A 144,179-nucleotide genomic window follows, 5' to 3' on the forward strand; every position below is an offset into this window, starting at 1 on the left:
CCGCCATTCACTGTGATCATGGCTGATCAATTGCGAACTCCTCAGTTTCATCAACTTTGCCTCTAACTTCCACCCTGCCCTTAACTCACTTGGTCCAACTCTGGCATCTCCCTCCCCTTTCTCGATCTCTCTGTTTCGAGCTCTGGAGAGGAACTGACAACAGACATCTTCTATAAGCCTATTGATTTAGTTATCTTGACTATAGCTCTTCCTATCCTATCTCCTGTAAAAATACTATTCCCTTTTCTCAGTTCCTTCACCTCTGCCGTTCCCAGGATATGGCTTTCCATTCCAGGTCCTCCTTCTTCACAGAACCCTAATGCATTTCCCTCCCGCCATTACTGATGCTGCTCTCACGCACATCTCCTCCATTTCCTGAACATCCGCGCTCACCTCCATCTTCACGCCACCTTAACAATGATAGAGTTCCTTTTGTCCTTACCTACCACCCCATCAGCCTCCACATCCAACACAACATCCTCTGCAACTTCTGCCATCTCCAAAGGGATCCTGCCAATAAACACATTGCAACCTCCCCCATCTCCACTTTCTGTAGAGATTGCTCCCGCTGCAATTCCCTTGTCCATTTGTCCCTCCCCATTAATTTCCCTCCTAGCACTTAACTCTGCAAGTGGACTAAGTGCTACACCTGCACATACACCTCCGTTCAGGGTCCCAAACAGTCCTTCCAGGTGAGGCAACGCTTCACCTGCAAATCTTCTGGGTTAATCTATTGTGTCTGTTGCTCACGAAGTGGCCTCCTCTATATTAGTGAGGCCAGTTATAAATTAGGGAACCAGTTCATTAAGCACCTCTGCTCTGTCTGTCACAAGTGGAATTTCTTAGTGGCCAGACATTTTAAATCACATTCACATTCCCATTCCAACATGTCAGTCCGTGGCCTCCTCTTCTGCCAGATGAGGCCACCCTCAGGGTGGAGGAGCAACACCTTATATTCTATCCGGGTAGCCTCTGACCTGATGGCATAAGTATTGATTTTTCCTTCTAGTAAAAAAATCCCTCCCTTGTCTATCATCACCCTGACCCACTACCTCTTCTCATCTGCCTATCAGAATGGTTGGGAGAAAGGAGAAGATGGTGACGAGATGCAGCGCGTTCGGCCTCTCCGGTGAATGATATCATACTTGTAAGTAGGATGCTGTGCACAATTCTGATTTGATGGAGACAGACATGAGAAGTACGGAGGAACATCTGGAGAAACTTCTGGAATGCCCGGTTTGCTGCCACTGCTGCTGTGCGATCGAGAATCTCCAGAGGGGAAGGCCCCAAATCCTCGGCTTTGCCTGTTGCTGGTGGCTGGGGTTGGGGTTGAAGCACTCGGCAGAGTTTTTGTTCGGTGCTCGGTGTCGAAGGGCCGGTCAGAGGCTCAAAGTTTTCGGACGGACGGACTCAGTGTTGGCTGTGGTCGGCTGCTTTCAAGGCATCGGCAAGTTGACGGTGCCTGGAGGTTTACGGCAGGGAGTTTCTCCCTTTTGCCACCTGCTATCAGCTCAGGGACTTTGAGACATTTTTTTTTACTGTTCCTATGTTTGTTCTTCATCAAAATATGGTATTGCTTTGCATTGCTGTAACTACATGTTATGATTATGTGGTTCTGTCAGTGTTAGTCTTTGGTTTGTCCTGTTTTCTGTGATATCACTCCGGAGAAACATTGTATCATTTCTTAATGCATGTATGCATTTCTAAATGACAATAAAAGAGGACTGAGTGTTCTCATAATCTAAAAAAAAATTATGTGTTTTTTGTCAGTTTTTAAGTCTTGGTCTGTCTTGTGTTTCTGTGATAACACACTGGAGGAACATTGTATCATTTCTTAATATTGCTATATTTATACTCTATTCTTGGTTGGTGCAACTGTAACAAAACCCAGTTTCCCTTGGGATCAATAAAGTATGACTATGACTATGACTATGACTAATGCATGCATTACTAAATGACAATAAAAGAGGACTACGTGTCCTCATAATCTAATCTAATCATTTCTCTTTGGGTTCCCTCCTCCTTCCTTTCTCCTGTAGTCCAAACTCCTCTTATATCAGATTCTTTCTTCTCTAGTCCTTGACCTTTCCCACCCACCTGGCCACACCTATCACCTTCCAGCTAACCTCCTTTCCCTCCACCCCACCTTTCTATTTTGGCAGCTTCCCTGTTCCTTCTCAATCCTGAAGGGTGGTCTCAACCTGAAATGTTGACTATTTATGTATTTCCATAGATACTGCCTGTGTGTTCCTCCAGCATTTTAGACCATAAGACATAGGAGCAGAATTAGGCCATTTGGCCCATTGAGTCTGCTGTTATTTCATCACAGCTGATCTATTTTCCCTCTCAACTCCAATCTCCTGCCTACTCCCAGTACTCCTTCACACCCTGAATAATCAAGGATCTATCAACCTCTGCCTTAAATATTTCCAATGACTTGGCCTCCACAGCAGCCTGTGGCAATGAATTACACAGATTCCCCACTCTCTGGCTGTGTGTGTGTGTGTGTGTGTGTGTGTGTGTGTGTGTGTGTGTGTGTGTGTGTGTAGTTTTTGGATTTCCAGCATCTACAGTCTTTCTCGTGTTTATGAATTTCACTTCACATCTGAACTGAATGGGTGATTCTTTCTTTATTTGCAAACACAGCCCATCTGGGTTCTTCCACAGGAATCAGAATCTGGTTTATTACACTGAGAAAAAGTCATAACTTTTGTTATTGTGCAGCAGAAGTGCTGAGCAAAGCACAAAAATTAGTAAGTTACAATAAATGGTACGTGGAGCTTAGAAAAATAGAGGGCTATGGGTAACCCTATGTCATTTCTAAAGTAAGTACATGTTCGGCACAGTATTGTGGGCCGAAGGGCCTGAATTGTGCTGTAGGTTTTCTGCATTTCTAAATAAAATAGTACAAAATAGGAATAGTGATTTAGTGTTTCTATGATCAAGTTTCTACATCCACCTCAAAGTTGGTTAAAAAGAGATGTAGTAATTGGCCTTCATTCGTCAAGGGTTTGATTTCAAAAGGTGAAGGTAATGTTGCAGTTCTATAAAAATCTAGTTAGACCACACAGGGAGTATTGTATTCAGTTTCGGTTGCCTCATTTGTAGGAATGACGTGGAGGCTGCGAATACATCTCTCTGACACATTTATCAATACAGCATGGAACAGGCCTTTCTGGCCTGTTGAGCCGTGCTGCCCAGCTGCCCACCAATTTAACCTTGGCCTATTTACAGGACAACTTACAATGACGTAACCTACTAACAGGTAGGTCTTGGTACTGTGGGAAGAAACAGGAGCACCCAGAGGAAACACACACACAGGAAGAAGGCACTCTGACCACAAGACTTGCTTATCTAATTGTAACTCTCTAAAGTGTATTCAGTAACTCACATCTAAACCACAACAGTGACATGGGCAGTTTTCAGTGCTTATAGGTCATCTACAGGAGAATTAAGGTAGGAAATGATGAACTTGCTCTTGCTTGATGTAGTATTGCAACACAAAGACCGAATATTAAAATACCAGCAGCACAGATAAAAAAATGCTGGTGAATGCAGCAGACCAGGCAGCATCTACAGGAAGAGGTACAGTTAACGTTTCGGGCTTTGTCAGGACTAACTGAAAGAAGAGCTATTAAGAGATTTGGAAGTGGGAGGGGGAGGGGGAGATCAGAAATGATAGGAGAAGACTGGAGGGGGAGGGACGGAACTAAGAGCTGGAAAGTTGATTGGCAAAAGGGATGCAAGGCTGGAGAAGGGAGAGGATCATGAGACGGGAGGTTTAGGGAGAAAGAAAGGGGGAGGGGAGCCCAGAGGATGGGCAAAGAGTTATAGTGAGAGGAACAGAGGGAGAAAAAAGAGAGAGAGAAAAAAAATAATAATAAATAAATAAGGGATGGGGTACAAAGGGCAGGTGGGGCATTAATGGAAGTTGGAAAAGTCAATGTTCATGCCATCAGGTTGGAGGCAACCCAGACAGAAGATAAGGTGTTGTTCCTCCAACCTGAGTGTGGCTTCATCTTTATAGTAGAGGAGGCCGTGGATAGACATGTCAGAATGGGAATGGCTCGCCAGCTCCTTCTTCGAACCTACTTCTTCGGCAAGGACTCTCCCACCCCCACCGATGACCCCTTCTCCCGTCTTCAACGGTGTCCATTTCCTCTGCCCTTCCTTACCCCTTGATGGTGTGGCAAGGAGGTCCTCAGGGTGTGTTTCCTACCCTCATTTCTCCAGGCAGGTGCCTGGCTTTTAACAGGCATCACCTTCCCATTAGAGAGTTTAGATGGTCTTTGTATCTCCTTTTCCCACACTCTACACATTTTCCTCAGTACCCATGCCTCAGTAAGTGTGGGTTCAGAAGGATCAAACATTTCTAGTGCCTTTTTAGATTCATCGGTACAGTGAGACACCAGAGTCCTTAACCATCTATTTGATGTCTCTGGTCCTAAATGGTCCCATAAACCCCTTGGAACACAGTTCAGAAACGGGATGCAAGTGCAATGGGATGTTCAACTCTCCTTTGGTAAAATTTAGGGCATCTACTGGGTCCCCTCTGTTAACTCCCATAACAGTCATTATTGCGTTTTTCAGTTCCTCACTCGTTCCCGCACCATGTTGTTGTATATCTGGCAAAGCTGAGTGTATATTTGGGTGTAAACACATTATAGTCAATTTCCTTTCCTCAGAGTTGTCTAGGCCATATACTATTCTCTGATGACTAGTTGCTTGGAAAATCTCTCGAGGATCATCTCTGAGCACACATGTCCCAATATCTTTAGCAATATCTCTAAGATGCTGTACCCCGAATGGTGTGGTGTGTGTTATATTCTGATTTGATCTTCTCCCCCTGCTCCTCTCTCTCTGATAGTAACTAGCAGTGCCAATCGTGCAGACGGTAGCACCAGCTGTCGTTGGTGGGAGTTCCTCGGGAAATGGTGTTTCGTAATTATTGTAACCGTATCTAGTAGCTTCAACTGCAAAATCATGCCAATCAATGTCTCCATATTCACCTTCCTCCCCTTTTTCAGATCCGAAAGCACATATTATTCCTTGCTGTGTTACAACTTGGTCCTGCAGGTTTGAATCTGCTTTAAGCACTTTGCATGATCTCCAGCGTCACTCGTCCTTTTCTGTGCTGATTTCTGAATCACATTCATAGCCGTCTTTAAACCACTGCACTGTTTCCTTAATCCTTCCACTTCACCCTTCACCAGTGCAGCTGCTTCCTCTAGTTTACTCTTCTCTTTAAGTAATTTCTCACATTTCAACTGAAACTGATTCATATGCATCAAGTCTGTAACTCTTTGACCCTGTAAATCAGTAACCCTTTCCCTAAGTGTTTCTACCTCCTTTTGGAGCCTTTTGTGTTTTCCTTCCAACCTATCTTGCTCCGCTGCAGCGTTATGCCGACCCTGGTTTTCCGATTCTAATCTATGCCGTTCTGCTTTAGCATTTTGTCATAATTCTATCAAATCCTCAATTAGACAACCAACTGTGACTGGTTTTCGTAATTGTTTAAACTTCCTGCCCGACAGATTCCCTTGGGCGATTTTCCATAGAGCGTCACCAGCAGTTTTCCCTTCACAGCCAGGTGACCGACAAACTCCTCATATGGTGGCCACTTACCCAACACATATGGCTGGAAGCATCCCCTCCAATCAAAACAATCCACGTCTTGTGGACTCGCAGGATTTCTTGGATTCTTCATCCTGGGTCGGTAACTGCTAACTACCCAGTCCCAGATCTCTGTACCTCACCCACGTGGTCCGACTCGAGTCTCCTACTGAACAAAGAGATTTATCCTCGAGCCCACCCAAGGACGTCAATTCTGTTACAAGAATCACCCCTTGTAATAATGATCAGTGAGGCACAAAGAACCTGTAGTTACCGACAAGTAACTTTTATTGTTTCAACTACAAGCACGTGGGTTCACAAACTCTCTGTGTGCACTCTACTAGAATTCCCTGCCAGTCCATGAACAGTCAATGAATAGAAAAGGATATTACCCGGGAAAAGAGTCCACGCTGGCCAGGCGTTCCTCGTGGTCCCGATCTCTACGTGTCCGTAGGGTCCTCCTTATCCACGATGGTTGGTCTCTGGCTGCTGCAGAGTTATCACCCCTGCGTGTTTGAGCTCCAGAGTTCCTCGTCAATTGAACCATTAGATCTCTATCCCATTGGCTCAAGGTCACCTGACCTACCTGGGTCACCTTCTTACTGGTCATTGTACAGGGCTGCAGCCAACATTGTTTCATGGGTCTGCCCATCCCAGCCTTGTGTATTTGTCCCTTTACACTCTGACTGGTCCAAACCACTTAAATGAGGCAACCCAGACAGTGTCTAATGACATTACCGATCGCAGGTCTGGCATTTTACAAAACAAGCATCTACTCCTCTGAGAATGGTCTCAGGTATATTATTCTGATTAGGTTGTCCCAGATCAAGGATCAGTTCAGAGTCCATTCCCTTTACATTACAAATGGCTATTTGTTTGAGAATGGTCTCAGGTTTAACAGATCATTATCTGAAGCTTCCTGTGCCCACATTCAGTTGCTCTGATTAGATTATCCAAGAGCAGGAAACTGTTCAGAGTCCACAAAACAGGGGAAACAAAGACAACTGGCTCACCTGCTTCCCCGTCCTTGATCAGACTGCGGTTTCTTCAGGCCAGCAGGAGGTTAATAGAAGTTAGAGAAGTCACTGTTGATGTTGTCAGGCTGGAGAAGGCCAAGGCAGTATGACCTTCTGTTCCCCTAATCGCTCAACCTGGCAGAAGAGGAGGATGTGGACAGACATGCCGGTGAGTGAATGGGAACTGGAATTGAAATGGCTGGCCACTGGGAGATCCTGGGCCGTAGGGCAGATGTGCCCAACAAGGTGGCCATCCACCCTGCACTGGATTATTCCAATGTGGAGAGAACAGGCCAGGAGCACCATCAGCAATAACTAACAGCAAAGTATCCAGATGTGAAGGACTCACCCAACTGGAGGGACTGCTTTAGGGCCCTGAACCCAAAGCATGCTGAGATGTGTACTTGAGTAGCGACCTCTCAGGCGACAGAACATGTAATCTGGTCGGCCTTTCTGAACCATGATGGTTCCATGGAAACAATTCAAATAACTTTTAAAAAATTACAATTAGGTACACTTGATATCCAGCCCAGTGGATGACACAGGAAGCTCCTCCAGTGAGGTTGACTTTCTTGGAATTCTTACCTAAACTATGTTCATAGGGCTTTTATATTGACCTTACAGAGGACACTTACTCAATACTCCATGAGCCCCAGTACTGTATGTTGTAATGGCCAACCACTTCATCCCTCATCCCTCCTGGTCATGTTTCGGAAAGCCTGGAAGGCGTACAGAAGCGGGCTTTCCATCAGAACAACCAAAAGAGTGAGGCTTATGACTAGTTAGAAAAGCACCAGGAGATGAAGAATGTGGCAGAAATTGGACGTCTGATTACTGTTGAAAACATCCTGACTGGTTGCATCAAAGTCCGGTACGGCAATTCGAATGTGCAGGAATTTGAGAAGCTGCAGAGAGTAGCGCATTTTGCCCAGTGTATCCTATTCCTCCCCACCATCAGTGGTGTCTGCATGAGCTGCACACTCAAGAAGGCAACGTCCATCATCATAGATCACCACCATCCAGGCCATAACATCTGCTCGTAGCTACTGTCAGGCAGGAGGTACAGAAGCCTGGTTCAAGGTTCAAGAACTGCTGCCTCCCTTCAACCATTCAGTTCTTGCAGGCTGAAGGACCATGTTCTACCTCCCCACCATCAGATTTCTGACTGGACGATGAACCCGTAATCAATACCTCACGTTTTGCTCTCTATTTTTGCATGACTTATTTCTATTTTTTATATGTCTTATTGTAACTTAAAGAGATTTTTAAAGTATTGCCTTATACTGCTGCTGTAAAGTGTTACGAGAATACACATAAAATTAAGATGTTTGCTGGCCTGGGCTAGCATCAGTGGCATCAGCAGTTGGTCTGCCATCTGTCCTCAGGGGAAGGAGAGATAAGGGACAATGGAGCAGCGTCTGGAGATGTGTAATGAAGGGATGTGGGAGGGAGAGCTGTCTGGAGCGGCTCCCCCCTTTGAACCCTGAACTGTTTGAAGTGATGGACAGGCGATACCCCAGCAGGGGGATAAAAAGGGACAGGTTCGCTAAGGCAGGACACACACGCCACCCGAGGTAACGAGACCCTGGAAGCAGTACGCTTCTCACGAGTGGGTGAGAAGTACCAGACAACGACAAGGGTGGAAAGGTACGATCAGCGGGAACCCGGTGTGTGTCCGCCCTTGCCTGGGTGCCGGGTTCACTGCAGAGAATCGACCGCATCTGGAGGAGGGGTCACAGTCGGTGACCTCAGGTGACATCACCAAGGACCCGCCCAAAAGTTGCTTGTGAGCCATCCCGCCGGTCTGTGAGTGAAGCCGTTCTGAATGATCAGTTGTTCCTGTTCTCTGTCTCTCTTCCCCCACCTTGTCCATCGCCATGGCAACGATTACTGCGAACTGAACTTCTAACTGGACTGAACTTTGAGTCATTTTGAAATTGGTCATTTACCCCTAGACAACGATAGAGCTTGATTGATGCTGTTATCTTACTTCTGTGCATATGTGTGTTTATCATCACTGAACTGTTGCATTTATTATCCTTTCGATTACTGTGTTGCTTGTTTCTTTAATAAAACTTTCTTAGTTCTAGTACTCCAGACTCCAACTGAGTGATCCATTTCTGCTGGTTTGGCAACCCAGTTACGGGGTACGTAACAAAAGCAACAGATTTCACGACATATGTCAATGGAAATAAACCTCATTCTGATTCTGATTCTTGAACTAACCAAAACAACCCTAATCACTATCTCAGCATAACAATGTTATCTATGACTATTCTACACTACAATGGACCTATATAGTGTTTAAATTGAGTCCTTTCTTGCATAAATTAGTTTTGTTTAGGTTCTTATCATGGATGTTTTGCCTCTGATACTATGTGCCTGTGGTGCTGCCACAGATAAGCTTTCCATTGCATTTATATGTATGCACTTGCGCAGAGGGCAATGAACATAACTTTGACCTTGACGAGGGACAGAAGATCAGCTGACAATCAATTCCAGTTGCAAAAACTTCCTTCGGATTGCAACAGTACAGTCAGGGTTTGTAAGTTGTGTGGATGCATTGATGGCGTCAGAATCACAGCAACACTTAGGGGCTGCCCCCAGCACATCCTTGGACTGTGTTGGTCATTGGCGCGAATGATGCAATTCACTGTATATTTCGATGTTTGGAGGTACACGAGATAAATGAAGCTAATCTACATCCTTGCACGAAGAAAAAAAGAGAAACAGGAAATGTAGAACACAACAACAGATGCCGGAATTCTGAAATAAAATGGCTGGAAACATTCAGCAGGCCAGACAGCATCTGCGGAGAGAGAAGCTGGGGTTAGCGTTGCAGTTCTGACAGTGGATCTCAGACGGGGAATTTTGGCTCAGTTTCTCTACCCGCCATGGATTGTGATCAACTGTTTCCATTCTCCTGTCTCCTCCCTGCAACCTTTGTTGCATGTATGAATCAAGAATTTAGCAATTTCTGTGAGCTGGAAGGGGATGGGGTTGATTGATGATATTGAGGGGTAGGTTGTGAGGTCCTGTCATGGGGAGGATAGGACTGGGCAGATGATGGAAAATGATGGAGGTGGGGGGCATTGGGAAAATGCAGGATTTCCAAAACTAGCTGTAATCATCAGGACAACTTTGCTATTTTTATGTTTAGGACAAGGACTGGAAGGAGAGAGATAGTGGATCTCAAAACAACAGTTCAGAGTGAATATTTCACTGACCACAGGTATTTTACGTCAATTATGCTACTTGGGCAACACTCCAGCATCAAGATACATAAAATAATCTCTTATACCATCAGTCTTGATCCCTTTAGACAAGGCAGTGGATTGTTACTGAAAGATAAACAAGGATAGAAATAGAACAGAAGAATGTGGTATGTCAGGAAATCAGCGTAGGTGCAGATTTCAGGATGTTTGGTGATTTTTCCAGGCGTGAAGAGGTGTTGCTCAATTGGCTGTGAGCTATTTACTGAGAATCACAAAATTTTAAAAACAATTTTTCTTGTGTTAACTCTTTCAGTCAGGGAGTCAAAGAGCAAAACTGCACAGAAATAGGCCCTTCCACCTCACCCATGCACCATGCTTTCTGTCTAAACTAGGTTGATTTGCTTGTGTTTGATATTGGAATTGGAACTGGTTTATTATCGTCATTATTATTATTGTTTATTATTATTGAATTCCTATGGATTCCTGCTAAGGTGAGGAACTTTGTTGTGCAGTACTACAACGATTTCTGGATGAGGTTTTCCACTCAGCAGTTTACAACTGGTGGCAGAGCTTGGATGTTGGAATCCCAATGGGATGTGTGATTTCACCCATCCTTTTTGTGTTAGCCTTGGAGGTTATTGTGAGGGCTGTAGAATCAGTGGGACCAGGTGTCGCACTTGATGGCAGAGGGGAAGATCTCACCCTTTTGGGTCCCAGCACGGAGGCAGTGGAAAATGTACTATCTAGACTCGAGGAGCTAATAGATTGGGGAAGAATGAAGTTCAAGAACAAGAAGTCAAGGAGCCTTGTTCTTAGGAGAAGAAAGCTGGTTGACTTTCATTTCACCCTTTGTGGAGAGGAGGTTCCATCCATTCAGGACCAACCAGTTAAGAGCCTCGGGCGCTGGTACACAGAGGAGCTGAGAGACACCAAGAGGGTTCAAGAGACAGGAGAACAGATCAGCAGAGGTCTGATGTCTGTTGACAAGTGTGGCTTGCCTGGCAAGTTGAAGTTGTGGTGTTTGCAGTACGGACTGATGCCACGGATAATGTCTATGTCCGAACTGTCTATGAAGTGGCAATGTCCCATGTTGAGGCAATGGAATGGAAGATCACCAAGTATGTGAAGAAGTGGTTTGGAGTACCGAGCAGTCTCACCAATGTTGCAATCCACAGTAGCCAGACAAAGCTTACCATCCCAGTGCAATCCCTCGTTGAAGAGGTCAAGGTTGCCAAGGTAAGATCATTCTTGATGCTTCGAGACTTAAAAAACCCTGTCATCAAGAACACCCAGCGGGATGTGAGATCAGGCAGGAAGTGGTCAGCCTGTGTAGCAGTTGATGAGGCAGAGTCTAGATTGAAGCACAAGGAGACGGTTGGGGCTATCCAGCTAGGCCGCCAGGGACTTGGGTGGACAACCCACAAGTGGTGGTCATCTTCTACAGGTAAGGAGCACCGTTAGCTTGTAACACAAGAAGTACGAGAGGTAGAAGAGGAGAAGAGGTTAGCTAAAACAGCTGGCCTGGCCAAACAAGGGGCTTGGACCTGGTGGGAAAATGTTGAACAACGACATCTATCTTGGAATGTTCTGTGGTAGATGGAACCGCTCCACATTTCTTTTCTATGCAGAGCAGCGTACGATCTGCTCCCAACACCTGCCAACCTCAGCACCTGGTATGAAGATAAGACAAACAGGTGTGCTGCTTGTGGTGAGAAGGGAACACTTCAACATATTTTGAGTGCATGCAGAGTCAATCTTTCCAGCGGCACGTACACTTGGAGACATAACAACGTTCTCAAAGTTATGACAGAAGCGGTTGAGCGGAGAGTACTGCAGCACAACTTATCTCATGCCCCATGCTGCACAGAACATCGCATATCATTTGTGAAAGAAGGCTCCAAGTCAAGGGTGTACAGCGTAGGCTCACGATCAAGCATACTTTCTTCAACCAATGATTGGTGTGTCAAGGCCAACCTGGATGGGAAAGGCAGTTTCCCGGAGCAAATAGCTTTCACCACATTGCATCCAGATATAATCGTATGGTCTGACACCAGTAGAGAAGTGGTTATTGGTGAACTCACAGTCCCCTGGGAAGACAACCTCGATGAAGCCCATGAGCGCAAGTTAACCAAATATGCAGAATTAAGATCAGAGTGCAGAGACAGAGGGTGGAAGGTCTCATGCTATCCATTCGAAGTAGGCTGCCGTGGGTTTATTGCGTTCACTTTCCAGAATTGGCTGCGTGACCTTGGCTTCACTAGAAGAGAGATCAAGTCAACCAGCAGGGCTGTAGCTGAGGCAGCAGAGAAAGGATCAGCATGGGTATGAACCAAGTACGTCCAGAGGGGCAGATAGTCAGACAGTGTATACATATCTTGCAAACCCTTCAGTAGTTGCATAGACACCTGAACAGCAGACTATCTGTTGGATGGAAGTGACTGATAGAGGCAGATGCCAAGTCTTTAAGCTCACCAGTGGGAGGTGGTGCTGGCCCACCACCTCGAGGGAGTCCTGATCATAAGCGGGCCGAAACTCCTGAAGACAGGTGGCGGATCAACTGGTGATAGCACAGGACAGTTAACATCTGAGTCCAAGTGTATTTTTAACTCTGGTCACGTGTACTGGGGATACAATAAAAGCTTGTCTTGTATACTGTTCACACAGATCCGATCATAACACGTGGATTATGATTTAAGCCCCTGGCTAGATTGAAAAGGTCAGTGTGTCAGAGCTAGAAGGGAGGGATGGGCTGGTTCAGCTCACTGCTCCATGAGGTTTACTCATTTCTGTACTGAACTGAGGCTGTGGCCTACAACCAACAGGCGGGACTCACTTTCATGAGCAATTCTGAATGCTATTTGCTTGCTTCCATTGTTTGCAAGATTTGTTTTTTTTTAAATCTCTGCACAATGGACATTCAAAGGTCTTCATTTGTTTGAATGCGTTCTACCTGGGTTTCCTTGTTTTGTGGCTGCCCATAAGGACAGAAATCTCAAGGTTGAATAAAGTATACATTCTTCGGTAATATATATATTTTGAACTTTGAGGTAGAACAAGGTAAAATAATAACTGAGAGCAGAATAAAGTGTGACAGCTGCAGAGAAAGTGCAGCGCAGGTGGATATTAAGGTGCAAATTCATAATGAAGTAGATTGTGAGGCCAAGAGTCCATCTTCTCTTACTATGGGACCCGTCAATAGACCTGCAGCAACAGTCTGTCCTTGAGACTACTGGAATGTATACTGAGGCTTTTGTAAATTCTGCCCAATGCAAGAGGAGAGAAGGCAGAATGCGCAGGCTGGGTGGGCTTTTTGGTTATGCTGGCTGCTTTAGTGGGGCAGTGAGGAGTCAATGGAGGGGGGGTTGGCTTCCAGGGATGTTGCAAGCTGCGTCCCCAACTCTCTGCAGTTTCTTGCGGTCATCTGCAGTGCCTTTACCATATCAAGCTGTTATACATCCAGACAGGATGCTTTCTGCCTGGATCAACCATATACTGTTCATTGATATGTATCAGGAATTTGGCGGCATGACATGAAACAGGGAAAAACAATGGTGTTCAAAATCTCTAAAGAATAAAGTATGATATAAAAATAGTTAGATGTTGATGTAATGATATGGAATGAAATGTGGATAAATACATAAATAACATCCTGTAGAGTATTTACAATGTAAATAGCATTATCAAAAGTAGTTTAGAACATAGAAGAGTAACGCACAGGAACAGGCCCTTCAGCCCACAATGATGTGCCAGACCAACATAAATTAGTAATCATATGGCCAACTAAACTAATCCCCTCTGCCTACACAATGTCTACATCTTTCCTTTTTCCTCACGTTCTTGTGCCTTTCTAAAGGTCTCTAAAAAGTTTCTGCCTCTGCGTAGCATCTAGAGTACAGTGCAGTGACTGAGGCAATAGTTGGAGGAGGGTGGGGGTGGGGGGCAGCTAACTAGAATGATACATCTATGGTGCGTCGATAATAGTTGTAAGGGTTGATGGGGACGTGCCAAATTTTCTTCAGCCTCCTGAGGAACCTCTCCCGTCCCCATTGATGATTCAAAGATCATCGCCAGAGGCTCAGCAATCTCCTCCCTCGCATCCCACAGTAGCCTGGGGTACATCTCATCCAGTCCCAATGACTTGTCCAATTTGATGTTTTCCAAAAGCTCCAGGACATCCTCTTCCTTAACATCTATATGCTCAAACTTTTCAGTCCACTGTAAGTCATCCCTACATCACCAAGATCCTTCTCTGTAGTGAATACTGAAGTATTCATTAAGTACCTCTGCTATCTCCTCCAGTTCCATACACACTTTTCCACTGTCACACTTGATTGGTCCTATTCTGTCATGTCTTTTCCTCTTGTTCTTCACATACTTGTAGAATGCCTTGGGATTTTCCTTAATCCTGTCTGCCAAGGGCTTCTCATGGCCCCTTCTGGTTCTGCTAATTTTATTCTTAAGCTCCTTCCTGCTTGCCTTATAATCTTCTAGATCTCTATCATTACTTATTTTTTGAACCTTTCGTAAGCTCTTCTTTTCTTCTTGACTAAATTTACAACTGCCTTTGTACATTACGATTCCTGTACCTTACCATCTTTTTCCTGTCTCTTTGGAACGTACCTATGTAGAACTCCACGCAAAAATCCCCTGAATATTTGCCACATTTCTGCCGTACGTTTCCCTGAGAACATCTGTTTTCAATTTATGCTTCCAAGTTCCTGCCTGATAGTTTCATATTTCCCCTTACTCCAAATAAACGCTTTTCTAACTTGCCTGTTCCTATCCCTCTCCAATGCTATAGTAAAAGAGATAGAATTGTGATCGCTATCTCCAAAATGCTCTCCCACTGACAGATCTGACACCCGACCAAGTTCATTTCCCAGTACCAGAGCAAGTACAGCCTCTTCTCTTGTAGGCTTATCTACAAACTGAGTCAAGAGACCTTCCTGAAGACGCCTAACAAACTCCACCCCTTCTAAACTCCTCGCTCTAGGGAGATGCCAATCGATATTTGTGAAATTAAAATCTCCCACCACAGCAACCCTGTTATTACAGTATTACACCTTTCCAGAATCTGTCTCCCTGTCTGCTCCTCGATGACACTGTCAAAAAACACCCAGTAGAGTTATTGATCCCTTCCTGTTCCTAACCTCCACCCACAGAGACTCCATAGACAATCCCTCCATGACTTCCTCCTTTTCTGCAGCCGTGACACTATCTCTGATCAACAGTGCCATACCCCCACCTCTTTTGTCTCCCTCCCTATCCTTTCTGAAACATCTAAAGCCTGGCACTCAAAGTAACCATTCCTGAACCATTCCATTAATTGAAATTAAGAGAAATTCTTATGTTTCACTAAACAACCAATGACACAACATACAGCATATCACTGCTAATAAATCTGATTCAGATTCTGTTCTCTATTAAAAAGAAGCCACATGAAATTTAGTGGCATACAAACATCTGGTTTACAGGGTTTTACTGTAGCACAGATGACTCTTGGGGACCTTAAAATTTACTGCTTTCTACTATTGCAAAGAGTGTAGGAACACAGTGCGCCAAACTACCTGCAATCCATTCTGCTCAGCCTTTTCAATGCACCAGTATTTGCTCACTAAATACTTTGCAGGAATTCCACACTTCCTTAAATCAAGGGATTACTGAGGTCTGCTCGTTGTGCACCCTCTAGCTACCTACCTCGGGAGGACATGCGATCACTGCACAGAGAGTGCTAGAGGTTGGGATGGGATCAAGCCCAGTCGCTGGAGAGGAGGGTAGTGGCTTTACCAACAGTGCCACTGTGGGTAAGTTCGGAGAGGATTAGAGTTCAAAGGGCAAATGTTTTTACAAAGTGATGGTTGGTGCCTGGAATGCCCTGCCTGGGTGGTGATGGAGGCAAATACAACAAAGGCATTTAAGAGGCTCTAAGATAGTCACAAGTATGTGCAAAGAGTGGAGGGATTTGGACGTAGTGTAGACAGAAGGTTTTATTAAGTGTTTGATTGCTAATTTAATTAGTTCAGCACAACATTACAGGCCGAACAGCTTGTTCCCATCCATGGTCCACACATTTTAATTCCACGTCCCATTCCCATTCTGATATGTCTATCCATGGCCTCCTCTACTGTAAAGATGAAGCCACACTCAGGTTGGAGGAACAACACCTTATATTCTGTCTGGGTAGCCTCAAACCTGATGGCATGAACATTGACTTCTCTAACTTCGGTTAATGCCCCACCTCCATTTCGTACCCCATCTGTTATTTATTAATATACACACATTCTTTTTCTCTCTCTCCTTTTTCTCCCTCTGTCCCCCTCACTACACCCCTTGCCCATCCTCTGGTTTTTCCCCCCCTCCCCTTTTTCTTTCTCCCTAAGCCTCCTGTCCCATGAGCCTCTCATATCCCTTTTGCCAATAAACTGTCCAGCTCTTGGCTCCACCCGTCCCCCTCCTGTCTTCTCCTATCATTTCGGATCTCCCCCTCCCCCTCCCACTTTCAAATCTCTTACTAGCTCTTCTTTCTTACTAGCTCTCTTTTTAGTTCTGACGAAGGGTATTGGCCCGGAATGTCAACTGTACCTCTTCCTAGTTGATGCTGCCTGGCCTGCTGCATTCACCAGCAACTTTGATGTGTGTTGCTTGAAATTCCAGCATCTGCAGATTTCCTCGTGTTCCCATACTGTCCTGTTCTGTGTTTTCCGTTAACAGCTACTTCCCTTCAACCATTCGGTTCTTGAATCAACCTGAACACCTCTAATCACTACCTCAATACAGCAACACTGTGACCACTCTGCACGACAAAGGACTGTTTTTTATTGATTCTAATTCTATTCTTTCTTGTTTAATTTTGCATTATTCATGTTCATCTTGTGAATGTTGCATATGTCTGTGATGCTGCTCCAAGTATGTTTATAGAGGCATTTGAGAGGCTCTTAAATGTGAATGTCCAGGAAATGGAAGGGTAGTACAGACAGCAGGAATTAGTTTAGTAAGGTATTTAATTACTAGTTTATTTTCTTTTTGGCACAAGATCAAAGCCTTGTCTCCATTCTGCGTTGACAGCTACTTCCTTTCAACAATTCAGTTCTTGAACAAACTTGCACAACCCTGACCGCTACCTCAGTATAGCAAGACTATGACCACCTTGCACTGCAGTGGACTTTGTTCCTACACTGTACTGATCTATGTTCTAAGCAGGCTCCAATTCAACAGTGACAATAGAAGTCTAGCCCAAAGAAAATCCATAAGTCCATAAGATACAGGTCATTTGGCCCATTGAGTCTGCTCTGCCATTCTATCATGGCTGGTTTATTATCCCCCTCAATCCCATTCTGCAGCTTTCCCCCAATAGCCTTTGACACCCTTTCTAATCAAGGACCTATCAACCTCAGTTTTAAATATACACAATGTCTTGGATTCTACAGCCATCTGTAGCAATACATTCCACAGATTCACCATCCTCTGGGTAAACAAGTTCCTCCTTGTCTCTGTTCTAAAGAGATATCCTTGTATTCTGAGGCTATACCCTCTGGTCCAAGACTCCCTCACTACAGGGACCATCTTCTCCAAGTCCACTCTATCTACAACATTCAATATTCGAAAGGTTTCAATGAGATTTCTCCCCCACCCCCTCACTCTTCTACACTCCAGCGAGAACAGGCCCAGAGCCACCAAACACTCCTCATATGTTAACCCTTTTATTCTAGGAATCATTCTTGCTAACCTCCTCTGGATATTCTCCAATGCTAGCATGTCTTTTCTTTGATAAGGAGTCCAAAACTGCTCACCATATTACAAATATGGTCTGATGAATGTTTTATAAAGCCTTACCCTTTAATGTAAAACTCAGTGTAAAAACTCCCAGGGATTTCACAAAGAAAGCCCCTCCCGGCTGCCTTCCCACAGACAACCTGCAAGCCCCCAACCAACGGAGCCCACAGAAAGGCCACAGAGTCCTGATCTCCCACCATAATAAGCAGCTGTGAAGAGACTCTTGGCTTCTCCAGGACTGGTTTGACGAGAATAACCAGGCATTTCAGGAACTTAAGGCGTTCCCAGATTGGAAGTTCCACCACACCTCAAAGGAGAATAAATACTCATGCCAGCACCTGAGGGCTGAGGTCCAGTGGAAAATTTGTGAACTGATGGTGGGTGGGGAAAGCATAGCATGTTGGCCTGTCATTGTAATGAGAAATACGGAAGGGAGAGCTGCCAACTGAGGCATTCCGGGATGCAGGAATGCTTGTTGAGGGTTGCATTCAATCTTGGTGCAACCAATGCAACGATTTTCCCAATGATCTTAATGTCACAGGCAAGAAAGCAAACTAACGCCTCTAGTTCTTCAGAAAGCTAAAGAAATTTGGCATGTTTCTGTCAACCCTCATGAATTTTTATCAATGCACGGTAGATAGCATTCAGTCTGGCTACATAACAGCTTTGTATAGCATCTGCTCTGCACGTGACCACAAGAACCTGCAGAGAGCTGCGGACACAGCTCAGAACATCATGGAAACCAGCCTCCCATTGGACAGAAAGCATGTACCTCCAAGCTCAAGGACAGCTTCTATCAGACTGTTATCAGACTCCTAAACAGACTTCTTGTATGATAAAATAGACTCTTGATAATAGATCTTGCACTTTCTTGTTTACCTGCACTGCATTTGCACTGTAGCTGTTACACTTTATTCTGCATTGTTATTGTACCACCTCAATGTATTGTGTAATGATTTGATCTGTATGAACAGCATGCAAGACAGACTTTTCAGTATGCAAGATGCTAGGTCATACCTAGAAAGAGCCACCGCCATTAAAGTTTAGGTTCAAATTCAAGTTTATTAGCATTCAACTGTATACATGTATACAGCTAAGCAAAACAGGACCAAAGTTTAAATATCACATACAGCACATCCAGTAATGTCAACACAACAGTATTAATAGATAATAAAAATATTTTGTAGCTGTACAAGTTGACCTACAATTAAATATACAATAGTATCATTGCTACTGGCACTCTCATAAACATTGTTTACTGGGTGGTAGCAGGATGCCTCACAGCCTGGGAGAAGATGTTGTTACCCAGCCTTGTTTTTATACTTCTGCCTGACAATTGGGGGTCAAAGGGATTGCGGGACTGATGGGAGAGGACCTTGACAATGTTGAGGGCCGTGTGAATGCAGTGCTTCTAGAATGAGGTGGAGTGAAGAAAGACCCCGGTGATTTTCTGAACAGTCCTCACAACCTGTTGCGAGGTCTTGCTGTCAGATGCCTCACAATTCCCATAGGTGATACAGCTGGTCAGGACACTCTCCATGGTGCTCCAGTAGAATGGGGGTGAGATGCCTGTCACCTGGTCCAGGTGGGCTGTAGGAATGGAGCTGCAGTCAATCCAAATGTACAGCCTTCCAGATGTATGGTGAACGATAGGGTACTGAGGACAGGAGTGCAGTAGAACAAAGGGATCTGAGAATACAGGGCCATAATTCCTTGAAAGTGGTGCCACTGGTGCAGTAGATAGGGTCATAAAGTGAGCTCTTGGCACATTGGCCATCATAAATCAGATTATTGAGTGCAGGAGTTGGGACGTTATGCTGATGTTGTATAAGACCTTGGCTAATCATAATTTGGAGTATTGTGTGCAGTTTTGTTCACCTACCTACAGGAAGGATACCAGCAAGGTTGAAAGCGTATGGAGAAAACTTACAAGGATGTTGCCAGGAATTGAGACCCTGAGTTATAACGAAAGGCTGAATAGGTGAGGAATTTACTCCCTGGAGCATAGGGGAATGAGTGGAGACTTGATAGAGTTTTACAAAATTCTGAGGGGCATAGATAGGGTAAATGCAAGCAAGCTTTCCCCACTGAGGTTGTGTGAGACAGGAACGAGAGTACAGTCCAAAACATCGACTGTACTCTTTTCCATAGATGCTGCCTGGCCTGCTGAGTTACTCCAGCATTTTGTGTGCATTGTTTGATCTGAAGAATCTGCTTCTGTTCTGTGATACTCTATGAGTCTATGACTCAGACATTAAAATTGGGGGGGGGGGGGGAGGAGGTTGGGTGGTTGCCGAGGACCAAATGCTGTGTTTTTGATTTAAAAAAAAAACATTGGGATGAAATCAGTAACTATAGACCAGTCTGTTTAATCTTGATGGTGAGGAATGTTCCTGAAATCATCATCAGAGATAGAATTCACTGTCTCCAGAAGACATTATCCATCATCAAGGTTCCCCACCAATCAGAGCCTTGCCATCTTCTCACAGCTACCATCAGGAAGGAGATACGAAGCCTGAAGTCCCGCACTACCAGGTTCAGGAACAGCTACTTCCCCTCAACCATATGGTAACCAACCTGGACAACCCCAATCACAACTCAAACTTCAAAGTAAATGCATTATCACATTTTGAACTACCTCGCGACCTCTGTAGAGCAACACGGTGGCCACTTTGATCAGTTTGCGTTACAATGCACTTTGTCTTTTGATTTCTTCTAGTTCACAAGATCACAAGATCAGAAGACAAAGGAGCAGAAGCAGGCCATTCGGCCCATCGAGTCTGCTCCGCCACTCCACCATGAGCTCAACTATTCTCCCATCTAGTTCCAATTTCCGGCTTTTTCCCCACGACTAATCAGATACCTATCAATTGATAACTATCAATAGTTGTGTTCGCTTCCGTCAGGTTGTCATAGCCGGGGGAGGTGGTGGGGGTGAAGCTCCTGGCCTTCACGTGCCATTTAGCTACTAAACCCGGCGGAACCGTTTCTACTGACTGGAGAATGGGCAAACGCGGGTTATTGGCGCTTTAAAACCAGTCGTTTCGGCCAGCTAGGGTTCGTCAGCTGTGGTTGGCAGCTTGTCTGGGAGAAGGAAAACTCTGATCTCAAACCTGTGCTTCCGTACAGCTCTAACCCCTCATGGAGAAGGCTTCGGGAGTAAACCCCAAGGAAGAATCCGGAGCTGGAGTCCCTAAGACACTCCTACGGTGAGTACAACTCTGACTGACAACCGCTGCGCTGCTGCCGGTGCCCAACTGTATCGGTCTCTGTCGTTTCTTTGAATTCGTCATCTGCGTGGAGAGGGGGCGCCCGCTGCCTTGATTTGCCTCGTGGCTTGCATATCATGTGGACAACTCGGACGCGATTCCCGTGGTTGGGGCAACGGAGGGCCTCAGTTGAGTTCATTCGTGTAAAAGGTGTGCGTGATTTATGGTTAGTTCATACTTTAGCAAAATGGGACATAGTCTTTTTCTGTTGTGAACTGCTTATCTGAGACTATAACGGTGGTGCTGCTGCTATAGTCAGGTTTTCATTGTACCAGTGCATACGTGTACTTACTTGTACGTATGACAATGAACACTTTGAATTAGCTGTCACTTGGACAAGTGATTGCATTTGTTGAAGGAAAACTGAATCAATCTAACTCAATAGAGTAACAGAAAATTCTGGGGGAACAAATCATAAACACAAGATGCCAGAGACACAGAGAGACCAGCTTGACCTGCTGGAGGAACTCCGCAAGTCAAGCAGCATCTGTGGAAGGCAAATGATGCTCGATGTTTCGCGCGAAGAACAGAACATGTCCCGATGTACAAACTCCACGTCTCCTGCGCATGGCGCTGTGGAGCAGAAACTCGAGCCTTTCTGTCCCAGAGATCAGGCACACAGACGTGAGCAGTCCTGCACCCGATCGCTGGCGCTGAGGGGTGTCAGATGGACTTGATCCCATACACAAAATGCCGGAGGAGCCCATCAGATCATAAGACCATAAGATATAGGAGCAGAAGTAGGCCATTCGGCCCATTGAGCCTGCTCCGCCATTCAATCATGGCTGATCCAATTCTTCCAGTCATCCCAGATCCGCTACCTTCTCCACATACCCTTTGATGCCCTGGCTAATCAAGAACCTATCTATCTCTGCCTTAAGTACACCCAGTGATTTGGCCTCCACAGCCGCTCGTTGCAACAAATTCCACAGATTTACCACCCTCTGAGTAAAATAATTTTTCCGCATCTCAGTTCTAAAAGGACGTCCTCTAATCCTGAAGTCGTGCCCTCTTGTACTAGACTCCTCTACCATGGGAAATAACTCTGCCATATCTAATCTGTTCAGGTCTTTTAACATTCGCAATGTTTCTATGAGATTCCCCCCTCATTCTCCTGAACTCCAGGGAATACAGCCCAAGAGCAACCAGGCGTTCCTCATACAGTAACACGTTCATTCCTGGAATCATTCTCATGAGGAGGGAGACTGTCCATCTCCCTCCTCAGATGCAGCCTGACTGTCGGAGTTCCTCCAGCGAAGTGTGTGCATTGCTCCAGTTTCCAGCACTTGTAGCCTCTTGTGTCCATCATCATTCTCCCGCTGGCGTTGTGGGCAGCAACCAGACCCCTGTCACTCTTCTTCTTCTTGTTTTACAGTGGTTGGCACCCAGCTTAATGGTACATTACCGCCACCTTCTGCTCCGCAGTGTGCAATAGACTTACATTCCAAATTCCTTCACCCAATCATTCACACACACATACCCTAACCTACATTTTATCCTCCCATCTTTGGCCATCCTACTACCCTATTCCTGCTTATCCATCATATCCTATAAAAAACCCCTGTACTCCTTAAGAAAGCTAAAAATACCCTGACCTGTGCTTTCTTACCCATGCCCAGCAACCCTTTTAATGTGAATTCCTGCACCCCTAATTCCCTTAGATTGATTATCATCATCTGTCTCTGTATCCCATACTTCCTGCAACTCAGAACTACATGTTCTCCTGACTCCTCTTCCTGACATTCCTCTCACAATCCTGTCTGGTGTTTCCCTATCATTTTCAATGTTTTGTTTAATGCACAGTGTCCCAGCCTTAACCTAGTCCACACAGTTTCCTCTCTTCTGTTTCCACTACCTACCCTAGTACCTGCAACACTTTTTTTGTATCTGATATAAATGCCTCCCTTTCCCCTCCCTGTCCCAACTTTCTTGCAATATTTGGTTGATTTTTTCCTAGATGCCACACTTAACCTCTGCCTTACTGATACGAATGTGCATTTCTATGTTTTCTTTCTTTAACGCCCTCTTTGCCAACTCATCCACCCTCTCATTCCCCTTAACCCCTACATGTGCTGGAACCCATAAAAATTTTACCTGACCTCCCTGATTTGCAATTCTTGTGACTGACTGAAGGACTTCATAAAGTATATCATGTCGACTGTTTGAGTGAAAACACCTTAAACTTGCTATAACTGAGGATGAATTTGAGCGTATCAACACTTTGACTTGTCTAGCTTCCCCCACCCATCGCAATGCAACCAACACTGCCAGCATCTCCACTGTATACACCCCTAATTTATTAGATATTCTTCTGCTGATTCCAATTTCTTTTGCTGGTATAGCCACCCCAAACTCTGTCACTCCTGTTTCAGGTTCCTTAGCACCATCTGTATAAATCTGAGTATAATCACTATATTTTTCCATCACATGACAGTTAAATGCACTTACCAAATCAGTTTTATATTTTCCTTTCCTTTTTACCTCTGACAAATACCAGTATATGTTAGGCCATACGAGCTTCCACAGAGCTACAACTGGATAAACTACTGAAGGACTTTTCCTTAGATCAAACACTCCACATTCTTCAGCAATATCAGTCCCTACCCGACTAAAGTTATCCCTCTGAAACCTCCCATTTTCCCAGCACTCCTGCAACACTCCTTTTGCAGGGTGAGAATCACTGTGTCCCTGCAAATTAGGCCAGTAGTTTGCCATCAATTGCATCCTTCTTAGTTCCAAAGGCATTACTTCCATTTCTACCTGTAGGGCTGAAACTGGTAATGTTTTAAAAGCCCCACTGCACACTCTCAAAGCCTGAGCCTGAATCACATCCAGTTTCCTTATAAGAGACCTAGCTGCTGATCCATATGCTATATTTCCATAGTCCATCACAGATCTTACTAAAGCCACATACATTCTCTTCAACATTGAACAATTTGCTCCCCATTCCCTACCAGTCAAACATCTCATCACATTTATTACTTTTTTCACATTTCTCCTCAACTTTCCTGATATGTTCTGCCCATGTTAATCGTGAATCAAATATAACTCCCAGAAATTTAAATGATCCAACCCTTTCTAATTCAATCCCATACATCCTTAACCTCTTCCCTACCTCAATTCTTTTCCTGGTGAAAAATACAGTTTGAGTTTTTTCTACTGAAAATCTACATCCCCAATCATAACCCCACTCCACCATTTCATCAATGGCTCCTTGTAGTTTCCTGATTATATGCTCCATGTTCCTGCCTCTTTTCCACAAGGCCCCATCATCCGCAAACAGTGACCTAACTATATCCACTGGTACCTTTGTGAAGACATCTGACCAACTGCTTCAACATTTGAAGCAATATGATAATCTACGTTCTAGAACTATTCCCTTTTCTCTCACGCAAACATTTTAAAATATCTTTCATTGTTCCATTGATAATTTAAAATCTACAGACACTCAGAGAGCAGACCTAACAGTCATTTTGCATTAAATCTATTATCTTCCGGCAGCACTTACTGTCCATATCGGCATGATTCCTGGGGAACAGCCCATCAGTTAGGGGTACTTAGAATGAACGGTGATAAGTCCCTTTGCAAACTCCACCAACACTGCACGTTTCAGATTATTGGACGTGAAACTCCAACACGCTTTTAATTCTATTTGTCAGATGTTGCACTGTGCAGTAGTGTAATAAATATTCCAGTAAACTTAATGAGTCCGAAGGGAGCGTGAGGAAAGTCTAAACGGTGTGAGGGAACCAGGTCTCCCTGTGTTAGAAAAGCAGGGAAATCTGAAGTAGAACAGTATGAATAAAAATAATGAAAAGACATTGCACGGTTTAATGTTATAAATATATTATTTTGAATAAAATTTATGTTGGTTTAATTTTTTTCATCTTTTCAGGAGCAGGAGAGCAGAACAGCAGGAAAGTTTGATTTTAACCAACACACAAAAAGCTGGAGGAACTCAGCGGGTCAGGCAACATCTGTGGATCGAAAATTAGACTATTTCCAGCATTTGAAGTTTCTTTTGACTACTTTATTTGATGTTGTGGTACCCCTCCCGGTCAGGGGGCCTGCGCCTGATTGACGTAAGGCCCGGGTGTATGTCAGTCTTCCCAGCCAGGGGTAGCGCTGTGCACGGTCGCTACCAAGTCCTGGAGTTTTCCGTCCTCCCAGCTGGGATGGCGCTGTATTGTCCCGGGCCCGGTTGCGGGTCAGTCCTCCAGTCCGGAAGCAGCGCTGTCCGGAGCCCCGGTCCGCGTGTATGTTGGTCCTCCCGGCTGGGGCGTCGCTGAGGGGCTCAGGCCCCTGTGTATACTGCCCTCCCAGCCGGGGCGGCGCTGTGCCTAGTCCCGGGTTTGTGTTAGCCCTCCCTGCCGGGGTGGCGCTGTTCCCGGTTTGTGCCCAGGCCTTGGTGTATGCCCGTTTTCCTGGCCGGGGCGGAGCTGTTTGTATCTGGGGCGCGGGTGTGTCAGCCTTGGGCCGAAGGTAAATAAACCCTCTGACGGTCGGTCGCAGGGAGCAACGGCGTGGACGAGGTGAGTGCGGGAGCACCAGGTCTGGCTTCCCCTCCAGACAACCAGAGAAATCTGGTCGGTGTCGGCAGTTACACCGCGGGCAGAGCCGGCAGTTGCCGGGGGAACGTCAGGGTCTGTCAGAGAGGGAGACCCAGGGCCCTTCGGGCAGTTGCTCGATTGAGGGTGGGATCAATGTTTAATCCCGTTGGAGAGAGGAGTGATCAATGTTTAATCCCGTTGGAGAGAGGAGTGATCAATGTTTAATCCCGTTGGAGAGAGGAGTGATCAATGTTTAATCCCGTTGTGGGGAGGAGTGATCAATGTTTAATCCCGTTGGAGAGAGGAGTGATCAATGTTTAATCCCGTTGTGGGGAGGAGTGATCAATGTTTAATCCCCTTGCGGGGAGGGGGAATCCGTCAAGGCGTAGAATCAGTGTTTAAGGTGCCTGATGGGGCTGAGATCCGTATTTAAACTTTTTGAGGAGAGTGGGGCCCGTGTTCAATCCCCCCGTGGGGAGGGGCGAGCAGTGTTTAATCCTCCTGAGGGGGTATGATCAGCATTTAGTCCTTCATGAGGGTGGAATCAATGGGGAGGGGGGTGGGTCAGTGTTAAACTTCTAGAGGGGGTGGGATCAGTATTTAAATTTCTTGAGGTGGGGGTAGGATAATTATTTAAACTCTGTTTGGGTGGGATCAGCAATCAAAGCCCTCAAGGATGGTGGGATCAGAGTTTAAACTCTTTGAGGAAAAGCGTGATTGGTGTTTAAAGTCCTCAAAGAAGGTAGGATCACTGTTCAGTGCCTTAGGGGAGGTTGGGTTCAGAATTTGAAACCCGTGTGTTCACCGTTTGTCACAAATGGTTCTGGAAGGGAGTACTGTGCTGTGATTTCCACCTCCTGCAGCCTCCACAATGGAAGGTTCTTGGCAGAGGAAGTTATATTAGAGTTGAGGGAGAGTTCATGCAGTGGTTATTGTTGATGAGAAAATCCAAACGGCCAAAGAATACAGGTCTGAGTGGCTGAATAGCCAGCTTTGATGATCCAGGATGGTTTAGGACCTCTAATTTCTGCATTGCCCAGATAGTCATCTTCTACTTCAGTAATCTCATTTTAGTGTTCCCAACTCTTTTCCCCTATTGACAAGCTCGCAGATCCTGCAGCCCCTATCCGCCTTTTTGGTTCTTTTCTAGCCTAAATTCACTTTGCACGACGTGTAACCTCATCCAGTAGTATGACAGTTTTTTTTAATATGAACTTCGGCAATCCCATTTACTCTGCCTCCCACCTGCTCCCAAGGCTGCATTGACAGGCTGTCAGTTTTAAAACTTTCATCTCACTTTTAGAATTAGAATCAGAGAATCAGGTTTAATATCACCAGTTTCTGTTGTGAAATTTGTTAACTTTACAAAGCAATATCTGATAAATAAAGAGACAAAAACTGAATTACTGTAAGAATTTTATTAAGTAAAACAAATAGTGCAAAACCAGAAATAAAAAGTAGTAAGGTAGTGTTTGTGGGTTCAATGTCCATTTAGAAATTGGATGGCAGAGGGGAAGAAGCTCTTCCTGAGTTGCTAAGCATGTGCATTCAGGCTTCTGCACCTCCTTCCTGATGGTAACAATGAGAAGAGACCATGTCCTATGTGTTGGGGGCCCTTAATGATAGATGCTGCCTCCCTGAGGCATTGTTCCTTGAAGATGTCTTGGATACTATGGAAGCTAGTACCCATGATGGAACTGACTAATTTTACAACTTTCTGCAATCTACTTTGATCTTGTGCAGTTGCCCCTACCCCCAAACAAGACGGTGATGCAGAATGCTCTCCACAGTACATTTGTAGAAGTTTTTGAGTTCAGTGATTTCACCACCACTTCCTGAGCTTTCACCACCCCGTCAACTCTGTAACGTCTTTTGGCCATACAGCTATAATGGCATGAGGGGGGAATAGACAGGGTGAACACATATCATCTTATTCCCAAGGAGGGGGGAACAAAAAGCTAGTGGGCATAGGTTTAAAGTGAGAGGGCAAGGGGAGTTGCAGGGAAAACTTCCTCATGCAGAGGGTGGTGTGTGTATTGAATGATGTACCAGAGAAAGGGGTCGAGGCAAGTGCAGTAGCCACATTTAAAAGGCATCTAGGTAAGTACACAGGGAAGAGGGGTATGCCAAACATTGGGAAAAGGGGATCATGTGATGGACACCATAGTTGGCACAGACAAGTTGGGCGAAGGGCCCGTTTCCTTGCTATATTACTGTATGAACCCCCTTCTCCAGTCCTGACCTCCCTACCTGTGGTTTGTGGCGGTGGAATTCGTTCTGCTTTTACGAACATAGAAAGAGCAGAACGTCCAGCTCCTTCAGCCTGCTGCATCATCCATCAAAGTCAAGGTTCATCTACGACCTCACACATTATTTGCCTGCCTTTTCTCTGGATCCTTTTAAAATGCAGCAATCTATCAACATCTCTTTCTGACTAACTCGGTCTCCACAATCTTCCAAGATAGCAATTTCCAAAGACACCCTGCCCTCTGCATGAAGGACACATTTCCTCATTTCAGTCCTGAATGGCCTGCCCCCTTGTTCCGAGACCATGACTGCACAGTCAGGAGCAACATCCTCCCTGCAAAACCTCATTGAGGTCACCTCTATTCTTGTAAACTCTAGCGAATGCAAGCCTAGCCCACTCAGTTTCCCACATGCGGTGTACAAGAAAGACTCTCTTTCTGCAATGAGCATATCTCGTTCAGGTAAGGAGACCAAAATGTACCCAGTACTCTAGGTTGTGGCTTTGCTAAAGCCCTTAGAAATTGCATGAAGACATCTTTACTCTTACATTCAAATTCTCATGCAATGAGGGCCAAAATATCATTTGCCCAGTCACTCATTTTTACTCTAGACCCCAGAATCAGCTGTCTGTTGTGTTTCCATATCATCTGCATACTACAATTTCAGGAACATCTTAGAAAGCCATAGTCATAGAACACTACAGATAGAAACAGGCCCTTTGGCCCATCTAGTCTGTGCCAAACTATTCATCCGCCCTGTTCCATCGCCCTGCACCCGGACCATAGCCCTCCATACACCTCCCATTCACGTTCTCTTAAATTTCTCTTAAATGTTGAAATTGAACCTGCATTCACTACTTTTGCTGGCAGCTCATTATACATTCTGACCACCCTCTTGAGCGAAGAAGTACCTACTGATGATCCCCTAAACATTTCACTTTTCATCTTAAACCCATAACTTGTAGACTCTTCTTGGGCTTCCAGCCTGGTAAAGGTATTGATTTTAACCAAGGTTTTGATGACAAACTCTGCCATCATCAGGGATGATGCCTGGGCATGTCTAGTCTGGTGGTATTTATACCCCTGCCATCTGTCCCTCCTGATCGGTTAGTCCTCATCCAATCAGATGTCCACTGTCCCACCCTGTTTACAATAAAATTCCAGTTCTTACTTAGAGCCAGACCTTTGTCTTTGTTAAAATTCTTTTCCTTTAGTTTTATTTCAATGGCTTCCTTCACCGGGCAGTCCCAAAAACCATTACTACTTCACATTAGTTTTGTGCCGTCAAAGTTAATCCTATAGCCACTGTGAATGCAATGTTCTGCTACACCCGATTCCTCTGTTTAACCCAAACAGATACACCACCTGTGCTCCTTGATAAGGGTTTCCATCGTACGTCCCATCTGGCTGATATACACTGCTCTGCATTCACAGGGAGTCATGTAAGCGCCAGCCGCCCTGAGTTCCAGGTCATCTTTGACCCACATAATCTGTAATTTGAGTTTCCTTATGGGTTTGTGGATGGTATTAATCTTGATATTTCTTCAGAATCCTACTAATCCTTCCAGAAACCATTGAAATATAGGGAAGACAGTTGATAGCAATGGGTTATTCCTCGTTGTTCGGTTTCCTGGTTTCTCTGTCAGCCCTTTCTAAGAGCCTGATTGATTTCCTTCACCCTATAGCCATTCTGTAGGAATGTCACGGGTAATCGTCCTATTTCCTCGTGAAGACTCTCCGGGTCCAAAGTAGTTTTCACACAGTTAATCAAAGTAGAAAGAACCGCTGCTTGTTGGGAGGCGTGATAGTGACTGTTACTGTTGAGGTATAAGCCTGTGTTAGTGGGTTTCTGATGGACGCCATGCCCGAGGCTTCTGTCTGGTTTCCGTCATATTAGAATATCCAGGAACAGGAGGCACCCCTTCTTCTCTATCTCCATCGTAAGTTGAATGTTTGGATGTATGCTTCTCAGATGGTTGTGGAGCAATTGCAGTGCCTGGAGTCCATGAGGCCACACTACAAAGGTGTCATCGACATATCTGAAGAAGCATTTGGGGCAAAAGGGTGATGAACTCCAAGCCCTTTGCTCAAAGCCCTTCATGTGGAAACTAGCAATAGCCGGCAATGAGGACGATCCCACGGCCTCTACATCTGTTTGTTCACAGTAGATCCCCTTATAGAGAAAGAACACTGATGTAAGAGTGTATTCAAAAAGGTCAGTGCTACCCTTATCAAACCTTGACTGTGGGGGAGGACCAAGCTGTCCACAATGGGAACTCTTGTGAACAGGGACATAGCAGTATTTCAATGGAGTAAAGGAAATTACAGTGGTATGAGAGCCCTCACCCCATCCTCCCGCCACCACAACAGGGACAGAGTTCCCCTTGTCCTCACCTACCACCCCACCAGCCTCCGGATCCAGCACGTTATCCTCCACAACTTCCGCCACCTTCAACAGGACCCCACCACTAAGCACATCTTTCCCTCTCCACCTCTCTCCGCTTTCCGCAGGGATCAGTCGCTCCGCGGCTCCCTGATCCCCACGTCCCTCCCCACGGATCTCCCACCCGGCACTTATCCCTGTAAGCGCAAGGGCTACACCTGTCCCTACATCTCCTCTCTTGCCACCATTCAGGGCCCCAAACAGTCCTTCCAAGTGAGGCAACACTTCACTTGTGAGTCTGAGTCTGTTGGGGTCATCTATTGCATCCGGTGCTCCCGGTGCAGCCTCCTCTACATCGGTGAAACCCGACACAGATTGGGGGATGGCTTCATCGAGCACCTCCGCTCCGTCCGGCAAAACAGACAGGATCTCCTGGTAGCCACCCAGCAACTCTGCTTCCCATTCCCATTCGGATATGTCCATACATGGCCTCCTCTACTGCCATGATGAGGCTAAACTCAGGTTGGAGGAGCAACACCTCATATGCCGTCCAGCCCCTTGTTATGAATGTAGAATTCTCCAACTTCCGGTAATTCCCTTCCCCTATCCCTATTTCACTCTGCCCCCTCCCCCAGCTGCCTATCACCTCCCTCATGGTTCCGCCTCCTTCTACTACCCATTGTATTTTCCCCTATCCCTCCTTCACCTTTCCTGCCTATCCCCTCCCTGCTTCCCCTCCCCCACTCCTTTATCTTTCCCCTTACTGGTTTTTCACCTGAAACCTACCAGCCTTCTCCTTCCCACCCTCCCCCCACCTTCTTTATAGGGCCTCTGCTCCTCCCCTCTACAGTCCTGACGAAGGGTTCCAGCCTGAAACGTCGACTCATGGTTTCCACGATTGCTGCCTGACCTGCTGAGTTCCTCCAGTGTGTTGTGAGTGGTATGAGAGGGGAGTTGGCCACAGTAAATTGTATGGAGATGCTGGCAGGGATGTCAGCAGAGCAGCAATGGAGTGAGTTTCTAGGAAAAATGAGGAAGTTGCAGGATAGATGTATTCCAAAAAGAAGGAAATACTCAAATGGCAAAATAGTACAACGGTTGCTGACAAGGGAAGTCAAAGCTAATGTAAAAGCAAAACAGGGGGCATACAACAAAGCAAAAATTAGTGGGAAGACAGAGGATTGGGAAGCTTCTAAAAACCCTACAGACAGCAACTAAAAGAATCATTCAGAGGGAAAAGTTGAAATATGAAAGCAAGCTAGCAAACAATATCAAAGTGGATAGTAAAAGCTTTTTCAAGTATGTAAAAAAAGAGATGAGAGTTGACAGCTAGAAAACGAAGCTGGAGAAATAATAATGGGGGTCAAGGAGATGGCAGATGAACTAAATGAGTATTTTGCATCAGTCTTCAACGTGGAAGACACTAGCAGTGTGCTAGATTGAATTGAACTGACATCCTTCATACACATGAGGAGTAAAAATCTTTACGTTACCTCTCTGTCTAAATGTGCAATGTGCAATTTATAGTAATTTGTAATAAATATTATGTACAACAGGGTAGTCAAGATAACGTAGAAATACAGTTGTATCAGCATGAATTCAGCAGTCTTATGGCCTGTTGGAAGAAGCTCCCAGAGCCTACTGGTCCTGATTTTTATGCTATGGTACCATTTCCCAGATGGTAGCAGCTGGAACAGTTTGTGGTTGGGATGACTCAGGTCCCCATTGATCCTTCAGGCCGTTTTTATACATCTGTCTTTGTAAATGTCCTGAATAGTGAGAAGTTCACATCTACAGATGCGCTGGGCTGTCCACACCACTTTCTGCAGAGTCCTGCGATTGTGGGAAGTACAGTTCCCATACCAGGCAGTGATGCAGCCACTCATGATGTTATCAATTGTGCCCCTATAGAAAGTTCTTAAGATTTGGGGGCCCAAACCAAACTTCTTCAACCATCTGAGGTGAAAGAGGCGCTGTTGTGCCTTTTTCACCACGGAGCCAGTATGTACAGACCACGTGAGATTCTCGGTGATGTTTATGCTGAGGAATTTAAAGCTGTTCACCCTCTTAACCCCAGATCCATTGATGTCAATAGGGGCTAGCCTGTCTCCATTCCTCCTGTAATCCACAACCAGCTCCTTTGTTTTTGTGACATTGAGGGAGAGGATGTTTTCTTCACACCACTGTGTCAGCGTGATGACTTCTTCTCAGTAGACTGCCTCGTTATTATTTGAGATCAGGTCAATCTGTATAGTGTTGTCAGCAAATTCAATTAGCAGATTGGAGCTGTGGGTGGAGACAGTGTCATGGGTATACAGAGAGTAAAGGAGGGGGCTTAGTACATAGCCCTGAGGGGTACCTGTGTTGAGCATCAGAGGGGCAGAGGTGAGGGAGCCCACTCTTACCACCTGCTGGCAATCTGACAGGAAGTCCGGGATCCAGCTACACAAGGCAGGGTGAAGGTCGAGGTCTCGAAGCTTATTGCCGAGCCTGGAGGGAATTAGATTAGATTAGATTGTGAAGGCACGCAGTCCTCTTTTATTGTCATTTAGTAATGCATGCATTAAGAAATGATACAATATTCCTCCGGTGTGATATCACAAAAACACAGGATAGAGCAAGACTGAAAAACTAACAAAAACCACATAATTATAACATATAGTTACAACAGTGCAACAATACCATAACTTGATGAAGAACAGGCCATGGCACAGTAAAAAAGTTCAAAGTCTCTCGAAAGTCCCACATCTCACACAGACGGGAGAAGGAAGAAAACTCTCCCTGCCATGCCCAACCACAGTCCGACTCTGAGTCATCCGAAAACTTCGAGCTCTGATCAGCCCTCCGACACCGAACACCATCTCTATCCGAACGCTTCGACCTCAGCCTCGGTTGCCAGCATCAGGCAAAGCCGGGGATTTTGGGGCCTTCCCTCTGGAGATTCTCAATCGCACAGTAGCAGCGGTGGTGAACCCGGCAATTCAGAAATTTCTCCAGATGTTCCTCTGTGCTTCTCATGTCTGTCTCCATCAACTCAGGATTGTCCACGGCTCCTATTTAACAGATACAATATCATTTCATCGGAGAGCTGCGTGCGCTGCATCGTGCTGCCATCTTCTCCTCCTGCCTAATGTGTTGAATGCTGAACTGTAGTCCAAGAACAGCATGCATGTTTTGAATTAGGTGATGGAATAGATGGCTTTGTTGCCACGTTTGCAGACGATATGAAGATTGGTGGAGGGGCAAGTAGTGTTGAGGAAATGGGTAGGATGCAGAAAGACTTAGACAGATTAGGAGAATGGGCAAGAGAGTGGCAAATGAAATACATGGTCATGCACTTTGCTGGTAGAAATAAATGTGCGGACTATTTTCTAAATGGGGAGGAAATCCAAAAATCTTGGAGTCAAAGGGACTTGGGAATCCTTGTGCAGAGCATCCTAAAGGTTAAAGGTTTCTGGGTGTCAGGATCTCCCAGGACCTGAAGTGGACACCCAATAGGGACACTCTTATCAAAAAGGCTCAGCAGAGGTTGTATTTCCTACGTCAACTCAGGAAGTACAACCTACCTCAGGAGCTGCTGATTCAATTCTATTCAGGAATAATCCAGTCTGTTCTCTGCTTGCCCATCACTGTCTGGTTTGGATCAGCTACCAAACAAGACAAGAATAGACTCCAAAGAACCGTCAGGGCTGCGGAAAGGATTATTGGTGTGAAGCTGCCCTCGATCCAGGACTTATGTGCAGCTAGAGTCAGGAAGCGAGCAAGCAGCATCATTGTAGACCCATCACACCCTGGACATCACCTGTTCCAACTCCTTCCTTCTGGTAGGCGCTTTGGATCACCGTATGCCAGGAAAAATAGGTACAAGAACAGTTTCTTTCCGTATGCCATCAGTCTTATGAACACTTGAATTTTAGTCTATTATAAATGAAGTCCATCTGTACATACACTGGTATACCTCTGTATATAGTTCACGATTATTTGCACTAGTGTTTTGTTTGCCTTTTGATTCTGTACAGCGAGAGCTCAGGGAAACCGGCATCAAATTCCCTGTATGCGTCCACATACTTGGCAATAATAAAGGATTCTGATTCTGATTCTGATTCTGATTCTGAACTTGCAGGTAGAGTCGATGGTGAGGAAGGCATATGCAATGTTAGCATTCATTTCAAGAGGTCTAGAATACAAGAACAGGGACGTGATGCTGAAGCTTTATAAGGCCTCGCCTTGAGTATTGCAAACAGTTTTGGGCTCACCTGAGAAAAGGTGTGCTGGCATTGGAGAAGGTTCGGAGGAGGTTCACATGAATGATTCCAGGAAGCAAAGGATTGTCGTACAAGGAAAGTTTGATGACTCTGGGTCTGTACTCGCTGGTATTTAGAAAGATGAGGGGGATCTCATTGAAACCTTTCGAAAGTTGGAAGGCCTAGACAGAATAGATGTGGAAAGGATGTTTCTCCTGGTGGGGGAGTCTAGGACAAGAGGGCACAGCCTCAGGATAGAGGGGCATCCATTTAAAATTGAGTTGAAGAGAAATTTCTTTAGCCAAAGGGTGATAAATCAGTGGAATTTATTACCACAGGCAGCTGTAAAGGCCAGGTCGTTGGGTGTGTTTAAGGTCAAGCTTGATAGGTTTTTGATTGGACACGGCATCAAAGATTACAGGGAGAAGGCTGGGGATTGGGGCTGAGGAGGGCAAAAAAGGATCAGCCATGATTGAATGGTGGAGCAGACTTGATGGGCCAAATGGCCTAATTCTGCTCCTGTGTCTTATGGTCAAAACAGATTTCAAGACAGACAGTATGTCAGTGATAATAAACCTGATTGTGATTCTAAAAGACAAATTCGAGTTTACTGCATATGCATATGTCCACATATGCACAGGTGCAATGAAAATCTTACTTGTGGCAGCATCACGGGCACATAGCATTAGATAAGCAGCGTTTGCAAGCAAAACACAGACATATATTGCACATAGTTTTACAACAAAGAACAGAATTTCACGCACACTAACTTTGTTCATCAACTTGTCAGGGACAATTTCAAAAGCCTTTTAAAGAGCTACGTACACCACATCCACTGGTTTCCTCTTTTTCTCTACTAGATGCATCGTCAAAGAACACCAACAAACAAACATGATTCCTTTTCACAAATTGAGGTTGACTGCTGAATCATATTCCTTTCCAAGTTCTTGATAATGGCTTTATCAGTGAATCCATCTTTTTCTGACGCAGGCTGTTTTCTGTTCCGTATCTCCTTCCTTTCTTACACACTGGGGCTGCAGCTGCCACCCTCCAATGTTCCAGGATAAACAGAGGTTTGGGAAGTGATAAGCCACTAAATCCACAGCCAGCTCTTGAAAATTTTGGGACATAGATCATTGGGAGTTATCTGATTTCCGGCACATTAACTTCTCTCGTGGTAATTCCCTGATAATTTTTTTTTACTGTCTTATTTGCCCTGCCCCTTTAGTTTCCCAGTATACTAGGAGTCGTTTTTGTCTCCCCTGTTTTTGCTTTCAGAATCAGAGTCAGGTTTATTATCACTGGCATGTAATGTGAAATTTATTAATTTAGCAGCAGCAGTTCAATGCAGTACGTAATCTAACAGAGAGAAAAAAATAATAATAAATAAAATAAAACATAATAAATAAACAAGTAAATCACTTAAGTATATTGAATAGATTTTTTTAAAAATGTGCAAAAACAGAAATACTGTATATTAAAAAAGTGAGGTAGTGTCCAAAGCTTCAGTGTCCATTTAGGAATCAGATGGCAGAGGGGAAGAAGCTGTTCCTGAATCACTGAGTGTGTGCCTTCAGGCTTCTGTATCTCCTACCTGATGGTAACAGTGAGAAAAGGGCATGCCCTGGGTGTTGGGGGTCCTTAATAATGAACGCTGCCTTTCTGAGACACTGCTCCCAAAAGATTTCCTGGGTACTTCGTAGGCTAGTGCCCAAGATGGAGCTGACTAGATTTACAACCTTCTGCAGCTTCTTTCGGTCCTGTGCAGTAGCCCCTCCATACCAGACAGTGATGCAGCCTGTCAGAGTGCTCTCCATGTTACAACTATAGAAGTTTTTGCGAGTATTTGTTGACATGTCAAATCTCTTCAAGCTGCTAATGAAGTATAGCCACTGTCTTGCCTTCTTTATGACTACATCAATATGTTGGGACCAGGTTAGATCCTCAGGGATCTTGACACCCAGGAACTTGAAGCTGCTCACTTTCTCCACTTCTGATCCCTCTATGAGGGCTGGTATGTGTACCTTCATCTTACCCTTCCTGAAGTCCACAGTCAGCTCTTTCGTCTTACTGACATTGAGTGCCAGGTTGTGCTACAACACCATTCCGCAAGTTGGCATATCTCACTCCTGTACGCCCTCTCGTCACCATCTGAGATTCTATCAACAATGGTTGTATCGTCAGCAAATTTGTTGATGGTATTTGAGCTATGCCTCACCACATAGTCATGTGTCTACAGAGAGTAGAGCAGTGGACTAAGCACACAGTGTTGATCGTCAGCGAGGAGGATATGTTATCACCAATCCGCACAGACTGTGGTCCTCTGGTTGGGAAGTCGAGGATCCAATTGCAGAGGGGGTTACAGAGGCCCAGGTTCTGCAACTTCTCAGTCAGTATTATGGGAATGATGGTATTAAATGCTGAACTATAGTTGATGAACCAGCATCCTGACATAGGTGTGTGTGTTGTCTAGGTGCTCTAAAGCCGTGTGGAGAGTCATTGGGATTGCATCTGCCATTGGCCTATTGTGGCGATAGACAAATTGCAATGGGTCCAGGTCCTTGCTGAGGCAGGAGTTCTGTCTAGTCATAACCAACCTCTCAAAGTATTTCATCACTGTCGATGTGAGTGCTACCAAGCGATAGTCATTAAGGCAGCCCATGTTGTTCTTCTTTGGCACTGGTATAATTGTTGCCTTTTTGAAGCAAGTGAGAGCTTCTGTCTGTAGCAGTGAGAGGTTGAAAATGTACTTGGATACTCTTGCTAGTTGGTTGGCACAGGTTTTCAGAGCCTTACCAGGTACTCCATCGGGACCTTCTGCCTTATGAGGGTTCACTCTCTTTAAAGACAGTCTAACATCGGCCTCTGAGACAGATCACAGGGTCATCAGGTGCAGCAGGGATCTTCACAGCCATAGTTGTGTTCTCCCTTTCAAAGCGTGCATAGAAGGCGTTGAGTTCATCTGGTAGTGAAGCATCGCTGCCATTCATGCTATTGGGTTTCACTTTGTAGGATGTAATGTCCTGCAGTCCCTGCCAGAGTTGCTGTGCATCTGATATCGCCTCCAACCTCGTTCGAAATTGTCTCTTCGCCCTTGAAATAGCCCTCCACAAATCATACCTGGTTTTCTGGTACAGGCCTGGGTTGCCGGACTTGAATGCCACAGATCTAGCCTTCAGCAGATGACGTACTTCCTGGTTCATCCACAGCTTTTGGTTTGGGAATGTACAGTAAGTCTTCTTAGGCACATGTTCATCCACACAGGTTTTAATGAAGTCAGTAACAACTGCAGCATACTCATCCAGATTCAAAGATGAATCCCTGAATACAGTCCAGTCCACTGATTCAAAGCAGTCCTGTAGGCGCTCCTGTGCTTCCCTTGTCCAAACCTTCTTGGTCCTCACTGCTGGTGCTGCAGTCTTCAGTCTCTGCCTATACTCAGGGAGTAGAAGTGCAGCTGGGTGATCAGACTTCCCGAAGTGAGGGCATGGAATAGCATGGTAGGCATTCTTGATGGTGGTGTAACAATGGTCCAGTGTGTTGTTCCCTCTGGTGTTGCAATTGATCTGTTGGTGGTAATTGATTAGTGATATTTTCAGAATGGCCTTGTTAAAATCTCCCAAGATGATGGTGAAGGTGTTAGGGTGCGCTGTTTCGTGCATGTTGATCCCATTGCTCAGATCATCTAAAGCCCGCTTGACATTGGCCTGAGGTGGAATGTAAACTGCTACCAGAATGACCCCAGAGAACTCCCATTGTGGGTAAAAAGGACAACATTTTACTGCTGGATATTCCAGGTCTGGTGAGCAGAATTGGGACAGCACTGATATATTTGTGCACCAAGAGGAGTTGACCATGAGGCATACTCCTCCACCTCTGCTTTTGAGAGACTCTGTAAATCTATCCTGACAGTGCATAGTAAGCCCGTTGATCTGAATTGCTGCATCCAGTACAGAAGGGGTTAACCAGGATTCCGTGAAACAAAGGACACACGCGGTCCTAATGTCCCTCTGATTCAGAACCCTGGCTCTGAGGTCATCGATTTTATTTACCAGAGACTGCACATTCGCCAGCAAGATCGTCGGTATAGGGAGTTTAAAACCCCGTTTCCTTAAACGCACTTGTAATCCTGATCTGAAATCTCCTACTCCTTATCTTTAGCCTTTGTCCTCTTGCTTTAGACAGTTTTGTTAAACCTTCTTGCCATCTCTGCCCCTCATAGTTATATGTATGCCTTGATCAGTTCTCAATCCTGTCCTGATGACTCTCCTCTGCATCTTCTAGAGTGTAATCACGTAATTCCTACCGTGTAGTAACCAGAACGGAACAGTGCTTTCACTGCGGTCTAACCAATATTTAAAAAAGTTGTACCATAACTGCCCTAGTCTTGCATTCTGTGCTCCAGTTAATAATGGGAAATACTTGCTGCAAAGTGCCTATTGGGGAGTGTTGTTGAGCCTGGACAAATGCCAAGCTGTGACTGTTGAAACAGCATTCTGTTTCTCTGAGTGGTTACTGTATTGAAATGCTGTGTGGCTGTTGAGCAACTTTCCGTTAGGAATGCAGGCAACAATGCGTGGTTTTGTGTGGTCAGTTCATCAAGGAAGTGGAAAGGGGTTGCGAAAGCAACGCCTGACTGATCTGGAAAATCCAACTGTTAAAATATCCCCAACATTAAACCCCATCCGTTGTGTGATCAAGCTGCTGACTTGGCTGATGCTGTGGCAGAGATCCCTTGATTCAGCTGGTGTCAATGTTGCACTAATCCAGAAAATACCGCGTGTCATTTGATTCAGGCATCTAGGCTGTTCATACCATGTACCATGGTATGATCGCCACATCATCGGAATCTCCAAACCCTCCAGGGTGACAATGACTCAAGTGGAGTCATTGTGAGAAAGGATTGTGAAAGAAATGTAATTAACTCTTGTTGGATGGCCCTATAGATGGATTCCTGACCTCTCAATCTACCCCGTTAACACCGTGTCAGTTATTGCCCACCTGCACGCTGCTTCCTCTGTAACTGTGACACTTTAAGAGGCTTAGATCGAGTGGACAGCCAGAAACCTTTTTCCCAGGGTGAAAATGACTAATTCAAAGAGACATAACTTAAGGTGTTTGGAGGGAAGTTCAGGCGGGATGTCAGTGGTAAGTTTTTTTACACACAGAGAGGTGGGTGTGTGGAATCACCCTGCCAGGAGTGATGGCAGAGGCAGATAGATTAGGAGCGTTTAAGAAGCTTTTCGATAGGCGCATGGATGATGGAAAGATGGAGGACCGTGTAGGAGAAAAGGAGTGGATTGATTTTAGAGTAGGTTAAAAGGTTGGCACAAGATCATGAGCTGAATGGCTGGTACTGTGATACAATGTTCTATACTGCATCCTGTTACTGTTTTGCCTTGTATTACCTCAATGCAGTGTTGTAATTCAATGTATTAACAATTTTTTCATGACACCTCAATACACATGACGATAATAAAATAATTTACCAATTTTGCCCTCTTTGTCTCTGCACTCTTGCACCCCATCCTGTATTTGTCAGTCAGGGCATTGAGTATACTAGTTGGGATGCTATATTGCAATTGTGCAAGATGTTGATGGGGTTGCATCTGGGGTATTGTGTGCACTTTTGTTTACCTTGTTATTGGAAAAATGTCACTAAGCTGGAAAGAGTGCTAAGAAGATGTATGAGAATGTTTCCAGGACTCAAGGGCCTGAGTTATAAGGAGAGGTTAGGTCATAGACATTAGAGCATAGGAGAGGAGGGGTAAAGTTATAGAGGTGTATCAGATCACAAGGGCACAGATAGGATGAATACATTGTCTATACAGATCAGTGAATTACAACAGAGAGTTGAGGTAATACAATAGAACAGAGAACGTGGAACACCACAGCCCCTTCAGCCCAGGGAAAGGAAATCAAAAATAGAGGGTGTAGATTTAAGGTGAGAGGGGAAAGGGTTCAAAAAGACTTGAGGGGCAACTTCTTCACACAAAGGATGGTGTCAGAGGAAGTAGTTGAAGCAGGTGCAATAACAATATTTAAGGCACGTGGACAGGTACATGAATAGGAAATATTTAGAGGGATATAGGCCAAACACAGGCAGGTGGGATTAGTTTAGGGCATCTTGGTCGGTATGGACAAGTTGGGCTGAAGGGTCTGTGTCCGTGCTGTATCACTCTTGTGCGTGGCGGAGTGGAGATACGTCCCTACCAAAGGAGCTGCAAGGTGCTGCTTCCCTTCCCTCCATCACCCTTGGGCGAGGTGTAGTACCTGCTTAGCACCTCCCCACCTCCCCACCGGTCATGCAAAGCCATGGGAGCTGGTGGTGCATGGTCATATGAACATTTAGTGCATATCCCAAGTCCTGATTATGTGACCACTTAAAGCAAGGCAGACAATTTCTGAAGAGTATTGATGATGGCTGCGGTCACGCACCCAGTAAAGACACTGCCCAGCAGAAGCTAACAGCAAACCACTCCTGTATAAAATTTTGCCAAGAGCAATCATGGTTATGGAAAGACTGTGATCGCCCTCATCATATGCCATGGCACATAATGATGATGGTGAGCACTCTTGTTTTTCTAGTGTTCTGATTCTGACTGTTATGTGGCATCCTCCAGTGTCACTACTTCTGCTAATTTGAATCTTTACAATGGTTTCCCCTGAGTTGGTGTCTGAAGTTAATCATGTCCCATGGCCTTTGAAATGCAGACAGCTGACAGTTCAGTTAATCTCCCTTACCTTCTGCTTCGATGGAGCAGAATTTTCTGGCACTGAAGACATTTTTCAACTTCCTGGACTTTGACCGGCTTTCCCCTCAAGCCTGCCATTGTTTTCCTACTTGTTCCTCTCGTTTCTGTGATCAAAAATCTCATCAGTCTGAGAACTGAATATTCTCAGCTCTTTGGGATACAGAATTCCAAATGTTCACAGCCCTTAGAATGAGAAATTTCTCTCTAAACAGCTCACTGCTTATTGTATGACATCGCACCCCGGTTCTTGACTTTGTGTCACAAGGGATCCGTCCGTTAGCATCTCCCCTGCTGATCTCTCTCTGAATCTTGTTCTCGCATCATCTCTGAGGTAAACATAATCTTCATCAGGGATGAGACTAAAGCTGCACCGGTATACTGTTACAGCCTGGTACACCTGTGGCCTGCTGTGGTTAACTGAGAGCAATAGGCTCATGAAGTTACAACACCAGAACAGGCCCTTCAGCGCACCTCAAATACCCATTTACACTAATCCTACGTTAATCCCATTTTATTTTCCTCACTTTCTCATTAACACCCACCTTCCCCTCCAGAATTTCCCATTCACCTCTACATCTGCTAGAGATTGGGGTTATTTGGTTGCATCTACATCGAAACATACAGTGAAATGTGCCGTCTGCGTCAACGCCCAACACAGTGCGTGGAGCCCGCAAATGTCGCCATGTCTCTGGTGCCAGCATAGCATGGCAACAATTTATTAACCCTTCCTAATCGTGCATCTTTGAAATGTGAAACGAGAGCATCTAAAGGAAACCTATATGATCATGGGGAGAATGTATAAACTACTTGCGCACGGCAGTAGGAATTGAGCCCTGATCATTGGCACTGTAAAGCATTATGTAGCCGCTATGCTGTCACATGAACAAAGTCACCGGAGAGAAGTACTAGTAGATCTGAAGCAGTCTGTTTCTTTATTTGGCAAAATGAGACACAATAGGAATTATATTGAGACCCCTTTCGGAGGGAAACAGCCTACTTGACCCAAAGCTGCACGACATTTCATATGCTAAAGAACAAAGGACAATTCAGGACAATTCCATATTTAAAATCACAAACAAGAGAAAATCTGCAGTTACTGGAAATCTCAGCAACACACACAAAATGCTGGAGGAACTCAGTAGGCCAGGCAGAATCTAGGAAAAAAAAGTACAGTCGAAGTTTCAGGCTGAAACCCTTCGGCAGGAGTGGAGAATAAAGTTGGGGAGTAGATTTAAAAGGTGGGAGGGGAAAAAAACACAAGGTGATATGTGAGACCTGGAGGGGAAAGGATGAAGTAAAGAGCTGGGAAGTTCATTGACGAAAGAGACAGATGGCCATGGAAGAAAGAAAAGGGGGAAGGAGCACCCGAGGGAGGCAATGGCTGGGCAAGGAGAGAAGGTGAGAGAGGGAAAAGTGGATGGGAAATGGTAAAGTGCGGGGAGGGGCATTACTGGAAGTTTGGGAATCGATGTTCATGCCATCAGGTTGGTTGCTAACCAAATGGAATATAAGGTGTTAAAATGTTGGTCCTTCAACCTAAGTGTAGCCTCATCACAACAGTGGAGGAGGCCATGGATAGACATATAGGAATGGGAAGTGGAATTAAAATGGGTGGCCACTGGGAGATCGTGCTTTTTCTGGCGGACGGAGCATAGGTGCTCGTTGAAGTGGTCTCCCAATCTACATAGGGTCTCACTGATATACAGGAAGCCACACTGGGAGCACAAAACACAGTAAATGACCCCAACAGACTCACAGTTAAAGTGTTGCCTCACCTGGAAGGACTGTTTAGGGCCCTGAATGGTAGTGAGGGAGGAGGTGTAGGGGCAGATGTAGCACTTGTTCCGGTTGCAAGGATAAGTGCCACAGTGGAGTTCGGTGGGGAGAGTTGAATGGACAAGGGAGTTGTGTAGGGAGCAATCCTTGCTGAAAGCAGAAAGTGGGGAGGGAAGAGGGAAAGATGTGCTTGGTGGTGCGATCCTGTTGGAGCGGGCGGAAGTTTCGAAGGATTATGTGCCGGATGTGGAGGCTGGTGGAGTGGTAGGTGAGGACAAGATGAGCCCTATTCCTGGTAGGGTGGCAGGAGGATGGAGTAAGAGCAGACGTGTGTGAAATGGAAGAAATGCAGTTGAGGGCAGCATTGATAGTGGAAGAAGGAAGCCTCTTTCTTTGAAAAAGGAAGACATCTCCTTTGTTCTCGAATGAAAAGCCTCATCCTAAGAGCAGATGCGACAGAGATGGAGGAATTGAGAGAAGGGAGTGGCATTTTTACAAGTAACTGAGTGGGACTAGGTATAGTCCAAGTAGCTGTGAGAGTCCATGGGTTTATTATAGACATTGGTGGATAAACTGTCTCTGGAGATAGAGACAGTAAGATCAAGAAAGGGGAGGGAGCTGTCCGAAATGGACCGGGTAAATTTGAGGGCAAGGTGAAAGTTGGAGGCAAAGTGGATGAAGCCGATGAGTTCAGGAAGCAGCACCAATGTAGTCATCGATGTCGCGTAGGAAAAGTGCGGGACGGTCACCATTGTAGTCTTGGAGCATAGACTGTTCCACTTAAGCAACAAAAAGGCAGGCCCAGCTGGGACCCATGCGAGCATCCATGGCTACACCTTTTGTCTGAAGGAAGTGGGAGCAGCCAAAGGAGAAATTATTAAGAGTGAGGGCAAGTTCTACTAGATGGAGGAGAGTGATGATGGAGGGGGACTGATTGGGTCTGGTGCCCAGAAAAAAAATGGAGAACTTTGAGGCCTTCCTGGTGGGGATGGAGGTGTATAGGGACTGGACACCCATAGTAAAAATAAAATGATGGGGGCCAGGGAACAAAATCATTGAAAACATCCAGAATGTGCGAAGTGTCACAATGTAGGCAGGAAGGGACTGAACTGGGGAGATAAAACAGTCGAGGTATGCCGATATAAGTTCAGTGGGGCAGGAACAAGCTGAAACAATGGGCCAACCTGGACAAGCAGGTTTGTGAACAAGCTGAAACAATGCTTCCTTTTGAACTACACACAACCTTCACACCTCCCTCTTTGCACCCAAATGACACACAAATAGTTAATTTAAATCAGTATTAAAATCATTTAATGTTTGATGTTTATATTTTAATGACCTGATTCATTGCCCAGCATGGGAATTGGCCCAGAATCCCATTCTGATGCTCTTAGGTGCCACACCATAAAGTTCAGGAACAGTAATCAGAATCAGAAACAGGTTTATTATCACTGGCTTGTGTTGTGAAATTTGGTAACTTGCCCTACAACCATCAGGCTCCTGAACTGGCGTGGATAACTTCACTCACCACCACTCTTGGACTGATTCCACAACCTACGGGCTCACTTTCAGGGATGGTACAGCTCATATTCTTGTTACTATGTATTTACTTTTCTATTATTTGCATGAGTTAGTCTTAGGTTATGCATAGTTTTTCATAAGTTCTATTGCAGTTCGTTGTTGTGGTTCCTCTTTCTGCCTTTTGGTGCAGCGGGCAGCAACCTTGCCATTTCTTTAGCGTTTGGCTGTTTTTTAATGAGGCTAAGTTGCTAGCTTGATGCACAGCCCAGCACGGACGGAGATTGTGCAAGGAGCCGGCCAGATTCGAAACTGGGACCACTGGCCTTGAAGTCCGGTGTGGATGCCACTACACCACCAGCCGGCAGATTGCACTTCTTCATTTTCATGTAAATGCCTGCAAGAAAGTGAATCTCGAGGTAGTATATGGTGACATGTACGTACTTTGACAATAAATGTACTTCTTTTGACTTTGAGACATTGACTGTGTTGTGAGGGCACTGACAACACCTGGCACAGTACTGGCTCAGCCCAATACATCATGGGCGTGCCCCGAGACACTATTAGAATTAGCTCCATGAGGCATTGCCTTCTGAGATCAATGTCTATCATCAAAGAAGTCCACCATTGTGCCATGCCATCTTCTCACAGGTAGGAGGTACAAAAACCTGAAGTCCCACACCACCAGGTTCAAGAACAGTTTTATAAGATTCTGAGGGACACAGTAGGCAGCCGGTATCATTTCCTGGGGTTGAAATGTCTAATACTAGAGGGCATTCACTTAAAGTAAGAGGGGGAAGCACATGGAGATGTGTAGGCAAGCTTTTAACAGACAGAGTGGTGGTTGCCTACAGTTTGCTGCCAGGAGTGGTAGTGAGGGCAAGTACAATAGAGGCATTTAAGAGACTTTTAGATGGGCACATGGATATACAAAGAATGCAGGGATATGGATGTGTGTAGGCAGAAGGTTTAGTTAGGTGTTTAATTACTAATTTTGTTTGGCACAACATTATAGGCTGGAGAGCCATACAATATTGTTTATTTATTTAACATTACAATGTGGAATAGGTCCTTCAAACCGCGATGCCCAGCAAACCCCGACAGCTCAGGTTAACCCAAACCCAATCATGAGACAATTAGCCTACCCAGTACGTCTTTGGACTGTGGGAAGGAACTGAAGCTCCCAAGGAAACCCTTGTGATCACGGGGAGAATGTACAAACTCCTTACGGATGATACTGGGAACTTCAACACCCTGAGCTGTAACAGCATGGCTCTCGGCTTTGGCTGGTGAGATCAGGCTGTGATAGATCTATGGAGCCTGACCACTTCAGTCTGCCCGTGGTTCCAGTCGAGTACAGCTCTAGGCTGACAGGCCGGTACAATGCAGAGGAGGAAGCACAGGACCCAGATTCCTGTACAGGACGTGGAGTTATTCCAATAATCCATAGCCAACTTATCACAACCACCCCTTCCCCCCGGGCTGCTAAAAACAAGGAGTCAAAGCAATGCCTAACTGCATGTGCCATCCTCGTAAGTCTCAAGTTCACTGGCGTGGTGCCAACATTGAGTTAAATTAGTGACTGTACTTCAGAAAGCACTTAAGTGGGTGAAGTCACATTTTCTTTTTCAAGCATATACATTACTCATAAAAACGTGTACAAGAAATATAATTTGTCCATGTTTTCCTTGCCATTCAATTCAGTGCGTTCTCTTACAATGCATCTGTGCCCCTCCTGTTTCATCCCCAAACAATGCATCAATGCTACGTTTGGGAAATCTGTTACACAGGACCCAACCTCCCACTGTCCAGCAGCAAATCTGGTCCTACCCCACAAAGCCTTTGCATTAGCTGCACTGAGCGTTAGTGCATCCTTCAGTGTAGCTACACCTCATGTTCCATCTGGGCTAGCCTCCGCCCTGACGGCATGAATGTAGATTTCTCTATTTTCTGGTAATTTCTCCCATTCATTGTCTTCCCATTTCCCATTCTGGTTCTCCTGTTGCCCCATCTCAACTGCCCATCCTTGCCATTCTCCCATGGTCCCTTCTCCCTCTGATCACATTCCTTCTTCAGCCTGTTGCCTTCCAGCTATCACTTCACAGCTTCGCACTTCATCTCTTCCCCCCCCCCCACTCCCCCACACAGCTACTCTCCCCCTCACCTGGTTTCACCCATCACTTGCCAGCTTGTACGCCTTCCCCTCTCCCCACCTCCTTACTCTGGCTTCCTTCCCCTTACTTTCCAGTCCTGATGAAGGGTCTTGGGCTGAAATGTCATCTGTTTATTCCTCTCCAAAGATGCTGCCTGACCTGCTGAGTTCCTCCAGCATTTTGTGTGTGGTGCTCTTGAATTTGTCAGTCAGCAGCATTGCCTTATGGACATATCTCATTAGATTAGAGAGCTAGCATGGTTTGATCTGACCAAAGTGTGCCTGTGATTGGCTTGGTTGTCCCATTTGCAGGATGTTCCTTCAGAGTTCGACCCTACCCAAGCAGCTTTGGGAATGGAGTTCATCAAGGTCACAATTTTAAACAACAATCTATTTAATCAGGAGCTTCACGTGGGCAGTTTTAAAAACAGGTATTACCTGTTTGTATTGCTTGATAAATGTTGTATTTTTGTTATTCAATTTCCGGGCACCCCTTCAAAACCAAGGCATCAAGGGGAACTCGAGCAGAGTGATGCAGCAAAGGTATGCTGGCTGGGGAAGAGGAACAAAGCCGAGGTTGTGATGATTGGATAGTTAAATGCAAACATAAGGAAATCTGCAGATGCTGGAATTTTAAGCAACACACACAAAAATTGCTGGTGAACGCAGCAGGCCATTTGAGAAGTGTCACGAATGTAGGTAGGAAGGGATTGAACAAGGGGGGGGATAAAACAGTGTCGGGGTATGCAGAAATGAGTTCGATGGGGCAGGAGCAAGCCGAGACAATGGGTCTACCTGGACAGGCAGGTTTGTGGATCTTGGGTAGGAGGTCAAAACGGGAAGTGCGGGGTGTGGGAACTATAAGGTTGGTAGCAGTGGATGGGAGATCCCTGAGTGAATAAAGCTGGTGATGGTGTGGGAGACAATGGCCTGGTGCTCCTTAGTGGGGTCATGATCGAGGGGTAAATAAGGGGAGGTATCCGCGAGTTGTCGCTGTGCCTCGGCAATGTAGAGGTCAGTACTCCAGACTACAACAGCAGCCCCCTTATCGGCGGGTTTTATAGTAGGGTTAGAATTAGTGGGGAGGGAGTGGAGAGCAGAGCATTCGGAAAGAGTGAGGTTGGAATGGGAACAAGGTGCGGTAAAGTCGAGACAGTTGATGACCCGTCGGCAGTTAGTAATAAAGAGATCCAGAGCAGAGCGTCCATGAAGAGGAGGAGGGTTGAAGACGGGAGAAGGGGTCATCAGTGGGGGTGGGAGAGTCCTTGCCGAAGAAGTGGGCTTGAAGACGGAGCCGGCGGAAGACGAGTTCAGCATCGTGGCGAACGAGGAGCTCACTGAGGTGTGGGCGATGGGGGACAAAGGTGAGGCCCTTACTGAGGACAGAGCGTTCTGCCTCAGATAGTTGCAGGTTGGAGGGTATGGTAAAGACCCGGCACGGATGAGAAGTGGGATCGGGGGGGGGAGGGGGAGGGAGGCTGGCCTGCTGCGTTCAACAGCAATTTTTGTGTGTGTTGATTGGATAATTAAAATCTGTATTTAAAAACTTGCCGATTATGTGGATAGGGGTACAAAGAAGAGGGGAGTGGTGATAAAAGGTACAAAGAAGGTTTACAGGGTCAGAGTGCAGCAGGAGAAGAGAGGGCATAGATGGGAGGGCCAAGGGGTGACAGGGTGCAAATAGGGGCACGACAAGAGTTAGGGCGTAGGCAGGTGGGGGCATCGGGAGACAGATTGGAGGTGCACAACAGCGAGAGAGGGTGCATGGAGGGGGAATAGGGAGGAGGGACAGGATGCAGAGGGTGCAGGGAGGAGGGGGATGGGGAGGGAAAACGTAGGCAGGAGGTGGCAGGATGATAGGGAGCAGGGTGAGAAGGTGCAGGATGGGAGGGCACAGAGAGGAGGGGGACAGGGAGGAAGGGCACAGAGAGGAGAGGGACAGGTGAGGGCGCAGGCAGGAGAGGGACGGGGAGGAGGGGGTGGGGGAGGGTGCAGGCAGGAGGGGAACGGGGAGGGAGGAGTGGGGTGGGGAGGGAGGGTGCAGAGAGTGGGGGGGGGCGGGTGAGGGTGCAGGCAGGAATGGAACGTGTGAGGGTGCAGTGAGGAGGGGGACCGTGAGGGAGGACCAGGACGGAGGATGTAGGAAGAGAGGTATGGGGAGGAAGGGTGTAGGGAGGAGGGGGACTGGGAGGGAGGGTGCAGGAGGGAGTCAGGGCGGGAAGTTGGAGGGAAGATGGGGACAGGACGGGAAGTTGGAGGAAGGAGGGGGGCAGAGAAGGAGGGTGTAAGAGGTGGGGGACGGGGAGGCAGAGTGGAGGAGGAGGGGAATGGGGAGCGAATGAGGGAGGAGGAGGACGAGAAGATAGGGTGCAGGAAGGAGGGGGCAGGATGGGAAGGTGCAGGAAAGGGGATAGGGAGAAGAGGGACGGGGAAGGAGAGTGTAGAGAGGAGGGAGATTGCTAGGATGTGCAAAAAAAGTATTCAGGAAGAAAGAGTGCAAGGGGACGGGGAGGGAGGATGCAGATGAGAGTGCTTTGGGGAGTGTTTGTGGAAAGGGGCTGATGGGAAGTGAAGGTTGGATTTGCGTTGTAGTTAAAAATCTTACCCCACAGCATAGACACGTAAAATTAGTGGCAAACCATTGGTATTCTGCAGATGCTGGAAATTCAAGCAACACACATCAAAGTTGCTGGTGAACGCAGCAGGCCAGGCAGCATCTCTTCCTAGAGATGCTGCCTGGCCTGCTGCGTTCACCAGCAACTTCGATGTGTGTAGCAAACCATTGGTGTTGACTTTAGGGATGTAATTACACCAGATAGCTAAAGTCTCAATTCTCTTCCTCCCGTTCTTCCCCATAAAATTTGCTTTTCTAAAGTGGCTGGGATGTTGACGCTTCAGAGATTCAGTGCTCTCTCCCCCTTTCCCAGAAACATCGAATACCATGCAGGCACCACCATCCCTTCCTTGGGGATCGGGGGATCGGGGGCTGTGTGTGGATCTTGCAACACTGAGAGAGAGGTGCCTCAATGGAGTTTAAGGTGAAAGTGCAAACAGTAAGGCGGTTTAAAGACCCATTTATAGAACCTGGAGCATTTCCCTTGTTTTCTCTCAGTGGGCACCACACAGCTCCTTAGTGACTTTGGGTGCAGTCACTGAATACTAACAGGAAAGATTAACATTAATTTTATTTGTCACATGTACATAGAAACTTACTGTGAAAGGCATTGCCTGCATCGGACATGCACTGGGGGCACCCGGCAGGTGTCGCCATGCTTCCGGCGTCACAAGTTTCTAACCCTAACCATTGGTCTTTGGAATGTGGTAGGAAAGCACTACACTCAGAAGAAACCCATGTGGTCATGGAGAGAGTACACAAACTACTTACAGACAGCAGTGGGAACTGAACCCCAACCTTACAGCTGGTACGCTGTGAAGTGTGCTAACCACTGTGTTACCATGCAGAAATGTGCAACAAGCCTCTAGGTTAGTAAGAGATACATAATGATTTGGTTGATAAGGAAAAAAATCTTACTGCAATTATATGGGGACAATACCTGGTGTATCTGGTACAGTTTTAGTCTCCTTGCACTTGTCAACAGAGAGTGCAGCCCAAACTCTCCAGACTGACTCTGTGTGCTACGTGAGGGGAAGTTGAATGGGCTAGGTTTGTATTCTCTCTTTAGAAGAATAAGAGATGATCTTATTGAAACATAGATGCAGGGAGGCTGTTTTCACTGTTGAAGAAATCTAGAGGCAGGAATCACAGTCTTGGAATAAGTCTGTTGAGGACAAAGATGAGAAGACAGACTCCTACTCAGGGTGGTGAGTTTTTCTATTTAACGGTGGGTAGTGTGGGAAAATTGCACTGAGGTGGTAGATGAGCCGTGAACCTGAAAGGACAGGTGAGCCACTCATGCTTCTGTTAAATTCATACATAATTTTGCCCCCATTTCACCAGGTGCAAGGACAGATGAGAAAAATAGGGTTTATATTCTCTGCAGTTCAGTCTAGGCAATGGTTTAATTAAATTTTCAAGAACCCAACCACTGAAGAGCCTTTAGTATCTAGCCTTGCACGTGACACAGCCAGAAGAGGTTCCCCATCTGTGGGGGCCATGACTCGGGCTGCAGGGGGTGGATTTGGTGGAAGGACAAGTAAACAGAGAGCCTGGATGGCCGGCCACAGACCAACAGGCTGTGCAGGAACAGTGTTAAACACCACTCTTATTTCACAAAGGAACTAGGGGAAGGGAAGGGGCAATTTAATATTGCTGTCAAACAGCTTTCGCTGGCTAGTGGAGGCAACACTGGGCGGGTAGAATCATAGCATGAGATGAGGCCAGTTGGCCCTTCAAGCCCATGCAGGTTTATGGAACAACTTTTGCCCCACCCCTGAAAGCCCAATTACCTTCAATTAGGACCTACAAGCATACAGTGCTGCAGCAATTAAGTGCTGCAGTGAAGCAGAACTGGCGCCAGTCCCAGATTCAGTTCCTTGTTTCTCTGATTAAGTTGTATTGTGATCTGATTAAAGTGGTCAATTTTCAAATTGGATTTTTGTGAAGTAAGGGTTTCTAAATGGCATATAGCAGAGACAAGTCACAAATCCAATCTGTTCTTGTCAAATGGTGACACAGACTGTATCATTTCCCTAGTTCTTGCTATTAGCTGAGTCTTCCTCTGGCTTCTTCCATTCTTACCTCCAACAGTGTTGGCACAGATAGTAGGGCTGCCTCCTCATATCTCCAGCGATCTAGGTTCAATCCGGACCTCTACTGCCCTCACCGGAGGTGAGGAGTCTGCATGTTTTCCCTGCGAACATTTGAATTTTCCACCCACCTTCCAAAGATGTGTGGGTTGGCAGGTTAATTGGCTTCTGTCAGTAACCTCCAGCATGGTGGCGAGTGGTAGAATGTGGGGTGGGGGTGGTGGAATTGATGGGAATTTAGAGAAAATCAAATTGGATAGAGTAGGGATCAGTTTGAACTGGGTAGCTAATGTTTGGCAGGGACTTGTTGGGCTGAAGGGCATCTTTCCTGGTGTGTCTCTCTATGACTCTAAGAGTTCAATGATTTCTCCTTCTCTAATTCTGAGACCATTTGGGTGACAGCCTCCATCCCTTCCTGTTCTGTTCTTGCCCATCGTAGGGTACCACTTCAAGTTTAATGTCATCTGACTGTACGTATTTTCAAACAAATGAAACAACTTTCCTTCGGACCACGATACACCCACACAACATATATCACGCACAGCATAAACCAAAATATACTATAAATAAGTTAATAAAATATATTTAAAATGTATGCAGTAAAGCACAGCACTGGTAAACAGTACAGTAAACAGCTCGCTGTCCTAGTGATGAGATCTCAGTGGTGGCAGGGTATTCATTAGTCTTATTGCCTGAGGGAAGAAGCTGTACCCGGTCTGGCAGTCCTAGTCCTGATGCTTCTGTATCTCCTTACTGATGGTTGTGGGCCAAAGAGGTTGTAGGATGGGTGGTAGGGATCCTTAGCAATGCTTTGGGCCCTTCATCTGCAGCACTCCTGGTAAGTGTCATATATGGGGGGAGGGAGACACCAATGATCCTCTTGGCAGTTTTTACTGTCCTCTGTAGAGTTTTGCAGTTTGATCCCTTGCTGCTTCCATACCACACAATGGTGCAGCCAGACATGACACTCGATGGTTCTCCTGCAGAAGGTTCTTAGAATGGGGGCAGGAAGTCTTGCACACCTCAGTCTCCTCAGAAAATGTAGATGCTGCTGGGCCTTCTTGACTAGTGAGGAGGTGGCGGTCCAGGTTAGATCATCCGTATGTGTACCCCACAGAACTTTATATGCTCCTCACTCTCTCCGCGGTAGAGTCATTGATGTACAATGGAGATTGGTCTATCTGTGCCTTCTTGAAGTCCACAATCATCTCTTTTGTCTTGCCTATGCTGACACTCAGATTGTTATTCTCACACCATTTGACAAACGTCCCAACCTCCTCTCTATTTGCCAACTCAACATTGTCGCTGATGAGGCCAATCACTGTAGTATAATCAGTGAACTTGGTGGTGTAGTTTGAGCTGAATCTGTCAGTGCAGTTGTGAGTCAATAGCAAGAACAGCAGCAGACTGAGTACACAACCCTGGGGGCACCAGTGCTCAGTGTAATGGAGCTTGAGATGTTGCTGCCAACTCAGATAGACTGACTGGGGTCTTTCTGTCAAGAAGTCTAAAGATCCAGTTACAGAGAGGGGTGTTGAGTCCCAACAAAGACAGTTTACCCACCAGCCTCTGATAGATGATTGTGTTAAATGCCAAACTGAAGTCGATGAACAACGTGAGGCATTGATTTCTGGGTGGGACAGGACAGAGTGGAAGGCCGAGACTATGGCATCATTAGTGGGTTGGTTTGAGTGGGAGGCGAACTGGAAGGGTAGCTCCTACCCTTCAGCCCAAAGTCCAAAGAGAATTTAATATCAAAGTACATGAATGTCACAAAATACTACACTGAGATACATTTTTTTGTGGGCATTCACAGTAAATACAAGGAAACACAATAGAATCAATGAGGAGCGACACACAAACAAAGACGGACAACCAATATGCAAAAGGCAACAAGTTGTACAAATGAAAAGAAACACAAAATAATAATAGATAGACTAGTAATAAATATAATTTGTCCATCTGTGCTGATCACCCCATCCTTGACTAAGCTGTTCCACCGTGAAAACGATCTGTTATGAGTCAACATGATGCTTTAGACCAGGTCATGCATAGCATGTACCTCCGCCACACCTCTCAGGTGTGTTTCTGGGGTACAGGGACTAGCGACCCTTGTGCCTGTTTTTGTGTTCTATCGTTGAGCAGCAGTGAACCATCTGATTGGCCTATCAGAGTTCTCTTTGGGAACTAGTTGACTTGATCAGCATTTCTGATCTGGCTATTGTTCACGATTGCACTTAATAAAAAAAATTGTGAGTTGTAGAGTCTTTGAAAGTGAATTTGTAAGTTGTGGAATCAGTTCAGTGTTGGGGTGAGTGAAGTTACCCTTCAGTTTCTGTCTGTTCCCCCTCCGAGCTTTCTCGTGTCGTGAAACCTACTCGCTATTACACTCAACATGCCCTCCTTTGCAAAAGTAGAACTTCTGGGGTTCTGTGTTTCTATGTTTCATCAGAAGTGGAACATCTAGCTCGAGCTATCCAGGTTCAATTTCCACCTTTGACTGTAAGGAGTTTGTACATTCTCCTCATGACAGCAGGGGTTTTCTCCGGCTGCTGTAATTTTCTCCTACATTCCAAAGGCATATGGGTTAGCGAGTTAGTTGGTTATGTGGGTATATAGGGTGGCATGAGCTCGTCGGGCCAAAAGGGCCTGTTGCTGTGCAGTTTCTCTAAATAATTGAATACATCTTTCTCCGTTCCCCATTCTGCCTTCTCTCGTACCCCTTCTCTTCTCCTTACCTCCCCTAGTGCTTTTCCTTCTTCCCTTTCTTCAATGGTCCACTACCAGTCCTTTCAGATTCCCCCTTCTTCAGCTCATTATCTCTCCTGCCTGTCACCTCCAGCTTCTTTCTTCACCCCTCTTCTTCCACCCACCCATCCTTCTCCTTAGTTGGTCTCACCTGTTACCTGCCAGCTTCCCCTCCCTCTCCTCCGCACCCACACAACAACTCCCTTCCTTCCCAGTCCTGGTGAAGGGTCTCCACTCAAAATGTCAACTTTCCTTCGAAGCTGCCTGACCTGCTGAGTTGCTCCAGCATTCTAGCAGTTTCAGCAATTTGTGTGTATTACTCTGGATTTCCAGCATCTGCAGAATCTCTCTTGTTATTGGTATGAAATTATCCCTGTTTTCAGCTCCTTTCATGGTATCGCTCTCTTCCTGTGTCTGTTTACTGCTTTTCATCAGCTGTGCTTCTCTCATTGTGGCCTCTAGCACATTCCCATATTCCATTGCTTCACCATTGCAAGCTGTGCCCTCAGCTGCAGAGAGCTCAACAGTTTGCGAGTGCATTCCCTACCACCAATGCCCTACAGCTCTCTCAGACACTTCTGATAAGCTTCCTCTGCAATGCTGTTTTTTTTTCTGTCTTGCTGTGACTGTGCTATAATTTTAAGATGTTCCTGTTAAAGTGCCTTGGGACATTTTGCAGCACAAGTGAGTAAAGGCATCCGTTAGTCTTGCGACACCATGGATCTGCGCCTGGAAAGTCTTCACTCTCCAGGGCGCAGGCCTGGGCAAGGTTGTATGGAAGACCAGCAGTTGCCCATGCTGCAAGTCTCCCCTCTCCACGACACCGATGTTGTCCAAGGGAAGGGCATTAGGCCCCATACAGCTTGGCACCAATGTCACTGCAGAACACTGTGTGATTAAGTGCGTTGCTCAAGGACACAAGACGCTGCCTCGGCTGGGGCTCGAACTCACGACCTTCAGATCGCTAGTCCAATGCCTTAACCACTTGGCCACGTGCCCACAGGTGGTGCTATATAAATGTAGGTTGTTGTTATTCTGCTGTAGCTCTAACTTGTGTGTTTCCTCTTTTTCTTTAGGATTTCTTCACTGACACTTTGCCATGTCGTTCCATACATGTGGTCCCAACGAGGCCATGGTGGTCTCAGGTCAGTATTTTTACTTCTTTTCCCTGTATTTTCTTGAACCGTTTGAACATATAGGGCAGTGCTCCCCAACCACCAGGCCGCAAAGCATGTGTTACCGGGCTGCAAGGAAACGATATGATTTGGCGATATGAGTCAGCTGCACCTTTCCTCGTTCCGTGTCACGCCCACTGTTGACTAACACACCCCTCCTTTCCCCCATTGGCCGGTCCTCAAGAATGTTGTCAATATTAAACCGGTCCGCGGTGTAAAAAAGGTTGGGGACTCCTGATAGGGCATCACAAATGAGCATAGTCTATTTGTCAAATCACAAACAAGAGAAAATCTGCAGATGCTGGAAATCCAAGCAACAGGACCCGAAAGGTCACGGCCTGAAACGTCAGCTGTACTTTTTTCCATAGATGCTGCCTGGCCTGGCTGAGTTCCTCCAGCATTTTGTGTGTGTTGCCAGTCTATTTGTGTCCAGCTTACCGAAGAAAGATGCCAATACACTGGAGAAAATGCAGAAAAGATGTTGCCTGGACACATTAATGTAATGAAGCACGTCTGAGCAGATTGGGATTTTATTCATCTGCTGAAACAGTAGAAAAAGTTTGTTTAGGTCCTTACATCAGAGGCAGGAGAAGGGAAGATGGGTGTTGGTGAGGATAGGGACAATTGGAACAGTCAGTCTGGCTAGAATCACTAACTGCAGTGCTTTTTTCCTGATTGAGAGGCTTGAGGCCAACCAGATCAGAGTGGTTGATCGTAGATCCAGTGATACATGAATAATGAGGGTTGATCTTATAGAAGCGTATAAAATTATAATGGGCATAGTTATGGTGAATGAATGCAATGTCTTAGGGTTGGGGAATCAAGAACTAGAGGGCATAAAGATGAGAGTGGGAAGATATAATAAGAGCCTCCAGGGCAACTTTTTCACCCAGAGAATAGCCACTATGTAGAATGAGCTGTCAGAGGAAGTGGTTGAGACAGGTACAATAACAATATTTTAAAGGCACTTGGACAGGTGCATGGATAGGAAAAGTTTAGAGGGATATGGGCCAAATGAGGACAAATAGGGCTGTCTTAGATGGATCAGTCAGGCTGTTCCGGTGCTGAATGGCTCTACAAGAAGTACAACACTCGCCAGTCAGTGATCACGAACCCTTGCTCTCTTTATTCATCCTGTCTGCTCCCTGCCTCTTCTCCTGGTTCAGAATCAAGTTTTTCATCACTGACATGTGTCTTGAACTTTATTGTTTCACAGCGTCAACACATACAAAAACTAAGTTACAATAATAAATGTAAGAAATATAATTAGGTAGTGCAGAATAGTGATGTAATTTCCATGGATCGTTCAGAAATCTGATGGTGGAGGGGTAAAAGGTGTTCTTAAAACATTAAATATATGTGCCTTCAGGCTCCTGTACCTCCTCCCTGATTGTAGCAATGAAAAGCGTGTATGCCCTAAATGGTGATGAATGCTACCTTCTTGAGGCATTGCATATTGAAGGTGTCCTCAGTGGTGGGAGGCTAGTACATATGAATAGGCTAGCTGAGGTTACAACCCTCTGCAGCTTTTTCTAATCCTGTACATTGGAGCTGCCATACCTGGCGGAGCTACTGCCAGTCAGAATGCTCTCCACGGTACTTTTGTAGACGTTTCCTGGATTTTGGAATGTCTAGCGATAGAGCTGGGGAATGTGAACATTGGATGTGCCAGAGTGAACCCAGCTTTTTTTAGAGTCTCAGGAGATCTCAAGCACCTTCCAGCTAGTGAAGTCCCACAAGAAGCGCCAGATGTGAGCAGGAGATCCTTGTAGTGAATTTGATGATGGATCAATATTGACCAGGGCACCACTTGACCACCTGCTCTTCTGCAAAAATAGTGCCATGGAATTGTTTACGTCCCCTTGAGGGAACAGCCGGGCAGTGCCTGCGACACTGCAGCTCTTCCTCAGTGCTCTGTCTGGAGTTTATGCTGAAGCCTCTGGTGTGGGACTGGAACCCTTCGGACTTTGTTAGTTTGTTGAGGAAGCTCGTGCGGAGGCAGCCCAGACAGATTGAGGGAGCAGACATTCCGATTGATTTATGAAAGCAAAGTGCCTTAAATTATCACAGGTTTGAGAAACAATAGAATGTAGAACACAGAACATATACACAGGAGATTTTGCAGATGTTGGAAATCCGGAATAATATGCAAAATGGTGGAGGAACTCAGCAAGTCAGGCAGCATCCATGGAGAGGAATGACCAGTCAGTGTTTCGGGCTGAACCCGGTCTGATGAAGGGTGTCAGCCTGAAACATTGAGTGTTTATTCCTCTCCATAGATGCTGCCTGACCTGTTGAGTTGCTCCAGCATTTCGTGTGTATCTTACACAGAACATACAACACAGTACAAGCTTTTCAGCATGCAATGTTCAGGTGACCTTTTACCTACTCCAAGATCAGTCTAAAGGCCAATTTATACTTCTGCGTCAAATCAACGCCATAGGAACGGCGTAGCCGTGTACCCTACCCCATACCCTACGCTGTAGCCTGACGCGCACCTCCCCAAAAATGTAACTACGCGTAGCGGCAATGCAGACCGCAACAACTGTGATTGGTCCACTTGGTAGCATCGCATTTCCTCCTATAAATGCTTGGAGACGATGAACCAAATCATCAAATCTACCTGCCGACATCCAAAAATATTTGAAATGTATTTCCTCGTCCATGTCTCTCAGTGGCTGGACAAGCACAGAAAATTCACCCTCCTTCAGTTTCAGTCGCCATTGTTTGAAGTTTGAGTTCCTTCGTGTTGAGTTTCAACATGAAGAAACTCAACACAGTGGCATAGAAACCCCACCGCCAACTAGCGTTTTGGCGGTGAATGGCAAAGCAAAGCAGACACACCAACGCATGAGTATAAATGCTCACAATGGCGTAGGCTACTACGCAGAAGTATAAATCAGCCTTAACCCTTCTCTGCTACATAACCCTCCATTTCTATTTCACCTACGTGCCTACTTAAGAATCTCTCAATGTTCCCCATGTATCCTCTCCTGGCAGAGCTTTCAACGCACCCACCACTCTCTGTGTGAAAGCTTACCTTTGACATTACCCCCCCCAATAATTTCCTCCAATCGCTTCAAAGTTATGCCCCCCTTGTAATAGCAGACTCAGTTGTGTTATGAGTCTCCTGCATTTCAACCAACAAACAAACTGTGTCCTGATGTAGAGTAACGACCAGAAGCACCAACAATTCCATTCCCACCCCACACAGGTTCAAGGTTCAAGATGTTTATTGTCATTCTTCAGTACATGAGTGTCAAGGAGGACAAAATGATTGTTAACTCATATCCGATACAGCATAACATAAAATACAATAAGCGTAAACACACAATAAATATAAAGTTAAAAGCAATCCTATAAAACATAATATACAAGCAACTGTTTGAATGTGACCATTTATACATAAGGTTAACTTATTTATAGACTGACTGTATGTACAGAAAGTGACACTAGGTGTAGGAGTATCTGTATATTAGATGACTCTGACAGGAAATGATGAATTGATTGTGACGCGCGGCAAAAGGAACTCTTCTAGATGCTGCTTGAGTTCCTCCAGCAGATTGTTAGTTGCTCCAGATCTGCAGCCACTGCATGTCATTGAAAGGGAAAAGATTACTGCACGAGCAGCTGCCCTACTTTTCTTCTATCAGAATTGTGGTGGCATTGTTCTTCCATGGACCCAAGTTTCCTGCCCACTCTCCCCTGCTCTCAGTGCTCTAATTCTCATCAAGCATTACCCATTACTTTCATGTTTGCTGACTCTCCTTGGCTCTGAGTACAGATAGTGAAATGATTTCTTAATTCTCGTTCCTGTTCCCATGGGTGCCCTGTCTCTGTAAAGTACTCAGATTCAGATTTATTTATCCCATTTACATCAAAATATGGGGGAACCAACCAATGCAGTCTGAGGATGTGCTGGTGGCAGCCCACAAGTGTTGCGGTGCATTCTGGCACTAACACAATATACCCACAACATTAAAGAAATACAAAACAACAGTAAAGCAAACCTCTTTCCACTCACTCTCACAGACAAGCCTCAATCCCCAGGACAAGCTGTCTCTGGGCTCTGATGCCCAGTCCGTGGTCTGAGACTCTCAAACTTGTAGACAATGGCTCCCAACCTCCAGTTCCAGGCCTGGACTCGTAGACCTCTGACCTCCAGACACACCAACCAAGGGGCTTTGACCTTCGTGGCTGGACCTCAGGACTTCCCAGACCCTAGTCTTCAACCTTCTGATTTCACTGACGTGAAGTATCAACCCAGGACTCACCTATCTCAGAACTTTGAATTCTGGGCTTTGACCTCCGGACTTAGGTAGGTTTCCATCTGCAGGGCTTGCCGACCTGATGGGTCACCTGCCCTCGTCCTTGGGCTGTATATGGTGACTTTGATAATAAATTTACTTTGAAGTTTGATCAAGTAAGCAGCATTCTCAGGAAAAAAATAAGCATGAATTGTATGCAGTTTTTTTTTACAAGAAAGAACACAACTAGAACAAGAAAAGTCAATTTAAGTGCAATGTGGTCATAGCACTGCTATACTGAGGTAGTGATTAGGGTTGTGCCGATTGGATAAAGAACCAGTTAAAGAGAAGTAGGTACTCCAGAACCTGGTGGTGTGGTTTCTGTATATCCCCTCAGTGGTATCTGTGAGATGATGGCATGGTTCAGATGGTGGGACCTTTGATGCTCGATGCTGCCATCTCGAGGCATCTCTTTCTGTAGATACTAACAGTGATGGAAGTGGTTTGGGCAAAGAGTCCGTGATGTATTGAGCAGACTCTACTACTCTCTGCAGCTTCTTACAATCCTCCGCGTTTGAATTGTGATGCAACCGGTCAGGATACTTTCAGCAGTACATTTGTAGGAGTTTGTTATAGTGTTCAGTGAAAAGCTGAACTTCCTTTCCTTATTGTGAGCATGATTAATCCTTATCATTGAGTCTCTGTTGAGGACCCAGGGCAGGTCATGCAGCAGTATGCTAATGCCTACTTACACCATGTTAGTCCCATTTGGACACAAACTGCAGGTCGGAGACAGACTGTAAGACATAAGAGCCCAGTTAGGCCATTCAGCCCATTGAGTCTGCCCCACCATTCCATCATGGCTGATCCCGGATCCCACTCAACCCCACACACCTGCCTTCTCGCCATATCCTTGATGCCCTGACCGATCAGGAAACGATCAATCTCTGCCTTCAGTATACCCAGGGACTTAACTCCACCACAGTTTGTGACAGAGCATTCCACCGATTCACTGCTCGCTGGCTAAAAAAAAAAAAATTCCTCCTTACTCTGTCCTAAAAGGTCGTCCCTCAATTCTGGATAGTCCCACCATAGAAAACATCCTCTCCACATCCACCCTGTCTAGACCTGTCAATATTCAGTAGGTTTCAATGAGATCCCACCCCACCCCCCCACCTGTATTCTTCTAAATTCCAGCAAGTACAGGCCCAAAGCTACCAAACGCTCATCATATGATAACTCCGTCATTCCCAGAATAATCCTCATGAACCTCCTCTGGACTCTATCCAATGACAATACATCCTTTCTGAGATATAGGGCCCAAAATTTGACACTATACCAAGTGCAGCCTGACTAGCATCTTATAAAGGCTCAGCAATATCTGCTTGTTTTTATATTCTATTCCCCATTGCATTTGCCTTCTTTACCACAATTCAACCTGTAACTTAACCTTCAGGGAGCCTTGCACGAGGTCTCCTAAGTCCTTCTGTACCTCTGATGTTTGAACCTTCTCCCCATTTAGATAATAGTTTGCACTATTGTTCCTTTTACCAAAATGCATTATTGTACATTTCCCAACACTATTCCATCTGCCACTCTTTTGCCCATTCTTCCAATTTGTCTAAGTTCTGCTGCAATTACATTGCTTCCTCAGCACTACCCACCCCTCCAACTATTGTATCATCCACAAACCTTGTCACAAAGCCATCAATTCCATTATCCAAATCATTGACAAACAATGTGACAAGTAGTGGTCCCAATACTGATCTCTGAGGAACACCACCAGTCACTGGCAGCTAACCAGAAATGGCTGCTTTTATTTCCACTCACTGCTTCCTGCCTGTCAGTCATTCCGCTATCTATGCCGTTATCTTTCCTGTAACACGGTAGGATTTTATTTCGTTAAGCAAGTGTGGCACCTTATCAAACACCTTCTGAAAATCAAAGTAAATGCCATCCACTGCCTTTCCTTTGTCCATTCTGCTTGTTACTTCCTCGAAGAACTCGTAACAGATTTGTCAGGTAATATGTCCCTTTACAGAAACCATGCTGACTTTGACTCATTTTATCATTAGTCTCCAAGTACCCCGAAACCGCATCCTTAATAATAGACTCCAACACTTTCCCAACCACTGAGGTTAGGCTAACTGCCTATAATTTCCTTTCTTTGGCCTTCCGCCCTTCTTAAAGAGTGGAGTGACATTTGCAGTCTTCCAGTCCTCTGGGACCATGCCAGAATCAAGTGATTCTTGAAAGATCATGACCAATGCATCCGTTCTCTCTTTGGCAACTTCTTTCAGGACTCTGGGATGTAGTCCATCTGATACAGATGATTTACCCACCTTAAAACCTTTGTGTTTGCCTAGGACTTTTTCTTCTGGAATAGCAATGGCACTCACTCCTGCTCCCTGACATTCACGGACCTCTGGCACACTGTTAGTGTCTTCCTCAGTGAAGACAGATACAAAGTACTCGTTAATTCCATCTGCCATTTCTTTGTCCCCCATTACTATCTCATCAACATCGTTTTCCAGTGGTCCAATATCAACCCTTATATTTCATCTTTTCCGTTCTTGTAGCTTTTTAGTTGCCTTTTGGTGGGTTTTAAAAATGTTGCAGCAATGTAGGACCCTGGTCAGACCCTGCTTGGAGTACTGTGCTCAGTTCTGGTCACCTCACTATAGGAAGGATGTGGAAGCCATAGAAAGGGTGCAGAGGAGATTTACAAGGATGTTGCCTGGATTGGGGAGAATGCCTTATGAAAATAGGTTGAGTGAACTCGGCCTTTTCTCCTTGCAGCGACGGAGGATGAGAGGTGAGACCTGATAGAGATGTATAAGATGATGAGAGGCATTGATTGTGTGGATAGTCAGAGGCATTTTCCTAGGGCTGAAATGGTTGCCACAAGAGGACACGTTTAAGGTGCTGGGGAGTAAGTACAGAGGTGATGTCAGGGCTAAGTGCTTTACTCAGAGAGTGGTGAGTGCGTGGAATGGGCTGCCGGCAACGGTGGTGGAGGTGGATATGTTAGGGTCTTTTAAGAGACTTTTGGATAGGTACATGGAGCTTAGAAAGATAGAGGGCTCTGGGGAAGTCTAGTAATTTCTAAGGTATGGACATGTTTGGCACAACTTTGTGGTATTGTGCTGTAGGTTTTCTATGTTTCTACGTTTCTATCATACTGGTTCCCATCGCCCTGCCATATTTGTTTAAACCACTCCCAGCAGCTCTAGTAAATCTGCCTGCAAGAATATTGGTCACTCTCAGATTTAAGTGTACAGGTCCAACCTGACCCAGAAGAGGTCCCAATTATCCAGAAATCTAAATCCCTGCCCCTTGCATGACTGGCAAGGATATTTTACTATCAGATGAACTTAAAGCCTTCTATGCCTGCTTTAAAATGGAGAATATAACTACAGTTGCAAAGATCCCTGCTGCACCCAGTAACCCTTTGATCTCTGTGTGGGACGCCGATGTTAGGCTATCTTTAAAGAGGGCGAACCCTCGCAAAGCAGAAGACCCCGACGGGGTACCTGGTACGACTCTGAAAACTTGTGCCAACCAGTTGGCGGGAGTATTCACGGACATTTTCAACCTCTCACTGCTACGGGTGGAAGTTCCCACTGGCTTCAAAAAGGCAACAATTATACCAGTGCTTAAGAAGAATAGTGTGAGTTGCCTTAATGACTATCGCCTAGTGGTACTCACATCCACAGTGATGAAATGCTTTGAGAGGTTGGTCATGGCTAGACTGAACTCCTGCCTCAGCAAGGACCTGGACCCACTGCAATTTGTCTATCATCACAATAGGTAAACAGCAGATGCAATCTCAATGGCTGTTCATGGCCTTAGACGACCTGGACGATACAACCGCCTATGTCAGGATGCTGTTCATCGACTATAGTTCAGCATTTAACACCACCATTCCCACAATCCTGATTGATAAGTTACAGAACCTGGGCTTCTGCACTTCCCTCTGCAATTGGATCCTCAACTTCCGAACCGGAAGACCACAATCTGCACAGAGTGGTGGTCTGCACAGTTTCCTCCTCGCTGACAATCAACACTGGTGCACCTCAGGGGTGTGTGCTCAGCCCACTGCTCTACTCTCTCTATACCCATGAATGTGTGGCTAGTCATAGCTCAAATGCCATCTATAAATTTGCTGACGATACAACCATTTTTGGTACAATCTCAGATGGAGACAAAAGAGCTTTTTGAAGTGAGATATACCAACTAGTGGAGTGGTGTCGCAGCAACAACCTTGCACTCGACGTCAGTAAGATGAAAGAGCTGATTGTGAACTTCAGGAAGGGTAAGATGAAGAAACACATACCAATTCTCATAGAGGGATCAGAAGTGGAGAGAGTGAGCAGTTTCAGGTTCCTGGGTGTCAAGATCTCTGAGGACCTAACCTGGTCACAACATATCGATGCAGTTATGAGAAAGACAAGACAGCGACTATACTTAATTAGGAGTTTGAAGAGATTTGGTATGTCAACAAAAACACTCAAAAACTTCTGTAGATATATCATGGAGAGCATTCTGACAGGTTGCATCACTGCTTGGTATGGGGTGGTGGGGTGGGCTACTGCACAGGACCAAAAGAAGCTGCAGAGGGTCATAAATTTAGGTCAGTTCCATCTTGGGTACTAGCCTACAAAGTACCCGGGACAGAAAGGCGGCGTCCATTATTAAGGAGCCCCAGCACCCAGGGCATGCCCCTTTCTCACTGTTACCATTGGGTAGGAGATACAGAAGCCTGAAGGCACACAGTCAGCGATTCAGGAACAATTGTCATCCAATTCCTAAAAGGACATTGAACCTGTGAACACTACCTCACTTTTTAAATGTATATTTTCTCTGTTTTTGCACAATTTCTAATCTCTTCTATATACATATACGTAATTGATTGATTGATTTATTCTCCCTTCTATATTATGTATTGCTTTGAACTGCTGCTGCTAAGTTAACCAATTTCACGACACATGCCAGTGATAATGAACCTGATTCTGATTCTGCACCAATTCTTCAGCCATGCATTTATCTGCCACCTTATTCTATTCCTGTCCTCACTGTCACGTGGTACAGGCAGCAATCCCGAGATTGCTACCTTTGAGGTCCCTCTTCTCAGCTTCCTTCCTAACTCCTTGTGTTCTTTTCTCAGGACCTCATCCCTTTTTCTACCTATGTTGTGGGTACCAATATGTACTGCGACTTCCAGTTGCTCACCCTCCCTTTTCAGGATATCGTGGACGTGTCCAGAAACATCAAGAACCTTAGCACCTGGGAGGCAAACTGCCATCCGTGTTTCCTTTTCACGTCCACAGAATGGCCTATCTGTCCCCCTGACTATAGAGTCCCCTATTTCTGCTGCCATCCTCTTTTGTTCTCTACCCTTCAGAGCCACAGGTGCAGACTCAGTACCAGAAGTATGGCTGCTGTTGCTCGTTGCTTCCCCCAGGTAGGTCGTTTCCACCCGCCCCCGCCCCCAACAGTACTCAAGGTGGACACCACACAGATGTCGTCTGACCCACTGGGTGTTTCCAGCAACTTCCCTTTTCATTTTGGTGAGATGATTGTCTGGAGACCAGAGCATGTTGGGATAGTGACATGAATGCACACCATTTGATATCTGTTTCAGGCTTCTGTCGGTCGCCGCCAGTGATGATCGCTGGAGGGCGTGTATTTGTTCTGCCATGCGTCCAACAGATTGAGAGGTAAGTGTGCACGGCTGGGGTGTGGAACCAAAGCCTGATGTCTTCTAGGCTTTGTAATGAGTCGACGGGAGAGGGTAAGAGGAACAGGGAATTGATATCTCTGTGATACGTAAGCACACGAAGGATTATTCATATGTTGTAGGACTGCAAATTCAGGGGTAAGAGCATTACTACAGCCATACAAAACCCCTAGCACTCAGAGCAGTTCTGGGCTCTGGACCACATTGGGGAGATGGTGGAGGGGATGCAGTGTACGTTTAGCAGAATTGGGATGGAGTTGAGTAGATTTGCTTCACACCATCAAAATAATCCCACATTGGTAATGTCTTTGTCACGACCAACACGAGGTACTGTTCCATTGGGAATAATTGATTAATCTCATTTGCGGAGACTCAAATGTGGCCAGGGCCTGGTTCTTGGTTCAGACAATAGGTGCAGGAGTAGGCCATTCAGCCCTTCAAGCCAGCACCACCATTCATTGTGATCATGGCTGATCATCCACAATCAGTATCCAGTTCCTGCCTTATCCCCATAACCTTTGATTCCGCTATCTTTATCCATCTCTTTCTTGAAAGCATCCAGAGACTTGGCCTCCACAGCCTTCTGGGGCAGAGCATTCCATATATCCACCACTCTCTGGGTGAAAAAATTTTTCCTCAACTCCGTTCTAAATAGCCTACCCCTAATTCTTAAACTGTGGCCTCTGGTTCTGGACTCACCCATCAGCGTGTCCAAGCCCTTATTAATCTTATATGTTTCAATAAGATCCCCTCTCAGCCTTCTAAATTCCAGAGTATACAAGCCCAGTCGCTCCAATCTTTCGACATATGACAGTCCTGCCATCCCGGGAATTAACCTTGTGAACCTACGCTGCACTCCCTCAATAGCATGAATGTCCTTCCTCAAATTTGGAGACCAAAACTGCACACACTACTCCAGGTGTGGTCTCACCAGGGCCCTGTACAGCTGCAGAAGGACCTCTTTGCTAATTATTGTCATGCATACCGAGATACGGTGAGAAGCAATTGTTTGACAGATCGTGCCATACATAAGTACAGAGCGGTAGTAAAAAGAAAAATACACTACAAAACACAGAGTGTGTGCAGTGCAGGCAGATGAAGTGCAAGTGCCACGACGAAGTAGATTGGGAGATCCATTGTTCATCTCTTAGTGTATGAGAGCTGTAATAATATGGATCATGAAATCTACGTATATCGGTCACCCAAAGCTGCTGCACAAGTTGATAGGACGGTTAAAAAGGTGTGCGAAGTGTTGGCCTTTCATTAGTCGGGGAATTGAGTTCACGAGCCTCGAGGTAATGTTGCGGCTGAATAAAATGATCCTTGTGTTCAGTTCCGGAAGAAAGTGGAAGCTTCAGAGAGCATGCAAAGGAGATTTACCAGGATGCTGTCTGGATTCGTGAATGTCTTCTGAAGAAAGGTTGAGTGAGCTAGGGCTATTCTCTTGGAGCGAAGGGTGAGCGGTGACTTGATAGAACTGTGTAAGATGATAAGAGACATTGATAGAGTGGGTAGCCAGAGACTTTTTCCCAGGGCTGAAATAGCTAATGTGAGAGGGCAGAATTTAAGGTGTTTAGTGGAAAATACAGTGGGGGTGGTGGGGATGCCAGAACTCTATTTTTACACAGGGAGTGATGGGTGCTTGGAGTGGTGGTAGGGGCAGATACATTAGAGATGTTTAAGGACGCTTAGATAGGCACACAATGAAAGAAAAATAGAGGGCAATGCAGGTGGGAAACTTTAAATTAATTTTGCAGTATGTTAAAAAGCTGACACTTTTTAAGGGCCAATACTGTGCTGTACTGTTTTTGTTCTATGGTAACAGCAGGATAGAAGCTGTCCTTGAACCTGGTGGTTCATGCTCTCAGGCTTCTGTATTTTGCCCAGCAGGAGAGGGGAGAAGAGGGAAGGATTGGGTGGGAAGGGTCCATCACTCTGTTGGCCGCATTCCTGCTGACAGTGGGAAGTATAGATGGATTTGATGAAGGGCTGGCATTCTCCACTCAAAAGTACCTCATGTTTGGTGGGACAGAGGCATGTCACAGTGAAATGTATGGGATTTTAAACTTCAGGCTTAATCTGTGTGTACCTGTACTTGAAAGAGTCCCATCTGCTGACAGCACCCCCCTCAACACAGCAAGCAAAAAATTTGGCAGTGTTTATTTAAGGTGGCAGGGTCTGGGTAGCACAGCAATTATCAGTGATCTATCAGTGTGACCTCAGGAGCAAGGTGGGGATTCTGATGAGTATTCCTCTCTCTGTAGGATTTCGCTGAGCACTCTGACACTGAATGTGAAAAGCGAGAAGGTGTACACCCGTCATGGCGTCCCAATTTCCGTCACAGGAATCGCACAGGTACATTTACAGGCAGCCCTCCTTTCAAGTCAGCATCTTCCACCTATCACCTCCCAGCTTCTCTGCCCCATTTCCACTCTCCCTCGCTCCTTTCCTCACCTACCTACCGTCCCCTTCTCACCTCGCTCCATGACCCCCACCGCCAACCACCATCAGCATTTTATACTGGCCATTGTGCCTCTGTCTTTCCAGTCCAGTTGAGGGGTCTCAATATGAAACATCGACTGTCCACTTCCCTTCATAGATGCCATCTGACCTGTTGAATTCCTCCTGCATTTGGTGCGTTGCTGCAGATTTTCAGTATCTGCAGTCTCTCCAGCCCTCCTTTCAAGCCAGGATTGGCAGAAATTGTGTCTTTGTGTTGTTCCTTCTCCAGCCTGACCCCAATCTCAACCCCTCAAAACTAAGCTCGTTTATTTATGCACATGACCATTTTTGATGTTGGTTCCTCACTGGTAGATGTCATTGTCTCTTGAGTATTTCTTTGCTTTAATGGCTGCTTCTGGCAACATCAGCAATTGAATTAAGGCTCTTACAGGGAGCGTTGCCAGTGCATCCATCAGTCCAGCTCCATTTAATAGAGAGCTCAGCCCTCTCTCATTACTGTATGTCCATTAGACATTTCCTGTACTGATTGTGCCTGCGTGAGTCAGCATTGGATCAATAGGCACATCCATCTCCATAGTGGAATTAAAGCAGGAGTGGAGTGGAAATACTCAGCCAGTCAGGCATCACCACTCTTCGTTTCTGGTCTGTAACTTCGCTCTGGAAGGGAAGATGGGAGGTCAGTGCACTGAAATGTTGACTACTTTTCCATCCACAGATGTTGGCTCACAAGTTAGGCACTTTCAGAATCCTCCACGGTATTTCAGATTCCCATTTTGAGCTGCACTGTATCGGCCTTTCTCAGGTATAACAAGGTAACTTTGAGTCACCAGGGTCCTATCGGGTCCCACTGCATATGAAACCCACTTACCATTCGGCGTTTTAGAGCAAATCCCACCCCATTACTTCTTACACTGCCCAAGGTCAGCCCTTCCCTGACAGCATCCCTTCAGTTCGAAATGCTCATAGATCACTTCTGTCACTTTGTTTGCAATGATTTTACTCCTTTCTCACAGACAAACCAGCTCTACAGCAACTCTGATGAGTCACACAATTGTACAGTAGAGAAACAGGTCTTTCGGCCCACCATGTCCACACAGACACTTTTGCCTGTCTGCACTAATCCCATTTGCCCGAGTTAAAACCATTTTCCTTGTTGATTCCTATTCTCACTGCCTCTTAAACATAGCTGATCTCTTCTGTCAGCATGTCCCAAATATTAACCACTCTCTCTGTAAAACAAAACGTATCCCACAGTTTCCCTATAAAACTCGTCCTCTCACTTTAAAACCCTTGCCTTCAGTTTCTTGTACTCCTGCCATGGACTAAAGAATTTGACCACAGTGGTATCAATGCCTGTCATCATCTTACATATTTCTGTCAGGTCACCCCCTCTTCCCCCTACACTCCATGGAAATCTGGCCAAGCCTATCCAAACTCACCCCGTAACTAATGTCTCCAATTGGCAACATCCTCATGAGAGCAATCTAATCATGTCCAACACACAAAGGGAACTCAGCAGGTCAGGCAGCATCTATGGTAATGAGTAAGCAGTTATCATTTTGGGCCGAGGCCCTTCAGCAGGACTGGAAAGGAAGGGAAGAAACCAGAAGAAGAAGAGGGGGAGTGGGGAAGGAGCAGAAGCTGACAGTTGATAGGTGAGAGTCTGATAGCATGAAGCTTCCGGTACTTTCTCCCCTCTCCCTCTACCTCTCTTTTTCTATTCCCCATTCTGGTTCTTTTATCACCTTTCCTTCTTCTCACCTGCCCATAACCTCCCTCTAGTTATAGAAACATAGAAAATAGGTGCAGGAGTAGGCCATTCAGTCCATCGAGCCTGCACCGCCATTCAGTATGATCATGGCTGATCATCCAACTCAGAACCCTGTACCTGCCTTCTCTCCGTACCCACTGATCCCTTTAGCCACAAGGGCCATATCTAACTCCCTCTTAAATATAGCGAATAAACTGGCCTCAACTGTTTCCTGTGGCAGAGAATTCCACAGATTCACCACTGTCTGTGTGAAGAAGTTTTTCCTTCCCCTCTTCCGTCCCTTTCTTCCATGATCCATTCTCCTCTCCTATCAGATTCCCTCTTCCAGTTATCACCCCCCCAGCTTAACACCTATCCACCTCCCCCCTCACCTGGTCTCACTTATCACTCCTCCCACTCACTCTCCCTGCTCACCACCTTATCCTGGCTTCTGTCCCTTTCCTTTGCAGTCCCGGTGAAGAGGACCGGCTGGAAACATTGACTGTTTATTCCCCTCCATAGATGTTGCCTAACCTGCTGAGTTCCACCAGTATCTGCTATAATGTGCAAGAATAACGGTCCTTCGTACATTATCATTGCACTTTATTGCTCAGTATTGCGCATTGGTACATTATTTTTGGGTTTATTATTATTAGTTAAGTTTGCTCACTGTGTGTATTTTTAAATGTCGCTGCTATAACGAAAGAATTTCCCACTCAGGATCAATGAAGTATTTTTTATTATTATTTTATTTTGTGTGTTGCTCAAGATTTACGGCATCTGCAGAACCTCTTGTGTTCCTCATCATCTTAAAAAAATTCTGTCAGTCATTCCCCCTGCCCCTTTTGCCCCAGCGAAAACAAGCCCAGCCTAACCAACCTCTTCCCAAACTAAAGTCCTCCAATCCAGGCAACATTCTGGTGAGAACAACCTAATTTTGACTAAAACAGGAAGGCCACGTAATGTCAGTAAGACCAAAGAAATGATTGTGGACTTCAGGAAGGCTAAGATGAGAGAACACACACAAGACCTCACTGAGGTATCAGAAGAAGAAAGGGTGAGCAGTTTCAAGTCAACATGTCAACAGCTCTGAATTTTCTATCCTGGGACCAACAATTTGATACAGTTACAGAGAAGATACATCAGTGGCTATATTTCATTAGGAGTTTGTGGAGATTGGTATGTCACCAAAGACACTCGCAAATTTGTATAGATGTACTGTGGAGAGCATTCTAACTGGTTGCACCACCATCCGATATGGAGGGGCCACTGTACAAACTGCAGGAAGTCCATCACCCAGGACATGCCTTCTTGTCATTACAACCTTCAAGGAGGAGGTATAGGAGCTTGAAGATACGCACTCAAAGACTTTTTTTTCCCCCATCATCAGATTTCTGAATGGACAATGAACCCATAAACACTTGCTCAGTATTTTTCCCTCAATTTTTTGCACTACTTGTCTAATTTTTTTATACATACTCCTTATCGTAACTTGTAGTTTTTATTATAATGCCGCAAAACAACAAGTTTCACAATAGATGCCAATAATATTAAACTTGATTCTGGTTCTGCTGGAAACACTCAGCAGGTCATGCAGAATTTAAGGAGAGAGAAAAAAAAACAGAGTTAACTTTGCAAGTCGACAGCACATGGTTAGAATAGAATTTTAATGTAAGCACTTGCATCAGTAGACAATCACGCAAGCAAGCCCATGCACTTCAATGTGTTGCTAAATTATGGTACAAGATTGCTCCATTTAAACAGTTAATATATTACGCAAACAACAGGAATTCTGCAGATGCTGGAAACTCAAGCAACACACATCAAAGTTGCTGGTGAACGCAGCAGGCCAGGCAGCATCTCTAGGAAGAGGTACAGTCGCTGGGTCTCGGCCTGAAACGTCGACTGTACCTCTTCCTAGAGATGCTGCCTGGCCTGCTGCGTTCACCAGCAACTTTGATGTGTGTGACTTAATATATTGTCTATCTTTCAGGGCAAGCATTTGCAGAAGAGGTTTGGTCATTGGATTTTGATGCATTGAGAGTAATTGAGAGTTGATACAGTCCCAATTGGTACTTTCTGCACTGGGTTTAGAAAGGCAGGAATTTGTTTCACTGTGTTCTGTCCTCTGTATTGAATGGGGGAAGAGTTATGTTCAGTGAATTATTTGATCAGGAGAAGCACCCAGAATAATGGGAGTGAAAGTGAGGAGGTTTAATGCCCTGGGAGTTGTAGATAAATGCTGTTCCCTTTCCTGCCTCACCCCACTTCCGCTGATTTCCCTTTATCCTTGGAATCTGCGTGGTGCAATATTTCTTGTGTTTTTCTTTCCTGATGGAATGTGCCCCTGCTGGACCCCTTGTCTGTAGGTGAAGATTCAGGGGCAAAATAAGGAGATGCTTGCCGCTGCCTGCCAGATGTTCCTGGGAAAGTCGGAGACTGAGATCGGGCAGATTGCTTTGGAAACACTGGAGGGTCACCAGAGGGCCATCATGGCTCACATGACTGTGGAGGTAGGTTCACTTCCCACACACATCCTCACACACCCCCCCCCACTGGCCCCCCACATCACCTCACTCTATCCATTACTGACTGTTCAGTCTTTCAACTGGCACTCAAGGTAATTATTTTTGTTGGTTAGAGCAAAGATAAATGTGGCAAAGCAGATAACCTAAACTTGCTTGGAAGAATTAGTGGGAGACAGTGGTCCAGAGGCTCTTCAGATGTTATGAATGAGGCATAAAACTTGTTGTGTATGGCTCTTCTTTGAGCGTTATAAAAGTAAAAACAAAGAAAAAGGCAAAGAACAAAGAAGTAATCATCTTATACAAAGCTAGTTCAGACTAAAAAGATATCAAGACGTTTCATGATAACAAATAACCGATAAAGTTGCCTGATTCAAGATGTGTGGCCCTGTTACAGAAAAGCGAAGACACTTCTAGAAAAATGCAGAAATATCTATACTACAATTTCTGGAAAATTCACTGTACAATTATGTATATGTAGTTCATGTGAAAATACAAGCAAGCAGAAGGAGCAGAATTAGGCCATTCAGCCCATCGAATCTGCTCTGCCATTCCATCACGGCTGATCCTGGATCCCACTCAACCTCATAACACCTGCCTTCTCGCCATATCCTTTGATGCCCCGACTGATCAGGAAGTGATCAACTGCTGCCTTAAATATGCTCACGGACTTAGCCTCCACCGCAGTCTGTGGCAGAGCATTCCACAGATTTGCTACACTCTGGCTAAAAGAATTCCTCCTTACCTCTGTTCTAAGGGGTCGCCACTCAATTTTGAGGCTGTGCCCTCTAGTTCTGGATAGCCCCACCGTAGGAAATATCCTCTCCACATCCACCTTATCTAGTCCTTTCAACATTCAGTAGGTTTCAATGAGATCCCCCAACATCTTCTAAATTCTAGTGCATACAGGTCCAAAGCAGCCAAACACTCCTCATATGTTAATCTCTTCAATCCCAGAATCATCCTCGTGAACCTCCTCTGGACTCTCTCCAATGACACTACATCCTTTCTGAGATATGGGGCCCAAAACTGTTAATAATATTCTCTAGTGCAACCTGGCTAGTGTCTTATAAAGGCTCAGCATTATCTCCTTGCTTTTATATTATATTCCCCTTCAAAAAAATGCCAACATTGCATTTGTTTTCTTTACCATAGACTCAACCTGTAAATTAACCTAAGTCCCTCTGCACCTCTGATGTTTGAACATTCTCCCCATTTAGATAGTAGTCCACATTATTGTTCCTTTTACCAAGATACATCATCATACATTTCCCAACAATATATTCCATCTGCCACTTTTTTGCCCGTTCTTCTAATTTGTCTTAAGTCCTGCTACATTGCGTTGCTTCCTTAGCACTACCTACCCCTCCCCCATCTTTGTATTATCTGCAAATTTTGTCACAAAGCCATCAGTTCCATCGTCTAAATGATTGGCAAAGAATGTGAAAATCAGCTGTCCCAATACTGGTCCCTTGAGGAACACCCCTAGTCACTCACCATAGGAAAGATTAAGCTATGAGAAAGCAACAATTTTACACTCTAATGCAACATCACTTAGAAAAGGAGTGCATTCCAATAGTTGACATGCTGAGAAGGGAAAATGTTCAGTTGGGTGGCTGCTCATGTTTGTCCTCATTACTGGTCTTCTTTCTCCAACCCCACCTTGTCAGGAGATCTACAAAGACCGGAAGAAGTTCTCAGAACAGGTCTTCAAAGTGGCTTCCTCTGACCTCGTCAACATGGGCATTGGAGTGGTCAGCTACACCCTGAAGGATATTCATGATGACCAGGTAGGCTGGAGCAGGAGGGTCCTGCCGAGGGACTCGTCCACCATTAATGCAGCCGGATGCACACAGCCCCTTCGACCTTACATTCTCTGGTGGAAGGGCAGAAAGTTGTATGATGCCAGTTAGAAAATTGGTGGCAAATAATTCCATGATATCATCTTCATTGGGAATATTTCCAGGCAAAAGTTGGCTGAGGTCATGGTGCCTGGGCAGAAGGGGTCGATGATGATAGTTTAAGGCAACATATTGGAGGATTGCTTTGAGGGATACCTTGGGGAAATATTGAATCTAATGAGATGCCAAGCCGCACCAGGTCAGCTAACCAAGCCAACCTTACTCCAATGACCTGTTTGAGGAAAATGGGGCAGCACAGTGGTGCAGATGGTCGACCCGCTGCCTCACATCGCCAACAAAAATTCGCTTCTGACCTCTGGTGCTGGCGGTGCTGCTGTAAGCGCTCCCTGTGAGTGCATGGGATTCAATCCAGTGCCCCAGTTTAGAATATAGAACAGGACCACACAGTACAGCCTAAGATGTTGTACTGACATCTTAATCTACTCCAAGATCAACCCAACCCTTCCCTCTTACATAGCCCCCATGTGCCTGTCTAAGAGTCTCCATTTGAGATCAGTGTAAACGACTGTGGTGATGGTCAGCATGATTGAAGTGCTCAGTCAGCTATGTATAACTCTGAGATCTTATTATGACACCACCACCACATGGGCCATGCCCTCTTCTCACTACTACCATCAGGCAGGATTAATAGAAGCCATAAAACCAGGTTCTGGAGCAATTATTGCCCTACAACCAACAGGCTCCTGAACTGGTGTGGATAACGTCCATCACTACAACTCTGAACGTATTCTGTGATCTACAGACTCTCTTTCAAGGACTTGTTACAACTCATATTCTTAGTTTTCCTGTAATACCTGCAAGAAAATAATTCTTAATGTAGTATTTGGTGACTCTTTGGTTATAAACTTAGTTTGAACTTTGCCCTCTGTTGGATATAACACTCCTTGCTCCCACAGTGATATTCCGTGTTTCCACAGGGTTACCTGCACTCACTGGGCAAGTCTCGCACGGCCCAGGTGCAGCGAGATGCCCGGATCGGAGAGGCTGAGGCCAAACGGGACTCGGGTATCAAGGTAATGAATCTTGCAATTTTTAGGGCTGAGGAGAGTCTTGCTGACCATATATAACTGAGGTGGCGGTGAAATCTTGGAGGGATGTGGAGGAGGAAGGTGGGGGCACTGGGACAGGAAGGAGAGAAATGAGGAGGGGGGAGAGAGAGAGAGAGAGAGAGAGAGAGAGACGGGTTGGGGGAGAGGCACAGCAAGAGTTGGACGGGGCCTGGAGGGGTGGAGCCAGCAGAGGGAGGAGGTGGTGGTTTGGAGGCACTGGGAAGGAGGAGAGGTTAGTATGAGGGCTGAGAAGAGAGGTTAGAAGGAGGGCTGAGAGGAAAGGGAAGGGATGGGGGCAAGGTGAAGTGGAAGATGAGGAGAACTGTGGTGAGGGCTGAGGTGTGGCAGGAAGAAGGGTTGAGGGTGTGAGGGTGTAATGCTGTGATGGCTTGGCAGGAGTCCTGAAGGGACTGTGAGAGGAGATGAAGGGAAAATTGAGAGCTGGAAGACAAGGGAATGTGGAAGGATTGTAAGGAGGGGTAGAGTATGGGATCTGGAGGGGCTGCAGAGGATAAAGTGTTTAAGAATATAATTTGGCTGCATATTTGCATTGAGTCACGCCACCTAAGGCCAGAGAAATATAAAATATCACTCCAGATTTTGACCCGAAGTGTTCATTGCCCATTTCCCTCCACAGATACTGCCTGACCGGCTAAGTTGCCAGAGCATCTTGTCCTTTTGATCCAGATTCTGGCATTTGCAGTCTCATGTGTCTCTGGACATAAAATGCTGCCTTGCAGTGCAGGTCTGCAGCAAGATTTACCCAGACAGGAAAGAATACGGGACAATGAATGATAACACTCCCAGAACACATACAAAGTGAACTCCATCTGTACTATCCCATGTCCCCAGAGCAGGGTCTGCACAAGTTAGATACGGAGTAATGCTCACTCTATATTGTCCCATCAGACACTCCCAGAGCAGGGACAGCATGCGTTAGATAGATTTATGTTCAAAATTAACATTAAGAAGTCTGTAACGTTCTTTACATACATAGTGTCATTTTGAGTGTTATCAGTTCTGTACATTCATAGTGTGGGCTTGTTTTACACACAGAATGTTTTTATCGCCCCTTTGAACATCAACCTGCACCCTCGGTATCTTGAGGCAGAAGGTACTGCTACAGCTTGATTGATAAGGAGCTAACACCCTTCAACATTGTCCAAACAAACTGTCGATGGGAATAGGTGAACTACAGTATTGTGTACTCACAGTGCTTATTGATCTCAGACTGACATCCCCCTCTACCCTCCAACAGGAAGCCAGAGCCCAGCAGCAGAAGGTCTCGGCGCAGTTTGTGAACGAGATTGAGGTGGCCAAGGCCCAGCGTGACTTCGAGCTGAAGAAAGCCTCCTACGACACGGAGGTGAACACTAGGAAGGCGCAGTCAGACTTGGCCTATCAGCTGCAGGTATGCGAGGATGGCCTCTGCGTTCAGCTCAGTCCTGGCCTGTAAAGGTCAGAGGGTGTGAGTCCAGGCCCAGGTGAACTGGACCTCCCATCTGTAGGTCAGTGTGGTCAGAGGAGAGCTCTCATCATCCAGTTCTGTCTGTGCAGATGAAGGGTTTAGAGGGGGTTTGGTTGTTATTGTCGGTCCTGGGTTACCAGGTTACAGACAAGAGGCAAGGCAGTCAACAATTTCCAATGGGAAATTCAGAAGAACTTCCTTTATCCCAAGAGCAGTGGCAATATGGAACTGGAGCACAATGATAGGTATGGAGTAGTTGGGCCAAACGGACTGATACAGAAGTTAGTGCATGTCCTCTGTTTATCCAGTGAGCCAAGAGACAGTGAAGTGGTGGGTGAACGGAATGGTGTTTGGAAAAGGGTGGGGGTCTGGTAGGGAGAGTATTGGACTGGTACCAGTGTTGTCACCCATTAACTAGATTCTGAAAACTCACACTCGTTGCTCAGTAACACTTTATTTACTTGTGCATAAGGGGAACAGCATGGCCCCTGTCACCACACTATTCTGGTCTACGTTTTTATGCAGAAATTAACAAATTGGATAGAGGTATTCACCAGCTGGAAATATTGTGTATGTTCAAATTCCTTAATTGCATAATCAGTTATATAATCACAATACAGGGTGTTAAAAGTCAATGGAAACTACAAGTTAGCAGCCGATGACACAATGAAGTTTGTAAAGTAATTGTCCCCGAGTTGGTGCGTGTCATACATTCTTTGATTACATCCTTACCTCATCTTGGTGTGCAAATAGCTCCAGTCTCCGCTGTGCAAAAAAAAAACTATACTTCAAAGTCCTCCCTTGCCTGGGCTTGACTGCACGCTATCTATAAACTATCCTTGCCTGGACGTTATCTTAACCCTTACTTGCTGCAACTTCCACAGCAGGAGCAGCAGGTAAGTCTGTAGAGGTGGGCGAAACTGGTGCCCACTGACTTTGTCTTTGCCACTACTCACACTGAACACCCCACCCCTCCATTCATCAGGTGGCCAAGACCAAGCAGCAGATTGAGGAGGAGAAGATGCAGGTTCAGGTGGTGGAGCGTGCCCAGCAGATCCAGCTGCAGGAGCAGGAGATCCTTCGACGTGAGAAAGAGCTTGAGGCCAGGGTGAAGAAGCCCGCAGAGGCTGAGCGCTACAAACTGGAGAAGCTGGCTGAGGCTGAGAGGTAACCTCCCTGCGCTGGGGTCAGAGAGCCTGGTTTGGATGCCCGAGGTTGGTGCATGGGTCTGGGCCGCTGAGATCCTAATGGCGTATGGATGTGGCAGATCATCCCCGCCAAGAAAGTTGGGGCTGTGCATGCTGACATAGAGAGGCTGGGGTTCCAGATCTATTGGTAGATTGGAGAGAGGGAATTGCCACTTAATATTCAAGGAGCAAGTAAGATCTTTCACCCAGCTGTCCCAACTCCCAAGACCCTTTGCCTGTAGAGGAAGCATCTACCTTTAGGAAGCCATTTAGTTTGGTAATGACAGGACTGGCACAGTAAACGGTAGGGCTCTGGAAAGTGTGGTAGAACAGAAAGACTTATGGTTAGTTCTACATTGAAAGTGACAGTGGATGGTGAAGATGGCAGTCGGTTTGTTGCTTTCATGGGTCAGGGCTCCGTGTCCAGGGCTTGGGACTTCATATTGCAATTATACAAGATATTGTTCAGGCCACACTTGCACAATTCTGGTCACCCAGCTATAGGAAGGATGTCATTAATCCGGAGAGGGTGCAGGAAAGATTTGTGAGGATGTTACTGGGACAGGAGTGGCTTGAGTTAGAAGTAATGTTGAGTTTTTTCTCCCTTAAGTGTAGGAGACTGAAGGGTGTTAAACTCATGAGGGGCATAGAAAAGGTGAAAGGTCAGTCTTTTTCCCAAGGGTGTGAGAGCCTAAAACTAGAGGGTTTTATTGAAATTGAAACAGGAGAGGTGTGAAAGAGACCAGAGGCAGCACACACACAAAATGCTAGAGTAACTCAGCAGGCTAGACAGTACCTATGGAAAAGAGTAGTCGATGGTTTGAGCCGATACCTTTCATCAGTTTCTCTTAGAATCATAGAAACATAGAAAGCCTACAACACAATACGGGCCCTTTGGCCCACAATGCTGTGCCTGACATATACTTACTTAGAAACTACCTAGGGTTACCCATAGCCCTCTATTTTTCTAAGCTCCATGTACCTATCCAGGAGTCTCTTAAAAGACCCTATCGTATCCACTTCCACCACTGTCGCCCACAGCCCATTCCAGGCACTCCCCACTCTCTGCGTTTAAAAAAAAACAGCAACCAAACTTACCCGACATCTCCTCTGTTCCTAATTCCAGGCACCTTAAAACTGTGCCCTCTCATGCCCTTTCAGCCCTGGGAAAAAGTCTCTGACTATCCACACGATCAATGCCCCTCATCATCTTATACACCTCTATCAGGTCACCCCTCATCCTCTGTCGCTCCAAGGAGAAAAGGCCGAGTTCACGCAACCTATCCTCATAAGGCATGCTCTCAAATCCAGACAACATCCTTGTAAATCTCCTCTGCACCCTTTCTATAGTTTCCACATCCTTCCTGGAGTGAGTTGACCAGAACTGAGCACAGTACACCGAGTGGGGCCTGGCCAGGGTCCTATTTAGCTGCAACATTACCTCTCAGCTCTTAAACTCAATCCCACAGTTGATGAAGGCCAATGCACCATACGCCTTCTTAACCACAGGATCAACCTGTGCAGCAGCCTTAAGTGTCCTATGGACTCGGACCCCAAGATCCCTCTGATCCTCCACACTGCCAAGAGTCTTGCCATCATATTTGACCTACCAAAATGAACCACTTTACACTTATCTGGGTTGAACTCCATCAGCCACTTCTCAGCCCAGTTTTTCATCCTATCAGTGTCCGGCTGTAACCTCTGACAGACCTCCACAGTATTCAGAACACCCCCAACCTTTGTGTCATCAGCAGATTTACTAACCCATCCCTCCACTTCTTCATCCAGGTCATTTATCAAAATCACAAAGAGAAGGGGTTCCAGAACAGATCCCTGAGGCACACCACTGGTCACTGACCTCCATGCAGAATATGACCCCTCTACAACCACTCTTTGCTTTCTGTGGGCAAGCCAGTTCTGGATCCACAAAGCAATGCCCCTTGGATCCCATGCCTCCTTACTTTCTCAATAAGCTTTGCATGGGGTACCTTATCAAATGCCTTCCTGAAATCCATATACACTACATCTACTGCTCTACCTTCATCAATGCGTTTAGTCATATCCTCAAAAAATTCGATCAGGCTCATAAGACACAATATGCCTTTGACAAAGCCATGCTGACTGTTCCTAATCATATTATACCTCTCCAAATATTCAAATCCTCCAAATCCTGCCTCTCAGGGTCTTTTCCATCAGCTTACCAACCACTGAAGTAAGACTCACTGGTCTATAATTTCCTGGGCTATCTGTACTCCCTTTCTTGAATAAGGGAACAACATCTGCAACACTCCAATCCTCTAGAACCTCTGTCGTCCCCATTGATGATGCAAAGATCATCACCAGAGGCTCAGCAATCTCTTTCCTCGCCTCCCATATTAGCCTGGGGTACATCTCATCTGGTCCCAGATACTTATCCAACTTGATGCTTTTCAAAAGCTCCGGCACATCCTATTTCTTAATATCTACATGCTCAAGCTTTTCAATTGGCTGGAAGTCATCCCTACAATTGCCAAGATCCTTTTCCGCAGTGAATACTGAAGCAAAGTATTCTTTAAGTACCTCTGCTATCTCCTCTGGTTCCATACACACTTTTCCACTGTCACACTTGATTGGTGCTATTCTCTCACGTCTTATCCTCTTGCTCTTCACATACTTGTAGAATGCCTTGGGCTCGCCAAGGCCTTCTCATGGTCCTTTCTGGCTCTGCTAATTTTATTCTTAAGCTCCTTCCTGCTAGCCTTATAATCTTCTAGATCTCTATCATTACCTAGTGTTTTGAGTCTTGTTTGTGATTGGTCTACTGCACTGCGAAGTCTGTTGCTGGGATGCCTACCCTGAAGAAGTTTAAAATCTTCCCTTGTACTTTTTTCCATGGATGCTGCCTGGCCTGTTTTCCTCCAGAATTTTGTGTCTGTTTCTTGGATTTGTAGTATTTGCAGATTTTCACTTCTTTGTGAAAGAGATCAGAGCGGTATTTTTTCAGACGTAGACGATCGGTGTTTACAGCGAGCTGCAAGAGGAAGTGGTTATGGGTCGGTACAATTGTAAAGACATTTGGATAGTTACATTGATTCAAGTCTCAAGGGGGATTCAAAATTATTTTATTGTCATTCTTCAATACACAAGTGTGAAGGAGAACAAAATGATCGTAACTCCGGATCAAATAGCGTATTAAATTTGCATAAAAAACACAATAAAAAAACAAAAAGGAAAACACAGTAAATATAAAAGCAATCCTGTAATACATAATGTACATACAACTGAGTGTGGCCACATATACACTAGATTAGTTTATGTACATAGATAGATTGTTCGTTCATTATGTGCCATGTCATATGATGTGAGCGATCATGGTCTTTCTGTAACCATGATTGTTCTTGGCAAATATTTCTACTGAAGTGGTTTCTCCATTGCCTTCTAGGCAGTGTCTTTACCAGACGGGTGAACCCAGCCATTGTCAATACACTTCAGAGATTGTCAGTCCGTTCAGATGTGGCCCAAGGGCAGAGAGAGAGAGACACTGACGCGCGTCGATAGTTCACAGAATTTAATCTGAGCAGGGTTTTAAGGAAAAAGAATACAATAAACACTAGGCCAACCAGTGCCATTAACTAAAACTCTCAAATGGAAAACTAGAAGCCAACACCAGGGCTGAAAGGAATAACTGAATATAAAATGAATACTGCTAGTCTTCAGCGTCAGTTGACTCAACAGTCGCTTTCTCAGGCAAGGCCGATAACAAGCTGGCACCATATCGTGGCTTTGCTTTGCTCGAGTCTCTATAAGTGCTACAACGAAAAGAAGGGAGTTAAATACCACCATAATGAAATAATAATTAACTAACACATGCATATTCACAAGCACGATTGCCAAATCTGCTGCGCTGTCAGGTCAGTGGTTGTGAAATTGTCTGCCTGGCGTCAGTGGTCGCATAACTGACCATCAACCATACGTTCCCATGGCTTCACGTGACCATGACTTGGGGGCCTAAGCAGGGCCCACACCTTCACCCAAGGGTAACCTGCAGGCTAGCTGATGGAAGGAGCACATTACACCTCTCTTAGAGATGTATCTCCACTCTGCAATCTTATTGACTGTATGTGCATAAAGTGATGCTGGGTGCAGGAGTATCTGTACATAAGGTGACAGAAAATGTCAAAGTGACTCTTGTCAAAAGGAACTGTTCTAGCTAGCAGCATGTAAGTACTGTTACGTAAACACAGAAGTGATTGTCAGTGTAGCTATGAGGAGTAGAGTGTAGGTGCATGGGGTACGAAGGGTGCTGAGGGGCTGTGGAACAGAGTAGCTAATGCATGTGTAGTGGTGGCGAGGTGGGTTAGTGATGGAGATGTTGCTCAGCCTGATGGCTTGGGGGGTGTAACTATTTTAGAGTCTGTGATTCTGGTGTGGATATTGCATAGCCTCCTCCCTGATAAGAGTGGAGGTGAGCAGGGTAGGTGGGATTCTTCATGGCATTGCTGGCCTTATTCTGGTTCCTTTCTGCATATATGTCGTTGATGGTTCTTCGGCTGGTGTTGGTGATGGGCTGGACAATTAAGGAAGGCTTAGAGTTGTATCGGCCAAACGGAAGAAAATGGGACGAGTTGAAACAGACGTCGTCAATGTGGATGAGTTGGGCCGAAGATCCTAATGCTCTGAGTTAAAATGGAGCTTGCCCTTCCCTGTCTCTCCTCCCTGCTCTCCACAAAACGCAGTGAGTTCGGACATTGAAGCCCAGCTTTTGGGGAGGGAAGAGGCTCGGGTTTGAAAGGCCCTCTCACTCCCCTGGTCTGTGCATTCACTAACAGCTGTTATAGATATCTGGAACTATTGCAACACATTCACTGTGGTCATGAGGCTTGGCAACACGCGACTTGCTAACAGCAAGCTCAAGGGTCCCGAATTGGGTTAAGTCACAGAAGGCCATTCGGCCCACCGTGCTGATGATCACGATTCCGGTCCTACACTGAATCCCCGCATCTTCTCATCAACTTCCCCACTCCCCCCAGCCACAATTCCACCACTCTCCCACACGCCAAATGTAATAAATTACTGGGGCCAGTTAACAGCTCCCCGATCCATGTGCTTTTGGGATGTTGAGTCACAGGGAGAATGTGAAGGCATTTTGGTTCAAGGGGATGTTGAGGCACAGGCAGAAAATGAAGACATTTTGGTTAAAGCAGAAATGAGTGTGGCAAAGTGTTTGACCTAAACTTGTTTGGAAGAGGAGAGAGATGGGAAGCAACAAACTCTAGCACCTGATGGAAGTGGGGAAGAATCACCTTCCAGTGGTTGCCAGGTTCAGGGGCAGGAGCAGTTGGGTAGCTGCCCACATTTGTTCTAATTACAGGGATCAGGATCGAACCCAGATCAACGGCGCCGTAGGGCAGCAGGTGTACCAGCTGTGCCACTTTGCTGCCCCGCATTCGAGCAGAATCAGCTGGGGTGATACTCTGTGTGTTTGGGGTGTGTGGTGATGAACCCCGTCCCCTTCCTACTGTTTTCTCTATTTCCCCAGGATGAAGCTCATCATGGAGGCAGAGGCGGAGGCCGAGTCCATACGGGTAAGCTACGCGCTGGAAATGGCACACTCCTCCCCACCCCACCCTGCTGCACATTCCGGTAAATAGAACATAGAAATCTACAGCACATACTTTATACTTTATTGTCGCCAAACAATTGATACTAGAATGTACAATCATCACAGCAATATTTGATTCTGCACTTCCCGCTCCCTGGATTACAAATCGATAGTAAATATTAAAAATTTAAATTATAAATCATAAATAGAAAATAGAAAAATGGAAAGTAAGGTAGTGCAAAAAAACCGATAGGCAGGTCCGGATATTTGGAGGGTACGGCCCAGATCTGGGTCAGGATCTGTTCAGCAGTCTTACCACAGTTGGAAAGAAGCTGTTCCCAAATCTGGCCGTATGAGTCTTCATGCTCCTGAGCCTTCTCCCGGAGGGAAGAGGGGTGAAAAGTGTGTTGGCTGGGTGGCACTTCGACCCACAATATTGTGCTGACCATGTAACCTACTCTAGAAACTGCCTAGAATTTCCCTAACGCATAACCACCTAGTTTTCTAAGGTTTAAAGACCCAATTGTATCCACTTCCACCACCACTGCTGGCGATGTATTCCACCCATCCACCACCCTCTGTGTTTTGAAAAAAAAACTTGCCCCTGACTTCCCCTGGATACCTATTTCCAATCACCTTAAAACTATGCCCCCTCGTGCTAGCCATTTCAGTCCTGGGAAAAAAGCCTCTGGCTATCCACACAATCAATGCCTCTCATCATCTTATATACCTCTGTCAGGTCACCAAGGAGAAAAGGCCAAGCACACTCAACCTATTCTCATAAGGTACGCTCTCCAAACCAGGAAACATCCTTGTAAGTCTCCTCTGTACTCTGTCTCTAGTATCCACATCCTTCCTGTAGTGAGGTGACCAGAGCTGAACACAGTACTCCAAATGGGGTCTGATCAGGGTCCTATATAGCTGTAACATTACCTCGCGGCTCTTAAATGAATGCCAACACACCATACGTCTTCTTAACGACACTGTCAACCACTGGCAACTTGGAAGAGAACTGGAGAAGCTAAGAGAACACTTCCAACCTGGAGTGGTTGATAACGAGGAGGTTGATTCCTGCAGGAGGCAGGAATCGGAGGTGATAGAGGATTGCAGGGTTGGAGGAGGTTGGAGTTGGTAAATGAAATGGGCCCTTTGGCCGATCGTGTCCATGCTGACCCTTTTTACCTATCTGAAATTTTGCTCACATTAGGACTACATTCTTGCATGCCTTTCCTATTTATGCCTATCTAAGACATAGAATAGTACAGCACAGTACAGGCCCTTAGGCCCACAATGTTGTGCCGACCCTCAAACCCTGCATCCCATATAAGCCCCACCTTAAATTCCTCCATATACCTGTCTAGTAGTCTCTTAAACTTCAATAGTGTATCTGCCTCCACCACTGACTCAGGCAGTGCATTCCACGCACCAACCACTCTCTGAGTAAAAAACCTTCCTGTAATATCCCCCTTGAACTTCCCACCCCTTACCTTAAAGCCACGTCATCTTGTATTGAGCAGTGGTGCCCTGGGGAAGAGGCGCTGGCTATCCACTCTATCTATTCCTCTTATTATCTTGTACACCTCTATCATGTCTCCTCTCATCCTCCTTCTCTCCAAGGAGTAAAGCCCTAGCTCCCTTAATCTCTGATCATAAATGCATACTCTCTAAGCCAGGCAGCGTCCTGGTAAATCCCCTCTGTACCCTTTCCAATGCTTCTACATCCTTCCTATAGTGAGGCGACCAGAACTGGACACAGTACTCCAAGTGTGGCCTAACTGGAGTTTTATAGAGCTGCATCATTACATCGCGACTCTTAAACCCTATCCCTCGACTTATGAATGCTAACACCCCATAAGCTTTCTTAACTACCCTATCCACCTGTGAGGCAACTTTCAGGGATCTGTGGACATGTACCCCCAGATCCCTCTGCTCCTCCACACTACCAAGTATCCTGCCATTTACTTTGTATTCTGCCTTGTAGTTTGTCCTTCCAAAGTGTACCACCTCACACTTCTCCGGGTTGAACTCCATCTGCCACCTCTCAGCCCATTTCTGCATCCTATCAATGTCTCTCTGCTATCTTTGACAATCCTCTACACTATCTACAACACCACCAACCTTTGTGTCGTCTGCAAGCTCGCCAACCCACCCTTCTATCCCCACATCCAGGTCGTCAATAAAAATCACGAAAAGGTCCCAGAACAGAGCCTTGTGGGACACCACTAGTCACAATCCTCCAATCCTAATATACTCCCTCCACCACCACCCTCTGCCTTCTGCAGGCAAGCCAATTCTGAATCCACCTGGCCAAACATCCTTGGATTCCATGCCTTCTGACTTTCTCAATAAGCCTACCGTGTGGAACCTTGTCAAATGCCTTACTAAAATCCATATAGATCCCATCCACTGCACTACCCTCATCCATATGCCTGGTCACCTCCTCAAAGAACTCTATCAGGCTTGTTAGACACGATCTGCCCTTCACAAAGCCATGTTGACTGTCCCTGATCAGACCATGATTCTCTAAATGCCCAGAGATCCTATCTCTAAGAATCTTTTCCAACAGCTTTCCCACCACAGACGTAAGGCTCACTGGTCTATAATTACCCAGACTATCCCTACTACCTTTTTTGAACAAGGGGGCAACATTCGCCTCCCTCCAATCCTCCGGTACCATTCCCGTGGACAACAAGGACATAAAAATCCTAGCCAGAGGCTCAGCAATCTCTTCCCTCGCCTCGTGGAGCAGCCTGGGGAATATTCCATTAGGCCCCGGGGACTTATCTGTCCTGAAGTATTTTAACAACTCCCAACACCTCCTCTCCCTTAATATCAACATTCTCCGGAACTTCAACCTCACTCATATTGTCCTCACCATCATCAAGTACCCTCTCATTGGTGAATACCGAAGAGAAGTATTCATTGAGGACATCGCTCACTTCCACAGCCTCCAGGCACATCTTCCCACCTTTATCTCTAATTGGTCCTACCTTCACTCCTGTCATCCTTTTTTTCTTCACATATTTGAAGAATGCCTTGGGGTTTTCCTTTACCCTACTCGCCAAGGCCTTCTCATGCCCCCTTCTTGCTCTTCTCAGCCCCTTCTTAAGCTGCTTTCTTGCTTCCCTATATTCCTCAATAGACCCATCTGATCCTTGCTTCCTAAACCTCATGTATGCTGCCTTCTTCCACCTGACTAGATTTTCCACCTCACTTGTCACCCATGGTTCCTTCACCCTACCATTCTTTATCTTCCTCACTGGGACAAATTTATCCCTTAACTCCTGCGAGAGATCTCTAAACATCGACCACATGTCCATAGTACATTTCCCTGCAAAAACATCATCCCAATTCACACCCGCAAGTTCTAGCCTTATAGCCTCATAATTTGCCCTTTCCCAATTGAAAATGTTCCTGTCCTCTCTGATTCTATCCTTTTCCATGATAATGCTAAAGGCCAGGGAGCGGTGGTCACTGTTCACCAGATGCTCACCCACTGAGAGATCTGTGACCTGAGCCGGTTCATTACCTAGTACTAGATCTAGTATGGCAATCCCCCTAGTCAGCCTGTCCACATACCGTGACAGGAATCCGTCCTGGACACACTTAACAAACTCTGCCCCATCTAAACCCTTGGAACTAATCAGGTGCCAATCAATATTAGGGAAGTTAAAGTCACCCATGATAACAACCCTGTTATTTTTGCACCTTTCCAAAATCTGCCTCCCAATCTGCTCCTCTGTATCTCTGCTGCTACCAGGGGGCCTATCGAATACCCCGAATAGAGTAACTGCTCCCTTCCTGTTCCTGACTTCCACCCATACTGACTCAAAAGAGGATCCTGGTACATTACCCATCCTTTCTGTAGCTGTAATAGTATCCCTGACCAGTAATGCCACCCCTCCTGCCCTTTTTCTGCCCTCTCTATCCCTTTTAAAGCACTGAAATCCAGGAATATTGAGAATCCATTCCTGCCCTGGTGCCAGCCAAATCTCTGTAATGGCCACTACATCATAATTCCATGTATGTATCCAAGCTCTCAGTTCACAACTTCCTCTGGGTGCATTACTGCCCTCTGTAAATGATTACTTACCCACCTCCCCTCTTAAGTCTACTTCCTTCCACCTTAAACTGATGTCTTTCCTGCATAGCAGGGAACTTTGTACACTGCACTTTCATGTGCTGGGGGAGAGACTCGGCTAGTTCAGGAGAGGTCCATGTAGAAGAAGCTTTGGCTCTTGAGTCAGAGAGCCTGGGTGGTAGGTGGTTGGCAGAAGTGTGAGAGTCCGGGTGGTGGGTGGTTGGCAGAAGTGTGAGAGTCCGGGTGGTGGGTGGTTGATGAAAGTGTGAGAGTCCGGGTGGTAGGTGGTTGGCAGAAGTGTGAGAGTCCGGGTGGTGGGTGGTTGGCAGAAGTGTGAGAGTCCGGGTGGTGGATGGTTGGCAGAAGTGTGAGAGTCCGGGTGGTAGGTGGTTGGCAGAAGTGTGAGAGTCCGGGTGGTGGATGGTTGGCAGAAGTGTGAGAGTCCGGGTGGTGGGTGGTTGGCAGAAGTGTGAGAGTCCGGGTGGTGGGTGGTTGGCAGAAGTGTGAGAGTCCGGGTGGTAGGTGGTTGGCAGAAGTGTGAGAGTCTGGGTGGTGGGTGGTTGGCGAAAGTGTGAGAGTCCGGGTGGTGAGTGGTTGGCAGAAGTGTGAGAGTCCGGGTGGTGGGTGGTTGGTTGGTGAAAGTGTGAGAGTCCGGGTGGTGGGTGGTTGGCGAAAGTGTGAGAGTCCGGGTGGTGGGTGGTTGGTGAAAGTGTGAGAGTCCGGGTGGTGGATGGTTGGCAGAAGTGTGAGTCCGGGTGGTAGTTGGTTGGCAGAAGTGTGAGAGTCCGGGTGGTGGGTGGTTGGCAGAAGTGTGAGAGTCCGGGTGGTGGGTGGTTGAAGAAAGTGTGAGAGTCCGGGTGGTGGGTGGTTGGCAGAAGTGTGAGAGTCCGGGTGGTGGGTGGTTGGCAGAAGTGTGAGAGTCCGGGTGGTGGGTGGTTGGCAGAAGTGTGAGAGTCCGGGTGGTGGGTGGTTGGCAGAAGTGTGAGAGTCCGGGTGGTGGGTGGTTGGCGAAAGTGTGATAGTCGGAGAATCCGGGTGGTGAACAGAAGGGTTGCTGGAGGTACAACCACAGTGGGAGCTTCTTTCGGACCTGTAGCTGACTCTGTGACCCACCTCTTCCATCTCTTACCCAGGTGAAGGGAGAGGCAGAAGCCTTTGCGATTCATGCCAAGGCCAAAGCTGAGGCCGAGCAGATGATCAAGAAAGCAGAGGCTTTCAATGAGTACAAGGACGCTGCCATGGTTGACATGATGCTGGAAAAGCTGCCCCAGGTAAGAGCCCGAATCTAAACCCGGTCCCGATCTGTGTGCTGGGCAGGTGTAAAGCTGGAACCAGGGAATCCGTCCACTGACACCTGTCACTGCCCAGACGGCTCCTGAAATTCATCATTTGTAGTAGGAGGAAAACACACACAAAGTGCTGGATGTACTCAGCAGGTCAGGCAGCATCTATGGAGGGGAATGCAAAGTTCACCTTTTGTGCTGAAACCCTTCATCAGGACTGGAAGGAAAGGGGGACAGAAGCCAAGAATAAAGATTCATGTTTGTCAGTCATGTGTACATCAAAATATGCAGTAAAATCCTACGTTTTTGTTAATGACCTATGCTCCTGAGTGTGTGCTGGGGGCAGCCCGTAACTGTCGCCGCATATTCCGGTGCCAAAGTAGCACATCCACAGTGCTCAGCAGAATGGCACGGAGCACAACAAGCAACAAATGGAGACTGGTGGTTGTCCATTGTGTCCAACGATGACAGCAACCTGTGCAGGAGAGTTTTCAATGTGAAAAAGCTGTTGCACTTGTGCATTTCCACACTCTTGTCCTCAGAGGTCCGAGTCCAGTGGGACAGGCAAGCGTCCCAAATTGGGGTCTTACTTGGTTGCAGTGGATGAACATGATGTGTTCTGTGTCTTGTCATGCCCTCTGCTGTCCACGGAGCAGTCCAGTACAGCATTTCTGGCTGTTGGATCTCACCGTAGATCGTACCTGCCCTGTCTACTGGAGCTCACTTCACATGCTGGGACAGGCAGGTCCCTAACTCATTGGGTTATGAGGTCACCAGCTACCCTCACCTGGTTTAGCTCACCTGTCAAAGTAGTGTACCGCGAAGTGGCTGTCGTCACAGGCCAAAAGCTACTTGAAGCCACAGGTGAACCAAAGCTGAGTGAGCTGCCCCAGATTGGACATCACTAGCCCTTTCACCAGAGGTGGAGACCCTCCTTGGACATCCCATACAAGCAACAAATAACAACAAAAACAAACCCTCCCACTCACACATATACACTGTCCTTGAAACCCACGACCAGCCTCCAGTAAACACAAACCCTGGCCGACAGACACCGGGCTTTGACCTCCCCAGCAGACTGAGAGATTCACAGACTTTGCTCTGGCCATTGAGCCAGATTAACAGGGTGGGGGAGAGGGAGAAGCATGGGGGTGGGGTTGGTGAATGAGAGTATGATGGCTTGTTCTGGGCCTGTAACTCATGGCATAAAGAGAAGGAGGTGCGAAACCGGGGAAGGTGATGGGTAGATCATGATGGAGGGGAAGTAGAAGAGAAAGGAAGAAAGGGCCACTTTCCCCACACCTGGCCACCTATCACCTCTCAGCTTGTAATCCTCCCCCTCCCCTACCACTTTACTGGCTTCTGCCCCCTTCTCTCCCAGTCCTGATGAAAGGTCTCAGCCCAAAATGTCAACTGTTTATCCCCCTCCATAGATGCTGCCTGACTTGCTGACTTACTCCAACATTCTTTTGTGCATTACGGCCTCTGCAAAATTTCTTGTCTTTTGGTTTGTAGCAGGAGGTGCCAGTGTTATTAACTCAGCTGGCAACACTGAAGACTGACCTGCCCTTTTCATCCCATTCCCTCCCTCTCAAATTCCAATAAATTGCAACATCCCCCAACCCTTAACCATTTATTTCAAATGTTCCTATTGCTGCCCTCTGCTCTCTTGCCCAGCGGACCTTGAAGTCTGTGGCTGTCCGAGTCTCTTGCCTCCACCAAGTGCGGTGCATTCCAGTCCCAATATTCAACAGAGGTGCCAGTGCTGCCCATGGAGAATGCACCATCTCTCCAAAGTGAGATCAGCTGTTAACATATCAAGTCGAATCCCTTCCATTCCCAACATACAGTACTATGTAAAAGTTTTAAATACACATATATATATCTAGGGTGTCTAAGACTTTTGTACAGTGCTGTATATTGGTTCAAATAAGAAGGTAGTTGGGTGTTTTTTTGAAACAGAAATAAGTGTATTTAGCTTTGTATTAGCTCAGCAGTATGAAGTATTATTTGTTAACTGGAAAGACATAAGATACAGTACTGTGCAAATGTCTTAGGCACCCTAGTTATACATATGAGCCTAGCTATATAATTTTTAGTAATATTCACGGGGAGAGGGGTATTTGAGGCCGATGTTCTTGCTGCGTTTTGTGTGGGGGGAGGGTTGTTTGGGGGTTGATAATAGTGTTGCTGTTCTCTTTTCTGCGGGGTTAAGGGTGGGTTTTGTGTTTCTCTCTAAACTGGCTTCCCATGGTTTTTCTTGATTTCATGGCTACCTGGAGAAGACAAATCTCAGAGTTGTATACGACATGCATACATTGATAATAAATAAACCTTTGCACCTTTAAGACTTTTGCACAGTTCTGTACATTTGTGGGTTGGATCAGCAAAATCAGTCTACAAAAGGTTCTCTAGTCACTTGTACAAAGGACAGCACAGAAACAGGCCCTTCAGCCCACAATGTGTGTGCTAAATAAGATGCTAAACTAACCTTGAACAACACCCCTCTAAGGAGCACCAGACCATTATCTCCCACACCATCAGCAACCTTACCAATTCTGGGAGTCTCCCGTCCACTGCCACCGTCCTCATAGTTCCCTTACCCCGCATATCCCGTTTCTACCTCCAAGCCAATATCCACAAACCTGACTGTCCAAGTAGATGCATTGTTTCTGCTTGCTCCTGCCCCACTGAACTTCTGTCTGTTTTATCCCCCTGGCTCAGTCCCTTCCTCCCTACATGCATGACACATCACACGCTCTCCATCTTTGGGCTCCCTGGCCCCGAATGTCTCATTTTCATCCCCAATCAGGAGGGCCTTAAAGCTCGCTCCTTCTTTTTGGACAATTGACCCAGCATTTCCCCTTCACCACCACTCTCCTCCATCTGGCAGAACTGTTCCTCACCCTCACGAATTTCTCCCTCAGCTGCTCTCACTTCCTCCAAACCAAAAGTGTAGCCATGGACACTCGCGTGAGTCCCAGCTATGCCGCCTTTTCATCAGCTAAGTGGAACAGTCCATGTTCCAAACCTACACTGACATCAATCCCCAACTCCTCCTACACTACATTAATGGCTGCTTCCTGTATCCATGCTGAGCTTGTCAATTTCATCAACTTTGCCTCCAGCTTCCACCCTGCCATGAAATTTATTTGGTCCATTTCTTGTTCCTCTCTCCACTTCCTCGATCTCTTTGTCTCCATCTCTGGAGACAGTCTACCTGCTAATATCTTTTTATTAACCCACTGGCTGTCACAGCTTTCTGCACTGTACCTCTTCCCACTCTGTCACTTGTAAAAATGCCATCCATTTTTCTCACTTTCTCCATCTCAGCCGCATCTGCTCTCAGGATGAGGCTTTTCATTCCGGAACAACTGAGATATTGTCCGCCTTCAAAGAAAGGGGCTTCCCTTCCTCCACCATCAATGCTGCCCTCACCCTCTTCCATTTCGTGCACATCTGCACTCACCACTGCAGCAGGGATAGGGTTCCACTTGACCTCACCTACCACCCTGCTAGCCTCCACATTCAGCACATAATTTTCTGTAACTTCTGCCATTTCCAACGGTACCCCACCACAAAGCTCATCATTACCCCGCCCCCACCAACTTTATGCTTCCTGCAGGGATTACTCCCTACACAACTGCACTCATTCCTCTCAGTGATCTCGCTCCTGGCACTTATCCTTGCAAGCGGAACAAGGGAACAAGTACCAACCTGCCCCTGCACGTCCTCCCTCACTACCATTCAGTCCTTCCGGTGAGGCGACACTTCACCTGCGAGTCAAGTACTGTATCTGGTGCTCCCAGTGTGGCCTCCTGTATATTGCTGAGACCCAACGTAGAGCAGGAGACCGCTTTGTCGAGCACATTCCCTCCATACACCATGAATAGCGACATTTCCCTGTGGCCACCCATTTCAATTCTGCTTCCCATTCCTTTCTGACATGTCAGTCCATGGCCTCCTCTGCTTCAACAATGAAGCCATACTCGGGTTGGAGAAGCAACATCTTATATTCTGTCTGGGTAGCCACCAACTTGATGGCATGAACTTTGATTTCTTGAACTACCAGTAATTTCCCTCCCCCTCCTGTCCTTCACCATTCCCCATTCCTGTTGTCTGCTTGCACCATTAAACCATTTCCCCATTCCAGGCACCCACCATTCTCTCTGTTTTAAAGGAAACTTGCCCCACATGTCCTTTAAATTTAAACACGAAATTCTGTGAATGCTGGAAATCCAGACTTAACACTCAGTACTGGAGGAACTCAGGAGATCAGGCAGCATCTATGCCAAGGAATAAACAGTCAATGTTTCGTGCTGAGACCTTTCATCAGGTTCTTACTTCATTTCCCTACCCCCATTCCAACTACCTACCTTCCCCCTCACCTGGCTTCACCTGTCACCTGCCAGCTTGAACTCCTTTTCCTCCCTCATCTTCTTATTCTGGCTTCTTCCACCTTCCTTTCCCGATGAAGAGTCTTGGCCTGAAACTGTTTATACCTCTTCATAGATGCTGCCTGCCCTGCTGAGTTGTTTCAGTATTTTGTTTGTGTTACTCTAAACTTTCCCCCGTCACCATAATCTAGATGAAGTGGCAGAATATCTGTGCACAGATCTAACACGGAGTAAAATGACCTTAACCAGGTAATCTCCGACTGATGGTCAAAAGTCAGTGTTGGTCAGGGCACTACTGGCATTGTGTCCACCAACCATAGAGATGGCGGTTCAGCCCACAATTTGCAATCTGATCTGAAAGGTGCTGTCTCTACCAGTGCAGCCCATCGGCATTGCTGCCTTCCAAGAACAGCATCTCACCTGTGGAGATGCCACCAGAATTTGAGTGTTCTGGGTAAAACCGTCTTGAGGTGTGAGCGTTTCCCAGTGAGCTTGATTGCCACAGGTGGTGTTAGGCATGAAGAGCTCACTTTACCCACTGTCGCTTTTCCAGGTGGCAGCAGAGATCAGCCAGCCCTTCTCAAAGGTCAAGAAGATCACCATGGTGAGCAGTGGCAGCGGAGAGGTGGGTGCCTCCAAGATGAGCGGCGAGGTTCTTGATATCATGACCAGGCTTCCCGAGACCATCGAGAAACTTACTGGAGTCAACATTTCCCAGGTAAGAAGTTTTGGAGGGCTAGGAGCATAAGAGGTGGGGGTGAGGTTTACACACTGTTCTCTACCGCTCTGGGACTGGGTGGGGCAGTGGGTCGCACACTGTTCTCTCTCCCTTTGGGACTGTGGGTCACACATTGTGCTCTCCCTCTCTGGGACTGGGTGAGGCAGTGGATCACACACTGTCCTTCCCCCTCACCCCACCCCCGCAATGAAATTGTCGTGCATGTGTATGAGGAGCTAGTTTAAATTATGTATTTTAACGACAAGCCATTGTTATTATCCATTTCAATACTTCATTCACTGTTTCCTCTGCTAATTCCCACTGAAACTCGCAACAGGGCAAAGCAAAGATATGCCAGGATAATATTTCTTGGGATAGTACAGCCAGGTAACCTGTAACAGTCCCATATAAAAGTTAAGAGTTGAACAACTATTATTTAAAAATGATTAAGCAGATCGGAAGAAGAGTGTTTAGGATTATCAGCGAAGTGAGGGACCTTGCAGAAGTTTCTTGACCAAGGGTGGTGGAAACGTGGAGCATGATACCGTAAGGTGTGAATGGAACTATTGCTGAAGGTACTCATTTAGTACAGGAGAGAAAGAGAGAGAAAGTCAAAGTCAGTTTCTTATCAAAGTATGTATATGCCACCATATACCACTGACATTATCTTGTAGGCACTTACTGAGAAATAAGGAAAATGCAATAGAATGAATGAAAAACTGTACATTAATCCCAGCAGACAGCCAGTGTGCAAAAGTAGACAAACTGTGAAATTGAAAGTGTCTGTAGGCTGTGTAGTTTTTTATGAACCAGTATTAATAGATATAGTACTGTTAAGTAACTGAATGTTCAAGATTTCATGTTATATCAGAGGGATAGGAAGGTAGGCAGAGCAGGTGGTGTGGCTCTGCTGGTAAAGAATGGCATCAAATTAGTAGAAAGATGTGACATAGGATTGGAAGATATTGAATCCTTGTGGGTTGAGTTAAGAAACTGCAAGGGTAAAAGGACCCTGATGGCAGTTATATACAGGCCTCCCAACAGTAGCTGGCATGTGGACCTTAAATTACAACAGGAAATAGAAAAGGCGCATCAAAAGAGCAACGTTATGATAGTCATGGCAGATTTTAACATGCAGGTCGATTAGGAATATCAGGTTGGTAATGGATCTCAGGATAGTGAGTTTGTTGAATGAATACAAGATGGCTTTTTAGAGCAGTTTGTTGTTGAGCCTACTACGGCATCAGCTAAACCGGATTGGGTGTTATATCATAACCGGAGGCGATTAGGGAACTTAAGGTAAAAGAACCCTTAGGAGACAGTGATCACAATATGATTGAGTTCAACTTGAAATTTGATAGGGAGAAAATAAAGTCTGACATAGTACTATTTCAGTGGACTAAAGGAAATTACAGTGGTATGAGAGAGGAGTTGGCCAAAGTAAATTGGAAGGAGATGCTGGCAGGGATGACAGCAGAGCAGCAATGGTGTGAATTTCTGGGAGAATGAGGAAGGTGCAGGACAGATATATTGCAAAAACAAAGAAATACTCAATTAGCAAAATAATGCAACCATGGCTGACAAGGGAAGTCAAAGCTATTGTAAAAGCAAAAGAGAAGGCATACAGCAAAGCAGAAATTAGTTGGAGGATGGAGTGTATGGGAAGCTTTTAAACTCTACGAAGAGTAACCAAAAGAATCATTCAGAGGGAAAAGGTGAAATATGAAATCAAGCTAACAAACAATATCAAAGTGGATAGTAAAAGCTTTTTGAGGTATGTAAAACAATAAAAGAGAGATGAAAGTGGATATAGGACTGCTAGAGAATGAAGCTGCAGAAATAATTACAGGAGCCAAGGAGATGGTGAATGAACCAAATGAGTATTCTGCATCAGTTTTCACCGTGGAAGACACTTGCACTGTGCTAGATGTTGTAGTGTGTGAAGGAAGAGAAGTGAGTGCAGTTACTGTTACAAGAGAGAAGGTGCTCAAAAAACTGCAAGACCTAGAGGTAGATCAGCCACCCAGACCAGATGAACTGCACCCTAGGGTTCTGAAAGAGACTGTGGAGGCATTAGCAATGATCTTTCAAAAATAGTTGGATTCTAGCATGGTGCCAGAGGACTGGAAAATTGCAAATTCACTCCACTTTTTAAGAAAGGAGGAAGGCATCAGAAAGTAAATTGTAGACCAGTTTGCCTGACTTCAGTGGTTGGGAAGATGTTGGAGTCAGTTGTTAAGGAGAAGGTGGTGGAGTACTTGGTGACACAGGACAAGATAGGACAAAGACAGCATGGTTTCCTTAAGGGAAAATCTTGCCCGATGAACCTGTTGGATTACAAGTAGGATAGATAAAGAAGATGTAGTAGATGTTGTATATTTGGACTTTCAGCAGGCCTTTGACAAGGTGCCACACGTGAGGCTGCTTACCAGGTTAAGAGTCCATGATCTTACAGGAAGTTACTAACATGGTTAAACCATTGGCTGATTGGTAGGAGGCAGTAAGTGGGAATAAACAGATCCTTGTCTGGTTGGCTACCAGTGACTCGTGGTGTTCTGCAGGGGTCGGTGTTGGGACCGCTTCTTTTTACACTGTAAATCAATGAATTAGAGGATGGAATTTGTTGCTAAGTTTGCAGATGATACAAATATTGTTGGAGGGGTAGGTAGTGTTGAGGAAACAGGTGGGCTGCTGAAGGACTTAGACAGATTAGGAGAATGGGCAAGAAAGTGGCAAATGAAATATAATGTTGGAAAATACATGGTCATGCACTTTGGTAGCAGAAATAAATGTGCAGGCTATTTTCTAAATGGGCAGAAATTCCAAAAATCTGAGATGAAAAGGGACTTTGGAATCCTTGTACAGAACATCCCAAAGGTTAACTTGCAGGTTGAGCTGGTGGTGAGGAAGGCAAGTACAATATACAAGAGCAGGGATGTGATGCTGAGGCTTTATAAGGCAGTAGTGAGGACTCATCTTGAATATTGTGAACAATTTTGGGCTCCTCATTGAAGAAAAGATGTGTTGGCATGGAGAGGGTCCGGAGGCTGTTCACAAGGTTGATTCCAGGAATGAAAGGGTTATCATACGAGGAATATTTGATAGCTCTGGGTCTGTACTCACTGGAATTTAGAAGGATGAGGGAGGATCTCATTGAAACCTTTTCAATGTTGAAAGGCCTGGAGGGAGTAGATGTGAAAAGGATGTTGCCCATGGTAGAGGAGTCTAGGACAAGAGGGCACAGCCTCAGGATAAAGGGGCATTCATTTAAAACAGAGCTTTGGAGTAATTTCTTTAACAAGAGGGTGGTGAATTTGTGGAATTTGTTAACACAGGCAACTGTGGAGGACAGAACGTTAGTATATTTAAGGCAGAGATTGATAGGGTCTTGATTGGGGTTGAGGAGGGGGAGAAAAGGATCAGCTATGATTGAATGGTGGAGCAGACTCGATGGGCCAAATGGCCTGATACTGCTCCTATGTCTTTTGGCCGTATATACACATATATACAGACACAATCTTTCAGGGTGGTGCTTATGATAGGTGGCAATGTTTTGCAGACAGCTTAGAGAAGGGAGGCTTTGAATAAGTATGAGAGGAAGTTTAGGTGGCTTGTGTCTGCTCTTTGTAAAACTATTCTCGTTATCCCCACTCTTTTCCCATGCACAGGGAGCCATGAGACCTGTCCGGATGTCGTAACCATCAGATGAGCCAAGGAGGATATTGTGAGCGAGTAGGTGTTGGAGCGTCCTATCTACGTCATTAATCCCCGTGCCACTGTCTAGTCTGCATGTCTTCTTCATGTCGCCTTGTACCACTGGTTTCAGTTGTCACGATAGTGAACAATCAAAGAGCAGAGACACATCTGTATCATATTCCCTCTGGAGAAGTAGGAGCACGGGTCTGCCATTTGCCCCTTGAGCCTTTTTCTCCATCCAGTTGGATCACAGCTGGTCTGGTCTGGGCTCGGCGCATCTAATCTTTGAAATCCAGTCCTCAGTAGCCCTTCCCTCCAAGGAGCTATCTCAGCTCTGGATATATTTTAATAATTCAGCCCAGCATCTCACTGTGCAGAGAGCTGCAATGAAAATCTAAATAAAAGACCTGCAGATGCAGGAAGGATGAAATTAAATCAGAAAATGTTGGAAACACTCAACAGGTTGGGCAGCAACTGGGGAGAAGCAGCACTAGCGTTTCAGGTCGAGCAGACTTTGTCAGAATTTGAAAAGAGAGCTTGCTATGGAAAGAGGTGTGTTTTGCCTTGCTATAACTGCAAGGATAGTCGGGGAGGGATGGATAGGACAAAGGAAATAACTCCAAATGTGTGAGGCCAGAGTTGTCAGAAGGATAAGCAATGAATAAGGCCATCAGGTTAGTGGGTTGTTGGAGGATAGTTGGTGAGGGCAAATATTATCCTTTATTCATCATAGTTGCATAATGAGGGCAGTTGGTCAAGATGATCTCATTTACAATTTATCTCCGTGGCAGCCCTGGCCTCTCTCAATCTCAATCCTCCCTTTGTCCCTGCCATTCCTCCCCATCCCTCCCTGTAACTTGACTCTAACTTAGTTTTACTTCCTCTGTTCCATTTCCAACATGACCAGAAACATTAAGTCTGTTTCTCTTTGTACAGGTGCTGCCTGACCCATCCTGTGTTTCTAGCATTTTCTGTTTTATTAGGAAAATTCAAGATTCCTATCTCTGAGAGAAGAAATTCCCTCTTGCCTGTGCCTTAATTCATCTCTCTTAAATTATTTCCCTGGTTCTAGATTATCTCGGTATCTTGCCCTTCTGAGCCTCCATTAGGGCATAAATGATTCACTGAGATCACCTCATTTTTTTTCTGGACTTCTGTGCGTTCAGGTCCTATGTGCTGAATGAAAACCACCTCTTCATCCCAGGAATCAGCCTGGGACAACCTTCTCCCAAGTGCCTCCTGTGTAGATTTTTCCACACTAGCTTACCAGATGAAAGATGCACACGAGTGTAGCTTCTCCCATAGTTGCAACTCAGCTTTTCCCTCCTGTTAAGCTCCATCCCTGGTCCAGTTCTGTAGGTCAATGTAATCCGGTTGTAAATCTTGAGCCTAATGTGGAAGTTCAGATCTGTTCATGCTGTTACATTCTCCCCAGGATTGTAACTGGAATCACAGCGTAGAAAACTGCACCAGGTCTGTAAAGACCCGTGTCCCTGGCCTCTGTCACCACCACTTCCTAAGCACGTTTCAATGAAAGTTGGGTACAAAATACCGTTTTAACTTGTTTGACTGGAGAGGTTTGAATCAAGTGCTGGTTTAGCTGTAAATTCTCTGTTTTGAAAAGAGTATGATCACCATTTGATATCTTAAGGCCCCAAAGGAGTCCAGGCCTGGCCCCTCTCTTAAAGTTGGTGGTGGGAGAGTGACCCAGTGGGGAGGGGAGACAGTTTCCTCTGCCACCATCAGTTTAATTTTCTGTCAGCTCTGCCCTCTATTGGCAAGTCACTGTCACGCCTCCTTTCTGACGGAGCAGCCTTTAAATCTGGTCCCAAGTTGTCATCCTCTTCGCCACATCATTCTTTTTCAAACCTGCAGCCCTGCGTGTGGAGAAATCTGGAACTTACTGAAGACATTCTTTCTAAGTGCCTCGTTTCTGACAGGTTCTAGGTAGAACTCTTTAGTCCCCATCTAAGCTCTCCTGACTTGAAACGACCTTGCTACTCCTCTCATCTTATTGTGTGTAGGCTTCAGGTTCCTTTGTTGCCTGATCCTTTCTCATGGAATGCTTGAAGGAATTTTATAATGAAATCTAACTTATCTAAGTTCTCTCCCAAGTGCTCTCAGAGTTCAGTGATGTGGTTACTCTGCACTCTTTTTTTCCCCAGAAGTAAACTTTATTCATCATATATATATTATATATACAGTAAATATAATCAATCAGGGTGTCATTCTGTGTCTTCATTCTGCTATACATTGAGCATATTATACATTTTGTTTCCAAATATATGTATTTTATCTGTCATTATATACACTGGAAATGCAATTGGTGCATCAAATCAATACAATCTCTTAGAACATTATAACACAGTTCTGGCCTTTTGGCCCACAATGTTGTGTCGATCTTTTAATCTACTCCAAGATCAATCGATCCCTTCTCTCCCATGTAGTCCTCCATTTTTTTTGTCATTTGTGTACCTATCTGAGTGATTCTTAAATGCTCCTGATGCATCTGGGTCTACCTACCACCTGGCAGGGCAGGGCATTCCACCCAGCCACCACTGTCATTGTAACGAACATTCCCCCTATCAATGTTCCCTCTAATTTGTAATGACCACTGCGTAAAAATCCCGTGCTGTGCAATTTTTTTGCCCAATGACAACAACAAGTGCGCACTGAAAAATTTCTTCAATAAAAACAATATAAATAAGCCGGTTGTAAAATCTGCAAAAATATCATTGCACACTCCACGTTGTCAGACCGCCCGCATCAGAAACCAGAAAAGGAAGTGTGATTGTGTACGATTATGAAAATACTTAATATGCCAATGAGGCAGAGAGTGACAAACTTTTGAGCGCTGTTTAAATTCCTTTCTGCGCTACAAGCAAAAGATGTGTACACGTGTACACGTGCACACCTTAGCGGGAACATTGCCCCTTATACTTTCCACCGATCACCTTCAAACTGTCCTCCCGCTCTCGTATTAGCCATTTCTGCCCTAGGAACGCCACTCCTGTTTCCTCCTCAACTCAGTACACCCATGAAGTATTCGAGGGGCTGTTACACAGGACCCAGCCCAGTGGTAGCAGGACCACAGACTGTGCTCTTTCCCCGCAGAGCATTAGTGTGTTTCATAGCACATTCTCCTGCACCTCAGGATGTGCCAGTAAGCAGCATTCCCCTACGGACATCTCCAGACACTGGAAGATGAGCATGATTCAGACCAAGCAAAGTGTGTCTTTCAGCAAGTTGGATGACCTTCCAGTAGAAGCTGACGTTTATCACAACATGCATCTTGATTTTCTCATTTTATTGCAAAAATTAAACTTTATTTGTGAAAATGTGATCAGGAAATAAGGTACGGCCATTACATCACAAACACAGAGATTTTACAGATGCCAGAAATCCAGAGTAACTCTAATAAAATGCCTGAAGAGGTCAGCAGGTCAGGCAGCATCTAAGGAGGGGAACAAACGATTGACACTTCATCAGGACTGTACAGGGAGGGGGAAGAAGCTGGAATACGAAGGTGGGAGAGGAGAAGGAGTACACGCTAGAAGGTGATAAGTGAAGCCGGGTGAGGGGGAAGGAAGGTGGGAGGGGGCTGGTGATGAATGTGAAGCAGGGTGAAATCAGTACATAGCTAAAGAAGGAAGCTGGTAGGAGAGGAGAGTGGACCTTGGGAGCAAGTGAAGGAGGAGGGGCACCAGAGTGAGATGATAGACTGATAAAGAGACAAGAGGGGAGTCATGATGAATGGCAGAAGAGAAAGGGGAGATGGAAAATACCAGAGGTAGCGAAATTCATTTTCATCCTGTCAGGCTGGAGGCTACCTAGATGGAAGGAGGTGTTGCTCCTCCAACCTGAGAGTTGCCTTATCGTGGCAGTAGAGGAGGCCATGGTCAAAATGGGGATTGAAAACAAAATGGTTGGCCACTGGGAAATCCTTGCCTGTTGTGGCGGATGGAGCATAAGCGCACGATAAAGCAGTTCTACAATCTACATCGGGTGTCATCGATGTAGAGGAGGTTGCTCGAGATATAGTCAGTACATTCGTTGTGTCATCAAATCAATACATTTCTATGCAGGGCACACCAGTGCCACTCAAGCCAAGTCACTTTTTATTGTCATTTCGATCATAACTGCTGGTACAGTACACAGTAAAGACAAGACAACGTTTTTCAGGACCATGGTGCTACATGAAACAACACAAAAACTATACCAGACTACAGACCTACCCAGGACTGCATAAAGTGCACAAAATATACAGACATTACAATGAATAATAAACAGGACAATAGGCACTGTAGAAGGCAGTAGGTTGGTGTAAGTCCAGGCTCTGGGTATTGAGTCTGATGGCTTGGGGGAAGAAACTGTTAAATAGTCTGGTCATGAGAGCCTGAATGCTTTGGTGCCTTTTGCCAGATGGCAGGAGGGAGAAGAGTTTGTATGAGGGGTGCGTGGGGTCCTTCATAATGCTGTTTGCTTTGTGGATGCAACCTGTGGTGTAAATGTCTGTAATGGCGGGAACAGAGACCCCGATGATCTTCTCAGCTGACCTCACTATCCGCTGCAGGGTCTTGCGATCGGAGATGGTGCAATTTCCGAACCAGGCAGTGATGCAGCTGCTCAGGATGCTCTCAATACAAGTAGAGACGCTACTGGGCTTTCTCTGCTATGGAGCTGGTGTTGAGGGACCAGGTGAGAATCTCCGCCAGATGAACACCAAGAAATTCGGTGCTCTTAACGATCTCTACGGAGGAGTCTTCGATATTCAGCGGAGAGTGGTTGCTCCGTGTCCTGAAGTCAACAACCAACTCTTGTTTTGTTCACATTCAGAGACAAGTTGTTGGCTCTGCATCAGTCCATTAGCTGCCTCACCTCCTCTCTGTATGGTGACTCTCGTGGCCTCTTTAGACAGTACACAGGTAGAATGTTTGAGAATCACGGACCCCACCCCGCAGTGTCCAATGGCAGCAGGACCCTGGACTGTGCTTCTACCTGCTGGAGCCACATGGGTTGGCGTATTAATTGGTGGAATTAACCCCTTCCCTGATACAAACTCCACCTCTCAAACTGCAACGCCCCACAGGGACTTAAGTGTTGACTGCACCAAGCCCCAGTGTGTCTCCAAGCAAGGATCCCGGACATCTTTTTGCGGTTTGATGGGTGGAGTTTGTATCGGGGAAGGGGCTAACTCCACCAATTAATAAGCCAACCCGTGCTGCTCCGGAAGGTGGGTGGAAACTGGAGCACCCAGGGGAAAAGCCGCGCAGTTACAGGAACAACCTATAAAGTCCAAACTCAGCGCCAGAGGTCGGGATCGGGCCTGTGTCACTGGAACTGTGAGGCAACAGCCGTGTCAATGTACTGCCCACTTCCCCGAAATCCAAGGTGTGGAAAATTTTTTCTCCTCCAGCTCTTTACCCCTCCCACACACATGGCTTCACCTATCACCTTCTACCTAGTCCTCTCTTACCTCTGCCCCCTCCCCCTGGCATCTTCCCCCTTTCTTTCCAGTCCTGCAGAAAGGTCTCGGCCCCAAACTTCAACTGTTTATTCATTTCCAAAGATACTGCCTGACCTGCCGATTTCCTCCAGCATTTTATGCGGTTGTATGTCTCCATTTTCTGAACCCCTTGCAGTAAAACCCATTGACTAATTTGCATTTCTAATTGTGCTCCACTCGCCCTGGCTATTGGGTGGCATGTTGGGCGCAGGTATTAAAAGCTGCTTCCTCACAGTGCCAGAGACAAGGGATCAATCCGGACCCCTGCCGGTATGGAGTTGGCACGTGCACCATGTCACCATGTGATTCGGGCTCCCCCTGGGTCCTCCGGTTTCCTGTCACATCCCAATGACATGCGGGCCGGTAAGTTAATCAGGCACCGTAAATTTGCTTCTCATCTGTGAGCAAGTGGAATCTAAGGAATTCATGGTAATGTGGGAAGATTTTTTAAAAATTAAATGGTTAAACAGGTAGATGATGTGATGTCTTCTTCTTCTTGTGTTGTTTTATGGTGGTTGGCAAACCAGCTTTTCGGTGCATTACCGCCACCTGTTAGACTTGTGGTGTTCCAACCAAACGTGTCCTGGAGTACTCTGCTCTGGACAATCTAGTTCAGCCTGCAGATCTCTATTTGCATCACTCTGTAGTTGCAATTCCTCGTGAATGCTTAATACACTCATTAGATAGTAGTGCCTCAAACTGCTATTCTTCCCTAATTTTGTCACATGGTTTTCATGTAGTTGCATTACCTCAATTACATTGATTTCATCTGCATCATTTGTAAGACTAAACTCTTCTCGTTAAAGAATCTTAATGATTGCACGCATAACTTTTAAAATTGCTGTTTTTCAAGTCTATCTACTTTTTTTCAGGTTTTCCTTTTCTTGGATCGTAGCCTGCAGCTGTTTACTGAGATCTCGGAGTTCTTCTTCATTTGTTTCCATGTTTTCATTTTATAATCTGAATGTAGATAATTCACTTTGCAACAAATTCCTTTTCCTTTTGTATCCTTCTAATAAGTTCCTCCATTTTCCAATCTCTCTTCCAACTCACAGTTGTTCTTGTTGAGTACTTTTGTTTGTTGTTGGAATTCTGCATATTTACCCTGGGTTTCAACCATGTTTCTTGTATACATAAAATCTGAGGTTTTTCCTTAAGTTCTGATACACATTTCTTAAATTCTCGACCATTTGCGATAAATATACTGCCATTAAGATTCCATCTCCCCTGCCTGGGAACTGTTGGTTTCTCCATTCAGCATTTCTTCCCATCTAATCCCTGTAATACCAAGATATTTTTCTACAGACTTGACTATATTTTTAATTTTTTCAGTTCTTTTGCTTGTTTGTGCTGAAAAGTTAATTGCATCTACCATAAACAGTACGAAATCCTTTCTACTTATTAGTGTATCCTTATTTTCCATATTATACAGCCCTCACAATTCACCAGTTTATTATTCCCTGTATTTGTTTGCTTGATAGCCTTTTTTTCAGCAAATTCTTTCACTGCCTCTGCATAACTGATCCCTTGAGTTATTTATACATATTGTATCTCAGCTGCCTTCTTGCTATAAAAGCACCCTCGATAAGCTGCACTGTGTTCCTCAGCACAATTGCAGCATTTCAGCCGAACTCCCATCTCACATTTCCCGTATTCATGTTCTCCAGGGCATCTCCCACATCTTTGTTTTCCTTTGCAGACCGTCACAATGTGCCCGAATTTCTGGCATTTATAGCATCTTAAAGGTGGTGGTATATGTATTCTAACTGCATAACACATATACCCCAAATAAACGTTAGTCGGCAGTCTCTGTTCATCAAATTTAATCATTACCAATAGACTATCATACTTTTTCCCGTTTCATGTAACCTTCAAACGTTTGGCCTTAATAATTTTTGCTCCTTTTATGTTCTGTTTAGTCTCATCCAGAGTAGCTTTTGTTGGTATCCCTGAAATAACTCCTGTGGTCCACCTTCTGTTGTTGGGCATTGAGTATTGTACTTTTTTGCCATCTATTTTATTTAATCTTATCAATTTGCCTTGCTGAGCACTATCCCAACAAATCACTAATAGTGATCCATTTCGTAAAATCTTTGCTCTTTTGATCTCGCCTATAAATTTGTTGAATATCTTCGTCAAATGAGTCCAGTTCCAATCACCAAAAGATGCCCCGTCTTCGCTCAGTTTTATAATTGTTTTAATCTTATCTTCTTTCCATTGTTTTGCTGTCCTATTTTGATCATCCGCTGACTCCTCAAAGTTTGACATCTCATACCTCTGTTTTCTTACCACAAGTAGGTGTTCTACCACAAAACACACCTTTCCCTCCCCCTACCTAACTCTCCACTTTTCACAGGGCTCACTCCCCTCTGTGATTCCCTTGTCCGTTTGTCCTTCCCCACTAATCTCCCTCCTAGCATTTATTCCTGCAGGTGACCTGCACATTCACCTGCCCCATCGCCTCCTTTCAGGGCCCCAAATAATCCTTCCAGGTGAGGCAACACTTCACCTGCGAATCTACTGGGGTTGTCTGTTGTATCTGGTACTCCCTATGTGGCCTCCTCTACACTGCTGAGATATGTTGTATCTTGTGGGACCACCTTGTCGAGCACCTCTGCTCTTATCACCAAAAGTGGAGTTTCCCGGTAGCCAACCATTTTATTTCCAATTCTCATTCCCGTTCCAACATTTCTGTCCATGGCTGCCTCTTGTTCCACGATGAGGAACATCTCATATTCCATCTGGGTAGCCTCAAACTTGATGCATGAACATTAACTTCTCCTTCCAGATTTCCCTCCCCGTTCCCTTTTTTCCTGTTCCCTACTCTTGCCCCTTATATCTTCTCAACTGCCTATCACCCCACCCCCCTTGGTGCCCCTCCTTCTCTCTCTCCCATAGTCATTCTCCTGTCTGATCAGATTCCTTCTTCTCCAGCCCTTTACCTTTCCCACTCTGCTATCACCTATCACCTTCTAGCCAGGCCACCTCCCCCCATCCCGCACCTTTTTATTCTGGCGTCTTCCTCTTTCCTTTCCAGTCCTGATGAAGGGTCTCAATCCAAAATGTAGACCGTTTGTTCATTTCCTTAGATTTCATTATTTTCACATGGTATCGAAGTACAGTGAAAAGCCTGCATACCTTTAATACAAAGCAGTTCCTTACAACAGTACATTGAGGCGATAAATTGATTGGCTGTCCATCTAATCCTGAATATGACAGATTTGTGAAGATCTTAAATGATGTGAACTGCACTAAGAAACCTGTGCGTGAGAGTTTATAAACAGGAAAGGCTGTTCCCCTCTCTCAACCTCAGAAGTCCAGGTCCAGTGGTATAAATAGTGGTTACAATTGAGGTCAATGACTACTTCTGTGCCCTATCACGCACTTTGCTGTCCTCGAAGCACTGCAGATCCGCCTTCTCAGCTATTGAATGTCACTATTGATCTCATCCACTCAGTCCGCCAGAGCTGCCTTTTCATGCTAGGACAGGCATGTCCATTTCTCACCTGGGTATGAGGTACCCTGGCTTAGCCCCCCGTCAAAGCAGTGTAACCAGGGCATGGCCACCATCACATGTGAACACCTACCTGGAGCCACAGGTGAGAGTTGAGATTCCGCTGGGGACCAAAGGTAAGTGAACTACCGCAGAATGGACTCAAACATTTTTACCCCTCCACTGAAACCCCATACATTGGGGTAGTATGAGGTAAAACAATAACCGATCGCAGAATAAAGTGTAACAGCTACAGAGATAGTGCAGAGCAGGTAGACAGGAAAGTGCAAGGACATAACGAGGTAAATTGTGATGTGAAGAGTGCATCTGATCAAACTAGGGGACTGATCAACAGCGGCATCGAATCTGTCCTTCAGCCTGGTTGTACGTGCTTTCAGGTGTTTGTATCTTCTGTCCAATGGGAGAGGGGGGACAAAAGAGCGTCCGGAGAGCATGGAAGTCGTTACACAAACGTGTTTCAGTCTTTCATCTTAATGTATTTGTGGATGGTAGGTTGTTTTAACATTGTAGATATTAAGCTGACGACTGATGGAAATTTTCAGTACTGAGAGTTCAACTCCAGAGAAGAACGTGGGTAGAGCAAGGAAGAGTTGTATCAACAACCCGAGAGATTCTTCAGATGCTGGAAATCTCTGACCCTTAACTCAGGTGCCCTCAGGGTTGTGTTCTGAGTCCCCTCTCTACTCCCTTTACACCCATGACTGTACTGCCACATACAGCCCCAATCTGCTGATGACACGACTTTGATTGGTCTTATTTCTAGTGACAATGAGACAGCTTATAGAGGAGAGGTTGACATTCTGACACTGTGGTGCCAAGATAACAATCTCTCCCTCAGTGTCCAAACAACAAAAGAGCTGATTGTGGAATACAGGAGGAACGGAGACAGGTTTGGCCGATCAACATCAATGGGATTGCAGTTGAGAGGGTGAGTAATTGCAAGTTCCTCAGTATATCTGATGATCTCAGCTGGACTGTACACAACTGCAGTGTGGCAAAAAAGAAGCAAAACAGCGTCTCTTCCACCTCAGGCGACTAAAGAAGTTCAGCATGGGCCCCCAAATCCTCAAGACCTTCTACGTGGGCACCAGTGAAAGCATCCTGACTGGCTGTATCACCACCTGGTATGGGAGCTGTACCAACCTTGATCACTGGTCCTAACCTATTCAATCTTTCCTTATAATTCAGGTTCTCCAGACCCGGCAACAACCTCGCAAATTTTCTGTATACTATTTCAACCTTGATTATATCTTTCCTAGAGATAGGAGACCAAAATACATTACTCTATGAAGGCCAATGTGCCAAAAGCTTTGTTTTCAACCCTATCTACCTGTGACGCCCCTTTCAACGAATTATTGATCTTGATTCCCAGATCCCTTTGTTCTTCCACACTCCTCAGTGCCCAACCGTTCACTCATCTACGATGCATTGTATACCCTGTGGAGCCCAACGTCCTGGAACACTTCCATCGTATCTGCGGAGACCGTATCTTCTTTCTCCACGGACACTCGGGTACGACAGTCTTATAGAAATTGCTGATGTTTGTATCAGTGTGCACACCTCTTAACAGCACACACACAGATTCGTGTACTCTGGAGCAGGGTTAACGAAGACCACAGAACTTTCCAGATCTTGGCAGCAAGGATACGAGAGGCAGCCTCGTCCCACTGGAGTTATTGTTCTAGCTCCATGCAGCTCTTGGCGGAGAGCCGTCGTGGGTCTGAGGGGTGTTGTTGGTTATTTCTGTTACTATGAGGGTAGTGCGTATTGCACACTGTTGCAGTCCTGGTAGAAGAACTGAAAGTCTAGAGGGAGGATTGGGAAGTCAGTCGGACAGGTTGTTTTGTTCTTCTCGATCGATGGACACCAACGTAAATGTGCAGCAAGTTGTTAAGAGGGCAGAGTTTAGAATAATGAAGAGTCTCCGCCTGAAATGTCGACTGTTTATTCATTTCCATAGATGCTGTCTGACCTGCTGAGTTCCGCCTGCATTTTGAGCACGGTTCAGAAGGGCTACCGAACTGAGACAGAATACTTGGCCCAGCCAGCCTTTTGCGAGCCGATATCGGAGCAACCACTCAGCAGTTCCCCGCTGCACCTACGCACTCACTAGGGGTAGTACCGGTGTCCGCCAGCAGATGGGAATATTGAGCCACAGAACAGGGCAAACATTTGCACCGCTCGCCATCTCCATCGTCTGGATGAAAACGCCACTACAATGAACAGCAATGGCAAGTTCAGACTACGAACAACACACATCAAAGTTGCTGGTGAACGCAGCAGGCCAGGCAGCATCTCTAGGAAGAGGTACAGTCAACGTTTCAGGCCGAGACCCTTCGTCAGGACTAACTGAAGGAAGAGTGAGTAAGGGATTTGAAAGCTGGAGGGGGAGGGGGAGATGCAAAATGATAGGAGAAGACAGGAGGGGGAGGGATAGAACCGAGAGCTGGACAGGTGATAGGCAAAAGGGGATACGAGAGGATCATGGGACAGGAGGTCCGGGAAGAAAGACAAGGTGGGGGGGGGGACCCAGAGGATGGGCAAGAGGTATATTCAGAGGGACAGAGGGAGAAAAAGGAGAATGAGAGAAAGAATGTGTGTATAAAAATGAGTAACAGATGGGGTACGAGGGGGAGGTGGGGCCTCAGCAGAAGTTAGAGAAGTTGATGTTCATGCCATCAGGTTGGAGGCTGCCCAGATGGAATATAAGGTGTTCCTCCAACCTGAGTGTGGCTTCATCTTTACAGTAGAGGAGGCCGTGAACAGACATATCAGAATGGGAATGGGATGTGGAGTTAAAATGTGTGGCCACTGGGAGATCCTGCTTTCTCTGGCGGACAGAGCGTAGATGTTCAGCAAAGCAGTCTCCCAGTCTGCGTCGGGTCTCGCCAATATATAAAAGTCCACATCGGGAGCACCGGACGCAGTATATCACCCCAGTCGACTCACAGGTGAAGTGTTGCCTCACCTGGAAGGACTGTTTGGGGCCCTGAATGATGGTAAGGGAGGAAGTGTAAGGGCATGTGTCGCACTTGTTCCGCTTACAAGGAACACTCATTGCCACACTCAGGTTGGAAGAACAACACCTTATATTCCGTCTGGGTAGCCTCCAACCTGATGGCATGAACATCGACTTCTCTAACTTCCGCTAAGGCCCCACCTCCCCCTCGTACCCCATCTGTTACTTATTTTTATACACACATTCTTTCTCTCACTCTCCTTTTTCTCCCTCTGTCCCTCTGAATATATCCCTTGCCCATCCTCTGGGTCCCCCCCCCGTCTTTCTTCCCGGACCTCCTGTCCCATGATCGTCTCGTATCCCCTTTTGCCTATCACCTGTCCAGCTCTTGGCTCTATCCCTCCCCCTCCTGTCTTCTCCTATCATTTTGCATCTCCCCCTCCCCCTCCAACTTTCAAATCCCTTACTCACTCTTCCTTCAGTTAGTCCTGACGAAGGGTCTCGGCCTGAAACGTCGAGTGCACCTCTTCCTAGAGATGCTGCCTGGCCTGCTGTGTTCACCAGCAACTTTGATGTATGTTGCTTGAATTTTCAGCATCTGCAGAATTCCTGTTGTTTATGTTTAGACTACGAAACAGCCCCCTTCAACAAATATGTTTGCCGAACTAATTAAACAAGCAATTAAACATCGAATTAAAGTAATCTCTCCTACCTGCGCAATGTCCATATCGGGACACCAAGCCACGAGTGTCAGTTGACAGAAAGCTGGGACTGATGGGTGGGTGGTAGAGTGAAAAGAGAGGGAGAACTGAGGGAGAGGATTCTGGATGAAATTTCAAAGACGACAGCTGGAGACAAGGCCGCAAGTGGATAAGCTGGAGCTTTCTTCCCCGGAACGTTGCTGGTCACCCTACAGGGGTTGATAGTAATTTCATGATAGGGCACGGCTATAGTGAATGGTCGCATTCTTTCTCCCCAAGTTTGGGGAGTCTGCAACTTCTAAGTCACAGGGTTAAGGAGAGAGGGGAAAAGATTTAAAGCTGACTGAGGGAAATATTTTCACACAGAGGGTGTTAGATCCCCAGAGGAAGTGATGGAGGTGAGTACATTTACCGTGTTGAAAGGATATTTCGACTGTATGTGGGTAGGAAAAGTTCAGGTGGATATGAACCAAACACAAGTACATGGGACCAGCCAACATAGAGATCTTGGTCCGCATGGTAGAGCTGGGCCCAAGGGTCTGTTTTCGTGATTTATAAATCTGAGGCGCTTTGACACGAGCTAGTTGTACGGGCTGTTTCTAGATTTCTTAACCAATTTCACTCTGCGGAGGCCCGCTGTTGATTGTCAGACTCGGTCCCGGAACCGCTTACCATGGGGAAGTAGTTTCTGCCTGCCCAGCAGTCCCAAGGGACCTTGCAATTGTCCTCCTATCGGCATTAAAACCTCACAGTTCCACATCTGTGCAACATCTCTTAATATCACTGGGTGACTAGGGACAGTTCTGGAGGCATTTCCTTCAAGACTACAAACAGTAGATAATAAGTCAAAGGAGCAGAATTAGGCCATTCATCATGGCTGATCCCGGATCCCACTCAACTCCATACAGCTGCCTTCTTTCCATAACTTTGATGCCCTGACCAAACAGGAACCTATCAATTTTCACTTCAAATATACCCACGGTCTTGGCCTTCACAGCAGCCAGTGGCAGAACATTCTAAAGATTCACTACCCTCTGTCGAAAAGAAAATCCTCCTAAAGTCTGTTCTATAGAGTTGCCCTGAAATCTGAGGTTGTGCTCTCTAGTTCTAGACAACCCCATCATAGGAAACATCCTCTCCACATTCACCCTATCTAGACCTTTCAACATTCAGTAGGTTTCAATGAGAGTCCCATGCATTCTTCTAAATTCCAGTGAGTACAGGCCCAAAGCTGCCAAACACTCCTCATATTTAACCCCTTCGTTTCCAGCATCATCCTTGTGAACCCTCTCTGGACTCTCTCCAACGACAACACATCCTTTCTGAGATATGGGGCCCAATACTCCGACTGCAGCCTGGCCAGTGTCATATAAAGCTTCAGCATTATCTCTTTGTTTTTATATTCTATTTCCCTTGAAATGAATGCCAACATTGTATTTGCCTCCATGAGGAAATCTGCAGATGCTGGAATTTCAAGCAACACACATAAAAGTTGCCGGTGAACGCAGCAGACCAGGCAGCATCTCTAGGGAGAGGTACAGTCCATGTTTCAGACCAAGACCCTTCGTCAGGACTAACTGAAAGACGAGTAAGAGATTTGAAAGTGGGAGGGGGAGGGGGAGATCCAAAATGATAAGAGAAGACAGGAGGGGGAGGGATGGAGCCAAGAGCTGTACAGTTGATTGGCAAAAGGGATATGAGAGGATCATGGGACAGGAGGCCAAGGGAGAAAGTAAAGGGGGAGGGGGGAAGCCCAGGGAATGGGCAAGGAGTCCGCCAGAGAAAGCAGGATCTCCCAGTGGTCACACATTTTAATTCCACATCCCATTCCCATTCTGATATGTCGATCCATGGCCTCTTCTACTGTCAAGATGCAGCCACACTCAGGTTGGAGGAACAACACCTTATATTCCATCCGGGTAGCCTCCAACCTGATGGCATGAACATTGACTTCTCTAACTTCCGTTAATGCCCCACCTCCCCCTTGTACCCCATCCATTATTTTATTTTATATATATATATTCTTTTTCTCTCTTTCCTCTTTCTCGCTCTGTCCCTCTCACTATACTCCTTGTAAAGCTGAGGATTTGGAGCCTTCATCTCTGGAGATTCTCGATCACACAGTAGCAGCGACAACGAAGCAGGCATTTCAGAAGTTACTCCAGATGTTCCTCTGCGCACCTCACGGCTGTCTCTATCAAATCCGGATTGTGCATGGCCCGCTAGTTACACATAATCGATATTCATTTGGAATGGCTGCGTGCGCTGCGTCGCGCCGCCGTCTTCTCCTCCTTTTTTTCGTAATGTTCGTAATGTAATTAAGAAATGGTAGTTAACAGGAATGGTGGAGGTCAAGTTGCGGTCTGGAAGACCAAGAAAAGTTTCCAAGACAGCTGCTCGTAGAATTGCTGGAAAGGTAAATCAAAACCACCATTTGACTGCAAAAGACCTTCAGGAAGATTTAGCAGACTCTGGAGTGGTGGTGCACTGTTCTACTGTGCAGCGACACCTGTACAGATATGACCTGCATTGAAGAGTCATCAGAAGAAAACCTTTCCTCTGTCTTCACCACAAAATTCAGTGTCAGAAGTTTGCAAAGGAACATCTAAACAAGCCTGATGCATTTTGGAAACAAGTCCTGTGGACTGATGAAGTTAAAATAGAACTTTTTGGCCGCAATGAGCAAAGGTATGTTTGGGAAAAAAAAGGGTGCAGAATTTCATGAAAAGGACTCTTCTCCAACTGTTAAGTACAGGGGTTGGATCGATCCTGCTTTGGGCTTGTGTTGCAACCAATGTCACGGGGAACATTTCACTGGTAGAGGGAAGAATGAATTCAATTAAATACCAGCAAATTCTGGAAGCAAACATCACACCGTCTGTAAAAAACAAGCTGAAGATGAAAAGAGGATGGCTTCTATAACAGGATAATGATCTTAAGCACACTTCAAAATCCACATTGGACTACCTCAAGAGGGATAAACTGAAGGTTTTGCCATGGCCCTCACAGTCTCCTGACCTAACATCATCGAAAATTGTGGATAGAACTCAGAAGAGCAGTGCATTCAAGACAGCTCAAGAATCTCACAAAACTCGAAACCTTTTGCAAGGAAGAATGTGAGAAAATCCCGCAAACAAAGATTGAAAGACCTTTAGCTGGCTACAAAAAGCGTTTACAAGCTAATTACTTGCCAAAGGGGGTGTTACTAAGTACTGACAATGCAGGGTGCCCAAACGTTTGCTTTGGGCCCTTTTCGTTTTTTGTTATTTTGAAACTGTAAAAGATGGAAATAAAAAAGTAATCTTGCTTAAAATATTAAAGAAATGTGTCATCTTTAACTTTATGCCTTTTGGAAATCAGGTCATCTTTTACTTGCTTAGCTATTCACAGCAACAGAAATTTTGACCGGGGTGCCCAAACTTTTGCATGCCACTGTGTACTGGGGAGTGATTATATGGCCAAAGCAGGCTTTGTTTTGACCCAGTTAAATGTACAATTTGGCAGATTCCAACATACACCACATTCAGATCCCAGCAGGAGGATATCTGGATAGAATATGCACAATGTGTGAAATGTGGATAAAACCGGAGAAGATGATCAATGATCAGAAGGTGCAGCAAGTTATTACACAGAACTCAGGGGCATTTACAAGGCACAAGTATGCTGGTGGAAGGATGACTGGAAATGTGTGCAGACATGGTCCAGACCCCAAACCACAGAAGCAATACAGGTTTCCTACAAACCCCTTCCTTATAGCTGCATCAATATGTTGCATCCAGATAAGGTCCTCAAAAAGGTATTGACAGCCAGAAACTTGAACCTGCTCACACTCTCCACTTCTGATCCCTTTATGAGGATTGGTTTGTGTTGCCTCATTTTACCCTTCCTGGAAGTTCACTATCAGCTCTTTGGTCTTGCTGACATTAATGGCAAGGTTATTGCTGTGACACCACTCAACGAACTGGTATATCTCACTCCTGTATGCCCTTTTGCCACCTTCTGAAATTCTGCCAACAATGGTTGTAATATCGGCACATTTAGAGATGCTGTTTGAGCTATGCCTAGCCAGGCAGTCATGAGTGTAGCGAGAGTATTGCAGTGGGCTGAGCACGCATCCCTGTGGTGCTCCAGTGTTAATTGCCAGCGAGGTGGAGATGTTATTCCAATCCAATCGATATTGTCCCATGGTTCGGCTAGGGATAAATTGGGGGTTGCTTGGCGCATGGCTCAAAGGGCCATTTATTTCATGTGTTGTATCCCAATCAGTCAATAAAGGAATAAATATAAACAAACAAATGGATAATTAAATAAACAATTGAATTTATATATATATCTATATTATACAGATAATAATTACTCCATTTTGAGTAGTGTTGGAAGGAACAACCTACCTTGCAGAGGAAACAACGCCTGTACCTCTGGCACTGAGTTTGGCCCTGTGGCTCAGAAAGGTAGGGAATTGAAGAGGATGGCAGCAGTAGCAGGGATCTCCTTAGTTGGAGAGCAGATAGGCGATTCTGTGGATGTGAAAAGCAAACACAGATGGTAGTTTTCCCCTTGGGTGCCAGGGTCCAAGATGTTTCTGAATGCATCCACAATATCCTGAAATGGGAGGGTGAGCAGCCAGAAGCTGTGGTCCATATTAGTAGCAACAACACAGGCAGAAAAATGGAGGAGGTCCTGAAAACAGAATGCAGAGAGTTAGGAAGGAAGCTGAGAAACAGGACCTCGGGTGCAGTAATCTCAGGATTGCCGCCTGTGCCACGCAGAAGTGAGGATAGGAATAGAATGAGGTGCATACAAATGCTTGGCTGAAGAATTGGAGCAGGGGACAGGATTCAGATTTCTGGATCACTGGGAACTCTTCTAGGGCAGGTGGGACCTGCACAAAAGAGACAGGTTGTACTTGAATCCGAGGGGGACCAAAATCCTTGCGGGCTAGTTTGCAAGAGCTGTTGGGAGTGGTTTATACTAATACAGCAGGGGGATGGGAACCAGTATGATAGAGCTGATGATAAGCTAGGACGTTTACAAGTAGATGATGTAATATGCAATATGAATGTATTACGTGAATGACAAGTCAATCAGTGTATACAACAGCAGATAGAACAAAGAAGTAAGTTGTACCACAGAGCTAAAATTCATAAGGGTGAAGCGCTGGAAGTGTTGTATTTAAATGCACATAGCATTCGGAATAAGGTGGATGAGCTCATGGAACAATGAGAGATTGGTTGATATGACGCTGTGGACATCACAGAGTCATGGCTGAATGAAGCCCATACTTGGGAGCTTAACATCACAGGATATTCTTTGTATCGAAAGGACAGGTGGGAAGGCATAGGCGGTGGTGTGGGTCTATTGGCAAGAGATGGAATTACATTTTAGAAAGAGGTCAGAGAATGTTTAATCTTTGTGCGTGAAGTAAAGAAACTGCAAGTGTAAAAAAACTATTGCAGGAATCAAACATAGGCCTCCCAATAGTAGCTAGAATTTAGGGTTCAGATTGTGAAGGGAGCTGAAAAGGGCAGAAAATATAGGTAATGACAGAATTGTAATGGGAGACTTCAATATGCAAAGGGATTGAGAAAATCAAATTGGTGTTGGATCACAAGAGAGGGAATCTGTTGAACGCCTATGAGATGGCTTTTTAGAGCAGCTTGTGCTTAAGTCTACTCAGGAAAAGGCTATCTTAGATTAGGTGTTGTGTAATAATTGTGTAATATATTTTATTAGAGAACTTAATGGAAAGGAACTCTTTGTAGGTAGTGATCATAATATGATTGAATTCATACTACAATCTAGAGGGAGAAGCATAAGTCACATGTATCAGTATTGCAATCCAATAAACGAGCATGAGAGAGGAGATTGCCCGGGTGGACTGGAGAGGGATACTGATGGGGATGACAGCAGACCAGAGGTGGCTGAAGTTCGTGGGGATAGTTCACAAAGTGCGGGATAGATATGCCCCACAGAAGAAGTTGTTCTCAAATGGCAGGGCTAGGCAACCGTGCTGACAACACGAGCAGCCGGATGTCGAAGTCCATGTAGGGACCAATGAAGTGGGTAGGAGGAGTGAGGAGGTCCTGAAAGGTGAGTTTATGGAGTTAGGCACCAAGTTAAAGGACAGGACCTCCAGGATAGCAATCTCAGGATTGCTACCAGTGCCCCGTGCAGGCGGGTTTAGAAATAGTAAGATAGCGCAGATCAGCACGTGGCTGAAGCCATGATGCAGGAGGGAGGGCTTCAGATTTATCGATAATTGGGCAGTTTTCCAGGGAAGGTGGGACCTGTTCAGGTGGGACGGTTTACATCTGAACTGGAGGGGGACAAATATTCTTGCAGGTAGGTTTGCTAGAGAGGCTCCGGTGGATTTAAACTAGATATCGGGGGTGGGGGGGGGAGGGGAACCAAAGTGTAGGAACAGATGTAGGGGAGAAGGAAGAAAAATAAAATAGTAAATTTGTTTGCACCGTTAGTGATAAACAGAGAGTAAGAGGTAGAAAATTTCTTAAATGCATTTATTTTAATGCTAGGAACATTATAAGAAAGGTGGATGAGCTTAAAGCATGGATTGATACCTGGAAGTATGATGTGGTAGCTATTAGTGAAACATGGTGACAGGAGGGGTGTGATTGGTAACTAAATTTTCCTGGATTTCATTGCTTCAGGTGTGATAGAATCAGAGGGACAAGAGGGGGAGGTGTTGCATTGCCTGTCAGAGAAAATATTACAGCGGTACTCTGGCAGGATAGATTAGAGGGCTCGTCTAGGGAGGCTATTTGGGTGGAATTGATGAATGGGAAAGGTGTAGTTACACTTATAGGGGTGTATTATAGACCACCAAATGGCGAGCAAGAATTGGAGGAGCAAATTTGTAAGGAGAATGCAGATATTTGTAGTAAGCACAAGGTTGTGATTGTGGGAGATTTTAATTTTCCACACATAGACTGGGAAGCCCATACTGTAAAAGGGTTGGATAGTTAGGAGTTTGTAAAATGTGTGCAAGGTAGTTTTTTTCAGCAATACATAGAGGTACCAACGAGAGAAGGGGCAGTGTTGAATCTCCTGTTAGGGAATGAGATAGGTCAGGTGATGGAGGAGTGTGTTGGGAAGCACTTCAGGTCCAGTGATCACAATGTCATTAGTTTCAATATAATTATGGAGAAGGATAGGTCTGGACTCAGGGTTGAGATGTTTGATTGGAGAAAAGCTAACTTTAAGGAGATGAGAAAGGATTTAGTGGATTGGGACAATTTGTTTTATGGAAATGATGTAATAGAGAAATAGAGGTCATTTAAAGTTGAAATTTTGAGGGTATAGAATCTTTATGTTCCTGTTATGTTGAAAGGAAAGGTTAAAAGTTTGAGAGACCCATGATTTTCAAGGGATATTGGAAACTTGGTTCAGAAAAAGAGAGATATCCACAATAAATATAGGCAGCATGGAGTAAATGAGGTGCTCGAGGAATATAAAGAATGTAAAAAGAATCTTCAGTAAGAAATTAGAAAAGGTAAAAGAAGATATGAGGTTACTTTGGCAAGTAGGGTGAAAATAAATCCAAAGGGTTTCTACAGTCATATTAATAGTAAAATGATAGTGAGGGATAAAATTGGTCCTTTGAGAATCAAAGTGGACAGCTATGTGCGGAGTCAAAAGAGATGGGGGAGATTCTGAACAATTTCTTTTCTTCGGTATTCACTAAGGAGAAGAATATTGAATTGTGTAAGGTAAGGGAAACAGGTAGGGAAGTTATGGAAACTATGATGATGAAAGAAGAGGAAGTACTGGCGCCTTTAAGGAATATAAAAGTGGATAAGTCTCTGGGTCCTGACAGGATATTCCCTAAGACCTTGAAGGAAGTTAGTGTGGAAATAGCAGGGGCTCTGACAGAAATATTTCAAATGTCATTAGAAACGGAGATGGTGCCGGAAAATTGTGGATTGCTTATGTTGTTCCATTGTTTAAAAAGAGTTCAAAGAGTAAACCTAGCAATTATCGGCCTGTGAGTTTGATGTCAGCGGTGGGTAAATTAATGGAAAGTATTCTTTGAGATGGTATATATAACTATCTGGATAGACAGGGTCTGATTAGGAACAGTCAGTATGCATTTGTGCATGGAAGGTCATGTTTGACAAATCTCATTGAATTTTTTGAAGAGGTTACTCGGAAAGTTGATGAGGGTAAAGCAGTGGATATTGCCTATACGGACTTCAGTAAGGCTTTTGACAAAGTTCCACAGGGAAGGTTAGTTAGGAAGGTTCAATCGTTTGATATTGATATTAAAGTAGTAAAATGGATTCAGCAGTGGCTGGATGGCAGACGCCAGAGAGTAGTGGTGGATAACTGTGTGTCAGATTGGAGGCCGGTGACTAGTTGTGTGCCTCAGGGATCTGTACTGGGTCCAGTGTTGTTTGTCATATATATTAATGATCTGGATGATGGGGTGGTAAATTGGATTAGTAAGTATATAGATGATACTGAGATAGGTGGAATTGTGGATAATGAAGTAGGTTTTCAGAGCTTGCAGAGAGATTTGGGCCAGTTGGAAGAGTAGGCTGAGAGATGGCAGATGGAGTTTAATGCTGATAAACTCTAATGCTGATGTGAGGTGCTGCATTTTGTTAGGACCAACCAAAATAGGACATACATGGTAAATGGTGGGGCATTGAGGAATGCAGTAAAACAAAGGGATCTAGGAATAATATAGTTCCCTGAAGGTGGAATCTCATGTGGATAGGGTGGTGAAGAAAGCTTTTGGTATGCTGGCCTTTATAAATCAGAGCATTTAGTATAGGAGTTGGGATGTAATGCTGAAATTGTACAAGGCATTGGTGAGGCCAAATCTGGAATATTGTGTATAGTTCTGGACACCGAATCAGAGGAAAGATGTCAGCAAAATAGAGAGAGTACGGAGAAGATTTACTAGAATGTTACCTGGGTTTTATCACCTAAGTTACAGAGAAAGGTTGAAAAAGTTGGGTCTTTATTCTTTGGATCGTAGAAGGTTGAGGGTGGACTTGATAGAGGTATTTAAAATTATGAGGGGGATATATAGAGTTGACGTGGATAAGCTTTTCCATTGAGAGTAGGGGAGATTCAAACAAGAGGACATGAGTTGAGAGTTGAAAGGCAAAAGTTTAGGGGTAACATGAGGGGGAACTTCTTTACTCAAAGAGTGGTAGCTGTGTGGAACGAGCTTCCAGCAGAAGAGATTGACGCAGGTTCGATCTTATCATTTAAAGAAAAATTGGATAGCTATATGGACAGGAAAGGAATGGAGGGTTATGGGCTGAGTGCAGGTCGGTGGAACTAGGTGAGAGTAAATGTTCGGCAAGGACTAGAAGGGCTGAGATGGCCTGTTTCCGTGCTGTAATTGTTATATGGTTATATGGTAATAAGTCAAGGACTGCATGAAAGCCAAGGAAAGGGCTTATAATATAGCAAAGGCGAGTGAGAAGTTGGATGATTGAGAGAAAGGATGAAATATGAAGGAAGGCTAACTAATAATATAAAAGATGAAACAATGGGTGAGGAATTGGAACAGGGGGCAGGGATTCAAGTTTCTGGATCAGTGGGACCTCTTTTGGCACAGGTATGACCTCTACAAAAAGGACGGGTTGCACTTGAATCCTAGGGGGACCAATATAATGGCGGGGTGATTTGCGAAGGCTACTGAGGTGACTTTAAACTATAATGGTTGGAGGGTGGGAATCAAATTGAAGAGACTAGGAGAGAGGAGGTTAGTTCACAAATAGAGAAAGCTAGTAGGCAATGTGTGAGGGAAGATGGGCAGGGGACAGAGAACGGGAACACTCACACTTATTATGTAGGGGAGAAAGAAGAAAAAGATAATAAATTTGTTTGCACCATCAGGGATAATCAGAGAGTAAGAGGTGGAGAGTTTCTTAAATGCATCTATTTTAATGCTAGGAGCATTGTAAGAAAAGTGGATGAGCTTAGAGCATGGATTGATACCTCCCCCTCTCTCTCCTACCTCTCTCTCCCCCCTCTCCCCCCGCTCTGTCCCCCACTCTCTCCCCCATCTCTCCAACTCTATCCTCTACTCTCCGTACACTTCTCTCTTCCCCCCTTCCCCCTTTATCTCCCCCTCTCTCCCCCATCTCTCTGCCCCTCTCCCCCTCTCCACCCCCTCCCCATCTCTCAATCACTCCTCTCAGATTCCCCCACTCAGACCTCTCTCTCAGCCACCCCCTCCCTACACTCTCTTTTAACACCTTCTGTTTTTTCCCCCTCCCCCTCTCTCCCCTATCTCTCCTCCCTCTCTCCACCCCCTCTCTCTCCCCCTTCCCCTTCCTCTGCCACTCTCTCTCACAAACTCCCTCTCTCCCACCACTCTCTCTCCCCCTCCTCTCCCTCTCCACCCCTCCCTCTGCAACCCCTTTCTCACCATTCTCTATAACTACTTCACCCCCCTCCCCCTGTCTCCCCTCTCCCCTTCTCTCTCTCCCCTCTCCCCTTCTCTCTCTCCAACCCCTCACTCTCTGCAACCCCCCCTCTCCCTCCTCTCTCCCCTCCTGTCTCCCCTCTCTTTACACCCCTCTCTCCCCCTCTCTTTCCACCCCTCTCTCCCCCTCTCTCCCCCCACTCGCCCTCTCTCCCCTCCTCTCTCCCCCTCTGCCCTCCTCTCTCCCCCTCTCTCCCATCTCTTTTCACCCCTCTCTCCCCCTCTTCCCCTCTCCCCTCCTCTCTCCCCCTCTCTCCCCCCACTCCCCCTCTCTCCCCTCCTCTCTCCCCCTCTCTCCCCTCCTCTCTCCCCCTCTCACCCCTCTCTCCCCCCTCTCACCCCTCTCTCCCCCTCTCTCCCCTCCTCTCTCCCCTTTCTTCCCACTCTCCCCTCTCCCCTTCTCTCTCTCCGACCCAACACTCTCTCCCCACTCTCACCCATCTCTCTCTCACCCCTCTCTCCCCCTCTCTCCCCTCTTCCCCCCTCTCTCCCCCTCTCTCCCACTCTCTTCCCCTCTCTCCCCTCCTCTCTCCCCCTCTCCCCTCCTCTCTCCCCCTCTCCCCCTCTCTCCCCCCTCTCTCCCCTCTCTCCCCCTCCCCCTCCTCTCTCCCCCTCTCTCCCTCTCTCCCCCTCTCTCCTCCTCCTCTCCCCCCTCTGCCCTCCTCTCTCCCCCTCTCTCCCATCTCTTTTCCCCCTCTCTCCCCTCTCTTCCCCTCTCCCCTCCTCTCTCCCCCTCTCTCCCCCCACTCCCCCTCTCTCCCCTCCTCTCTCCCCCTCTCTCCCCTCCTCTCTCCTCCTCTCTCCCCCTCTCTTCCCCCCTCTCTCCCCTCTCCTCCCTCTCTCCCCCTCTCTCCCCTCCTCTCTCCCCTCTCTGCCCTCCTCTCTCCCCCTCTCTCCCATCTCTTTTCACCCCTCTCTCCCCCTCTTCCCCTCTCCCCTCCTCTCTCCCCCTCTCTCCCCCACTCCCCCTCTCTCCCCTCCTCTCTCCCCCTCTCTCCCCTCCTCTCTCCCTCCTCTCTCTCCTCTCCTCTCTCCCCTCCTGTCTCCCCTCTTTCCACCCCTCTCCCCTCTCTCCCCCTCTTCCCTCCTCTCTCCCCTTCTCCCCCTCTCTTTTCACGCTTCTCTCCCCCTCTCTCCCCTCTCCCCTTCTCTCTCTCTGACCCAACACTCTCTCCAACCACCCTCTCACCCATCTCTCTCTCACCCCTCTCCTCTCTCCCCTCCTGTCTCCCCTCTTTCCACCCCTCTCCCCTCTCTCCCCCTCTTCCCTCCTCTCTCCCCTTCTCCCCCCTCTCTTTTCACGCTTCTCTCACCCTCTATCCCCCTCTCCCCTCCTCTCTTCCCCTCTTTCAACCCCTCTCTCCCCTCTCTCTCCTTCTCTCTCTCCAACCCCTAACTCTCTCCAAACCCCCTCTCTCCCTCCTCTCTCTTACCCCTCCTCTCTCCCCTCCTGTATCCCCTCTTGCCCCTTCTCTCTCTCCAACCCCCCTCCCTCCTCTCTCTCACTCCTCCTGTCTCCCCTCTTCCCACCCCTCTCCCCTCTCTCCTCTCTCTCCAACCCCTCACTCTCTCCACCCCCCTCTCTCCCTCCTCTCTCTGTCTCCCCTCTCTTCCCACCCCTCTTCCCCCTCTCTCCTCCTCTCTCCCCTCCTGTCTCCCCTCTCTTTCCACCCTTCTCTCCCCCTCTCTCCCTCTCTCTTCCCCTCTCTCTCCCCCTCTCTCTCCATCTCTCCCCCCTCCCTTCTCTCCTCTTCTCTCTCCCCTTTCTCCCCCCTCTACCCCTCTCCCCTCTCTCCCTCTCTCCCCTCCTCTCTCCCTTTCTCTCCCCCTCTCTCCCCTCCTCTCTCCCCTCTCTCCCCGACTCTCTCCCCTTTCTCCTCCTCTCTCCCCCTCCCTCCCCCTCTCTACCCCTCTCCCCTTCTCTCTCTCCAACCCAACACTCTCTCCAACCACCCTCTCTCCCACCTCTCTCTCACCCCTCCTCTAACCCCTCCTGTCTCCCCTCTCTTTCCACCCCTCTCTCCCCCTGTCCTTCCACCCCTCTCTCCCCCTCCTTCCACCCCCTCTCCCCTCTCTCCCCCTCTCTTTCCACCCCTCTCTCACCCTCTCCCCTTCTCTCTCTCCAACCCAACACTCTCTCCAACCATCCTCTCTCCCACCTCTCTCTCACCCCTCCTCTAACCCCTCCTGTCTCCCCTCTCTTTCCACCCCTCTCTCCCCCTCTCCTCCTCTCTTTCCACCCCTCTCTCCCCCCTCTCCCCCTCTCCCCTCTCTTTCCACCCCTCTTTCCCCCTCTCTTCCCCTCTCTCCACCCCTCTCTCCACCTCTCTCCGCCTCTCTTTCCACCTCTCTCCCCCTCTCTTCCCCTCTTTCCACCTCTCTTCCCCTCTCTCCACCTCTCTCCCCCTCTCTTACCACCCCTTCTCCCCCTCTCAACCCCTCTCCCCTCCTCTCTCCCCCTCCCCCTCCTCTCTCTACCCCCGTACCTCTCTCCACCTACTGTTCCTCTCTCCCCATCCCTCTTCTTTCTCTTTTCTCTCTCCTTTTCTCTATCTCTCCTGTCTCTCTTTCCTCCTCTCTCTCCTTCTCAATCTCTTCTCTCCTCTTCTCTCTGCTCCCTCACTTTCTTCCTCTCTCTCCTTTTCCTCTGTCCTTCCCCTCTCCCTCTCTCCTCTCTTCTCTCCATCTCCTCTCCTCTCTCTCCTTTCCCTTTTTACTCTTTCTCATCTTCTCTCTCTTTTCTCCTATTCTATCTTTTCTCTCTCCCTTCTTTCCTTCTCTATCTCGTTCTCTCTCTTTCTCTTTCTTTTCTCTCTCTCTTTCTCTCCTTCTCTCTCCTCACTCTCACTCCACCTCTCTCCTTCTCCTCTCTCCTTCCCCTCTCTTTCTTCTATCCCTCTCTTTTCTCTCTCTCCTTTCTCTTTTTTCTCTCCTCTTCCCTCTTTTCTCTCTCCTCCTCTTTCTGTCTTTCTCTCCTTCCTCTCTCTCCTCTCTCTTTCCCCTCTCACTCCACCTCTCTCTCCTTTCCCTCTCTCTTTTCTATCTCTCTCTTCTCTCTCCCCTTTCTTTTATTTCTCTCTCTTCTCTCTCTAGTTCTTTTCTCTCTCTCATTCTCGCTGTAGTTCTTATCTCTATCTCCCTGTCTCTATTTCTTTCTTTCTCTTCCTCCTCTCCCCCTCCCCAACCCTCTCTCTCTCTCTCTCTCTCCCTCCCCTTCCTCCTCCCTCCCTCTCTCTTTCTCTCACACATGCACAGACACATGGGGTTTACAGGAATTGTTTTGCTTATCCTCAAGATCGTTATCTGTTAAAAAAACAGAATATAAAGCTCATTCATAAAGCTAGTGAGAAAAGATTGCAGGAGATTATAGAATCCTGACCAAATAAAGTACATTTGGTTATCATTGCATGCATCAGTTGTTTTGTTAAATTTTGATAAATATATATGGCCTTATATCATGAATGTATACGTTCTGAAGCTAACTACACAATCCCCTGCAATCTGCTGCAGGTAGCTGTGTTGTTTGATTATGGCTGTGATCAATATTGTTCCGCCATACGGTGCAACTATTGTCCTATTCATAGACTACCGATGACAGAGATCCATCTGAGAGTGAATTGTATTTTTTAATGTTCAAAGTTCAAAGTAAATTTATTATCAAAGTATGTGTACAATATTTCACCATATACAAGTTTGAAAGTCAATTTCTTGCTGGTACTCACAGTAGTTTAAAGAAATACAATAGAATCAAGAAAATCTACACACCAAGTCAGATAAAGAACTAATGTGCAAAAGAAGCCAAATGCATAACTATCATAATAAATAATTAAGCAGGCAAGTCAATAAATATGTAATAGTAAACATACAAAAAAAATCAACGTAGACTCACATACACTCATCATCAGCTTACAATAGTGGGGTAGAATGTATAAGTTATTAAATCAATTGAGTGGACAGTAGGCTGAGTTGGGAGGTGTTGCACATGGTCTGACCACGGCTGAGGCTCATCGATTGTCTCATCACGGGAAGAGCGGCTCAGGTTGGAACATAAAGGTGAGTTGCATTTCACGTATCTGTTGAACCATAAATCAGCTGTGTTGAAGGGAAAGGGACAGAGAGAGATATGCATCAGTATTATCATTTTGAATCATATAAAGGAAATCAGTGGAGACATAATATATGTATTAATGATTATGAGGCATAGATAAGGTAGGCTTAGTAGGTGAGACAGAGAACTTTTACTGGGTATCTGTTAGATTTGTAGCACAGGAGATGGAAGAAGAACGTAAAACACCATGTTGTGCCTAAAAAGTAAATGAAAAACACCCAAAAACGAATCCTTCCTACCTACACAATGTCCATATTCCTCCATCTTCCCCACATTCATTGCCTCTCTAAGCTTCTCTTAAAAGCCTCTGAAGTATTTGCTTCAACCACCAGACCAGGCAGCACATTACAGACACCCACCACCTCTGTGCAAAAAATTACCCCTCACCTCCCCTTTGAACGTACCCCTCTCACCTTCAATGCATGACCTCTGGTATTAGAGCTTTCTACCTTGGGAAACAGATATTCTCTGTCCAATCTATCTAAGCCTCTCATAATATAAGACCATAAGATATAGGAGCAGAATTAGACCATTTGTTCATTTGAGTCTGCTCTGCTATTTCATTATGGCTGATCCAATTTTCCTCTCAGCCCCAATCTCCTGCCTTCTCCCCACATCCCTTCATGCCCTGATCAATCAAACCATTTTCAGAACTCCCCTCAGCCTCTGCTGCCCTAGAGAAAACAACCCAAGTTTGTTCAACCTTTCATGGTAGCTCATGCCTTCTAAACTAGGCAGAATCCCGCTAAACCCCTTCTGCACCCTCTCCAAAGCCTCTACATCTTTCCTATAGGGAGACAACCAGAACTGTGTGCAATAGTCCAGATGTGGCCTGGATAAGGTTTTATAAATTTGCAACATAACCTCTTGACTTCTTAACACAATGCCTCGACTAATAAAAACAAGCATTCCATAAGCTTTCTTAACCACCCTGTGGACCTGTGTAGCTATTTTCAAGGAGCTATGAACTTGGATCCCAAGATCTCTCTGCTCAGCAACACATTTAAGGATTTTGCCTTAATAGTCTCCTGTCTATTGAAGGGATTGAAGGCAGATAAATCCCCAGGGCCAGATGGTCTGCATCCTAGAGTGCTTAAAGAAGTAGCCCAAGAAATAGTGGATGCATTAGTGATAATTTTTCAAAACTCGTTAGATTCTGGACTAGTTCCTGAGGATTGGAGGGTGGCTAATGTAACCCCACTTTTTAAAAAAGGAGGGAGAGAGAAACCGGGGTATTATAGACCGGTTAGCCTAACGTCGGTGGTGGGGAAACTGCTGGAGTCAGTTATCAAAGATGTGATAACAGCACATTTGGAAAGCGGTGAAAACTTCGGACAAAGTCAGCATGGATTTGTGAAAGGAAAATCATGTCTGACGAATCTCATAGAATTTTTTGAGGATGTAACTAGTAGAATGGATAGGGGAGAACCAGTGGATGTGGTATATTTGGATTTTCAGAAGGCTTTTGACAAGGTCCCACACAGGAGATTAGTGTGCAAACTTAAAGCACACGGTATTACGGGTAAGGTATTGATGTGGATGGAGAATTGGTTAGCAAACAGGAAGCAAAGAGTGGGAATAAACGGGACCTTTTCAGAATGGCAGGCGGTGACTAGTGGGGTACCGCAAGGCTCAGTGCTGGGACCCCAGTTGTTTACAATATATATTAATGACTTGGATGAGGGAATTAAATGCAGCATCTCCAAGTTTGCGGATGACACGAAGCTGGGTGGCAGTGTTAGCTGTGAGGAGGATGCTAAGAGGATGCAGAGTGACTTGGATAGTTTCCGTGAGCGGGCAAATTCATGGCAGATGCAATTTAATGTGGATAAATGTGAAGTTATCCACTTTGGTGGCAAAAATAGGAAAACAGATTATTATCTGAATGTTGGCAGATTAGGAAAAGGGGAGGTGCAACGAGACCTGGGTGTCATTATACACCAGTCATTGAAAGTGGGCATGCAGGTACAGCAGGCGGTGAAAAAGGCGAATGGTATGCTGGCATTTATAGCGAGAGGATTCGGGTACAGGAGCAGGGAGGTACTACTGCAGTTGTACAAGGCCTTGGTGAGACCACACCTGGAGTATTGTGTGCAGTTTTGGTCCCCTAATCTGAGGAAAGACATCCTTGCCATAGAGGGAGTACAAAGAAGGTTCACCAGATTGATTCCTGGGATGGCAGGACTTTCATATGAAGAAAGACTGGATGAACTGGGCTTGTACTCGTTGGAATTTAGAAGATTGAGGGGGGATCTGATTGAAACGTATAAAATCCTAAAGGGATTGGACAGGCTAGATGCAAGAAGATTGTTCCTGATGTTGGGGAAGTCCAGAACAAGGGGTCACAGTTTGAGGATAAAGGGGAAGCCTTTTAGGACCGAGATTAGGAAAAACTTCTTCACACAGAGAGTGGTGAATCTCTGGAATTCTCTGCCACAGGAAACAGTTGAGGCCAGTTCATTGGCTATATTTAAGAGGGAGTTAGATATGGCCCTTGTGGCTACGGGGATCAGGGGGTATGGAGGGAAGGCTGGGGTGGGGTTCTGAGTTGGATGATCAGCCATGATCATAATAAATGGTGGTGCAGGCTCGAAGGGCCGAATGGCCTACTCCTGCACCTATTTTCTATGTTTCTAGGTCTCCTTAAATTTGCTCTACCAAGGTGGAGAACTTCACATTTATCTGGGTTAAACTACATCTGCCATTTCTCTGTGGAGGTTCCAGCACAGATTCCTGTGCAACACCACTAATTACAGCCCTCCAGCTTGAATAAGTCCCTTCAAACACTACACTCTGTCTTCTGTGCACAAGCCAGTTCTGAATCCAAACAGCCAATTCACTGCAGACCCCATGCATCACAATGTTCTGGATTAGCCTCACATGAGGGACTTTGTCAAATACCTTACTGAATTCATGTAACAACATCCACTACCCTACCTTCATTAATGCCTCTTGTCACCTTGTCAAAAAAATTCAATCAAGATGATAAGACATGATCGGACCCACACAAGCCCATGATGGCTCCCTAATTAGGCCATGGGAATACCTCTGATGGGGTGGGACCGATTTAATGAATCAGCCTCACTACGGGAAGGATGTGAATACTATAGAAAGCGTGCAGAGGAGATTTACAAGGATGTTGCCTGGATTGGAGAGCATGCATTATGAGAATAAGTTGAGTAAACTGGGCCTTTTCTTCTTGGAGCGACGGAGGATGAGAGGTGATCTGATGGAGGTGTATACGATGATGAGAGGCATTGATAGTGTGGACAGCCAGAGGCATTTTCCCAGGGCTTAAATGGACAACATGAGGGAGCATAGTTTTAAGGTGCTTGGAAGTAGGTACAGAGGGGATGTCAGGCTAAGTTCTTCACACAGTCTGGTGGGTGCTTGGAATGCACTGCCAGTGATGGTGGTGGAGGCAGATACAATAGGGTCTTTTAAGAATCTTTAAAGCTTAGAAAAATAGAGGGCTATGTGGTTGGTTAATTCTAGGCAGTTTCTAAAGTAGGTTACATGGTCGGCACAACATTGTGGGCCAAAGGGCCTGGAATGTGCTGTAGATTTCTATGTTCTATATAGATTTCTATGAATCAATTAGAAGCCCATTATTCATCCGAATCTCTCTTCATACGTCAAATAAATCACCGAGGGAGGAGAACTACAACTCATCACCACACTCACTCTCCAGAAAGCACATTCCTTCTTTTTAAGGCAAGAAAACTTTAAGTCCATATTCTATATTTATGATTGCAATTGGACTTGTTACGCACTTCAGGCCTATCACATAAAAGAGCAACACACAAAATGCTGGAGGAACTCGGTAGGCCAGGCAGCATCAATGGAAAAGTGTAGTCGACGTTTCAGGCTGAGACCCTTCAGCAGGAGTTTTCACCAGTCTTGATGAAGGGTCTTGGTGTGAAATGTTGACTGTACTCTTTTCCATAGATGCTGCATGACCTGTTGAGTTCCTCCAGCATTTTGAGTGTGTTACTTAGATTTCCAGAATCTGCAGATTTTCCCTTGTTTGTTGATAATAAAGACCAACATACTGTTTACATGAGAGATTCAGCAGTTACTGGAAATCTTGAGCAACACACACAAAATACGAGGGGAACTCAGTGAGTGGGGGATCACCTGTGGGGGAGTAAACAGTCGAAAGTTCGGTGCACCGGCATATTGATGTTGAATGCAAACACACCGAGGTATCTTTCAACATGAACATGGCCATATCTCCAATTTTATAAAGATAATGTGTGGTGTTTTCATTAAAAGTTGATTACATAATTGTTCCCAACTTATTGGTAATTTTTCTTATGTTCTTGATCATTCACTCAATGTGTCTGATTCAAACCTCTTCACCCCCTTTTTCATATTCGCAATCTCGCTTAGTTTTGCAGCAGAGAATTCTGTGCTTTCTTGTAAGCACAATGCTACTAATTGCCATTATATTTTGCTAGTTGCAGTGCACCTTAGTTTAAAGAAACTCTTTTCTTTTGAATACTGGACTATTCTATTCTGAGATTAAGCAGCCAGTGCTCAAACAAATTGGTTCCTGTCTGAACACTGATTGAATTGAATTGAATTAAATTGACTTTATTTCTTACATCCTTCACATACATGAAGAGTAAAAATCTATGTTACGTCTCCATCTAGATGTGCAATGTTTAATCAGAGTAATTTATAATAATTTATAATAAATTGAACAGACAATGTAATATAGAGTACACTCAAATCAGCGTGAGTTCATCAGTCTGATGGCCTGGTGGAAGAAGTTGTCCCGGAGCTTGTTGGCCCTGGCTTTTATGCTGCGGTACCGTTTTCCGGATGGTAGCACCTGGAATAGATTGTGACTGGGATGACTTGGGTCCCTAACGATCCTACAGGACCTTTTTACACACCTGCCTTTGTAAATGTCCTGAATCCTGGGAAGTTGTCAACTGTAGATGCTCTGGGCTGTCCACACCACTCTCTGCAGAATCCTGCGATTAAGGGAGGTACATTTCCCATACCAGGCAGTGATGCAGCCAGTCAGGATGCTCTCAATTGTTCCCCTGTAGAAAACGCTAAGGATTTGAGAGTCTTTTTCACCACCCAGCTGAGGTCCTCAATGATGTGGATGCCAAAGAATGTAAAAGCTGTTTACTGTCTCAACCCTAGTAGCCCATCTCCATTCCTCCTGTAATCCACAGCCGGCTCCTTTGTTTTTGCAACATTGAGGGAGAGGTTGCATCACTATCTACATAATAACTTGGGTTGTCCTATCCTTACAGGGGAAAAAAGAAAGTTATGTGGACCAATATTTGAGCAAGAATTACTTTTGAAACCAGATACATTGTTGCGGCTGCATCTGAACTTGTAAGAGGTTGAGAAATAGAAGAAAACTCCATGGCTACGAAAGGTCAACAACAAATAACAACTGTGCAGCAAATAGCATCTGGGCATCGAACATAGTGGCGCATAAACAGAAAGATAACAGATTTAAGAGAACATGTGCGGTCAAAAAAAATGGCATGATAAGATTGTCAGAGATTAGATGGGAGACAGAAGATAGAAGAAGGGCGCCAGAATAATAAGTTCCTGGAAAAGGGAATAACAACATTTTTTACTCAGAGAATGGTGAGTTCGTGGAATGGGCTGCCGGCAACGGTGGTGGAGACGGATACAATAGGGTCTTTTAAGAGGCTTTTAGGTAGATACATGGAGCTTTGTAAAATAGAGGGCTATAGGTAAGTCTAGTAATATCTTAGGTAGGGACATGTTTGGCACAGCTTTGTGGGCCGAAGGGCCTGTACTGTGCTGTAGGTTTTCTATGTTTCTATGTTGCTAACATATGTAAACGGCTCTTTCAGGAGTGCAATAGTTGACAGAAAGTGTAAAACAGAAATGAGACATATGCTGACCAAACAGCCCGGCTGAAAGAGGCACGGAGTTTTAAGAAATTTGTTTGTGTGTTTGTTTAGTGGCAGCATTACAGTACAATACATAAAATTAGCATCGTGCTGTGCAGAAGTCTTAGGCACCTTAGGTACATATATGCTCCTTAGTCTTCTGCACAGTACTGTCTATAGGAATTAGGGTTAGTACGTTGTAGGCATGCTATGTCAGTGTCAGAAGCCTGGTGACTCTTGCAGGATGCTCCCGGTACATCCTTAGACAGTGTTGGTTGTTGTCTCAAGTGATATATTTCACTGTATGTTTTGATGTACAGTGTATGTGGCAAATAAATTCAATTTTTTCTCTACTGTATTTCTTTCCCCACATTAATCCCATATTTTCCCTCCACTATCTTGTGAACTTGATCCACTTAGATTTCATTCCTCATCTGCACAATTTCAGCGGCCAGTCAGTCTCTGACTTCTGAGGTTCATGAGGATGATTCTGGGAATGAAGGGGTTAACATATGAAGAAAGTTTGAAAGCTTTGGACCTGGAACTTAGAAGAATGCCAGGGATCTCACTGAAACCTACCGAATGTTGGAAGGAGTAGATAAGGTGAATGTTGAGAGGAAGTTTCTGATGGTGGGGGTGTCCAGAACTATAGGACACAGCCTCGCAATTGAGGAGCGACTCTTTAGAACAGAGGTAAGGAGAATATTTTTTTAGCCAGAGAGCATTGAAGCCAGAGAGAGGAATGTTCTGCCACAGACAGCTGTGGAGGCCAAGACCGTGGTTATATTTAAGGCGAAAATTGATAGTTTCCTGATTGGTCGGGGCATCAACGGTTAGCGGAATGAATGGGATCTGGGATTTGCCATGATTGAATGGCGGAGCAGACGCGATAGGCTGAATGGTCTAATTCTGCTCCTATGCCTTATGGTCTTAACATGGAATGCCTGGCAGTCCCTGCAGGGGAATGGCCCGTGTGGGATGGTCAAAGGCATGTGGCAGATTGGCTCATTGATAGTACTCACCAATAAGCACAAATACCTCACCTGGATAGCAATAGGAGGGGGCCTTCCCTCTAGAATACTTTCTGAAAGTCCGAGTCACTGTCTGGCCTGACTGGGCTTGATAAGGGTCTCCGGCGTGGCAGTCCGGAACTCCACCACTGTACCCAAGAGGATGAATGAGAAATGAATGGAGATGTAGAGATCACACGGGAGGCCGGAATGAATATCCAGGTAAGTACTTTTCTGGATATTTTGCCTTTCCAGCACAGTTCCAAAACATAGACAATAATCTAAATCAGAAGGCCGGACATAACGAAAACAAAAGTAAAAGTGTACAATTCCAAAAAACACAACAGACTGAATCAAAAGTTCTAAAATCAAACAGGTCCATAATATAAAAATTGCAAGGCAGAACAAAAACAGATTGGAAAGGAAAGCGCACTGGATTACCCGACAGAGACACTATCAGGCGTTGGCTAATAGACTGAGTAAGGAACAGCACAATTCACACAGCTTAAATATTCAGAATAACCAGGCTCTGATGAAGTCAGTTACCATGCAGGTAACAGAGCAAGGCAAGAATGCTTCGCAACAAGAAGCCGGCTGACAGTCACACTATCAACACAGCACGGACCTGGTGACGACTGCGATATGCATGAAACAATGCCCAGTTTTCGTACGAAGAGTCGATTTGCAAGGAAGGTCTGGAGAAGAATGCAGGGGGTTCACCGTGTAGCCTGTTCTCCGGGCTGTTCCCGGGGACACACATCAGTTTACCGTTGAACCTCCTTCCGCATTAGACATTGGAGGACTGAACACTGGAAATTTCTTCCTTGGCCAGAAGCAACAATGTGAGTGGTAACAGTGACCGTAAGACAGGGGCGCTGACACTATAAACGTATAGAACCAATTATACAATCAATATTTAGGCCGAACGACATACTGAATGTAAATAAAGTTATGCACAATGCATAATGTGTATTTCATCAAGGGCAGGAATCTGTATTAAGGTAGGCGGGGTCCGAAACTTACTGAGGAGTTTTCAGAGTTTCCAACAACCCTTCCGTAACCTCCCCTTCTGCATTGAGCTCTGCGTATCAGATAAGAACTCCTGCTCATCTCCGCGCCCGTTGCTGTGAAAGTTGCTTTACTAAGAGAGTTCGGGCCGGCAAATTGTGCGACTGCGATGGAACAGTCTCCAGACCTAAAAGAATTCTTGTCGAACCTCGTTCCCACCGCTTTGAGCGTCATCGGGAATGCAGCATTAACAGCCGTTCTGTATGGACTAGAATATCTGGTGGATAAAAACAGCCCATGTCCCTGTGATCCGAAATGGAATGCTACCCATTCGAATCTTGCTTTTTTTGTGCCCACAGTCGTCCTCCTTCTCATCAGTATGCTGGTGGTACCCGGTTGTCGGCGATTGTGTATGTGTGGAACGTGCAGTCGATGTCCCGAGTGTGGAACGTGCAGTGGATGTTGCAAGTGTGGAACGTGCAGTGGATGTTGCAAGTGTGGAACGTGCAGTGGATGTTGCAAGTGTGGAACGTGCAGTCGATGTCCCGAGTGTGGAACGTGCAGTGGATGTTGCAAGTGTGGAACGTGCAGTCGATGTCCCGAGTGTGGAACGTGCAGTCGATGTCCCGAGTGTGGAACGTGCAGTGGATGTTGCAAGTGTGGAACGTGCAGTCGATGTCCCGAGTGTGGAACGTGCAGTGGATGTTGCAAGTGTGGAACGTGCAGTGGATGTTGCAAGTGTGGAACGTGCAGTCGATGTCCCGAGTGTGGAACGTGCAGTGGATGTTGCAAGTGTGGAACGTGCAGTCGATGTCCCGAGTGTGGAATGGGCAGTGGATGTCCCAACTGTGGAAAGTACTGTGGATGTCCCTGCTGTAGAAAGTACTGTGGATGTCCCTGCTGTAGAACGTGCTGTGGATGTCCCAGGTGTGGAATGTGCTGTGGATGTCCCTGGTGTGAAGAGCGCAATCAATGTCCCGAGTGTGGTTCACGGTGTGAATGTAACTATGCATGCTGTTGTTGCGGGAACACCTGCAGAAAAATTTGTTATGGATTGAACATACTGATGCAAGTATCGATCCCATCTATCATATGGGTTGTTATTTTACTACTGGATGGGGACTATTACGCCTGTTATTACGCCCCTTCAGTCAACCAGACGCACGGCCATCAGAAATGCAAAGAGTTTTGCAGCCTCGAAACTTTGTCTTCTCTGCGCGAGCATTGCTTCACGTCCCGGGTGAGTATGGTCAGATATTGCTTGAAGTGCGCGATTATAACAGTGCAGGTCTCCGGCTACTGGATCTATCCGCGCCGTTGCTGCCCCGGCACATCTCAATTAAGATGCGAGAAAGCGCCCAGAACTGACACAGAAATGATGGCGCAGGGTTAAAGTGAGAAGGCGAAATTTACAGATGATTTGAACGATAGGCTTTCTACAAAATGGTGGTGAATATCTGGAAAGAGGTGCTAGATGAGGCGTTGGAGACGGAAATAGTTAAATATGGGTACTTACAGACGAAAAGACTAAAGAGATACGGAATAAAGGCAGGGAAATCGTTAGCGTCTATGGGCATCGCAGTCGGCAAAGGTCAAAGTTCAAAAGTTCGAAGTAAATTTATTATGCAAGTACATATATGTCACAATTTACATAGCAACACAGAACATAGAAAACCTACAACACAATACAGGCTATTCAGCCCACAAACCTGTACCGAACATGTACTTACTTTAGAAATTATCTAGGGTTACCCATAACCCTATATTTTTTTGAGCTCCATGCACCTGCCCAGGAGTTTCTTAAAATACCCCATTGTACCCGCCTCCACCACTGTCACCGGCAGCCCATTCCACATACTCAACGCTCTCTGCATTAAAAAAAACTTACCCTTAACATCTCCTCTGTACCTACCTCCTTTAAACTGTGCCTTCTCGTGTTAGCCATTTCAGCCCTGGGGAAAAGCCTCTGACTATTCACACAAGCAATGCCTCTCATCAGCTTATACAGCTCTGTCATGTCACCTCTCATCCTCAGTTACTCTAAAAGAAAAGGCTGAATTCACTCAACCTATTCTCATAAGGCATGCTCCCCAGTCCAGACAACATCCTTGTCAATCTCCTCTGCACCCTTTCTATGGTTTCCATGTCCTTCCTGTAATGAGGTGACCAGAATTGAGCACAGTACTCCAAGTGTGGTCTGGCCCGGGTCCTATATAAATGCAACATTACCTCTCGGCTCCTAAACTCAATCCCACGGTTGAGAAGGCCAATGTACCGTATGCCTTCTTAACCACAGAGTCAACTTGCACAGCAGCTTTGAGTGTCCTGTGGACTCGGACCCCACGATCCCTCTGATTCTTAACACTTCCAAGAGTCTTACTATTAATACTGTATTCTGTCATCATATTTGACCTACCAAAATGACCCACCTCACACTTATCTGGATTGAACTCCATCTGCCACTTCTCAGCCCAGTTTTGCATCCTATCGATGTCCTGCTGTAACCTCCCTTCAGCCCTCCACACTATCTACAATACTCTCAACATTTCATACCCTGACATTCATTTTCTTGCGGGCATTCAAAGTAATGCAAAGGGAGAAGCTCTTTAGTTTGAGAGTAGGGACCTTATGCAGTTCTCCACCAGTTGGTTCCCGGCTCACTCTTTGCATACAAAGCAGTGATTGATGGCTTTCTTTAGATGAGAATGGAAGTATATGATATGGATTTAGTACAGGGAATGAGTATTGGAGCAATAGATGATCTCGCTGAAAAAATACCTGATCAATTTCAGTGACTGGGCAAGCTCAATATTTACTCTCGTTCTACTTATAAGCTTGTGTTTTTTTTTAATATCTTGACAGAAAATTGGCAGCAGTTTTCTGACGTTATCTGTGGTCTTTCTTGGATTCCTAAAATTCCTTCCGAGGTGGACTTCTTGTGACTGTACTGAGGAGGGTTATTACGAGTTCAAGTATCAACGAACGGTGGAAAAGAAGAAATTGAGCAAGATGAAGGAAGAGTTGGGGAAGAGAGCGGCAGAGACTGCAAATACGGAGGCCAGAAAGCTAATTTCAGAACTGAAACTGAGCAGATCTGATCAGGGTGAACAGAACTCTAACCAAGGTGAACAGAACTCTAACCAAGGTGAACAGAACTCTAACCAAGGTGAACGGAGCTCTAACCAAGGTGAACGGAGCTCTGACCAAGGTGAACGGAGCTCTAACCAGACAAGAGATACAAATGCTGATGAAGCTGGCCTCAGTGAAAGTTCAGCATAACCAACTACGGGAGCCATGTATTCTGTGCTGTACATTAATTATCTTTATTATAATAAGCAGTCACATTAGTGGGGCTGCGGTAAAAGCAAATGAAATAAGTGTCATACTATTGCTTATTTCTTTGTATGTTGTAGCTTGGAAATGCAGAGGTCATATTTTTCCTGACTGCTTAATATCACTTGATATTGCTTCAATATTGTACGTTTTCTAATTGGTAATAAAGAATCGAATAAAGGATCCGACTCTTTGGAACACACATTTAATTGGAGCCGAGGGTGAGTCAAGCAGGTAGAACAACTACCTCTGGGGCCGCAGGCTGGCGGCAATTGTTTGGTTTCGGATTTTTGTTTTGCCGCTACACCAACTGTTGACAATGTTACAATGAGGCGTCATTTTAATCGCCATTTCAATGATCGACCACAACTCAGCAAGGCAGGGTATACTTCCTGAACACCAGCTACAGTGCCCTGAAGAAGTATTCAGCCCAAACTCTTTGTTCACATGAATGAGTGTTACAACCAGGGATTTTGTGCTCCCACCCCACCGCACAAAAACCAGGGAAAACTAAAATATCAAAAACTGAAATGTCCGCAGTTCAAGAGTTATGGGGAACTGGAACAGAAGTGTTCAAGCCTGAGATCTATCAGACAGGATCATATGGAAAGGCCCGACAGACTCAAGGGGCCCTGGTGGCTACTCTTGCTCCCATTTTGATTTGTTCTTGAGTCCGGAAAAGTTGAGTCTCGGCCATAGAACAGAGATTCACCGAGACTACAATTCACACAGATGTACAGTATAATGACCTGGAGCCTAAAACTATTCAAATATTATCGAGCAACATAAGGGAAACGTAAAACACCCTAAACAAAGCCCACACAAATAATTTTGAGGCATAAGGAAAGTTCATTTCCATCCCTAGTCTGATCATGATCTACCTTATGACCCACATCGACTTCCTTAATTATTAATCATGACTGCTCCTTCAATGGCATACAGACTATTCAGAACAGGATTTCTCAATTTTTTTTATGCCAAATATCAAAACTGAAATGTCAGTAGTTCGGAAGTTATGGGGAACTGGAACAGAAGTGTTCAATTTCTCAATTTTTTATGCCATTAACTGAGGGATCCGTGTACCCCAAGTTGTGAACCTCTGCTTTAGAAGGAACTGGCTATTTAAGGTTAACTATCCTGGATAATCCTACGCTGGGTAGAGAGAACAAATAGAGTGACATCTCAGGCAACTGATACGTGGGCCAAATCAAAACAGGCAAAATGAAGTCAAAGGACAAGCATTGAAAACATGGAAGAACCTCTCGCTGAATGGAAGATTATTATGGTTGTTGGGAGTCAATCACTCAATTCCCAGGATATGACTGCAGGACTTCCAGTGGCAATAAATAACTAATCACATGTGTGGGATTTGTATTGTTCAAAATCTTCAAAGTCATTTGCCTTCAAAATTATTGGTGTGTCAGTTATATGAGTCGAATCCCTACTTACAGTATATATGTGAACTAAAGTGGTGAATGCTTGTTAGAATAGGTGTGCATGAGTGTGTTTCTTTTTGTCACATTCCATCCAAAATACTTCAGTTATTTTAAATTGCATCGGATATGGTGTTTACTGAACTGTAATACTGTACATGGATATAGGAGCGTTTCAGTATGTTGATCCATTTCCTAATTAGCTTTATCCTCGCCCAATTGGGTCAGACTGAAGAGGTGTAATGAAGAATTCATTGTGGATTTGACAGGGGTCACTCATAGAGGAACATTCGATATTAAGGTGGAGTGTGACTGATTAATTCCCAGAGGCCTGGAGTCAGACACTTCCTCATAACTCCCTGCAACATGTGGATTTGTTCGCCAGATAGTTGTGGACTTCATTTCCATCGGCGATCTTTCCTATATCACTCCCAGCCTTTAACATGTTGCAGCTTTGTAGAGCTCGATTTTACCTCCGTGCCAAAATCCACGAGCCAGACTAAGTCTACAGACTCTGTTCTTCAGCTGCTCTTGCCCAGACACTTTCTACTCATATCGGTGGCTTCTCCTGATGCCCTCTGCCACCTTGTACATTTTGAATCCTGTGTTCTGAACAGAGTCACCTTCATAGTGGACCTTCATCCCAAACTCCTGGGGGAACACGGAGGGTCAGGCACGATCTGTGGAGGCAAAGCAATGATGGACGGTTCAGTCCATGACACTGCATCATGCAGCTGGGCATGCTTGCCTGAAAGGGAAGACAGCACAGCTGAGTTCCCTGCCATGAAGGTTCTCCAAAATGCTGAAAAGTTTAGAATGGCTTCTCAGCAGGGGCTAGGGGTGTGTGTGATGGGGTTGGGGGTGACAGGTTGATTTGTTCCCACCTTGGATAACACCAGCCAATTCATAATGCTTTTACCAGAGTTGATAAATCTGTTGGAACAATGCACATTACAGATAAACTCAATAAATGTTCAGCTAGGATAAAGACCACTTTTCACAAAGAGATCAGGAGATAGGGTGAAAAGGAATGCTGCACAAAACAACTGAAGTTTCCTGAACAGAAGACTTAGTTATGTTTCTCTTTCCACAGATGCGGCCTGACCGATTCTGCATTCTTTGTTGCTATTACAAGTAATGGAGATGTTTTAACTTCAAAATAATTTGCAACACTTCAATCCAAAGTACACTTATTCTCAAAATATGCATACGGTACAAAACCCTGAGATTTATCTTCTTTTTTGTTTGGATATGGTCGCATTGCAATGGATGATACAGGTATGACAAGAATTTGGAATGCATTAGCACAGATGCCAGTAAGGTGGGAGTGGATAAGCGAATGTGAGAAAACGAGTATTTCCACAAATGAAAACATCTTTGCAGAATTTCTAGACAGAATTTGCAGCCACAGAAATGAATTCAGAGCAGCGCGCATGAAGGGTGAAAAGTCAGCATAATTTTCTCCTGCAGTTGCAGCCTGAAAACTTCAATGTTTCCAACACTCTTGTTTACATTTTTGAACAATTCTTGCATCCGTAGTTTAAAAAATTACTTTTCATTTTTAAATCTTTTTATTAATATAATCTTCTACAGCTATAAAATACGGAGATTCAACAAATTACTATATATATAATTAATAAAGCTGCAGAAGAAAACATGTATGTGCTAATGAAAAAAAAAATTTGTAGAAGTAAAAGAAGGAAAATCGAGAACCCCAGCTAACTAAAAAAAAACCCACCAACTATGAAACAAAAAAAAAGAAAGAAAACCATTAGGAACCAACTGCTGGAGCAATACATCTTACAATCATTTATATATAATGTTGTGCCGACCCTCAAACCCTGCCTCCCATATAACCCCCCACCTTAAAATCCTCCATATACCTGTCTCGTAGTCTCTTAAACATCACGAGTGTATCTGCCTCCACCACTGACTCAGGCAGTGCATTCCACGCACTAACCACTCTCTGAGTAAAAAACCTTCCTCTAATATCCCCCTTGAACTTCCCACCCCTTACCTTAAAGCCATGTCCTCTTGTATTGAGCAGTGGTGCCCTGGGGAAGAGGCGCTGGCTATTCACTCTATCTATTCCTCTTATTATCTTGTACACCTCTATCATGTCTCCTCTCATCCTCCTTCTCTCCAAAGAGTAAAGCCCTAGCTCCCTTAATCTCTGATCATAATGCATAATTTCTAAACCAGGCAGCATCCTGGTAAATCTCCTCTGTACCCTTTCCAATGCTTCCACATCCTTCGTATAGTGAGGTGACCAGAACTGGACGTGGTACTGCAAGTGCGGCCTAACCAGAGTTTTATAGAGCTGCATCATTACATCGCGACTCTTAAACTCTATTACTCGACTTATGAAAGCTAACACCCCATAAGCTTTCTAAACTACCCTATCCACCTGTGAGGCATCTTTCAGGGTCTGTGGATATGTACCCCGAGATCTCTCTGCTCCTCCACACTATCAAGTATCCTGCCATTTACTTTGTACTCTGCCTTGGAGTTTGTCCTTCCAAAGTGTACCACCTCACACTTCTCTGGGTTGAACTCCATCTGCCACTTCTCAGCCCACTTCTGCATCCTATCAATGTCTCTCTGCAATCTTTGACAATCCTCTACACTATCCACAACACCACCAACCATTGTGTACTCTGCAAACTTGCCAACCCACCCTTCTACCCCCACATCCAGGTCGTTAATAAAAATCACAAAAAGTAGAGGTCCCAGAACAGATCCCTGAGGTGCTTCCCTGGTGACTGACCTCCATGCAGAATATGACCCATCTACAACCACTCTTTGCCTTCTGTGGGCAAGCGAATTCTGGATAAACAAAGCAATGTCCCCTCGGATCCCATGCCTCCTTACTTTCGCAATAAGCCTTGCATGGGGTACCTTATCAAATGCCTTGCTGAAATCCATATACACTACATCTACTGCTCTTCCTTCATCAATGTGTTTAGTCACATCCTCAAAAAATTCAATGACTTGCCCTTGACAAAGCCATGCTGACTATTCCTAATCATATTATGCCTCTCCAAGTGTTCATAAGTCCTGCCTCTCAGGATCCTCTCCGTTAACTTACCAACCACTGAGGTAAGACTCCTGGTCTATAATTTCCTGGGCTATCTCTCCTCCCTTTCTTGAATAAAGGAACAATATCTGCAACCCTCCAATCCTCCGGAACCTCTCCCGTCCCCATTGATGATTCAAAGATCATAGCCAGAGGCTCAGCAATTTCCTCCCTCACCTCCCACAGTAGCCTGGGGCATCTCATCTGCTCTTGCTGACTTACCCTACTTGATGCTTTCCAAAAGCTCCAGCACATCCTCTTTCTTCATATCTACATGCTCAAGCTTTTCAGTCTTCTGCAAGTTATCACTGCTATCACCAAGATCAGTTTCATAGTGAATACCGAAGTAAAGTATTCATTAAGTACCACTGCTATTTCCTCCGGTTCCATACACACTTTCCCACTGTCACTCTTGATAGGTCCTATTCTTTCATGTCTTATCCCCTTGCTCTTCACATACTTGCAGAATGCCTTGGGGTTTTCCTTCATCCTGTCCGCCAAGGCCTTCTCATGACCCCTTCTGGCTCTCTTCATCTCCTCAAAATAGCTTTTAACTTGTTCGACTGGAGTAGTTTGAATCAAGTGCTGGTTTAGCTGTAAATTCTCTGCTTTGCAAGGAGTATGATCACCATTCAATATCTTGTGGCCCCAAAGGGGTCCAGGCCTGGCTCCTCTCCTAAAGCTGGTGGTGGGAGAATGACTGTGAGGGAGGTGAGATAGTTTCCTCCACCACCATCAGAGGTCAGATAGTTTCCTCCACCACTTTCAGATTAATTTTCCGTCAACTCTGCCCTTTATTGGCAAGTCACTGTCACGCCTCCTTTCTGAAGGAGCAGCCTTTAAATCTGGGCCCAAGTTGTCATCCTCTTCACCACACCATTCTTTTTCAAACCTGCAGCCCTGCGTGTGGAGAAATCCGGAACGTACTGAAGATATTCTTTCTAAGTGCCTCATTTCTGACAGATTTTAGATAGAACTGTTTTGCTCCCTGTCTAAGCTCTTCGGACTTGAAACAACCTTGCTGCTCCTCTCATCTTATTCCGTGTCGGCTTCAGGTTCCTTTGTTGCCTGATCCTTTCTCATGGAATGCTTGAAGGAGTTTTATAATGAAATCTAACTTATCTAGATTCTCTCCCAAGTGCTCTCAGAGTTCAATTGGTGCATCAAATCAATACAATCTCTTAGAATATTATAACACAGTACTAGCCCTTCGGCCCACGATGTTGTGCCGATCTTTTAATCTACTCCAAGATCAATCGATCCCTTCCCTCCCATGTAGTCCGCCATTTTTCTGTCATCTATGTACGTACCTGTCTGAAATGCTCCTGATGCATCTGGGTCTACCACCTGGCAGGGCAAGGCATTCCACCCACCCACCACTCTCATTGTAACGAACATTCCCCCGATCAATGTTCCCTCTAATTTGTAATGACCACTGCGCAAAAATCCCGTGCTGTGCAATTTTTTTTGCCCAATGACAACAACAAGTGCACACTGAATAATTTCTTCAATTAAAACAATATAAACAAGCCGGTTGTAAAATCTGCAAAAAATATCATTGCACACTCCACGTTGTCAGACCGCCCGCATCAGAAACCAGAAAGGGAAGTGTGATTCTCTACGATCATGAAAAATACTTAACATGCCAACGAGGCAGAGAGTGACAAACTTTTGTGCGCTGTTTAAACTCCTTTGTGCGCTAAAAGCAAAAGATGTGTGCACGTGCACACCTTAGTGGGAACATTGCCCCTTACACTTTCCACCGATCACCTTAAAATTGTCCTCCCCCTCTCGTATTAGCCATTTCTGCCCCAGGAACGCCACTCCTATTTCCTCCTCAACTCAGTACACCCATGAAGTATTCGAGGGGCTGTTACACAGGACCCAGCCCAGTGGTAGCAGGACCACAGACTGTGCTCTTTCCCCGCAGAGCATTAGTGTGTTTCGTAGCACATTCTCCTGCACCTCAGGATGTGCCAGTAAGCAGCATTCCCCTACGGACATCTCCAGACACTGGAAGATGAGCATGATTCAGACCAAGCAAAGTGTGTCTTTCACCAAGTTGGATGACCTTCCAGTAGAAGCTGACGTTTATCACAACATGCATCTTGATTTTCTCATTTTATTGCAAAAATTAAACTTTATTTGTGAAAATGTGATCAGGAAATAAGGCACGGCCATTACATCACAAACACAGAGATTTTACAGATGCCTAAATCCAGAGTAATACTTATAAAATGCCTGAAGAAGTCAGCAGGTCAGGCAGCATCTAAGGAGGGGAACAAACGATTGACACTTCATCAGGACTGTACAGGGAGGGGGAAGAAGCTGGAATAAGAAGGTGGGGGAGGAGAAGGAGTAGACGCCAGAAGGTGATAAGTGAAGCCGGGTGAGGGGGAAGGAAGGTGGGAGGGGGCTGGTGATGAATGAGAAGCAGGGTGCAAACAGTACAAAGCTGAAGAAGGAGGAAGCTGGTAGGAGAGGACCGTGGACCTTGGGAGCAAGTGAAGGAGGAGGGGCACCAGAGTGAGATGATAGACAGTTAAAGAGACAAGAGGGGAGTCATGATGAATGGCAGAAGGAAATGGGGAGGTGGAACATACCAGAAGTAAGTGAAATTCATGTTCATCCTGTCAGGCTGGAGGCTACCTGGATGGAAGGAGGTGTTGCTCCTCCAACCTGAGAGTTGCCTCATCGTGGCAGTAGAGGAGGCCATGGTCAAAATGGGGATTGGAAACAAAATGGTTGGCCACTGGGAAATCCTTGCCTGTTGTGGTGGATGGAGCACAAGTGCCTGACGAAGCGTCCCCCCAATTTATGTCAGGGGTCACCAATGTAGAGGAGGTTGCTCTGGATAAAGTCAGTACATTCGTTGTGTCATCAAATCTATACATTTCTATGCAAGGCACACCTGTGCCACTCTTGCGGCCTCTTTAGAGGGTAAAGTGTTTGAGAAGCATGAACCCCACCCCACAGTGTCCAATAGCAGCAGGACCCCGGACTGTATATCCACCTTCCAGAGCAGCTGAGGTTGGGGTATTAACTGGTGGAGTTAACCCCTTCCCCATCAAAAACGCCACCCCTCGAACTGCAATGCCCCACAGGAACTTAGGTGTTGACTACACCAAGCCCCAGTGTGTCTCCAAGCAAGAATCCCTGCAGCTGGGGATCCCGGACACCTCGTTGCCGTTTGAGGGGTGGAGTTTGTATCGGGGAAACATAGAAACATAGAAACATAGAAAATAGGTGCAGGAGTAGGCCATTCGGCCCTTCGAGCCTGCACCGCCATTTATTATGATCATGGCTGATCATCCAACTCAGAACCCAGCCTTCCCTCCATACCCCCTGACCCCTGTAGCCACAAGGGCCATATCTAACTTCCTTTTAAACATAGCTAATGAACTGGCCTCAACAGTTTGCTGTGGCAGAGAATTCCACAGATTCACCACTCTCTGTGTGAAGAAGTTTTTCCTAACCTCGGTCCTAAAAGGCTTCCCCTCTATCCTCAAACTGTGACCCCTCGTTCTAGACCTCCCCAACATCGGGAACAATCTTCCTGCATCTAGCCTGTCCAATCCCTTTAGGATCTTATACGTTTCAATCAGATCCCCCCTCAATCTTCTAAATTCCAACGAGTACAAGCCCAGTTCATCCAGTCTTTCTTCATATGAAAGACCTGCCATCCCAGGAATCAATCTGGTGAACCTTCTTTGTACTCCCTCTATGGCAAAGATGTCTTTCCTCAGATTAGGGGACCAAAACTGCACACAATACTCCAGGTGTGGTCTCACCAAGGCCTTGTACAACTGCAGTAGTACCTCCCTGCTCCTGTACTCGAATCCTCTCGCTATAAATGCCAGCATACCGTTCGCCTTTTTCACCGCCTGCTGTACCTGCATGCCCACTTTCAATGACTGGTGTATAATGA

At 45.7% G+C, this 144,179-nt stretch overlaps 3 protein-coding genes across 4 annotated transcripts in view; 1 reads left to right on the forward strand and 2 right to left on the reverse strand.

The window, feature by feature from the left end:
- Positions 1-5,695, reverse strand: part of LOC134346136 (uncharacterized) — a 7,979-nt gene extending 2,284 nt beyond the window's left edge. The window contains exon 1 of the mRNA XM_063047441.1: positions 5,626-5,695. Coding sequence (XP_062903511.1) covers positions 5,626-5,634 — 9 coding nt within the window. The 5' untranslated portion in view covers positions 5,635-5,695. The remainder of the gene's footprint in view (positions 1-5,625) is intronic.
- A 19,423-nt stretch (positions 5,696-25,118) lies between these two features.
- On the forward strand, positions 25,119-99,464 carry LOC134346641 (flotillin-1-like). Of its 2 annotated transcripts, XM_063048118.1 has the most exons (14): positions 25,119-25,418; positions 55,042-55,110; positions 65,032-65,107; positions 67,392-67,482; positions 68,306-68,392; positions 71,710-71,853; positions 73,536-73,655; positions 74,705-74,800; positions 76,095-76,247; positions 77,290-77,471; positions 83,010-83,055; positions 88,287-88,424; positions 93,387-93,551; positions 97,220-99,464. In XM_063048118.1, the coding sequence occupies exons 2-14, from the start codon at positions 55,065-55,067 to the stop codon at positions 97,247-97,249; spliced, it is 1,374 nt and encodes a 457-aa protein (XP_062904188.1). In that variant the 5' UTR covers positions 25,119-25,418; positions 55,042-55,064; the 3' UTR covers positions 97,250-99,464. The 2 variants fall into 2 exon arrangements, with proteins under 2 accessions (XP_062904188.1, XP_062904189.1); XM_063048119.1 differs by lacking the exon at positions 68,306-68,392 and having other exon boundaries at positions 25,128-25,418.
- Positions 99,465-124,093: 24,629 nt separating this feature from the next.
- On the reverse strand, positions 124,094-133,646 carry LOC134346642 (uncharacterized). The gene is made up of 2 exons (XM_063048120.1): positions 132,425-133,646; positions 124,094-124,484 (listed from the first exon to the last, which is right to left on the reverse strand). Exon 1 carries the CDS (start codon positions 133,492-133,494, stop codon positions 132,784-132,786), a length of 711 nt encoding a protein of 236 aa, XP_062904190.1. The 5' UTR covers positions 133,495-133,646; the 3' UTR covers positions 124,094-124,484; positions 132,425-132,783.
- Positions 133,647-144,179: the final 10,533 nt, after the last annotated feature.

Source organism: Mobula hypostoma, chromosome 5 (genome assembly GCF_963921235.1).
Source record: "Mobula hypostoma chromosome 5, sMobHyp1.1, whole genome shotgun sequence".
NCBI lineage: Eukaryota > Metazoa > Chordata > Chondrichthyes > Myliobatiformes > Myliobatidae > Mobula > Mobula hypostoma.

Excerpts from the sequence above, each read along its gene's own strand:
- LOC134346641 (XM_063048118.1), top strand. The coding sequence starts at position 55,065 with ATGTCGTTCCATACATGTGGTCCCAACGAGGCCATGGTGGTCTCAG. Across the intron at positions 55,111-65,031 it reads CGAGGCCATGGTGGTCTCAG|GCTTCTGTCGGTCGCCGCCA; the intron begins GTCAGTATTTTT and ends TATCTGTTTCAG. Across the intron at positions 67,483-68,305 it reads CCGTCACAGGAATCGCACAG|ATGTTGGCTCACAAGTTAGG; the intron begins GTACATTTACAG and ends TTCCATCCACAG.
- LOC134346642 (XM_063048120.1), bottom strand. The coding sequence starts at position 133,494 with ATGGGATCGATACTTGCATCAGTATGTTCAATCCATAACAAATTTTTC.